We start from the raw sequence: 144179 nt of genomic DNA on the forward strand, positions 1-144179 counted from the left end.
CTAGGAAAAGAGACAGAAACACCATTACGCGAAACGCCCAAGATAATCCTGCAGGGAAGGTACAGCCTGAATAGGAGCGAGCCCTCCAGAGGCAATAAGTCTCTGAAGCATGCACACAGTAAACCAATGCACAGTTCATCAAGAATTTGGTCATCTCTCACCCTGACTTTACTGAGGTGCTCAAACAACATGAGAATGGAGAAATGGGAATTTGGTACTACTTGAAAGTCAAAGGACAAGTATAAGCTACAGCAGTGCTTTGGCTGGCATTCAGGGGCTGGACTGTGCTCCCACCCTTACATCAGAGAGCGAAGAGCTGGACAAATGCACTGCCTGGGCCTTGTGCTTCTGGCCAGACATTATTTGGTGGCCACTGCCACCTCGTGGCACTGTCACCCACAGAGGGGCCCAGAGACAAAGTAAGGACTCCTTCACGCCTGTTACTCAGCCACGAACAACACAACTTAAAACAAAGGAGTTCTCTGGACTGCACAGCAGCGTAGAAGCAAGAAGAGATCAGACCATGTGGATCTCCCCAGCTGGAACATGCTTGCAAAACATCCTCTGCCTAATTCCAGGCCAGTTAATTCAGCCCAGGGCTTCAACGCCTGTCCCTGTCAAGATGTTTTTGCTAGCACAACAGAACAAAGCAGGTTCTGCTGCATTCAGAGCACACTGGGCACTAAAATCTTTTACATGTGTTACAGTTGCCCTTTAAAAAAGGGAAATCTAACATTTAAGAGAAGAATAAGGCCTGGAGAGACTTGGAAGTTTTCTGTTCTGATGGGTAGCTGAGAAAAAGCAACACTCCTACCACCAGAGAAGTTGTTCAGGGTTTACTGGATAGTACCTCCCTGCAGGTAAGGTGCGGTCCACATTGTTACAGCCGCCCCTTGCTCTCTCAGAAGCTGGTCCAACAGCAATTTCCATCCATTACCACTACTCACTAGCAGATCAAACAGTAACAGCCCAGGCTTAATGATTCAGACACTCCAGGTTCAATCTGCATCCAGGGCCCCAGCTGAAGGCTGATGTTTAAGAGCTCCAAACTGTTGTTATGCTCTGACTGTTTTCACACAAAGTCCAGGACAGGGTCTGCTCACGCTACCATACAAGGACACTGCTGTGACACTACATTGCTTTCATTGAGGAAAGCCCTGGTTCTCCCTGCAGACTGACACCACTCATCTATCTTCAAGTCAGTACAACCTCTTGTCTGTTGAGGGTAACCTACCACCACCACTGAATCTTCCAAGGGCAACTTGATCACCAACCACCATTACAATATGAACTTCTCCTGAGGACTACCTTTAATGGCAGGTCTTAAATCTCAAGGCTTAGCACCATTTGTGTTTGCTTTTTATTTTATTCTTTTCTTTAAGATCTCTGTGCACATAAGCAGAGCGAAGCCTAAATCAATGCACACAATCGAACTACAGATGAAATTATAAGAGATGTCTCTTTGAAAGCAGCTGAGGTTACGTTCTCAGCTATCCTGAGCTTCCCTTTGCCATTGCTGGAAGATCACTTCACATGTATTTGGCAGAGGCTGATGCAGAGCCACTGTTTTCATTGTCCGCACACAGTCCTTTGGGGAAGGGTCACCACGGGTTAATCCAGGCAGCCCAACAGCGGAAACCATTTCCTCTCAGGGCACATAAAGCCTTCTCCAAAATTCCCCTTCACAACTCCAAAACATAGCAAAATCGTTGTAAAAACACGGGTGAAACACGCAAGTTATATCCCTGAAGATGTAACACACGCTTTCAGATTCCTGGCAGAGGACAGTCAGACCTTTTTTGTTTTTTCCCCACCAGTTTACGTTACAAGCAGGTCTGGGAGCACACACAGAGAGCAGGCACCCCTGTATGAGTACACCTGTAATTATAACTTCAGACAACGGCCTTACCCCGACTCTGCTGTGGAAGTGTTAGCAGGAACCCTCCCTCTAGCTGCTGTGTGACCTCTGCCTATTGTCTGTAGAGATATGCGCTGTCGGCGTGGTCTCCCTTGCTCTGTAGGCTGGCTCCCGAAGTCTTTTCATATTTGGAATGTGTCAAGTAAATGGAAACACTGACAAGGAGAGTAATTTAAGCATCCAGGAGCCAAACTACCATTAAAACACTAGCACGCACAGGAACACATACTAATATCCTAAGGAACAGTAGCCAATCTGAAAAACAATAGGTAATTTTCTTCTGTCTCCTGCTTTTTTTATGGCTTATACTGCCTGTCATAAGTGGCTATTAAAGAGCCTATAGCGCAGCATGGAAGAGAGGAGGGGGAAACCCAAAATACACTACAAAACATTCTCCCTCAAATTCTGCCCATCAAAGGGAATTTAATCTCCAGCTGTCTACCATTTAAGAAATATCAAGTAAAATGGTGAGAATAGACTGCAAAATGCCTTTTTTGGCCATTATATTCACTACTGAGGGAAAACATTTTTGATGGGGTGACCTTTGCATCGAGCTGTGTTCATACTGAAATGCATTTTGCAGACCATGAAAAAAGCGGTTCCTTTTGACAGCTGAACTCAATACATAAGAACTATTTAAGAGAAGCTGCTTTACAAACAGTGGGTGGCAGATGACAATTAGTTTTATTCTTCTATTATGGTACTGATGGGAGGAAAAAAAATTATCACCATCAGTCGCAGTGTGCTTGATACAACAACAAAGAGGGACCGGGCTCCCTCTGTCTTCTTTCCCATGTTTTATTTTCCCTGTGTATCTGCAGGCATCGCCTTTATTCCTTCGTACATGCACACACCCCTATTCTTCAGACTGTTCCCAATTTTGTCTCCCTTTGCTTTAATTCAGCCCTAAATATGTTAAATATTTAAATAAGTTAAATGCAAATCTGGGCAGCTTCCTGAGCTGTGGAATCATTTTGTGTTGGTCCTTGAAGATCAGGATAAAAAGTTGAATCCAAGGAAGATGGGGATTAAAGAGGAGGACGGGAAGAAAGGTGGCACTGGGAAGAGAGGGGGCACAGAAGAAACCCTCCATCAGCACAAGTTGCTCCTTCTGGTGCGTGAATTACACAAGACTAGTTTCTTTCAAAATGTCATCTGTGCCTCACCTTGATGCAGGGACCTTGCCAGAGCCCAGACCAGAGCCGTTCGCTGCCCTCCAGGGACACTAGCATTGCTGTTCCCACTCACGGCCGGCGGTTTCGGACCAGCCCAGCCCTCATGGCTGGGCAGAAGGGACACACAAGGGACCAAGAGGCCACTGGTCTGGAGAGGGTGGCTGAAAAGCAAGAGGAAACTCAGTGCCTGCAAAGCAATAGGAGCTCAGGAGAGCTGAAAACCCCGGCAGCCAGCCTCCATGTCAGCTTTCCCCGGGCCCTCGGGAGGGGCTGGGCCAAACCGGGCACAGCTGCGGGCCTGCACCAGCTGGGGCAGGGCTGGCAGCCATGTGGCGTGGTCCCGGCCTGTGGGGAAGCGGGGCCGTGGCCGCCGGCAGCCCTGCCTGGCCAGGCCCTGGCAAAAGGGGGGATCCCCAGCAGCGTCCCCCCGCAGTGCTGCCCTTCCCAGAGCAGCCCCATCTCTGGGAGTGGCCCTGCACGCCAGGAGCTGGCACAGGTGGTGGCCATGTGGCTTTTAAAGGGCTCGGTGGGCCAGTAGCCGAGCCGCGCCAGCAGCCTGACCTCTTTCAGGAGACACGAGATCCTGAAACTCAGAGTCCGACAGTGATTGCCGAGCTGAAAGAGGGAGAAGTGAGACAGTGGGGCGCTATCAGAAACGGGACAACAAGATCATAGGGCATCAATGCGGCGCTTGCTGGCGCTTGTGCCGCATGTACCACAGGAGGCCATTCCCTTCCCACGCGCGTCGCGTCGCAGATAACCACAGCCGGCTGCTTTTGAAAGGGGACCAAGGGACAGGCAGAGACTCCGTCCACGTCCAAGTGCCACTCGGGGAAGCACACACGCACCCGGCCCACCTCTGAGACCACAGGCTAGGACAGGGCACCGGGAGAGCAGCTTGGCAAGGGGAGAGATCCCAAAACGCCTGGGAAGGCAGCCCAGCATCCCCCACCCTGGTTCCTCTGCGCCAGGCCAAGATGGCCCCGGGAGGGCAGCAGCCCTCGCCTTTGGCAACAGCAAACCCGGTTGCTTTGCCACCGAAAGGCCTGGCTTTGGAAGCACCAGTTCCTACATGGGGATCCCCAAAACCCCACCTCTGCAGAGAGATGACCCCGGCCTGCCCCAGCCGACAGCCCCCGGGTCTAGAAACACCAGCGAAGCCCAGCTGGGTCTTCCCATCTCCTCCCCTTCATTCCCAATGAACCCCACCGGCAAGGACCCTGCTCCGAGCCAGGGTCCTCACCAGCACCCGGTAAACCAGGAAAAGCTATGGCAACCACTACTGTCTTCCTTGTTCGTGCAAGTACACGGTGAGTTTATCCTGTGACGTACTGAATTTGAAAACGCTTCCTCAGTCTCAGACAACGGGCTGGGCTGAGTATGCGGCATCTTTTTACCAAGAAAAGGACTAATTCACCACGCCATCCGCAGGGAAGTGACTGTTTTCCTCAGCTTAGCAGACACCACATAAGACCAACGGGGCAGAGGGCTGCAGACCCGCAGTCAGCATAGGCCCGAGGGTGCTGTGCGAGACACCAGAGAGCGACCCATGAAGACAGACAAAGACATTTACTGAGCACATTCCCATCCAGGCAAGCGAGTAAACAAAAGGGCAAGCAAAACTAATAAAAAAAAAAATCCTATAAAGAAGTTATTTGGCCATAAATGAACACCAGGGTGGCAGCATCAGATATGATGGTTCCCAGATATTTTTTTTTCCCTGAAGGTCAGGCAGCCCTTTGACTAATAAAATTTGAGAACCACAGCTGTAAAGTCTATTCCTGCCTCTGTTCTTTGCCTGCAGAGAGAATATATGTGCATGAGTCTGTATTTCAGATAGCTGGGGCCAAAGATAACTCAAAAGATCTTCAAAAAGGATAAAAACATCCTTTTTTGTACAGCAGCTCCCAAACCATGATTTTGGTAGAAAATAGGCACAGTCATATGAAAAGCTACACACAGCATACAAAAGGCAACAAACAAAAGCACGGGAATTCAGGCAACGGTTGAATCATTTTAATATCAGCCGAAGCTTTGAAAATGTGATTAGCACATAGTTAGGAGACACTTCTCCTTTGCATCTGGAAGAGAGCAGCCACCAGCAGAGCAGGGGAGCTGCGTAAGCCTCTGCGCGCCATTGTCTACCAGGAGCAAAAGGGCCCCAGGTGCTTTCTTGGTGTTGTGGGAAATAGCAGATAGTTCATTGAGCAGGTTGATTTTTATGACGCTTAGCGTAACAAATCCATCAAGGTCAGCCTGAAATAGTCACAAGACATAAATATTCACACCATACATCCTCTGATACCAGGCTGTGCATCTCCTGTAGCACTTAAAAAGTGATACCTATTTTTAAATGAAGGTCTCCAAATGGCTGTTTAAAACCTGAAGTGGGAAACAACATTTAAAGCCCAGTTTTGTGGCTCTGACTTGCATGAGACCGTGCTCTCACATAGCAGGGACAATAATGAACTCCATGGGCTGCTCCCCACTCGGTTCAGCTGGCAGCACTGCCTCTCTGAGCCCTCACAGCCTGGTGGGGTTTGGATCCGTGCCAGTAAAAATCTTCCCTTCGGTTGCTGGAGCTTTGGATGAGGAGTGACTTGCACAGACCTTTAAATGTGAGCTTCAGCAAGATGTGCTGAGGAAGGCCAGTTCAGCACATACTGGCCGTTAAAGGTCAGCAGTTCGGGGAAGAGCTTCAGCAGGCAGGAGCGGGCACTGGCCAGGATCAGCCATTATCCTTCAGACAGACCATAAATTACTTTATCCTTCAGATCGGGTGCTAAAAGCAAGGACCTGAATGTCTCCTAGTCTGCGAGGGACACCTGAAACCTGGATCTTTCTCAAGTCTAGGCAGGGGCTCTTTCCCCCCGTTCCGTCATGGCTGAGCGCTGGCACAGCACCAGCCCTGCTGCAGCTCCACGCTCAGCCCAGTTCCCCACACCCCCATGTGCTTCCCATATAATCTCAGTTGTTGTTCTAGGCAGACGGCTCTGTTTTTACTTAAGGCAATTCTATGCCTTTCATTGTGTTTTTAATTTTCATTTCACCAAGATTCACTCCCACGACTGTGCTTTCTGGCTTCTTCCAGCTTTTGTCCTTTATTTTTACTGCTGGAGTCAGAGATGATTATCTTTAAGAAAGACATTTCAGCTGCATTATGTTGATGGTAAGTGCTGTTTTTCCTGCCCTGTCTGATTTTCCATGCGAGATGCTTTTCGTATAGCTTTAAGTGTTTTATTATTTGCAAATTGGTTGCCACGTCTCCAAGTTTCCCTTTCCCTGCTGCAGAAAGCACCAGCATTGCTGTAAGGAGGGGACTGCAGCCTTTGGCAGCCCCGAAGAAGCAATCAGTCGAACCTTGGAGAGGACTACAGAAACCTCCCACAAATGCAAGCTGCTCTGGGGCACCGTGACCTCCCCCGGTGATATCACGGTGTCTTCGAGCACCTGTCTGCGTGCCCCAGGCAGCAGGGACCTTCGTGTGCCGGGGCATGGCTTGCTGAGAGACAGCAATGGGATCGCAGGCTTCCCAGCAGCCAGCACATTCGGGTGGTGGTACACAAGCTGTGACACCTCCATCCTTGACAGCGTGTTCTCCAGTGTGACATGGAGATCCTCAAACCATCACTTCTACTGCCAGCACTGGGAGGTGCCCAGGCAGGCGGGAAGCACTGCTGAAGTCCAGGACTAAGGACAAATCCTGATGCCACCCGAAGTCAGTATGAGCTGGACCTGGCCAAGACTGTCCTTCTAGAGCATCATCTTCTCCATGACAGGAGGCTTCTGAAGATGCCACATAGAATCATAGAATACCAGGCTGGAAGGGACCTCAGGGATCATCTGGTCCAACCTTTCTAGCACAATCTAGATGAGATGGCCCAGCACCATGTCCAGCTGAGTCTTAAACATGTTCAGCATAACGGAGTCAACCACTTCCCTGGGGAGATTATTCCAATGATTGACATGAATAATTCACATGAATAACCATAACTAAGGTCTCCAGAGATGCACCCTCCTCCTCCTTTCAGGCAGAGGAGATATGGCCTCCCCAGCCTCTCCATCAGTGCTCTGCATTAGCCTTCCCCACATTTCCTTCCCAGTGCCGGTGCTGCCTGCTCGTGCTTCAGACCACCAGTTCTCAGCTGCTTCTTCAGCCACCTTTCACAGGTCCATAGAGACCTCGCTGGTCCTATGCACATATTACACAGGGCCTGGCAATGCCATAAGCTCTCTCACATCACTTATTGCGCTAGCACATGAAGCTAGAGGAGCAGACAACCCTGTAAGAGAGGGCAAGAGCATTAAAACAGTGTCCCCACATTGTCACAGCTCACCAGCAGCCACAGAAGGTCCAACAAGGTCCTTGTCCCCTCAGCGGACCATGCTGCCCGTGCCCTACAGGGGACATTTGTCTGACTTCAGCCAAGTCAGTGCTGTAACCTCAGCATCTGAGTTTTTTTCCTCCCTGCCTACTTGTCAGGTCCCTCTATTGACATAAACTACGTGCTCATCTCTCAGCTTTGCAATACCTCTCAGCTTGCTGAAAACCAGCAGGTCCGTGCCCGTACAAGACCCTCACACCATACAACATCCCAGAGGCTTGTGAAATAATATATAGTCAGGGCAATACAACAGAGCAAACACTACTGAAAGCCGCTGCTGGCCCAGCATTTTTATTTTCAATCAAAGCAGCATTTTTTTTTTTGTAATAGTTTTTCCCCCTTTGGCATTTTCATTAGAAGACCAACAGGAAAAAAAAAAAAAAAAACAACTCAACAATCCCTGAGTGAAAGTTATAAGCAGCCTGACACCTGGTAATGAGATATTTCAAGCTATGGCCTGGCACTTTCATGGTATTTCTAAACCAAGCACTCAATCAAGGGAACTTAGAAAGAATGGAAAGTTTGTTACTCCCAGGCATATGTCTTAAGGTTTTTCATCTTACATTTCAGCAATGGAAGAACACAGTACAAATAGGGCAGGCAAATACCTGGCAAGTAAATATTTTTGCCACAGTATAATTATTCCCCTCAACAAAAAGGCTTCCAAGGTGGCTCCTGAGACAGTACTCAGCATTCACAGCTGACCTGAGAAGCTCTTGGCTCCTCATTTGAAATGCCTCATCATTTTTCTTAAGGAAACAGAGCTCAGACAGTCCCTTTGTCTGTCCACCCCGATGTCTGCCCTTCCCTTCCCCAAGCAGCTCTGCAATCCACCAGCCAGTGTCACTCAAAGTTTAAACAGGACAGTAAAGGTCCAAAATTGTCCATTTCCACAGGTTCCTACATTAAAATGTATGCAGAAGAGATGAGAAATCTTACTGCTCTTGCAAAGCAACAACTCAAAGATGATGCCCACCGAACCAAGCGAGTGCTAAGAGATTTGTCCAGAAGCTGTTACAAGGGGGCCCTTCGCCCCGCGCTGGCTGCCAGCCAGCGTCTGCCCAGCACACGGACCCCCAGCAAAGCTTTCCCTCTCTTCTTCCCTCCCTCGCTCCAGAAACTTGCAGGAGAAACAACAACCATAGTGGGAAGCCCTCACTGAACCAGTCAATGCTTTTAAAATTACTGCAGGCTCTTGCACTCTAAGGGTGAGAAACCCCATGAAACGAGAAGGGGCAGGGCAGCAGCGGGGCTGCCAGACCCCGACACAGCCAGCGTGACCGAGCAGGCGAGGCAGCAACAAGCACCTCCCTGCAGAGCCTCCAACACCACTCCTAACTAAGAGGGCCAGGTATGGGGCACCTGAAAGCACCCAGCACACAAACACAGAAAAACAAGACAAGAATAAGATGAGCAGGTTCTCATCAGCAGAAAGGCAGGTAACCTGCACTTTCAAGCAACCAACCTTATCTCCATTGCCAATCTCCAGTTGGAGCACCCAACTCCTCAGAAGACAATAAAGCTTTCGCCTGGCCACCCACACCTCTGCGATTAAATTCCTGCGAGATAATTGGGATGTCTCCACTCCCCTCCCGCTCCAGCCACAGCTCAAGTTAAGGCTGTTGGCTGCAGCCAGGCTGCCAGGAGTCCCGGGGGGCTGGCGAGGGGTGTCTCACCCTCGTAGGAGCTCTGCAGCAGGCAACTGTCGGACACGGAGACAGGGAGAAGAGCCAGCCTTTCGTGCTGTTGTCTCACTTGTCTCCTGTTTGACAGAAGGAAGGGAAGGTTTTTCTCAGGGCACAGCCACGCTTAGGCCACTCGCTCATCTCCCACAACAAATGATGCCATCCAAACATTGGTGCTAATTGCAGAGACAGGAAAATCATCTGCATTCTGCCCATAACAATCCATTGTTATTTTTACGCACGCACAGACATGAGTAAAGAACCCTTCTCATATCAAGCTGTGCTATTATGCTAACTACAGAGAAATAAATATGCCACACTGTAGCTAATAAGTGTCATTCACATCAGTATTTATTCCAAACATGTTTTCCCCATCACGTCTGCTCTGCCTGGAACTGCTCATCACTAAAGAGGAGACCTTTATTTCTAGTGATTTAAGCAGACAGGAGAGAGTTAGCAATTAAAGCACACTTTTGTAGAGTTTAATTCTTTTTATTTCAGCTATCAGGGAGTGTTATCTGCTATCACTGTATCTTTCTATTTCTGGAGCCGCCACCTACCAGCACTGGGTTCGTGTTTTGCCGATTTGCAAGATGAGTTCTCCCACCTGGGCATGGGAACAGGGCTGCCTCCTGACATGCAACAGGCTTCTGGTTCTCAGCCCCGTGCCCTGCGCCGCAGGACTGGCTCTCTATCAGGAAAATGGGCTCAGGGCCATTTTTACTCAAGCTCTGATATGTTCCTGTACCACAGACTCCAGCTCCCTGCCACCCCGGGTGCATTTCGCTCTCCCCTGGTGCCTGCCATTAGGTGATGCCTGCTGCTCCCGGAGCTGCCCCAGCGCTCCCACAGCCATGCTGGGAGCTGCCGGCAGCCGAGCACAGATCCAGGCACCTTTGGTTGCCTTGAGGGATTATTTCTCTGCTCATCAAAGGCTGGCAAGGACTGAATGTCATTCAAGAAAAGTATTTCAGAGCTAAAAATAGTCTCCTGGTTTTTGCTTCCCTCCCAGAGCAAATGTCCGCCTGGCAGGTAGCAGATGAATTTAGTGGCCCTACAACACACATCTCATCTTTCACCTGGTGATGCTTCACAAACACAGTAAGCAAGGCATCACATCAAACTCGGAAACTCCCGCTACCTGGGCTGAACTATAACTAATTTTCACGTTAAACTGAAAATAGAACTGAGTCAGAAATCCTCCACCAGTCATGGAAAACAAGCAAGGCTTTGACTTCTGCCCAAGAGGGACAGATCCACCTGCCCATCCACACCAGAGCAAACACAGGTCTCTGCACAAACACAAGCGACGTGTGCAGTCGGCTCCGGGACCCGAGTGAGGTAAAAATGGTTTCAAATCTGAGGAGCGCAGATGCTTAACTGAGGGGCTAATGTTGCTGCCCTAAGGAATGAATCTCAAGGACTGAACGAGGGCCAGCACTAATTACCAGCCCACGCAGACTTGTGGATTTTATGTCGAGGATCCTGTTACGCAAGAATACAGCTGGGCATGTTATTGCAAGCAAGGAGACAAGCATCCATGTGAAATGCAGAGGTGTCGGGAGAAAAGGAAAAAAAATCCTTTCATTTTCCCCCTGACTTTTTTCATTCTTATGGTTAAAGGGCTGATTTGTAAAGATACTAAAAACCTAAAGTTCTCATTGATGTTCCTGGATTTTGCTTTTTAAAACTGCACAAAACAGTGGACCAAACACCAATTAGGCTCCATCCGTAGAGCTAATGAGACTGGGAAAGTACCCCAGAGGTGGGTTTCAGCAGCAGCTTTTCTTTTAACCTCAGTCGTCACCTGCTTTTCTTCTCCTGCTCCCAGATATAATCCTTGCTCCTTCCTGCTTACAGCCTGGTCCGGCTGAAAGCACAATTTACTTGCATCAGTGGAAGACAACAAGAATGGTTATGCCACATTTCTTCCCCACAATAGAAGGGGCAAGTCCCACTCTAATCTAGCTGGGGAGGTGAAGACAGAGGAGTGTTGCACATACACGTTTCTATCCAAGATCACATACCAAGCGGTTTGCTACTCCTGCCTTTTTCATATTTTCTTATACTAGGGCAAGAGAGACATCTAGAGATCACAGGCAGGGGACTGCAAGCTTCTGGAAAAAGAGGTTTCTGCAGAACGGATAGCATGATGTGTTTACGGAGTGGGAACAATAAATAAAATGAATGAAATATGAAACAAATCAACTCCCGGTTACGAATGATGAAGACCCAAGAGGGAATAGCAATGGATTACGGAGTAGCAGGAACGCTCTCCCTTTCCATGGCTTGCCCTCACACACCACTACCCCCAGACTGTGAAGAAAAGCACCTCCTCGGCAGACAGAAAGTTTGGGGTGAGTCACATACGCTGCTAGGGCACCCTGTCCAAAAGCAGGCAATACTACAGGACTGCATACGCAATGATTAAGTGCCAGCACTAGCAGATAAAACCCTCAATAAAATGTAACTAAGCTAGACTTGGAACTTGAATCCTGCCCTTTTAATCCCAAAGCACAGGCCCATGTCCATCCCACCAGCACAATTGCACCAACAGTGTCACTATTCCCAACTCAGTCGCAAGACTGATGAGATGGGGTTGTCCTGAGGATCAGGAAAGTTACAGCCCAGAACAGGTAGAACAAGCGGCCCGTTTCATTAAAATATGCACCTGACCCATTTGCTTTTATCGGCCATTCGGCATCCACTTGAACAATGTTTTATGTCACTATAAGAAGCGTAAGTGGTGGTGGCTGGGTGTTTTCAGCTGGCTGACCTAAGCACCCTGCTGCATTATGCTGTTGCATGGCACTAAAATTTGATCAACTACAACTGCGCAATGACTACTGCCCTGATGCCAACCCAAGAACAAAACACATGTCCCCAGAGGTTTTGCTTAAACAGTTAAGTGTCACAACCGGCGTACGCAGGAGTGGGAAGAGGGCTGTAGGACACGTAATGCAGTTGTAGCAGTCAGCTACATTTAGTCTATTGAAGAAAGCGGACATGAATTTGATTACCTTGTTAGACTGAGGCTTGTCACCAGCACATCAGAGATTTTGCAAAAGGGGTTTTAACTCGCTTGCTGCTTACTTGGAGCAATCATCATAGCTTTGCCGAGCTTGTAAAGGCAGCTTCGCCACTAACAAGAAGCCTCCTGTTCTTGTTTGCCCCCTCGCACCTGGAAAGAACTGAACAGGGTGAAATTCAACAGGAATGAGATCTGGGCCTTTGTTATACCAAGGTCAGGGAAGATAACCGAGTGCTTCTTCTGGACTTACTTCCCAACTCAGATTTTAGAAGGTGGAACAATTGTCTTAGTGACACAAGCATTATTTGCCCCACTTTTACTTTGCATGTATTTTTGGCCTGCAGTTTTCCTTCCCCCACCTTCAGCCAGTGAAACTCCAGCTGGAACACGCATCAGGTGATTAAAGACATCCATTTCTCTGCTTAGGGAAAACTAGCATGCCAAGGAGAGTCAGCATGCTGAAGCATCAGCACCAGCTGAAACCTGTGTTATACACACCGAGCATGACTAAAATACAGTCATATCACAAGTATCACATTTTACCAGGTTGTAATTTAGCTGTTAATCACATATCTGCCCATCCTTTCATTCTGGGTACTGCATGAGAAAAGATCCAGTCGGTACAGCCTGTCCTGGTGGAGCTGTAACCCTTTTGGAGATGGTGCAATTCCCAGCGGCTGCCGCCTCTGTTGGCTGTGCCCACGCTCCCCCCGCAATGCGCTGCACTTGCCCTGTGCATCACAGCACCCCAGGAGTACAGATTTTAATTTGTGCTCCCTATATAAATAGATATAGATACACTCCTGAGTAGGAATCGCTTGGTGGCTGCTAAACCCAGCGCAGCTTGATCAAGAATTACAGGGCAGCTTTCGAAACCATGGGTAGCCAGTAGGTAATGGTGGATACCAGGACTACCTGATTCCATTAAGAGTGGTCCTAGCAAAGGTCAAAACTCTCATTACCTTCACCAGAACTACAATATTTCTTTGTACATGTTCTCCTCTGTTTCTAGTGCTTTTATGAGATTATTCTTACATATCTCATGCAATAAACCAGATTGGATTAACTTAAAACTAAGTGGAAAGATTTATGCCTTCAGACATCCTCATTCGCTTCGTGTGAGAACAGCAGGAGAAGGTCAATGGAATTTATTTTTTTTCCCCAGCAGAAGATGCACCTTTGCGTATCAAGCAATAAAGTTTACCCAGTTATTCTTTTCACTTGCTATATCAGCACTTCTCTCTTTGTAAAAATATTTGTAAACAAAACCAAATTAATCCAGGTCATGAGCTGGTAGTCAAAATACAATGTACCAGACCAAGGAGATGGTGAACAGCAGGAGAATTAAGAGAAAAATAGATAATTCTCTTTTAAAATAGAACTGCATGAGGAAAATGGCAGCACTTGAGCAGAGAAAGCATCAGAGGCATGAGCGGGAGCAGAGGCCACCAGCTTCTGAAACTCCCTGACCCTACTAGAACAGTCCTCTGGGCTAAACTGTGGTTAAGTCCACCCAGATATTTACTGACAGCCTGGTACTTGCATTAATTGGCAGTAAGACACCGAACAGCAGATAGTCGTGTCTTAAATCTAAATTAGCTAAATAGCATTAGACAAAACACAAAAAATCTTGTCATTTGAGAGCATGGAATTTTAATTAAATACCCTAAAATAATAGCTTTGGCAGTCCCAGATCCTTTAAAAATACATGATGTCTCCCATCCTCTACCATCAGCCTCCCCTGCACGTCTTGGCAGGCTCATCACCGTGCTCCCCGTCCCTGCACCCTGCAGGCAGGGCCCCCACGCCAGCCACGAGCGACTTCTCCTGCTTTCACCGCTGTGAAGCAGCTACTCGGCGCCAAAGCCGCTGGGGCGAGTTCTAAAGCCTCGCTCGCCACTTCAGCCCATTTTCTCTCCCTGCTTTCCGCTGCACCGCCACACACATCCTTGTCTCTCGGTGCCGGCTTTCATCCAGACTCCAGTAGGCATGAAAGAGCCACTAAGGCAACTGTTCAGACATTGGGCATCAAGGTTTAATTACTGCTTACATTTCTAGTGCAAGTAACTGGCACACGAGTTTGAGAAACGAAACACACGCTCCATTCAGGGGAACGGAGCTGACTGAATTACCTGCGGCAGAAAAACAAGACGAGGAGGAGAACGTGCATCTCCAGTGAAGCCACCGTCAGGCATGAGGCTTTCTACCCTGTTGCCGTATTTTGAAGATCCATACTTATTCTCACCTGCTGTATTATCTTAAATCAGGATCTATTGCATCACAAAGACAATTTTTTCTGTCTGTGGGCCAGAGTACAGGAGAAGTCAGGGTATTTAGCGCTGCAGAAGGAGCGGGGAGACCAGCAGCAACGCCAAAGCCCGTTGGGACTCCCCTCACGCAGACGGCCCTCAGTCTCCAGAGCCTCACAGTCGGATGCTGCCATCTGTTGACAACTTCCCACTGCAACAATAAATAGGGATTTCTCCTAATGCATGGCACACGGTTTGAATGTGTTTTATCCTGTTCTTAAACAGTGACATAAGGAGCAATGGCCAGCGGCATCTGGAAATACCGATCGTGTATCTGACGGCAGAAGTGAGACCAGGCTGTACCCTGCAGATGGGTCACCCACCCTCTCCCAGCTACTGCTGGCTTAATCAGCAATTTCCACAGCTCAATTTAAGTTCTGACCCCATTTTACCCCCTGTGACCAGGACTTCTGATGCTCACCTTCTTGTGCTCAGCTGAGCAGGTAAGAGGGGACTGTAGGCAGTGCAGCACCACGGTACACGCTCCATTCCGTAACACGCCTAGCCTCTCCGCAGCACAACAGCCGGCAAGCGGCCAGGCTCACACAGACCTAGGTGTTCAGATTCGGCTTGGCAAGTAGCAGACCTCCAGCCAAAAGGCCCAGACTTCTCTCTACAGCTAGAAGGGTACGGAGGTGACACCATCACTCCCAGACTTGCTCAGCGTTAGACTGCACGGTACAGGGGACAGCGCCGGAGGTAAAGCTTGGTAATTCGGGGTTCGCAGCACAGATGCTTTCCGCCGGTGTCACCCACCCTCCCAGTTTCCCCCACGTGAAGGCCAACTGCCTCTGTCCCACCGGGGAATCCTCCGTCATGAACGTCCCCCTCTGCTCCACAGGTACCAGGCACCTTCTCTAAACTAACACTGTGCCTTGACTGCCAGGTGCAACCCGCACTGCGCTTCCACCTTTGGGCCATTTTCCCTCTCAGCTCTCCCCGTGAATCCTTTTATTACCCAAAACGATGGTTAACTTTTACCTACAAACTGCTTTCCCAAGGCACGTGCCCTCAGCTCACAAAACATCACTGAGGCTTAAAAGAATACCGCTTTCAGCGTTTAAACATGCCTGAGAATTTCTGCAAACCTGTTGAAAGCAGTTGTGTTGCAGGGCAACACAATCCCACCTGTCAGCTCCCGCGCCCCACTGCAGCTCAGCCAGCAGCGACTGCCCAGGAGCAAAGCTCCGTCAGCAAGGTGCAAGCTCAGAGACCATCTTACGAACTCAGAAGAGCCGCATCAGCTTCCACGTGTGGTAAGCCAGTGCGTAGTTGCATTTGTTAGATATACCGTGAAAAAGGCGCGCCTGCTCCTGCATGCTTCCCTCCAACTCATTCTTTTTACATTGGAGCTCTAATTTCTCTTTAATAGTTCTACCTAAGTCGTTGGGCTGGCTTGTGAAATAAATTAACAGTCTATTCCCAACTGGTCCCTCAACTGAGAATATCAGAAATTCTCTTACTTCAGAAGTCATACACAGGTAAACTGGTTCGGAAAAAACTGATGTGCGTGTCCTCTATAAAATCGGTTTAAAATATGAACGTCGAACTAGCAGGGAACTTGAAGCCATGGTAAATCCATCTAAAGGAAGCCTTAAAGTGTCACTGACCTTCCTCCATCAGGTATCAGAAAAGTGTGTTCTATTCTGGACTGATAAAAATCAAGATTTTGTAAAAAGGAACAGTGGAATCTTGAGGTGATCTTCAGGGTTACCCTGAGCAAGAAATACAAAAGCTCCTGCATCTACCGATGCTTAGTACTACAGAATTATCTCCATTAAGGATAGGAAAAAAACCCTGTAACAAAATAGCTTGATTTGACAATAAAAAAGGGGTCAAGACAGACTTCTTTTGACTTCATAACTACTCTGTGTAATTCAGTGTACAGATCTTTAGCTTTAGCTAAGCAAATATGTTTCAAATCAAACCGAGAACCATACTGATCATATTTGAATGTTCTGATGCAATCTGCAATCCATACTTTGTGACCGTAACTGGCACGTGACTGAGACAAAACAGGTAAACGAGCCTTTTTTATTATTCCCCTGCTCTTCTCATTCAAGGTGCAAGTCTCTGTTACGGGACGCTAGGGTACGCCACCAGCACGCTTACTGTACGCACTCCTTCACAGCTCTGTCGCTGGCTGCTTGCTCCCCAGAGAAGAGCCACCACATCAGCCGCGACTGTGCTGCCCGCCTGCCCAAGACCTGCTTGCTTAGCGGTTAAGCATCCCCTTCTCCTTTTCTCCATAACAAGTAACAGGCGGAACCGAAACAGGTTACACAGTTAGAAAATACAGAGTTTAAAGACTTTGTGCCTGAAGACAGTCACTTCCACCCCAAGGTGCTCTGAAAAGCTCTGTGATGAAGTATCACAAGGCACCATACTTCTGCCTCACTGTACATACCACCAAGAAGGAAAACTGTTTCTAACTGCCTGTATCAGGAGAACCATAAATTCTACAGCTGCTTTAAAGCGTGTTGGAACAGGCTTGCTACATTTCATAGGCTCTTTCCTAACAAAGACTCCAAACAAAGCGAAATAAGGCATTTCCAACTGCCGTGAAAGGACAACGCAATCAGCCCAGAAGCTTGCTTCCCGTTCCCTACCATCTGCAAGTAGCTCCTCAGCTGCAGTCACCTGCAAAGCTCCTGCTTTGAAAGAAATTTGTTGGTTTTTCTGTATCAAGTACATTATGCCGTCATGCATCAGATGCCTGAAACAAAGACCAACAACTCATTCCATACTAATACTCGCTACCTCTAAGTTCAGATATCCTTATTTCCTCACTCCAAAAACTTAAAGAAATCCCAAACAGTTACATCTTCATGGAAACATGCAAAGCAGCTGCACAGCAACTACCCTACCCAAAACTCTGATGTCCCAAAGGACTTTCAGAGTAGAAATTTGAAGGAAAAAAAAGTTATTCTCACCTCTACCTTAGTTACTCCTTACACTGCAAGATTCAGAACAAGTTTGTGATCTGAAATCAAACTTCAACCATCTTAATTATTCCACGATCCCACATCTCGTAAGTTTCTAAGCTGTAAACAGAAAATACCTTCTGGCAAGGCATCGTCAATTATTTACCCAAAAAGTGAAACTATAGTCACATATATGTAACTATGGAGACGCACGTATCTAACACCTAAGAGGCAATCCCACGGCATGACAGCTGAGTGTGTAGTTCAACGTTAGAGTTCCCCTGCTGAGGCTATTCTGCATAGCGACCTGTAACTGTCATTCAAGCAGTAACTATTAGAAGCACGTTAGATCATTAACAGAAGTAACAGTAGTGACCAGGGATGGTGTGGAACCCGAACGTCATTTGAATTAAAGTTGGAACGTAAGCACTATTGAAGAGCTGTCTGTTACAAGCACTATCACAGGTAGCGTTCGAAGTCATTAAAATACCGACTGGAAACACCAGAGTCCATTTGAACAATTTATTAGTATCCTCTTTTTTTACAAGTTTTAGAAAAAGAATCCCAGGATTTTGCCTCCTGTGTGTTTTCGCCTAGCCTCCTCATGGTCCATGATGCCAGCTGAGGTGGTCAGTACAATGTACCTGTTAAGAAAGAACAAACGTTCAGTTTATCCTAAGTTTTGCTCTATGCTCATGCAGAGTTGACAGCGCTAACTTCACCTCTGTATTACAACAGTAAGATCTGTTCCTGTAAGAATGGGCCTAACGGAAGCAAGATCAGGTTATCAGACCACGAAAGAGAGACCCCTCTCGCAAGTACAACTCTGCAGCACACAAAGGACATGCGCAGGCTTCTGTTCCCCAAATACTTGCATAAGTCTCAGCAAGAAGTTTTCTTGCGCATTCCCACTGCAAAGTCAGTTCAGCTGTGGTAGCAGGAGCAACTCTACACCTTTAGACAAAGTCTGCTTCTATTTTAAGCATACATTTTTCTTCAGAGCAGGTAGAGTTGCCATGGTGCCAGACAGCTCCTCAGCTCTGAGCGCTTTGTCTCTCAGCGTTTTGCACGCTGTGCGCTGGTGCAGATGAAGATCTGGATCTGGACCGACAACTGAGGCAGCCTCAGTCACGGCTGATGCCAGCCTCTAGATCACCAGCATACTTCATCCGCACAGCTTCATGCCTGAGAACCTCTTGTCCCACCACTCTGGAAATACTCTTAAAAAATCTCAGTATGACAGCACATACCAGTAAGCTATATAGGTACAGCGAAAGCAAGCGGCTTATCGCTGGAGCTTTAAGAACAGAAATGACAAGGAGCTGTTAATCCTGCCTTTGACGGGACAGACTGGCTGAGCCCCTGAAGACTCTTCTAGCTCTGTCACCCTGGTGCACTGAGATTTATTACTCTTGACTCGGTGAATTTTGGGAAGGAAAAATATATTGCGTAACAGTAAGATTTTCTCTGCTGTGGAGGCTTGCTTAACAGAGGCTCTGAGTCTCTTATCATTTAATATCTAATCGATTTACATACAATCAGGAAGTTTAAACTAAAGTAGTATGACCTACCTCCACTGACCTGGTAACTTACATGACTCCTCCCCCATCTATAAATGGCCATTAATAAAATTAAAACGAGCAAGAGAAAAGTCCTAGTTTCCTGGTAAACTGTAGAAACAGTGAAACCAGGATTTACCAAAGCCAAGCAAAAATAGGTCCTTGCTTAGCAGTGCCCCTTTAAAACTCGTTAAGAAGAGCGTTTATATGGAAGATGGATTTTTAGACTGGTATCTACCTCCAGACTGATCAGAGAGGAAAGGTGTCAGGCGAGTCTAACTCAGGCAGTATGAAAGCGTAATAAAAACCCCCACGTTTTTACATACGACACAGATTTAACTCTCCTCCGTACTCACCCAAACTGACGTGAAGGCAGTAGGTTGTTCTGCCACTTTTCCAAATCCTTCAGCTGAACATCAAATCTGGGACTGATTACACCGCACTATAAAACAGAATTCCATTACAAACTGAAGAACTTTATAAACTGGATTTGCACATTTCTCGTTCCAGTTCACTGGATGAAGGAATTTAACAACTGCGATTAAAATCTTTTTGGCAGCAAAAGATCAGAGCACCAAGAAGCACGCTCTGTTACCTGTAATACGAAACGGCGCTTCCCCTCAGGGAAGCTGAGACTCTCACACAGCTACTCAGCTGTTACTTCCTTAGCCTTGCCTCCTCCTCCTCCTCCTCGCTTCAACAGAGTCACTTACACTGCTGCTGAAGCTAAACTAACAAATTAACGGCTAGGCCTGGGAGAGCACAAAAGCATACTATAAACCACTGAAGATTATTAAGCGTCCTATATCATCAAAAATCCTACGATTACTCAGGGATATTCTAATCATCATACACAGTTAGCAAAAAATACCTGTAGATTTTAAACAGGGAGAAATTAACATGCATAAAAGTCATCGAAGTTTTCAAGTTAATCATATCATTTACTGACCATGACCACTCCTACCACCTCTGGGTACCTCACTGGCTCCAATTATCTTAATCAACACCCAAGAAGAAAACAGAAGCCCACCTTCCTGCACTGATGGACATTTTTCTGAACCAAACAGCTGTTCCCTTATTGCAACTATTGAAAGACTCTATCCAGCTGCACCCCAGAAGATCTGTTAGGAAACCATCCCAGAAGAGTTCAAGGAACACTATACTCAAACCTGGCACACATTATTTTTATTACAGACACATAATACCAGTAATTTGGGCAGTGTCAGAATTCTCTGCCTACTACACTCAAGCAGTCTTCAGCTGCAATATTTGTTCATCGTGGAGATAGCCCTCAACATATTTTGACCAAGCAATTTTTTTATTTACTAAAAAGCCACCTCTCACTTGAATAGCTTAATTGACAACAATGATGCACAGCAAGTCATCACAGAACTAGACAGCTCAATATTTTCAGACAATAGCACTTAAAAAATTTCCAAAACTCACATGAATACTTCATATGCCCCAGGAACTTAAAAAGCACTAATTAACATAACATTCAACCTTCCCTCAAACTGCAAGCAAAGCCCATCTAGCAGCAGGAGAAAGGCTTGTCTTCTCAACATTTACAGGTATTAAATGTCAACTGGAAAGCAACTCACTTCCCATCTCTAAAGAAAAGTCTTTTACATAGCTTAAACATCAAAGTAACTGAGAAATCACTAAGTAGCCAGAAAGCTTTTAAAGAGGGAGAAACACACAGCACTTGCAAGCAGACTTCCCTCAAAACGTCTTACGTATTCAGACTTTAAAAGACATATAATTAGTCAGCGATAACATTATGAATCCAGAAAAATTAACAAGCATTTGGTAACCACTGATAATACCCATATTGCTCTCATTTACATGGATTCAATACATACCACCTTCTTTACAAGTAATTCTTTCAGAACTTGAGCGGACAAATGTTAAAATAAAAAGTCTCATTTAAACACCCTCCCCCCAGAGAACTAAATTCAGGAACACAAATCCTACCTTGTTGAGTCTGCCTGTGAGATTGACAACAATCTTCCCAGCTCTGTGATCATCAATTATCTCAAATTCACCAATGTAACCTACAAAAGATCAGCAAACAGACAAATCAAATATATCATACTTAGCTCCATTAATACAACTCAATTAACTATGATGTACAAAACTCGCTCCAGCATCTTGATTTAAGTCAAAAAGCACCTTAACACAACAGCATCCACAGAAACCACGAATGAGAAAAAAGTCAGCGCTGTGCACTCCAGACTTACCGTGCTTCATCATCACAGTTAAAAAACGGACGATTACTTTGGAGCACGGCCTAATGAGAACTTGGCGTTTCCCACGTTTCTCTGCATTGTTGATGCTTTTGAGAGCATCGGCTAGAACATTCATGCGCACCATGGTGCCTGCAGGCAAGAGGAGAGGCAGTTATGTACACCAGCTCTTCAGCACAGAAATACTCAGCAGCGCACTTTTTTAAGGCTAATTCTAGACCTAAAAGATCTAAGACTGACAGAAAGTTACATTAAACCTTGAAAAGCATTCCTAGGCTAAAAAGCAGATCAAATCACATACTCAGGTGTGCTCAAGAGGATTCATAACTATTATGACAAGTTAGGAAGTCTGACACACTTATTTAAACTTGGCTTTATCAACACGCACAGAAAGATTTAAAAACCACCATCCAGACATTTCATCAGTATGACACCTTTCCCAGGTGAATCGTTTTGGACTTTAAGACCCAATTATGCAGTATCAGCACTGTTCAAAAACTAGGTCGTACACGGTATTAAATATAACAGATGCTTCTCGCCTTGCTTATCTGCAAAAAAACCGCAGGATGCCAGCGCAACACAGGCCTCTACAAAGGAAACCGGGCATCAACTCTTGCATCCCCGGGATTAAGACAAGAGCCCCCGGGCCACCCCAAGGCACGGCACGGCCTGGTGCTGCCGCCCCCTTACTGGCAGGGCCAGCACACGGCCAGAAGAAGCCAGGCAGGTGCTCCCGACCTGGGCCACAGGGCCACTCCCCAGCTGGCCGGGTCCTGCGGAACAGGCGGGCTCTTACCGTTAAGCCAAGGACCCCCAAGCGAGCAGGCCTGGCTAAAACCTGCCCAGGGGGCGAGTGCAGCCAGACCCCCCGTCCCCAGGGCCGCCTCCTCTCCAGGGCCCAGCCCTCCGCCCGCTCCCCAAGCCCTCCGCTACCTCCTCCCAGGCCTCGCCGCACGATGCTCGCTCCCCGAGATCCAGACTCCGCGGCCCGGCTCCCCCAGGCGCCGCCCGGCCCAGCCTCCCGCCGCAGCGGCCCGGGCCTGGCTGCCGTAGCAGCCCCCGCCCTCGGCAACCGCCCCGCATCTCTGCGGAGAGCGGAGCCGCAGGCAGGAGGGTGCTTCCCCCCACCCTCCGCTCCGGAGGCTCCAGAGAGCGCTAGGGGAGACGCCGGCGGCTCAAAACGGGCCGGGCCGGTCGGGGGCACTCTCGTGGCCCCGGCGAGGCGGGCGGAGGCGGCCGCGGGGCCGGGATGGGGCCGGGAAGCGGCGGATGGCGGCCGGGACCCAGCGGCACCCCCCACTCACCGGTGCAGCAAGATGGCGGAAAAGGAAGAGGCCGCGCGCCCGCGCGGGATTATGGGAGGGCCATGGGCGCGGGGTGGTGCGAGGCGCCCCGCGAGATCTCGCGAGACTCGGCGTCCCAGTCGGGAGGCGCCGCGCGCCGGGCCTGATCATCCCCATTGGCCGAGAGCCGCGGATCGCACTTCCGGAGCGACGCTTCCGTCCGGGTTCCCATAGCAACCGGGACGCTTGGCGGCGGGCGGGGCTACGGCGGGGCGGGAGGGACAAACAGCGGCGGCCCCGGGGCGGAGGGGGACAAACCACCAACCGCACCACCCACCCCGAACCAACAACAACGGGACAGCGGCGGTAACGGCGGTTCTGCGTTTCGGTGAGGTTTTTTCCCTCCTATTTTTAATTTTTTTTAAACAAGACGTAAGACAGCAGAGGAGTTCCTCCTGTATTTGGTTTCCACTGAAGCTTTAACGGGGCCGTGCACACCGCAGGAGGGTGTAGCTACTCCGTGTTGTGAGGGGCTACGTGAGGTGTGAGGTGAACAAAGCTGCACCAAGCAGATGGGTTGTGTTTCCACCGAATTTTACCTTAAAAGGGGAGGGCAGCTCTCAGGACTGTGACAGCAAACCCACCGGTGTCAACGGGGGGGCAGAGGGGCTGCCACCCACTCCCCCGACAACACCGCAGCAACAACAGCTCAGCTACACCGTGCAGCGTCACCGCTTGTCTTTTTACACCCCGCATCTCTTCCAGCAACACCCTGTGCCAGGTCAGCAGGGCGCTCTCCAAAGAACGGTTTGAAGATCGCGCTGTAGCATCTCCCCACCATTGGGCCCTACCCCAAGCATCACTGACCGGGTCCCACTCGCCCACCGCCTCAGTCACTGTTCCCAGCCTTCACCAGCCACAGATGACACCGACAGCCTTTCCCCTCGGCAGCAGGAGCTGTGTAGTGTAGTCACAGCTGACAAAAGCTTTACTATCAGCAGTGAGCTATTTCAAACAAAAGGTGGTTTTCTGCTAGGACGTCGTGCGCCAGCTACCACCCGGCACTAACACACCACTCCCAGCTCCAGTTCTTGTCTGAAAGACTTTTACACAATTTTCTGTATGTGCACAAAGAGCAAGGCTTACAGAAGGTTCTCTTTAGTCTGTATTTACCTATTGGACAGTTACAATAGACACTGAAGAGAGTTCATATTAAAACAGTAAACTTTTAAAATGCATTAACACAGGTTTTAGCTTTTTAAAGAAAAAAGTTCAGCTTTAAAAAAAGGAAGGAGGGTCATAGAAAAGCACAAACAATTCAGGCTTATTTACAGAGACAAACCTAGCATATTCAAGGTGATTTTGTATACAGACAACAGCATTCATAAAACCAAACGTGCTACATGGCTCCATGACAACAGCAGTTTTCAGAACAATCGGTTGTTCAGGTAACACACACCTTCACTCATTTTCTACAGTCTCAGTGCAATGAGTTGAAGTTTACACTACAGCTAGGTAACTGAACTACAAGTTTATCTATTCCAGACCCCTATTCAACAGATAATCTGGTATACGCAGCCAAAAAAGGCAAACAGATTCAGTGAGACAATGGGCTCACCTTCTGCAGCGATTTTGGGTCTGCACCCTCAGCTGTGATCATTCCTATTCAGCTAATTGTCCTCCTTCCACCCGCATCAGTAGTAACAAGCCTCCAAGAAGTGCAAGCTTTCAGAACTGCCTTTCATACTTCTTGTAGCCACAAATTAATGATCAGTGAAACGAGTACAGTTACAGAAATGCTACCACGCATTACAATTCTGCTGTTTCTTGAGTTGGGGTATTTATTGACGGGGCCTCTTAGTTTGGTGAAGACACTTAAGCTCCGTACATCAAAGGTCAGGATCTTTCCTATAAGATCAGCTGCAGGCTGCAGAAGCCTAGTCAGCACAGCAAGAGACACACAAGCCCACAGCAGTTGCTAGAGTGACATTTTCACTTCATCAGGGAGCCAATAAAAAAAAAGCCAGTGAGCAATACAACTTCTATTGTCTTAATTGTATGTTAATTCTCAAAACTGTTCCCAAGAAAACCCTTTACAAGAGTGAACAGCAGTTAATTCTTCATTCATTTTTCTTTTCCTTGTGCTTGAGGAGTTTGTTTATCTCCCTTTTCGCCATTCCAACATACTTTGTAATGATCCCATGCTGGTTTAGTCCAGGAAACAGCAGCAAGAAACTTACTACAGAGGAGGGAAAAAAAAGGGAATTACTTAACACTCCTTTAACAAGCTTCTGTCACTTTGCAATCCCTTGCTTCCCTTAAGCCCCATTAATTGCTTGAAAACAGACAAATAAAACCCTGCGACAAAAAAAAATCACCACATTCAAATAATGAAAACTTACTTCTACCCACCTCATACCATTTTATGCAGCTAACAAAAAAGTTACTTCTGTTTTGCATGCTGCACACTTACCAATAAGATAGGTCAGAAAGAGATTGTGAACTTGCTGTCCAATCCAGGCAACCACAGCAAGGGAAAAAAGCATGGTCATGAAGTACTAAAAAATGAAAAGGGAGCAGTTATCACAGATCCGTTGGGACTTCTCCCCGTTCCCTTCAGTACCAAGCAACACTTCAACATTTAAAACTAACCTGAAGTCTGTTGGCTCTACCACATGCGATACCTATGCACAGGCTTGTTAAAAGTGAGATTGCAGAGTCTACAATTATATGTTCTCATTTATTTTGACCATCAGTTTTACAGGATGCCAGTTCTTTTCTGTCCAGATATCCCTTAGAGTCAGACTACACCATTCCCACTGACAAAACTTCAGCCTCACACAGTACCTGAAGCTGTTTTCAGGACAGTAAACTCAGTATTTCATGTACCTAAGCTGACACGTTACTAAGATCTAGTTCTTTGGACAGGTCGTGTACGCTGGAAACAAGCTGTGTTTCCAAAAAGTTGACCTATCCAAAGAAACCCCGTTTAGCTTTACCTTAATATCAAGGGTGTGCTCCTAATTGCACAGTATTGCAAGTTTAAAGTCATGTATCTTGCCACTCCAGGTTTGAAAAAGATGCGTGACTGGCATTAAGTCACAGCCAGAACTGCTGGTTCTTGGTTTAAAATACCAGTTTATTCAGACATGTGCCTTGCTAAAATACTTAAGACAAAACAAAACAAATAAAATCTTAAGACAAGAGAGATGAACTCCTGGAACTCAGTACCATTTTAGGCTTCTCTTCCTTCAGTGTGAAGAGACGTTTCCACCAGCCAACAATTCGGCGACGAGATTTTACCAAATTGCTGCAAATCTCATGAAATCTTTGCTGCTGTTCTGTAGTCCTTTTATTAAAGGAAAAAAAACCAGAAATAAGAATTCAAGATTTCATCTGAAATTTTAAAAATCTCCCATGGTATTTTTCCAGCAGTAAAAATTTATCCAGTACCTATCCTGGCATTTGCTTCACTTAGTTTCATACCTTATCTTTATTGAGCATTGTAATGCAATTGCCCACATAATTTTTTCTGTACAATGACTCTCTTAAATTGACTCCCAAAGAGCAACCACATTCAAACCAGAAGACCATTGATTTTAATCTGATACCAGTGTGATACACACTGGTATCAGGTGTGTATTGTGTGTATTACTTTGGCTTTTATGTTGGTTCACTATTAAACAAGAACATTTATCCACTAGTCATCTTAAAGCAGATACACTAAAATTTACTTTCAATGCAAAATTTTGTTCAAATAACGTTCTTCTCCAGCTTACTGTTTTTATAAGCCTTGCCCTTCTCCAAATGTGTTTCAGTCACTTACAATCACATTCATACTCTCTGCATCACTTTTCCTTCATCATATTTACTACTGCCACTCTTTCCAAACATATAATCCAATACCCTTATTCATAATTTTAGCTCTCAGTATCTATTATCCATTAATTACTAAAAACTAGTTTAGCAGAACTAACTAGCATCATTAATGAAGTGCAAAGAATGTGCCTACTCCTTTGAAAAAAATCTTATTTTTCTAGAAGAGAAGGAACAATAAAGATATGTTGTAGTAGTTATCTTTCAGAAAAAGGACAGACATCTTGCTAGTGTCCTCACTTCATATATTATAGAGATTGCCAACTTCTTACTACAATGACTCTATAAAGCAATCATTTGATATTTGCAAGTCAGACATCCATTTTGATAAAGTTCATAATTTATTTACACTCAAGAAACTGTTTTAATTCAAGCTTTCCTCACCATTTGTTAGAGCCAAAGATTCTAGGTGCAAGTGCAGGAACAAGATAATCAGCCAAACAGAGGAACATTACGAAACAGGAGACGCCTGAAAGAACTGATGGGTCCAAGTAGTAGATCATCCTGCAGAAAGAAGGTAACAGAAATGATTTCTGGATGCTCAGACTGCTGAATACTAGAGACGTTTAGTCACCTCTTCAGATTGGCTCAGGACTTCAAACAGTAGACCTACCCTCTTGCCCAACCTCAAAAGAAATTTCAAATTTGCTCCTATTACTAATAAAAAGAGGTTTAAGTACGTCAAGACTATTACAAAGAAATACAGATAAAAAATACAATTTTCTTAATGTACTAGATAAGAAAATGCTACAATACAGCAACCATAGTATGAAGTTCAGTAGAAGTAGAAATTCATCATCATTGCTGCTCTCTCAGAAGTTGACCTCTAGTGAACTTAACACAGACTGGGGGATGAATGAGTGAACATATGAAATAAACAGGTAGAGTGAAAGCTCTAATCTTCTTGGTTCTTAAGTAAGTCACAGAATTCAAATCCGCTACAGGTTGTCACTTGCTCTGTCTCACCTGTGAGGGTTAACCAAACCTGGTCTGGACGAGGAGCCATCAATCTCCAATTTGTGCTTTTACATGTTAAGTGTGCCAACACTCAAATACAGAAGTATGGGTACTGGACAAGAACTACCTCATCTCATAAGTGTCTGTTAATGCTCAGCTGTGCCCTGTGCTACTTAATAGAACTTTCCGAATATTGAAGTAAGAAAAGTAAAGAAACGACGCAGTTCATTGCAGGACCAGCCTTTCTATACATCTGGCACAATGCTACTGTGCTGAATGTTCAAGTTCATTTTTGACAAAGTACCAATACAAAATCTGAAGTGGTTCTGTCTATTTCCTCAAAGTATTATTCAATACAAGATCTTTCCTGCTATAATCACAGACTTTATAACAGAATACCCTGAAGCTCATGCAATTACTTCTTTTAAAAGTTACTTTTCAGTTTCATTTGATTTCCATCCACCTCACCTCCCTTGAAGACCATAAAATTTATATTAGCCAGAAGACCAATTATCCTGCCTCACCTGGTTCAACATTTATTTCTCTAACTCCCCTCTTCTCCTTTACTCCAAAAACATATGCAACTGGCAAATTCCACAACTGGCGTGGACACTTATCTGCACGAGGCAGGCTGCAGTCATCCTGACTACTACCATGTTACGTAAAAGCACGTACAAGTGCCTCCAGCAAGCCAGTTCTCTACCTCCAATCCAGAGACAGGCAATGTCTTCCCATCCTGTTGACTGAAAGTTACCTGGAGTCTCTCCTTTTCCTCCTTTCTCAAAGCACAGGACAGAGAATGTAAAAAAACAAAGTTGCACAAAACCAATTTAACTCATCCAAAACAAAGATGCAGAATAGGAAAGTTTGCCCTATGGAAATAAATTTTCCATAATGATATTGCTGTTGGTTTGGGGGGGAAAAAGCCAAAGGAGATAACCAAATTTGACTAAGAAGCAGGATACAAAGGATGAGGGCAGAATATGAACACATCAATGAAAAACATACAGCTGAGCATGGTAACAAAGTACAGCAACCACTGCTGGCAAACAGCTTTTGCAGAAAGCACTGCCCGTCCTCCGAGCAGGATGTGACTCGGTGTTACTTCCTGTTATCAATACTTAAAGCTTTTGTTTTTAACAAAGCTCACACGCATTCAGAAACAGAACCTGGAGTAAGAGCCTTCCTATTAGATTTTTAAAGGTGTCTTACTAATTTACTTAATAGGTGTGCTACCAGCCATGAAAGTGCAGTGGTGTTTTGGGCTCCCTCCACAAGCTACTTACAGAAAAGAAAAGGAAACAACACTCATCAGCGCCAGAGGAAACCAGGCTCTCTCCCAGCGAAGAACTTTATCAGTCATCAAAATCACTTCTCCCCATCCTTGCAACTGCTCTTCCAAGCTAGCAGTTTCTGCAGCCTACACAAAAAGAGAAGAAAACTATTATTACTAACCAGAGTATCAAACTAATTCGCACACTTCAAGTACCTAAAAAAAAAAGTGTCATAATTAAAGACCCGAGTCACAAACCTTTCTGGGTAATTAAATTACTAATAATATTGTAATTTTTGTACTAAGTTATGGCATTGTAGCAGTGACACTTTAAAATACTCAAGATCCTAACAAAGTAGCAGGGTATGTTGTTAGACCAAATGATACCTCCTCCCAGATTTTGCCAAGGTGTTCTCCCCCCATCTCCCATTTACAGTATTCCCTCCCTCCCGATTAGTAGAAAGTCAAGTTTTAGCTAAAACCTCTCAAGTTTTCAGTGTCAACATCTGAAAATTGCAATGTGAGAACTAATTAAAAAATATGTATTTTCAAAGACAACTCTACCACATTAAACTGAAGCCTTCTAGTTGCTGTCCAACACCTATTCTTTATTATGTGGAAGATGGATAAAAACTCAGAATCCACAGTAGAGGAAAGTTACCCAACTGATCACATTTGGACTGCAAAGAAAGTTTTTCCACAGGTTGCCCAAGACAGTGATCAGGCAGCCTTTAAACTCCTCTTCCTGTATTATTCCTACATTCTTCCCTACACATCTTCTGCAAGGAGGCCCTACCTGCTCTGGCATCAGCTTGCTAAGACGTTCACCTGAGGTGTTCCACATTTAACATGGCTTAATAGCTTCCCCTCAGTGGGACAAGGTACCTCAGAGATTACAAAACTCAGGCAACCATGAACAGAACCAATCCCTGCCGAAGTAGTAAGAGGTGAAAAGTAATTACAACCTTGCACGTGTGCTGTGCAGAGACAGCAGAGCAGGTTTCGTTCTCAACTGTGTGCTACACTTACCTCAAATGAGAAGCCTGACACCACTAGAATAACAAGGACAGCTGAGTGCAGCTATCATGGTAAAGCATAGTTTTCTTGTGTCATACCATTGGAAACTATTTGAAAACTACAGTTCAGGGGGGAAAAAAAAGGAGTAGAAAGTTCTCTGACATATCTACCATATCTACTTCATGTTATAAACACAAACCATCACATGGAGAAAAAAAAAGCTGCATTTCTCCAGAAGACATTTTATGACAAACTGTTTTGCTTCATTACCTCTGGCTGTCTACATTTAACATCACACCAAGTGAAAATGTAATGGGAAACAGACTGGAATATAACAGTGTTATTAATAGCAGCCTGCCTCTGTCAGCCTAGAAGACAACTATTGTAAGCTTTTTTCCCACTGGGCCAGGTAGAGAAAATTTAAGTCAGCTTTTGTCAATGCCCTCTTCATTCCAGAGCCCATCCATCGAAAGTGTTTTTTCATTACTCAGACAACACAAAGTTTCCATAAACATGAACTTCTCCGAAAGGGGCACCCCTCCCAAACACTGCACGTATGTTTGGCAACCCAGCTCCGCGCACTTTTTCTGCAGAAGCTCGAACCTCCCTTCCACCCCCGGGCTACCGACGGTTTCTCCCCGCATCTCCCAGGCTGCACAGCTCCCTGCCGCAAGAGTCAGCACTGACCAGCAGTGCCCTCGGACGCTTCCCTTCTTCAGCCCCTTCACGTGCTTTTACAGCCACCTTCCCATGGCAGCCGCTTACCACTGCAGAAATAAATATACATATCCTTGTATTTATTTAAGTTTTTAAGTATTCAAGCCCACCCTTGACATTATTAAGCTAAGCTGATCACCCAGCTCCTGCTGCTCTCCTGCATCGCTGAAGCACGGGATAACACAGCCAAAGGATGCTGCAGCACAAAGACACGCGTAGGAAACGCCGGCCCCGCACACCGGGAAAGCTCTTCACCCGCACAGCGCGGCTGTCAGCTCCGGCCCGCCCGCAGCAGCGCCGCAGCCCTGCCCGCTGCCGGCGCGGCTCCCAGGCCAGCCCCCGCCAACCCAGCCCCTGAGGCGAAAGCCGACCCCTGCACGGGAACCTTTCGGAGACCAAAGCGAGCGCAGGGAGGCCGCTCCCCCGCGTTTCACAAGCTCGGGGGCCGAGGCGGCCCTCGCCAGCCGCCGCCGCGGGCAGGCCTGGCTCCCCCAGCGCCCGCAGGGCCGAGCGGCCGCCAGCCCTTCCCCAGCCACCGGGAGGCAGAGCACCTCCCCGCCGCCAGCCCCAGAAGGGCCGACTGGCCCCGGCGCCGCCCGCCCTCACCAGCTGGTAGACGCTGTTGTTGTCCCCCTCCGCCATCTTGCGCGGCCCTCACACCGCCACCCCCCGCCGGCCGCGCCCTCCCGCGCCGCGCCGCGCCGCCGCCTTTTATAGCCTCCGCGGCCCTTCTCGGCTCTCTGATTGGCCTGCTCGAAACACAGCGCGGGCCAATCCCAGAGCTTCTTTCGCGCCCCACCGACAGCCGGTTGGCTGGTGGGATTCGAATAGCGACAGCCGCCCAATCAGCGTGGGGCCTCCGCGCCTCCACCCGCCCCCCCTCCGTCGCAATGCGACTGCCGGCGGAGAGGCCGTTGGAGCTCCGCTGCCGCTGGGGCGGCGGCTGGGGCGGCGGCTGGGGCGGCGGCGGAGGGCGGCCCTGCTCGGGGAGGTGGTGGCAGCCTTGGCCGAGGGCGGGCCGGTGGGGCTTGGCCGAGGGAGCCGAGGGCGGGCCGGTGGGGCGTGCCCGAGGCGAGCGTTGGTGGAGGTGTCGCGGCGGCCGTTGGCTGCCAGGCTGCGAGGAAGCCCGCCAGCGGGCCGCCTCGGCTGAGGAAGGCGAGCCAGCAGCCCAGCCGGCGACACAGGAGTGATAACGCAGTGACCTCCCCACCAGGACTTTCAAGGACAAGGCTTTTATTTTAAAAAGCCTGACTCATATCCCTGACTCCATCCCCGCAGGTATTTAAAAGACGGGTAGATGTGGTGCTTAGGGACCTGGTTTAGTGGTGGACTTGGCAGTGCTGGGTTAATGGTTGGACTTGGTGATCTTAAGGGTCTGTTCCAGCCTAAATGATCTTATGAGTCTATATAACCTGAACATGTGATCACGAGGAAGCAAATAAGTAAAAGACTATATGCTGTCTAAAAAAATGTTACCTTTTTTTGACATACATCATACGTGTGCATGTCCTATGAACTAGACGGAGCCTTCTGATCCAGAACGTTTCAAGGCTAATAAATAGCCCGTTATTGCTGAAATAACATAGCACCGGAGGCACTCGCCAACACACTTTCTTTGACTTAAAGTTTTGCTGTCTTTCCAGCACAGGTATTTATTTATTGCCTGTGACCGACATGGCGCAGCCAGCGTGTCAGCTGTAGACAGCAGAATCCGCGGGTACGAGGTTTCTGGATTGGCACACGGGAAACCGATGAAACCGCTCCGAGCTTCACAGGAAGGTTCTCCAGCTCTGAACACCACCGCTCCCTGACCTACCTATGAGAATTGCCATCCGTCCAGCTACTTGCTTGCCTTCTTTCAGAAGCTGTAGCAGCATTGGAATAAACACAGGAAAAAAGGACTAGGATATAAATATTTTCTCTGACTCAACTTCCTAAATGTTTGTCATACATGCTAACGAGCTTAATCACAGTCCCTAGGATGTAATGCAATTCCAAAATGAGGGCAAAGAAAACATCATTTCTGGCACCAAAACTGCAATAGTTTTCCAACCCAGCTCACCATCCTGATGGAGAGAAAAAAAAAGGACTAAGGATGATACTGTAAAAGCAAAAACATGTCCGTACTGAATTGTTTGATCTTTTACAGGGTGCTTTTCAGACTCACTCAAGACTGTATGTAAAGAATAGATACTTTACTGAACAATTTTCAAATTCATTTACGTGTTGCTAAAAGCTAAGAGTATTTTTTTGTACCATTTTGCACCTAAAAATGATGGAGTCCAGCCTCAAAATCCATAATTGCACTACGGCAAAGCTCGAACAAAAGCTAATTTCGTAGGGAAGTGATGCCAGCAATAATTCTGATTGATTAGCCTTTTGAGGAAGATGGGCACACACAGAAGCATGATGCATTGCTGTTCCTAGGAGTACTTGCAGCGTCCTGCAGAAGCCACCTCTCTGGCTATTCGGTACAATCAGCCAGCTCCTGGTTTCATCCATTTGTATGCTTCTCACCACAAAAACACAAGCACTTACCAATGAAAAAAGCAGGTATTTCCATCATCTCCAAACACTGTCAGATTCATTATCTTCTAGCTAGTCTTTCAAATGCCAGCTCCCAAGTCAGTCTATTGTTATAGCTTTTCTCCCATCCTAGAGGGCCCATGGAGGTGCAGTTCCCTCGTGGCAAGCATTTCTCCATAACTCGAAGGGGCAGAGGGAAAAAGCGGAGGGAAAAGCAAGCCTCGCGGGATGCCCTCGCTGCCCAGAAACACCGGAGGAGGCGCGCCATCGCGCTGCAGAGAACAGGACAGCGTGGGGCCCTGCCACGCTACTCAACACCCCCCTCCCCGAGCAGCCAGGCCTTTTGAAGCACAACGTAAAATGAAAAAAAGATGTGTGTGTATACGTACACATGTATATGTTTATAAATTTGGTTGTTAAAATCGGAATTTTAATGTAGAAGGCAGAGAATGGTAATTGCAGTAGCTCAGAGTGTGGAAAACTATTAATCACCTCCCATACATTACCTGAGCTATAGAAAGCCAATTGTTTTCTGTATGCTTCAATGTATGACACAGATCACGCTGCAATGCGATGCATTCTTCCTACGCTGAGATTCTCTCTTAGCAGAGGCACACAGAATTAAATGCCCAAGCTAACTTCAAAGCACCTTTACACAGAGCAGTTTAATTGCTCTGGGCACTCAGAACAGACAGAGACACAAATTTTACATGTTAAGCCTCCACCCATTCATCAAACCTAATATAACAAATGCATCTCAAACTTTCTTCTTATGGTATTAATAAAAAATTAGGCTGATGGATGGCAAAATTTCTCTAATCAGGTATGCACTTAAGTACATACAACAGTAGTTTTATGTAGTATCTATATTTTCAATTAAATTCTTTAACTAAAATGTTAACAGTGTACTCATGAATAACTATTTTCCACGAAGGAGAAAAAACACATATGCATACGATAACTGGGTACTGTGTTAAGAAAGCAAAAGATGGATGGCAGGTGTCATCTTAAACTTTTTTCTAGTCCAGTTCTTTAATGCATAAAGGGGTGTGTCTGCTAATTTTAGGAAAAGCTTGCAAAAAAAGGACGGGGCGGGGGGAAGCAAAGAAATCTTTGAAGTACTTGAGTGTGCTAAAACAGGATGGCCAAATGTACTAGGCACAGAACCCGCTGATGAATAATTGAAGCAAGTGAACCTTAAGGACTACAGCATTTAGAAAAATGCAAGTTTAATCTCTCCAATCCCTTCCAGTATTTCTGAAGTCATATTTTCATACGGTGCTTTTCATTCAGGTATCATAAAGCAGTTAACAGGATAAGTGTTATTTGATGAGTTTAGTTTACCAGAGGGCGTACAGCAGCACTGTGTCTGCTGCGATTCTCACAGCGGAGTTCGTGCAGTGAAACACCCTCCTTTCCCACGCAAGGTAACCTCGCGCTAGCATTAAGTGTCACCAATGCTTTTACAGAGGTCTCATTCATTTTTCCTTGGAAAACTAGCCCCCTCCCTCTGATTTATGTCTGATTTATATGGAAGATTTGAGCCTTTTACAGATACTTGAAAAATTACAGACAAAATATATTACTATTTAAACAGACTAATCACTGAAGGCAAAACTAATTGTTGCAAAGGAAAAACGGACCATGAAGTCCCTACAAAGTACCAAAATAATTTCTGTTACCTGTAAACATCTGTTACAATTTCAGTTATATTAACTTAACACTACCCTTACTCCACCAAAATAATCTAAGACACCACTAATGACTCCAGTTTAACACATCCCAGTAAGCCGTTGGGCAGAGCAGTGCTTTACAGAGGCTTTATGGAGGGCAGCGGGAAGAGAGGCAAACCAGTAACTGGATTTTCAAAGGGTTAAGAGCATCTCAACCATAGCCTACATAATTGGGAGGGGTAACAACTTAAAACTGATTAGCATACTTTGAATTTGACTTTGAGAAATTAGTTTATAGCATGATCCCTTGGTTAACATTTACTGCAGGTGAGCATCACGCCAAAAAATTGCCATCAGCAGAACGGTCTGACTTCCATAGCTTCAGCTGATTTGTATGTATTTACAAAGATTTGATTCCAGATTTGCATTATTCTAGGTCCGTCTTACTGCAGAAAAAAAGTAAATGTCTCAGTTTTACTGAAAAAAAGGAAGTAATTTTATGTCTTTATAAGAAACACATTATCTTTTAGAAGATAATGGAACTAATGCAATCTTATTTAATATGCAAGATGCACGCAGAGAATCTGCATTTTGGGTTTAACCAAGATTGTACCTGTTTGCCGTATTGTCAACATGTACCAAGGAAAATGCATCAGCACAGAAAAGCTGCCAGTCCTACCAACTCCTAAGCATCTGAGCTGTCTCCTCAACATGAGTTATGCAAATTTAAGACTCGGTAGAATCCTGCTCTAATTTAGGATTTGGTTTGTATTTGTTTGTATTTGCATTTTAATTCTCCCCCATAATTTTCACAACCACGAGTAGTTTTGCATACAAGGAAATTATGAATACATATTCTTTTCTTTTTTTTTTTTAAAACTTTATTAAATTACGCAGTAAGAACCCATCTCCACACAAGTGTTTCATTTCTGGAGAGCAGAGGTATAATACATGAGCCACAGGTGAGTGCATTACCCCTTCCTTCCCCCCAGCTTCCAAGAAATAAAACAGCATGTATAATACACTCTTGTTACTATGGTACTCCAAAGGGATTGTTCGTAAGGTTATTTTTAACTGGAGAAAAATAAAAAGGACCAACAGCGTCAAGTGTCTTGTTCTGCATATGAATGTTCTTCACTGCAACATTCAAACACCTTCTTTCTTGCAATGCACGGCGTGGCAGAGGGTTCAGGAAGCAATGGCAGTGGAATGCATTTGCACGGGTATCGTTCGGTATAAAGCCTGTGACTTCCCTAGAGTTAATCAGGCAATCAGAATGCAAAAAAGGCCATGTGTCTGTTGAAAATTCTTACACTTCAAAGTGCATGTCCACGAAAAATTGGCAACAGAGGAGAAAGTGAATTCTAAGACCTACTGAGGAGGCAGAGCAGTTAGCATAGTGCAAATACTGAAAATAATACAAGTTTGTCTATTACTTATGCCTGGTGTTAATTTAGGTTAGCTGAAAATTGCTAGCCAAGCTCTCTAGTCAGACAAACTGCTGCAAATCCATTCAAATTAAATGAATTTTATGCCAGTAGCGGGCTTGGCTCAAATCCTTTAATACTTAGATTTTGATTGAAAAAATGCTGTATTTAAAGTGTGGTTTTACTCCAAAAAGTGACTGAAATGGCATAAAGCATCTTCCCCCATATATTGTTTTTCAGCAACTGTGCGTAATGAATTCACCAAGTTTACAGAAGAGAAACTTTCATGCATAGCTACGCAAATTTCTCTGGGTTGAGAACAGCAGTGTGCGCTCCTGCTTTAGCTACCAGCACCTGTAAGATTCTGTAGTTGTAACTGAATTGTGTCAGGTTTGTTTGCTCTAAGAAAAGGAAATTGCCTTTTCCTAAAGGTGTCCCACTTTAAAAAGGAAGCAAGAAGTCTGTTAGACAGCCAGCAGACAAGCAGGACATCGACCTAAGTAAGAAGATGCCATTTTTAGAGAGACTTTTCCGACCATAATCACACTTTGCGTACAGAATTGATTAAAAGAACCAAAAAACCTCAGTGGAAGATTCCTTATGGATGCCTTATCGAACAACCATCTACAGAAGTAATGTGGCAAAGGAAAATGACTTTGCAGAAAACTTTACAGATCTAGTTGAACAAAAATCGGAGAGTCCTTCATTTCTTGGATTATATGTATACCTCTGTGAACTGAAGCACTATAATTTACAAGCGTAAACTAAAAGTAGTAGGAAAGTGAAGTAAAAAGCATATCACTCTACCTCCACCAGAACATCACTTTATTGTTTATCTGTCATCAACAATGTAAAACTCTACTAGATACTCTATCCTGTTTTTTAAAAAGGTAAAGATTACATTGGATTAGCTACGTCGTACGAAAGAAACTACAGCAATCACAGTAGAATGAGATTGGAGGGACAATTTGAATTACAAAAAAGTGTACACTGCAAGCAGAGGAAAGTGCACATTAAATCAAATGCCTGTAGGATTCATTACTTTTAAATGCACAGTGACAATTTTGAGAAACTGTACATAATAGAATCACAGAAATGACTTCAAAATAACCAAAATTACATTTTGCATTTGACCATCCAACTCATAAGTAATCATTGATGTTCTATATTTTCAGTGCTTTTGGAAAATTTGTTTACCAAACAAAATTTAAGTTGTTAATTTGACTAAACTGTGAAGTAGAAGGATTGAAATAAAAAGTATATTGGAAGTACGCCTAACCTACAAGAATAAGCCAAGAGGGGTGTATGCAAGGAGAGGCTGGGAGGGAGGAGAGAAAGGAAAGAGGAAAGGGAGAAGAGAACAAAGGCTTTTTCTTCTATCTCAGAAGTTCTTCCAATGCAGCGTATATCTGATGTACAGCTCTTTGCTTTCAGTCCATTTCTGAAGTTTACATTTTGTAGCCTTTTTCCGTACTAACTGGTCGACTCAACCAGCGCTGTTGCCACGCAACAAGAGTAACAAGAATCTGAATGCATCAAATCTTCCCTTGCTGTGATTTCTTCATGGCCCCATTTTTTCTGTTTTTCTTTGAACAGGGTTCGGTGTTTCCTGAATTGTTCACAGGGTCAGGTGGAATTGAGTTCCAAATCACTCTGCGGTTTGTAGCATCCCGATTTCTTTCTGCAGCTAACCCCCAGACACGTTTGCAGTTCTTCCGTAGCAGAAAGACAAACCGTGTTGTTCAAGCGGTGAGCTTTCACCCTTGACCGTGGGGGTTGCAGACCATTGTGTTTAGCGTATCCCTGAGTGCAGCTATCCTGCAGGATTCACTTCCCAGTGCACCGAGATTTCCTAGGTTTCCTCAGATTAAGCCCCAGTATGCATCACCACCGACTGTGGTGCGGCTATGGATGCCTGAGGCCGAGTTGATTCTGGTGGATGTCTGACCTCGCTGAACCAGACTGATCTGCTTTCTCCCTACTCATACCCAGGCAGTCCAACCTTCATACAGCTGAGCCAAGTTATCTAGATTAGTTGCTTCCTTAATCACAAAGTCAACCTATTAAAAAGGTCAAACAAGTAATTAAAAGTAAGCTACATTTTTTAAAAGTGTTTAAAAGATCTTAAAATTTACTGTTGAATGTCACCTGCAAGTACAAAATGTCAGTGGAAAAAAAAAAAAATCTACGGTAACTGCAAACTTGATCTTACATAACTTTGTGTAGTCCACATAAGAAATAGGAATTTGTACTGGAGGGGAAAAAAAAAAAAGAAAAGATCACGCGTCACGCTATTCATAACCCCTATCTTGAGAACAGTCACAACATTCTCAAATGTACATGGATATCTGCGTCCGCTGACTCGATTTCCCAGAGACAGGAGCGCAGTTGTGTCCTGCTAGTGAACACAGACAAGTTCTGTCCTTCCGACAGCTGCACAGAGCTCACGTTTTCCCTGGATATCAATAGCTGTGTAACAAATGTTAGCTTACTGATATACAAAAGGCAATTTTATCCAATTGATGAGTTTATATAAGTCTATGATATAGAAAATAAAAGCATTTTTAAAAAAAAAAAAGAATGCAGCAATACAAGGCAGCAGCATACCTTGATTTGCGTTGGAATATAAATCACGTATCTCAAAAGGGACCCCCCCATTCACAACAGGATTTTAGACTTCAGCATGCATACACACGTGCTTACTACCAAATATTTAAAGCAAGGACCAGTACTGGAACTTTACTACTTTCAACTCACCTGTTCAGCAACAGACATTCTCCTGTTGGGATCCACATCTCGGCCCTCTAACTTGGCTTTGACTCGCTTCCACACGCTAACTGCATATGAATTCCTTTCCTGCACGGCTGAAGGTACAAACCAAAAAGTTAATTCAATTTTATGTTCCTGGACAGAAGCCCATGGAGGTGTTTTGCGGTTTTTTGTTGTTGTTAAGTGGTGGGTTTTTTCGTTGTTTTCTGGTTTTGTTTTTTTAAGCCCTATATTTACCTTTTCCTGTTTTAGGGTCCCTGGCTGTCTTTTTGGGACTACAGGCAACACTTTTGCCAGTTCCTGGGACTGTGCTTGGAGGAGTATCTGCTGACGTGGCAAGATTTTTCTGAATTAGCTTTCTTGCATTCTGCGACATCACCTCTGGCTGAGTTTTCTGCCCTGTATTGCTACGTACAGCTGTAAAGAAAGTTTAAAAGCGCTTTAAGTATTCAAAATAATATATTATAGATGCAAGAAAAAGCACAATTAAATGTGTATCAAATGCAGCTATCAGTACTTCAGTACAAATGCATTTTAAACTTGTATTTTAAACTCTGCACCAGTTGTTCTCTCTTCAATCTTTGTTTTCTAATTTCTTTCACTTTATAAACAAGAGGTTTTGTTCCATTGCAAAACATTAATTTACATTAAACAAATTTTTATGGGCTCTCTTAACCTCCAATTCTATCATTTTGTATGGCAGTTATAAAATGCAATTCTTGTTCTTGATAGAAATCAGGAAGCTGTGCTTAGTCTGAATATTGACAGTAGAATAATCCTTTAAATAGAAATAAATCCATGTTTATAAGAAATTTTATTCATGTTTTTAACTGTAAAGTAATGAAAATTTTGCAAACATGAATGCATTTGTAGGGTTTCAGGATTAATTCCAAAGTCACCATAAATTTTAATACTAATTTCAACAGAAATTACAGTTCAGCTGATATTCGTGGCAATGCATTCCATGTATTCTGGGCTTTGTGGAGTGAATCCAGATCTCGAAGGCTATGCAAAGGCTATGATCAAGTGGTCATTCAATATTGTATGCTGAATGACTTGAATTTCATAGGCTTTTTTTAATCTTATAGAGATTGTCCATATTTCAAAATTTAATAGAAGTTATGATCCCCTCTCTAATATCAATTCCTGATGTTTTAACGTTTGTACTTGTTCAAGTATTACCTGCAGCAAAGGTTGGCTGATATGTAGCAGCTGATGTTGGGCTCGAGCATTCATTTGATGTATCCGTGACTAAGGGTGATGCAAAACCCACTAGATTATTGTAGACACTAGGAAACAAACAATGGAGTTGATAAATATTCATTTAACTATTTGACTTACTGAAAACTCAAAAAGAAAGTTAAGTCAATTTTGCAAAAAGATTTCTGCATTCTAAGACACACAGCAAGAAGGTACCCCATGCTGTGTTTCTGCTATATACAACTAGATAAGCAAAATGCCTTCACCTGAGAGAAGGTGGCTTTCTTACCTTTGGCTCTGTGTTTTTAGTTCTTTCAAGGTGGGCGTTATTTCCTGCAGCATTTCAACATGTTCCTGACTGCGGACTTGACCCATAACCTGAACTAATGTAAACAAAACTGTCTGAATATTATCTTGCCACGATTTATATTCACCCAAGAACTGCCTAACACTATTCTCATAGGGAACGTCTTCACCATCTGCCAAAGCCGCTTCTTCATCCTGTAACAAAGATGTGCAAAAAGGTTAACTATTTGCTATGTTTTGGCTACGAGAATAAAGCTGAGCATTTCTTAGCCTTTTCAGCCCCTCAGTTTGTCATTTGACTACAAATAACCATAATTTTCAGTAGTTACATTTCAAGAAAATACATTTGAAAAAGATCAAGTGTTTCACTGATTAAAAACCAAGAGGATTTGTAAACACAAAGAAAATGTTTCAAATGCCAAATGAGAGAGAAGGTTTAATTCAACCAAAGCCTGATTAGCCTAACTCTAGAAATAAAGCTTTATAAATTCTTAGAGAGGAAATGAATTTTGTGTCTTGAACTCCATATGCATGAACACATTTCACTGTTTCTAGATACTTTAAAAAGCACAGAGTTACAAGTGTTATTTTTCTTAAACTACTGACATGGGTTTGAGAAATAAATTCAATGATGTTTTAGGCATACCTTTGCCATAGCTTTCAGTAGATGCTTGACATCTCCAAGTTGTCTGTTATGACCCGTGAGCACAGTTTTAATACTATCCACCAGATTCTGAATTGTTTCACAAACTGTTTCTATTTGCTGTTCTCTTTCTGTTTGTACTGTTCTCTGTGTAGATATTTCCTGGGTCAACTGCTTGTGAGCCGAGTGAAGCCATTCAGAGCTGCCAATAGGATGTTCAAGACCAGTGCCCTAAAAATAACAGGAACATTTTTGTATCTGTATCCAGAGATAAAATTCAATTACTGTGTAGATGCTACTGCCAAGTGTTTAGCAGCTGATGGAATAAACTCTGTAATCCACAACCCATTAGAAGGTATACACAACATTAATGTAGAATGAAAGACAAAATTGAGAACTGATTATTAAAGTGATTCCATAATGTTACATATTTTGCTTCAACCTTTACTTACCACTCTCTGAAGTAGGCGAAGCTCCAGCTCAGAGACTGAACTGTTGAACTGCGATGCAAATGAGCACATTTGTTGACAGCGTTTGAGAAGTTCAAATAATGCAGCATCAAGATTTAAGGCTTCTGCTGTTCTAGTACGTAAACTTTCAAAATGAATGATATTACTGCAGAGGAAAGTGACCTGAAAGTCAAAGCAAGAGTGAGAAAAATTAATCCAATTAAACTGTCTATTATACAAACTGCATTTATTCCATGTCCTTAGAAGGGAGAATTTTAAATACAGCAGTAAAGCCGCCCTGTTACCGTAGCAGTATCATTTCAGGTTCATCCAACCCTGCAGCAATTCTCCCAGAGATTATTCATATTGCTTTTAAAGTGGGATTCCCAGAAGTGTTTGCTCATCTATATTTAGATAGATAACCAAATACTTCTAGATAGATGTTTAGCTCTTTAGATGCTGAGGAGGAAAAATACCTTCTACATAAACCTCAAGTAGGAAATAAAGAGTGAACACACTGATCGAGTCACTAGTACTATTACTTATGTATAGTACCTGACTTGCTCTTTGACTTTCTTTCAGTACAAGGTTTCTTCTTTCAGCAATAGTGGCATCAAAATCTTGCAAGACTGGTGCCAGTGCAGGATTAGCACCTCCTGCCCATTTTAAACGCTGCTCAATACTTGCTTCAAGTGCTGCTAGTTTGTCCTGTATTGGGGAAGAAAAAAAGAATGCATAGATATAGATAACCCATACTGATATATATCACCTTAAGCCTAACTGCCTAACTTTAGAAAAAATTACGCATATACAATACATGCAGACACATTCTTATACCCATATATATAAAAGAATGTGGTATTCATGATTGACAAATGTTAGCTTATGCTGTTTAAAGGTTTATTTTCAGCACGCATCACAACTGGATTTGATTGTTATGCAAATGTCACCTGTCTAGATTTTAACCCACCAGGAAAAAAAAAAAAACCCAAACCAAAAAAAAACACAAAAGCAATTTAAAAGTAATTGCATTTCTAGACTAAAAATTATGTAAAATCCTAAGTCCTGAATTATTTTACAAATAATTTGAAAAACAATTTACAAACAGTACCTTCGCAACTAAAAAGGAAAATGAAATTCAAGAAGCTAAGCAGTATCTATTTTAAACAATTTAACATCCTATATTACTGATACCCAAAAGTCTAAAAAGCTGATCCAAGCCACAAGAACACAGAAACTTTAACACTCAGAATACTTGATTTTCCCAAATCTACAAAGGAAGATTTGACACTTAGCTAGTAAAATGATAGTAAGGATGATCTAAGTCAGGCAAACTTAAACAACAGGAGCATGATCAGCCTTCAGAAGGAAAAGGTACTTTCACATATTTGTATTTTTGCTCATTAAACAGATTTACTGATATTCTAGAGAGAACATTTTGTATGAGACAGCAAAATCAAACAATGTTAACAGTATACATCAGACAAGAGAGATCAATGAAAATACCACCAAATTTGTGCTTTGATAGCAAGAGAGATAACATAATCTGCAGGTGGCAGATAATTTTGCAGTGTGTGTTAAGAGTCACATTCCAACACACTGCTGAACAAACCTCCCAAAAATAGTAGTACCTGAACTGTTGCAATTGAAGCTTCAATCTGACTGAGCGTGTGAAGTTTCTTTTTCATGCTGGCTAAAATTGCAGAACGAGGTGGAGGAGTAACAGAAATAGCTTGTGGGCGACTGATGAGGAGATCTTCATGCTGCCACTTGAAGAAAATAATGGGAACACTTGATTATCAAATATTGCTCAGCACAAACTACTTTGCTTCACAAACAGCAATTCTAGTACTCTGGTACACTTTGTAAGTAAGGGTATTTTAAAAGGGTTAGGTGTCACATGATACCGGCATGTTTAAAAGTTCTAAATCACTAGAAAGTGTTAAATTATATAAGTCGTTGTAAACTGTTTTGCTGGCTTGGATATTTATACCATTAATCAGTCATTAACCTACTAGAAGTGATTTACACACCATTTCCTCGATCTAAAGGAAAACGCATCAATATTCAGAAACAGTTAACTTGTGATGCATTAAAACGAAGACGATTTTGCTTACCAGTCTATGAAATGGTTTATTAACTGACATGGAGAAAGCCTTTACCTTTAACCTACAAATCACTACAAAATGAAGATCAGCGACCCTACAATACAACTGGCTACCAGCATACAGTTCAAGGTACACAATGGCATTTATCTAAAGTCTCAGAAGAACATTTTCAGGATTGATACTGCTATTTACATTTTTTCATGAGGCAAACAGCGGAGCAAGGAGACACAATGCGTTTAAACTTTGAAGGAAAGGTACAAGATGACATTCAGCAATGCACACCCTCAGTTTTAAGCAATCTCCTCCCTTAAAGTCATAGTCTGTCTGAAAAAAGGGGGAGAACGGGACAACACTGCTAGTACAAAAGCCAGTGAATGGCTTCTTTTCTAATAAATGACTTAACAGTTATTGAAAAAAATTTACATGTATTGACTTGAAAAAGAATTTACACATTGCCACATTTGCATCTTATAAAGCAGCTAGTCTTCCAAAGAAGCTAACTGTTAACACTTCTTTCCTTATACATTTACAGAATAATTTAAAACCAAAATACTTGATCAAGTCCATTAAAGTATTCTAAAGGTCATTCAACAAAATATAAAGTTCTTGTTGTGCTCAGACACAGTAACTAAAGCTCACTTTCCACAGGCACAATTTGGAGAGAAATAACATGCGTCGTGGTCTTACCTGGAACATGGCAATATGCAACTGTACTCTCTGAAGACTGGTCTTGCAAGATGAAATACTGGTTTCAAGCCTGCGCACTAGATCATGCTTCTTCCATGCTGTATCGTATGAACTAGCTAATACTGTTGCCCTGTTCATGACCAACTGCGAGAACTTGCCAATTTGGATATTGTGTTCCACAGCTTTCTTGCACAGGTCATCCACAGAAACTTTGCTTTCTGCTCCAAAGTCTTTAGCCTCTACCTGAGCAATGATATCGACACCCAAAGCGCTGATGAAACTGCACAAAGTAAGTCCCAAAGCTTGATTTGGAAGGCCAATTAAAAGCTGTCTCACAAAGTCAGCTGTAAAAGCCTTGATTGGTTTGGCCATTTGGTCTTCACTAAAACAAGAGTTTCTGTAAAGGGCTTTCACATTGACAATTTGAACAGGTCCATTTACTGCATTCTGGTCTTCAAGTGAACTGATGCCTTTTAAAGGAAAGAAACAGTATTTTTGTTATAAACATTTGATGCATCTAGAAAAATACTATCTGACTTATAAACACAGCAAGATTACAGGAATTAACTTTTAATTTCTGCATACTTGCCATATATGACAGGTAAGTTACAGTAGAAGTGATCGTTTTACGTTCTTCTCAAAAGGACACAGGATGAGAAGTGGACAAAGCGATACTGAATATTTGATAACATTTACTTACCTGACAATGTTTTAGAAAAGGTACCACAGAGCCTGAAAAATTCTTTAATTGTTTGCAGTCTCTTCAGAAAGAAAATTTCCTCTAGAACTTGCCGATTATTGTCATCGTCAAAGAAGTTAACTTGGGTGCTGCGGGCTTCCCTAATTATGTCAATCTTACGCCAAGCAACCGGTATTTCCATCTTGTTTAGCTGAGCAATGTAAAGCAAATAAATTAGCTTTGTTTTTATAAAACTTCCATACTCCTGACTGAAAGAGTACTCTGAAAAGAACCAATCCATACCTTTTCAATCAATAAACCAAATGCAGTTTCCACTTGAGCAAACATTCCATCAAAGGCTACCAAAAGCATCTGACCAGCTGACATCTTGGGAGTTTCATCAACTGAACCATTTCTTGGCTGAATCAGCTCACCATACTGAGCATGAAGTACTCTTAAAAACAAAAAAAAAAAACAAAAAAAAAAGAAAAGAAAATTTACATGTTTTTGCTCAGTCTACAAGAAATAAATAGGATTTTCTTAACCCACAGCTAGAGCAGATTGGAATTAAGTTGCATCTGAACACGGTGAAATTTTTGCAGGCTCTTCCTGCCCACCCCCCCACCCTGCTTACCACATGAATCCTAATGATGATCTCACAAGAACAGCTAAGGACACCATATAAGACAGGATTGTATTAAAGGACCAGCTACAAAGCTAACTTAAAACACAAGTAGAAGATACGGACTGTACTTCCTAGGAGCATGGTAAAAAAGTTATGAATAGTAAGTGATGTAAATATCACCTTTCCTTCCTTGAAAACCAAGTACTGGTTTTATAATGTACACATGTGTAACTGACTGAATGGAGTATGGGATAAAAAGGTGGAGGATGAGGTCTCGGGTTATGGCTGAGATGGGTTAACAGCTTGCCCCTCCTGAAAGGGTGGTCTTATCCTCTCCCTCCCTTATATCACTTTTGACCCTCAACTAACAGGCTGGGCAGGCTTGCCAATGGGTAAACCAGGAACAAAATTAACCTAAGAAAAAAAAAAGTATAGTTTTCAACTGGTATAGCAGCCTTCATTGTACCACTGATGAAGCCACCATAACTGGCTCAAGGGAAGCAGCAAGATCACTTCTACTCGGCAGGAAGCTTTTGAATTGGCTCAGCTGTCTACCAAGCACTTCCCCAGAAAGGTACTGTCCCACATTGCAAGGTGCACAAGTCTTTTTGTTTGGTTGGGATTTTGTTTGTGTTTTGTTTTTGTGTTTTTTAAAAAAAAAAAAAAAAAAAAAAATCAAGTCACTGATTCGTTATACAAAAGCTGCTCATCAAACCTCCTGACGAGAGGAGTACCATGGTTACAAGCTCTCCCTTTCACAGGTTCCTCCCACAAACTAATGGACTAGTTCCTATTTTTAGCACTCCTTAACTTCAAACAAAAAAATCAGAACTACATATTTTGGAAAAAGTTGACTACTAAAAGTCAGCTTTAAGCAGATGTAAATGTAGATTGCCACAGCTCTGTATTTCTATGTATGCATGCAGATAAATGCACAAACACACAGAGAGGAAACGTGAGCACTCTAGACACTGCACTCTGCTTAAGGCTATTCTTGGGCAAGAAAAGCCTGTACATCAAACAAATAACAAAATTTTAAAAAACTAATGATCTGCAGTCTTCATTCTCTCATACCTGAACTTAAAAAAAAAAGAAGGTGATTTACCTTGCAACATCAATGTAATGAGTATGTGTTTCTTCCTCTAGTCCCATAGCAGCATTTCGTAAGTAGGCTTGAAGAGATTCAACCAATGTTTGCAAAGGGACTCCATCAGTTGTTTGTTCAATAAGATTATCTAATTCATGGAGCATACTTTCTAAAGTATACTCTCCTTTCATTAAGCACCTAAGCGCTTCAGGAAAAATGATCTGTCGGAAGTTTGAGTTCAATTCCTGTTGGGACGTAAGTATGAAAACATAAATTTTCCCCTCTCAAAAAGTATCATGTGCAACATCTTTCTCCTTTTAGTATTATACCATCCTGCAGCAGACATTATCTAAAAGATAACACAATGGTGGTCAGCCAAGGGTCAAAATCTACTTTTTTTTTTTTCAATTTAAAGAAATCAGGAATACATTAAACCCTGTACCAACCCAAAGGTTTGACATTTGCACAATGTAGCAACAACTACCTCAATAGCATCAGCAGCAATACCTTATAGCAATGCTCAGCAAAGGATGAGTGGTACAGAGATCACACTTTGCAAATCAATTTCGTCAAATTATGTAGCTTTTCTTTTCCATTATGTAACTACAAATGAGTGAGTTACATTATCTACTGAATTTATGATTTGCTAAATTGATTGGACCAGGCAAGGGAAAAGAATCAAAAACTTGCCAGATAGTGATTATTTTGCCAGAGTCCTACTCATGCCACAGAAATCAATGCAGGCAAGAAAAACAGTACCCTAAGCGGCATAAAGCAATTTTCTCCAAGCAGAATGCAGAGGGCTAAAGGCAGCTACAGAAAGAACCAACCAATGCACTCTGTCTCCAAAAGGAGACAATACACACCAAAAAGATTAGTTATCTTGACTGCTCAGTGAGCTCCACATCTTGCCTAAGAGCTCACAGGGAGGACAACAATGTATGGGTGAAAGATCTCAGCTGCAATGCATTGAAATTGCACGCATATTTCTGGAAAATTTCTGAAACGTTAATACTTTGAAGAGTGAAGAAACAAAGTGACGAAAATCTCAGTGCGCTTACACAGGTTGGTAGGAAAATATTTTTCAAATACAATACAGCGGAACCAAAAGCCTCAAAAAGCTGTTTACACCAGCCATGGTTTATAAACCACTTAAGTCTTCAGCAGATATTTTACTCAAGCTGCCGCTAATGTTTTTTTGTTTTGTTAAAATGGAAACATTTCTAACACACAAAATTATAAATGCGTTTTTCTCCTTCCCAATCTTGGAGATAGGGGGCATGTAAAACAGGTTTTCAGAATTTGTTTCAAACTACTTGTTTCAGGTGAAAATTAGTAAGGCTTCGCAGGAGCAGAAAACAGAAAGGGCACAGATTAAACCGTTTGGAAGATGTTCTGGACTGCCAGCAACAGAATAGAAGAATGAAAGCAAGACTTGAAGCTGGTGTGTCTATAAATCTGGTACTAACTTCTTTCTCATGGTTACTTACTTGACAGCAGTTTTTACAATTTGTCATGTATAGATCAAAATGGTTTCTTTCAACCAATAAAAGTGTAAATGGCATCAGTAAATGCCTGTTCAGCTCAGCCAAATACAGCAATAAAGACTAAGGTCCAATAAAAAAAAAAATCTCAGCAGCATCATAAACAAACATTTAGCTGTTTAAGGAAGAAGCTGTTAAGAACAGCTTAGCTGAAGCCTTAGAAGGTTGGGGACAAGGAAAGAAACAGTAACATAAAAGTAAGTATCACCTGAAGTGAAATATATACTCCATTTGCTAAGTGAACAGCTTCTGATGCTTCAATTGGGTTAGGAATATCTAAGTCCTGGGGTACAAGATGGCACTGCTTCAGCAACTGCACAAGGCAGGTAACATTCCCACTCATGCTGCAAAGCTCCTCCAAGAACCAGGCTCCATCTCTTGAAGTCAAATCAACCAGTTGCTCTCCAGCACTAGATGCTGCACCTTCCATCATCAGATTTCGCCTAGATAAATTATGATACTTAGTTAGACAACCTGCCTGCTTTTGCATTCTCCACATAATTGTGTCACTTGAATATTCCTCTTATGTTGTCTCAAACATGAACGCATACAAAAATCATTTCACAAGAGGCAACTCACCTCGTCAGCGTACAAAGAGCAGAGATGATAACGCTTGCTAAGCTCAGTGAGCCCTCCTCTCCATTTTCATGAAGGAAAACTTTTATGCAACGTTCAATTTCTTTCAGCTGCTCTTCACAAACAGGTACAGTAACTGCCTCCTGTTTCAAACGCTCCACCTGCCTGATAAGTCTGTTATTTATATCTGCTGCATAGCGCTGTAGAGTCATTTCTGTAGCGGTTATGAACTGACACATACTTGGAGGTGGCTGAGGAGCATACTGCATTTCATACCTGTAAAGCAAAAGTACAATGAGAAAATTCTCCCTTCTCAAGCACTAGCAAATTGCACTCTGCTCTTTGGGTAGGAAAAATATTCTGCATGTGAACAGTTCCCACATCACCTACTCCGTATCAACTCTAAATACCACAGCAGTTGATGGCTACCCTAAAGACACTTCATAAAGTCCTAGAATGCACCATATTTCATACCGATTTGCAAGGACAGAAGACAGTCAGTAGTCCTTGAGGCAAAGAATGAATAGAAGATAAGAAATAGGAAGGAAACAGGTTTCAGTGTAAATGCTTGAATATAATCTAGATCTTGTAAACCAGGCACTAATAATGCTGAAATGGCCTGACTTCAGAAGAAAAAGAAAAAAAAAATTGCTTGAAAATCTGCTTTAATAAAAAAAAAAAAAAATCTTTAGTAGACTGAAGTGATTCTTAAATACTAGAAGTTTCTAAAACCCCTAAATATCACTACACTAAAGCCACAAACATGGTTCTTCATTTGCTCATTACAGGGCAACGTCACTTGGTTTTCTTTTTGCAGTACACAGATTAAACTCTGGAACAGTATTTTTAAAGCAGTTTTTCATCTTTTCCTCCAAACTTCTGGAATTACAACTTAATCTTGTCTTGCTTTATAATTAGATCGGTCCTCACAAAAGTATTCATTTTAATTAGGAAATTAAAATCCTGAAGTAGCTCGAAAATTAAGTTCTTCAAACAATCCATTATTCTGTCAACTTACTTCCTAAAGATATCCTGACAACGCTCTATTGTCATGTTACAGATGAGTTCTTCCATCCAGGTTTTCCACTGCTCTATTCGGTGCTTCTGAAACACAGCTTTTGGATACTGAAGAGCTACTGTTGCATAGTTGTGCAATTGTTCAAGACAACCACGTAACACAGATCTCCTCTGCTGGAGAAGAGCACCAACTTCTCCTTCCAGTTGTTCACACTGACTGATTAGATGTGCCTGGCCTGCGTTTTGCAGAAACGCTGTTGCTGGTACATAACTTGGAGGACCTTTTAAGAAAGATGGTTAAAAATTAAGACACATCTCTGAAGCACACATATTTTATAGCATACACATACTGAGCATTAACATCTTTTCAAAAATATTATTTTACTTGTGATAAAGGAGGCATGGAGAATTCATATTGACAATTTTAAGCACAAGGTAAGAGCATAATCTCATGCCCAGATAGGGTAAGACAGACAAGTTCCTTCAGACAGCTTGGCACAGAAACCTTGAAGTGCTCTAAATCACCCTTTGAAGAACCCCCTTTCTTTTCATTTATGATATGCAGGTCCTTGCCTTTAAGTTAGAGGATACTCATAATGCCTCCTGATATTAAACTCTAGTTATTTCAAACCATTAACACACCCCACCCCCCCACCCCAAATACTATTTTATACCTAGGTCCATTTGTGTGCTAATTTCTTGAAGAAGACTTGCAAGTTGCGTTGCCTCTAAATTACTGAAAGCAGTTTGGTAATGTGTTATCCACTGCTCAAACTCATTCAGCTTCACCTGGATTGCTTCTTGGACAGCTCTTTGTTGAGACTGCAACTGTGTGTGCTCAGAATACCTGAATTATTGAAGCCACAGAATCAAGTTAAGTACTACAAGAAAAAAATACTTAACTATATTGAATACAAAACCATATTGAACAACACAACTACCTTGTTGACCAGAAAACGAACATATTCTCACCAATTACATAAAACTAACAATGTTGTGTTAATAATTCATTCTGGTTTCCTACAAAATAACGAATGCATGTGCATATTCAGGCAATTCTGAAATCCTTGATCAATTTCAAATAAACTTGAAAAATAAGTTAAAGAATTAAAAACTTAGATGAAAAGATTTTTGTGCTATTTATCAATAGCTGCATTATGTGGATTAATTTGACGAGACACCACATGCAGCACATTCTGTCTCTTGCCTTGAGGGTCAAGTGTGGAACATGGACCAGCACAGGTTATATTGATGAATATGAGGCGTAGGACATAAGATTATTCAGTAGGAAAATGGTTTCAATAGCTCTTCTGTACAAGGAGTGACTTGCTTACTGTAAGAATAGCTTTCACCCAGCTATTAATACCTCTCATATATACATTTCTAACATTTAACTCCTAAGTACATTACTAAGCCACCAACTGTATAGAACCGCAAGATTCCTGACAGAATTCCTGGCTCCTCTGTACCTGTGCTGAAGCGTGTGGGAGGGATGATCCACTCCTTCTGCACCTTCCAGAAATTCTATCTCTTCCAGTAGTTTTCCTTGCAACTTTTCTACATCTGTCAACTGCTCTTGCAGGTTCAGATACTCTTCTAAGCTACTGTCCAATTTTGGCAGCACAGCAAGCATTTCATCTCTGTTCTTAAACCAGTTAACCTATAACCAAGACACAGACGTTATAGAACTGGACTTAATTCAAACAGGTAAGAGAAAGTAATATATGGCAGCACTTGACCCTTCGATGATGATGTTTACCTAGGAATACCTTCAGTGCTAAAAGCACTACAGCTTAATGGACATTTAGACTGCTCTCTAAACCCCCATTTTTATTCCTCTAGCACAGATTCAGGCAAAACATTAAAACATTTTTTAGAATTAAGCACACAGAAAATGAAAACTAAATACTTGCAAGTTCCATATAAGCACTTCCCTCAATAGAAACTCAATTTAGCTCAATAAAATTTGTGAACTATTTCTAATAAATGACCAACTCTTCCACCACCCCCAAAATGCAAATAAGTGAAGTGAAATCATAGGGCCTACTTTGGTTATAAAATAGAAAATTATGTAGTAAACTTACCTTTATCTCAGCCACTCTTGACGAAAAGAGACTACGTGTAATATCTCTTTCCATTTCTCTTTTGCTTTGTTTGTTTTCAGCCTGCTGGCCGCCACCACCATAGACAGCTCCAGCAAATCCTGCTTCGCCTCCTGCTGTCCAATCCACCAGAGGATCATAAACAAAAGCTTCAAGCAACGTCAGCAAAGTCTCTCTCCCACGCCGCATAATATGAAGGACCTACATCATATTTTAAACAGACTCATTCTGATCTTGCATTACCCTTGTAGAACAGTGGAATTTTAAATGCAAAATACGGTACTTGAGTAGGTGCAGAAATCTGTAACTTATCCCTAACCACTACAAACACAGGAAGAACACTACAGTATGTACAAATGCAGCTAGCCTGTGGTAACATCACTAAAACTAAAGATTGCATTCTAGCCTTCCACACAAACTCTAGCAACAGACACTTGAGGAAGAAAACTCTCCTTTGTTCAGAGCATTTTTCTTTTTAAAAACGTATCCGTCACGTTTATAAAGGATGAGTCCTGAAGAAAGAGGGTAAGCAAAACTTCACAAAAAAAGCTTCAGGAAAAACAGAACATTTTACATCTAGAGCTACGAGTTCCCCTCCCCCCTGAACCGTAGTTGTACCACTGCTTGCATATGTATTTATCTGACATCCTCATATTTCTTAAATACCTATTATAGGATGTATCTAAAATAAGTCCAATTAAACTCACAGCAGAAGAGGTGAAGGCTTTATAAATCAACAGCAGAATGTTTAATAGAAAAAAGTTCTAAGATCGTATTTGGCAAGTGATAGCTCTCACTTTTCTGCAAGTTTCTTAACTTACCTGTTCACAAGAAAGCCTGAAAACCCCTTCTACTCCTGTCACTCCAAGTGCTGTTTCAATATTGTGCGTCATCCGGAACGGAACCTTCTCTGGTACCCTAAGGCTTTTCCCTTTAAGATAAAAATGTAAGTTGTTTCTTTTAATTACCAAGCAGGGAAACCTTTTATTTGAATAACATATAGCATTTTTTAAATTACCTTTTTCAAAGCAAACATTATAATCTATGTGGACAACTTCTCCTGTAGTCATATCTATAAGAACATTATCCAGATGTCTGTCTCCAAGACCAATGATGTAGCCAACCATGGACATAACTGCAGTGGATCTTGCATACGACTTTAAAGAGAGTTTCAGGAAAAAATTATTTGTGGGAATCCTCTGCCAACACATTGGACTGACTACCATCTTAAAACATTATTTTAAGTGTAAGACAAATCAAACCCAACTTATTCCAAGCTGTATTCTATTTGTTGTCTGATGATATCTTACAAGAGTTTTCATGTCTTAGGCTGATAATTCTAGTTTACTAATGTAGAATTATCAGGTGTACACCCATTTTTTTATTCCAGATGGTACAACTGCATCATTTCCTGCCAAATGCTAACACTTCCTGTTACATGAAACTTCAGCAGCCCTAGCTCACCTAGCTCAGGAGTATCATTGCTTGAACACATCCCAGGCATTTGTTGCCCCTCATCCCATTAAAAACACAACCTTTCAAAGGGAAAATATATTTGTTATAACTCACCTGTGTAACTCTCCACCATTCATCCGGTGTAGTACACGATGACCAGAGCTCCTTAGCTAGGAGATTTGGGGGAGTTGCTTCCATCAGTTCTTCTAGAACAGCCCTCATGACATTCAAGGGCCAGTCACGACGTGACACATCAAGACTAAGCCCGACCGCCTTTAATGCGGGTCCAATTTTACTGTAGTAAAGTTCACTGGGTCTAGGCACTATTCCAGGATTCTGAGGAGTCTGGTAAGAGTCCTGAGCCTAGAAGAGGTAAAAATGCTAGTTTACATATTGCAACTCTCATTACCACAGAAAAGTATCCCAAATTCAGTTTTGGTGACAATAATATGAAATCAACTCCTCCACCAAGGATGACTTTTACAGCTCAGAGAATCCTTTCAAAACTCAATGGTTAAGAAAACCTAAAGAAACTGAAAACACATTGCTTTACCCTAACTCTACTATTATCAAGGTCAATTTGAAAAAAAAAAAAAAACACACCTGTATTTAAAATGAAATGAAAATGAGAGAATGAGATGTGGAACTAAAACAATTTTAACCAAGGTTAACTCTATTTGTTCAAAAACAGTTCTCCTTGAATTATCATGCCAGAACGGTGTATTTATGTTACATACTGTAATATAGATAAATCTATATGCAATTTCATTGACATCTGGTGAAACCCCAAGAGATATGAATACACAGAACCATTCTGCATGATTATGAACAAAACACAATCCGTTTAAGACTACATCATTTAGAATTGGAAAGCAAATCAGAATAAATGGTTCCCTTCTGAATTGTCCTAGCTGGCATAAAACATAGTTGCTACCTTTTGTGCTTGTAAAGCAGCTTCTCGCTGTTGCCACCGCTTGTAAAGACCAAACAAAGGTGTAGCTCCATCCACCCACTGGATCAAGCCTGATCTTGTTCCCAGAGGTGTCACAGAGTAGTGCCTCGCATGGAACCTCGGTGTCTCTTGACGGTTAATGGTAGCAAACATTGTGTTCACAATTGATAAGAATTGCATGATTCTTTCATCTAGATGCAAGTCTTCTAAACCTGCGATAAATTTATTTTGTTTAAAATTTAGTTTCTAGATAAAAAAAAAATATTCTCTTAAAGCCCAAAACTTAGCATTTTTCGAAATCCTACTTCATTTCAGACCATGAATAGCTTTATAAATTATGCAGGTTAAGGATGAGTTGTTCAGCCTAAACCTAAAGGTTTACGTAGCATTTACCTACTAGAATCGACAGTTTATGACAGCTCTCTCTGCGAGCAGTACACACAACAGTTACTAGCACAACAAGTAGGTCTTTCCCTTTCAGGGAAGGCATGAAGTCTCTTAAGTTCTCTTCTGGGGGCTACCTTAAGCTTCTGGAAAAGTGCATCCAGCCAATCCTATCAGTATGCAAGCAGGACACTGTTTCTAATGCAGCCCTTACAAAGAAGGTATCTGAAAACACCCCTGACTTACAGCTTCACAAAGCAAAAATCCTCAAAAATGTATGGTGAGGTGGGAGGTGGGGAGGAGAGGGAGAAGATGCTCCAAACAACTCTTTCTCCGTATCATGCAGACAAAGAAAGCAGAAGTCGCAACCATGCATCTCCCCAACTTTAATATAGTCTGATTTATAACAAGAGACAGTAACTTGTACGAGAAAATTTAAATTTCTTACCTTTGAACAGGTAGGGATAGTTCTTCCCATCTGAACCCAGGAAAAGCAGCTTTTTAGGTTTGGTTTTGGTAGGCAGAATTGTGATGGTACTGCCCACACTATGAATCGTGACTGTGTCTCTGGTAGATACTTCTCCAGGAAGTGCTATTTCAGTGCTCATCATGGCAGCCAACCAAGGACTGATTTCTTCAAGCCGTAAGAGGTAACTAGCCCGTTTCTGTGCTCTTTGCTGCAAACTTAGCATAACCTATTCCAAAGAAATTTTTTGGTTTAGGTTGAGATTCACCTTAACAGCTAGCATTAAAATAAAAATAATAATAAAAAAAAACAACAAAAAAACCCAAAAAACCCCACAAAAAAACACAGACCAAAAACAAACAACAGAAACACCAAAACAGACGTAATGGTAGTCATCTTCCAGAAACCATGGACATTTTTCTTAAACTACCTTTCATCCTTGCCACCCTACTAATCCATTTATAGCTTAGGATGAAGATGACAAAATTTAAAAAAAAAAAAAAAAATCCTTTATGCAGCAAATATACTCTGCCCAGTGATTAGCACCAATATCACAACAAATCAAACTCCTCAGGAGGTTTGCTCCTGCATTTGTAAGTATTTGAGTTGTGGTCAAAAGCAGCAGCATTCAGCAACCTCCTGTTTATGTATCTACATGCTTGCTTGTTCTGCAAAGCAGAAGGGGAACTGAAAAAAAAAAAAAAGTCTATTTGTGTGTAAAATCTAGGTTCTGTCTATCAAGACTTAAAAACCACCAGGTTGGCTCTGGATATCCAAGTGAATACATATTTTGTTTTTCCTCAGACCCATAAAAAACTAATAAGACAAGATCACATAATTGAAAAACAGAGTACATCTGGGAAGGGTTGATCATTTGAAGGTTGCTGCACAGCCTGAGGACTATGCTTAGATAAATTCTAACAAGTTGGTACTCTGGTTAAATCCACTAAACTCAAATAGCATAGAGTTTCAGAAAGACAGTAGTTAATAAATTAAAGCCCTCTGCCCCCAAGACTGACAGGATCTCAGACAGCATAAGATTTAAGATTTGAAAAAAATAATTTCATTGGGTAGAAATGCAATAATGCAGATAGTCAGTAAGACTTGTTACAGAGGCAACAATTACTTTGCTTTAGTGTCTAGCATGCCTGTGGTGACTGCAGAGGAGACAAAGTTTCAGGCTGCAGTTTTGACCTGGCAAGAGAATAGCAAGAGTATACTAAGGAGAGGGTCAAGCACATGGTGCAGCAAGAGTGTCAAGAGTCTCTACATTGTACTCTTAGTCTGTGCATATAATACCTCTTTAAATGGGAGCCAGCTGCTTCCAGGTTTAGCAGGATTCAAAGGATTCTTAAGTTTCTCTAGCGCATTTTCAATTGCATCTCCATAGTTATCCTGAAACCATTTCTCATGAGGAGTTTCTGCAGGAGCTGCAGTGATGCTCCGTACATGTTCCAAAGCAAATACAATGGGCTTCATTAGAGCTGTATGCTTTTCACGCATGATTGCTATCTTCTCCTCTCTAAAAAAAAAAAAAAAGGAATTCCTTTTAACTCCATAAAACCAAGTTACTTCATAAGCAGAGCATTAAAATAAGACTGTAAATGAGACATGTAAGAATTCACGAAAATGGTTACATCTCTAAAATGAGATCTTCAAGGATGACCGTATTGAAAGGAAGAGTATTTCATTCCACATTGAATGCATGTTCCTCTGAATCACACTTTTTTTTTTTTTAACTGAAACATTTGAACTGTGCTCTTCACCACTGGAAACGCTGAGGAGAAGCTCAGAAAGCTCAAACCACCCTAAGCAACTATTTCCTTTAATAAAAGAGCTCCTAACTACTACTTCCTGAGGGTGTACCACACTACAAAGAGAAAGAGCACAATTCAGATTATGCTTTCTCCCATTCCATGTCAGCTCTGACTACAGAATTCAAGAGGTGTTCTTAAGCTTAGCCAGGTTCCCAGTGAATGGCTTTCCTCTTCCACAAATCCATTCACAGGAGAACCCAGATGAGAGAGAACAAAAGACTTGCTGAACATTGAAAACCAAACGCAGATTAAGATGTTCTGTTTACTCCAAATATCTGTGTTTACAGTAAACTCCAAATAGATTACATCCTTCAACATGCTTGTCCTCATTTCAGCTGACTTGTAAGAAAGACCTTGGGATGAAGAACTATAGGATCTCATACTCCACAACTTAATATGCATTGGGTTCTAACACATCATTATTAAGGAAATCCCAACATAGATTCACAGGTGAACTGTTGTTGTTTCTCATTTGATTAGAGTACTAGCTGTAGCATCAAGATGTTCTTGAAATAAGGTCACTGGCTTACAAAGCAGAAGGTAGAATAGTACGAATTCAGGAGCAACAACACTATTGATCAGTTTGACTGTATGCTTCCCCAAGAACAAACACTTGTTACAATTATCACTTGAATTATTCAAAAAAAAGACATACTTCCGTAAAGTGTTGTTGTTTTGGACCCTCTTGACTTCATCTTCCAGTTGTTGAATTCTTCTGAGGACATACATGTGCTGCTGCAGTAAAACTCCCAACCAAAGTTCATCCCAAAGAACTGTAACTCTGCGCAGCTCAGCCACTAGCATCTGAACCTGTATAAAATAAATTAAGATTCACTTACTTTTAAGAATACTAGCATTAAGACTTATTCTTGTAGATGAACAACTTGAAAAAAGGTGACAGCCTAACAGCAAAGATGCACCAAACTTTCAGTAGGCCTACCCACAAGATATACAAATCACCTATTTTGTGGTTCAAATAAAAGCACAAGTAACATACATTCAGATTATTTACCTGCAATACCATTGTTGGATTTGCAGCAGAGAGTTTCTCCACAATTTTGCTGTAACAATCTTGCATCATTGCTTGATCTTCATTTAATCCAACTTTTGTGTCATCTTTACTACTTTCTTGAGAAGCTGGGGGGCTGCCTCCATCACATTCACCACCCAACAGTTCTTCTCCTTGAATATTACCTAGCAAAGTAGGGATGGCAGAAGGCAGCTTGTTTCCTAAATTAAAAACGGATGTTAAAATATTAGCTACACTGTTCTGGCCTTGAAAGATAAATCACTCAATACTTCATTTAGCATCAGGTCCCCATATTACATTAAGTACTGGCAAAATATATGATGATAAAATTGAAAAAAACTTAACTTATTTGCCAAACTGGTAAATCACATGAAAGCTATCAGTGAGGTCCCATAATAAAAATATTCTTAAGATAGAAAGTTTCAGAGTTACTGAAGAAAAAAAAGCCTCGGTATCATTTGATTCGGTATATTCAGTATATAAAAATATACCTAAAGTGTATTTGAACATTTATTTTTATTTCCATACCTGAAGTCTGCGATTCACTGCTAAGTGAAATGGTACCCACTATTGCAGGATACAGTATGAGATGAGGAGAATCTTGAGCCACTCGACACAGTAAGTTGCAAATACTCTGACGAACATACACTTCTGGGTGATTCAGGCGGGAGAAAAGCTGAGGTATAATACCTTCATAAACAGAAAAAGAAAATGTGCCTATTCATTTCAAGTGGTGCAGAATTTTATTTTAATTTATTTTTAAAAGCATGCTGGTTTCACATTGGGAGAATATAAATGTCTAGTTTCCTAATAAAAACTTCTTTTAACTGTCTGTTACAGTACAGGCAATAGCTTATTTTCTTCTACTATTCAAATACAGATAACATCAGATGCAATATATAAATTCTTTAGTCAAGCACTAGGAACTTAGTTTTGCACATTGTGTCTTTTATATCACTTTTCAAAAATAAGGAGAGTCACGTTAATAGTTCTTGAAGTTAGCATAACTGGATGTTTCAAAAGAAAGCAGTTTTGCAATAGCTGGCCTCCTCTTCTGCTGCCTTCCACACTTCAACTCAATAACCTTTTGTGGGAAAGTCCCTGAGCAACCAGAACCGGCAGTGTAATGACAAACAACTACTTCTGAGACATCTGGCTTTAGACACACATCTTTCTCTGAACTGCATTTCAAACTGTAGCTAGGAAAAAAAACCCATCCCGTTTTTTTTTTAAGGTGGTAATATAATGTAATACTTCACAAACTACATCTCCTTTCTCCTTTCAATGTGTTAAGGCTGGGAAGGGAGGGGATCAGAATCTGTGCTACTTATCTATTCTAAGAGCAGAATGCATGGCAGACTTGAACAGCTTTAATGAAATTATTTAGTAAAAGACAGGCTCTGTTTCCATCATCCTTAAATAAAAATTTTATGAAAGTGCAATGAATACCTTTCTGCTTGTATTCAGAGAAAATGTGTCAAAATTAATTTTAACAAATAGATAACATCTACTTACCTCTCCAAGGAGCAGTAGGTGTAGTTTCTAGCCCATGCTCTAGATACTGTCTAAGTTCTCCAGCATGTTTCACAAGCAGTCGTAACAGTCTTAGGGTTGCCATCACAATAACATCATCAGTGCTTTGCTCAGAAGTATTTCTTAAGTGCAGCCTGGGATCATCTTCATCAAGTGGAACCTTGAAAGAAAGAAATACTCCAAGCTAAGTCTATCATTCATATAATCATTTAGAAAAGTTTGTAACTGGATTTCCTCATCAGCACAAACACTAACCTGGCCAGCATTGAGTTTGAGGAAAGTAAAGTATGCGCTGCAGGAGAGTTTATAGAGACTGAAGATTCTGTCTACAACTTTCCTCCACACTTTAATTAACCCTTCTGTTGCATTTTCATCCAGATCTGAAAGCCAGGGACAACTTGTTAGTAATTGACGCCATATAACATCCACCATATCATCTTCTTCATTGTCTTCATTTTCAGTGATTTGTAGAGTCATATCTTCATCCTAAATGCAAATAAAGAGAAAACAGATTTGACTGAGTCCTCCATTCATTTCTATAAGCGATATTAGGTCCTAATCCAGCTTTTGTCTAGGCAACTCATGCAACTGCATTACTTGATCATAATACCATAGTCCATAGAACAGATGTGTTAACACTTCGCTAACTGATGGTTTCTTAGAGAACTCTTGTATTGTCTGAATTTTAACTTTAAAACATTTACAAGAGTTAATATGAATCACAAGTAGAGGAAAAATAAGGTTCACACTAAAGTTGAACATTTTTTAAGCAAGCGAATTTACACTTACTTGAATCCCAGCTGGACGACACACTGCCTGCCCAAGAATCCCATAGATTTTCTCTCTGTCTTCCTCTGCAATGTTGTCTGGAAGCAAGTTCTGAACCTCAGATTTTTCCCGGGGCAGCAGACGAACACCTTCTCCCTGACTGTAACATTTAATGAATTATTGATCCCCAACATATTAGTATTCGTAGAGCTACTGAACCCATTAAGACTATATATATAAAACTTCTTTAAGGAAGAAATCTTCATCCTTAGCTCAGAATTAAACTCACTTCTTTTTACAGAGGGCAAGTAATCAAGAGAATATTCAGCCCTCTGCTCGCATGCAACTTTGGATCACAAAGAACAGTAATCATAAATACAAAGCTAGGGTTTACCTTAAAGAAACTAACTGTGAAGTATAAGTTTAAACATTAGGAAGAATTTACCTGGCATTATCAACTACTTTCCGGCCCCATCTATAAGCCCAACTAGCCAGGGCTGCCCAAGACTTGGCTACTTCAGGTGCCTGTACTGAAGACAAGTGATACAGCTGTCCCAAGATGAAGTCAGGTTCTCCAACTCCAATATTTACTGTGATGGAATAAACAGAGCAATATATGTTAAGATGTAAAACCTACTTCTGATTTCCTTAACAAAGGAAAACCAAAACATTCTAAGTACATACATTTGTTTCCTTAACAAAGGAAACAAACCAAAACATTCTAAGTACGTAATTTTTTTTTTTTTTGGTCAAGTTAGTATCCAAGACTCTAAAATTTTCCAAAATGCAATTATTTTTCAGTTCTGACACCTGCTGCAAAGCAAAGACCAGTTTTTCATTTGCTAACAACCACTGCCTGTACTCTACAATTGCTTTCTCTTTCACAGAAAGATGGAACTGAGGCAAGAAACTCATGATCTCCAAAAGAGCAAGATGCTTCAGAGAGCAGACTTCTATGAAGTACCTAGGGCAGTGTGTTTGTGTTTATTTGTGTATATATTTATTTTCTTCACCATGAAGTCAGAAAGCACCCACTACTTAACATCCATTAACAGCTCTAAAATAATTCTGACTCTGCAAGAGAGGAACAAAGTTATTTTTGAAATCCATGTTTAAGCAAAGAAAGAACTTTATCTTGACATTTGAAGAAAAGTCTGCTGCAAATTGGGAATTAGAGTACATCTAGTGGCAACAACAGAAGTGCTCAAATTAAGCATAGGTTAAAGATCACAAGAAAAACCTAAGGTAACTGCTTTTCGCACTTATCGGGGCCTTCAAAATATAAATCCTGTCAATGCTTAATCTGAAAGATCTCATTCAAACTTTAGCAAATACAGGAGCTGAAAGCAGACAAAGGCATGACAGTTTTATATACTCATAAAATAAACGCATTCCAGTTTCTTCTTCAGGCCACCATCACTTGAATGAGAGAAATTTGAAAGAAATACGAAATATCAATATTTAGGTGTTTGGTTTAAATGTGTATAGTTACCAATTGCACAAAACACGCTGTTTATACATCTATTAGGAAAACAAATACATGAGTGATGGAGCACTTAGTCTTCATCAATATAAGTGGTGCTATCCCTCAGTGGAATCATCAGTAACTAATTTAATAAAAAATTAATAAGAAGGAGAACAAATCTACCTGTAGATTCACTTTCAATCCTAGGATATTCTTCTTCTTGTGTATTCACAGCTGGGAGATCAATCAAATTATATATGTTTTTAGACAAGGTAGACAGACCAGTGTGATTTTGCTGCTGTCGAGCTCTATATACTTGTTTCAACTGTCCTGAAATCTCTTTCCATTCTGCTTGAATCCATTTAGCCAGCGTAAGAATAGATTTAGCAACTGCATATTCAGCTTTGGCAGATTTGCAAAAGGATATGGCACAAGAACTCAGCATTTCCATGGCATGTGTTGACTGACCTGCATATCATGAAAAGCATATCTTCAGTGGAGCATTAACTTTATTCAAAACAGTTCTTCTGAAGTTCAGCATATTCAGACACAGCTTGTAACAATATATTTTTACAAAGAAAATTGTCTTCTTAAGTTGAAAATGACAAGGCAGAAAAGACTTGTGAAAATACTTTCAGACTGAAACAGTTAATAGGATGGAATCAGTTCCTAATGATACTGTCCTATTACGATTTCCTCAAGGCCAGGGGAATTGGCCTGGTTATAAGGACAAGCAGCTCAAGTATCTACAATATAATCAGCAAATACTCACCTGCCGTGTATAACAATTTTGTTTTCTCGATATCAAGTTCAGGACCCCATTTTTCATCTATCTGACCTGGTGCAGACAATTTTTTAAAGTGTTGGACTAAGTCTTGTGCAGTAGTGGTTTTTCCTAGCTGAACTTCGCTGCACTGGGCAAGCAGTCGTGTAGCTAGGGCAATATTTCCTCGCTTCCGTGCAAATTTTGCTGCTGTTAAGCCCAGCTCCATTAGATGGCTTTTAATTGGTACTGTTGGTTCTGAAGAAGAAAGCAAGCATTGTAAACAAAATCATTAAACAATAATTGCACCTGCGTTATACAGATAATTTCTGCCCAATGTATTCTGTGCATGGCCATCAGTAAAAAAAATTGCTCAGCTCTTCCATATTTCCTAACACCTCCTTGAGAAATTCAGACAACTTCATTTCTGCCTAGAATATTTATATACCCCATCCGAAACAAAAAAAATATATCCATAGATTATCTGCTGGGCAAAAGAGCCATTTTTTCCACTATAAGCATTCTTTTTAGCTAAGAAATCTACTTGTCCTCTGATACACCTTCTTTTTCTCCCATTACCTCTTATCATACTGCACATTTATATGGCTTTCGTGACTGTTTTTAAAGACCCATTATTGATAGTATTGAAGTGTTCAAAAGTGAAAGCATTTCAAGTATGAAGAGATGAGCAAGTAAAGTGCAATTAGAAGAGTACAGAACTGCTAAGCATTTCAGAATAATTTTTTTTCAGAATAATTTTTTTCTTTTCAACGCCATCTACATTACATTAGTAACTGAGACCCCTAGTTGTAAAGCAAGACATTTAAGTAACCAAAACTTTTAAAAAGTAAACCATCTACATAATAGAAAAAGACACAGCTGCTGCTTTCAGCAGAAGATTTAAGCTCAAATTCTGCATTTACCTTTCATAACACTAAAATGAGAGCTTATATACCTTTAAGTTTTTCCATCAACTGATTCTGGTACACTGTGTACCTCAGCGCATGCATCCATGGCCTTACATCGTGCTGTTTGCACGACCTCAAAGCATCATTGAAAAGAGGTATAAGACAGTCCTGAAAGAGACATGGAAGTTGCATAGCTGTCATGAAAGACATCTTTACTAAAATGTATTTTCATTTACTAAAACCAAAGATCATTTCAGTGCAGAGTAAATATTCTTGTTTGTATTAGTAGCCACTCTTTATTGTTAATTAATAAAATGCAAGTAAGTTTTATGCAACTCTAGAAAGACGTGCTTGATTTTGAGAGGACAACACTAAGAATAGCTCAAAATCAAGCAGAATTGTTTTCTGGACAATGTGAACAGAAATTAGAACTAGCTCATTCATGCTGGTTTGACACTGAGTTTTTAATTGCTGAAGTGACTGGTTTTTGATAAATATTTTGAAGTTACTTTTAAAGTAAGTCACATGTGTGTGTTGTAGGAACAAGCATTACAATGTATTTAGAGAAGCAATATCAACGCTTCTCTAAAAAGCAACTACCAACAAAACTTTAAGAATACTAGAAGTGTAATTGAAAGAGATGGTATGTTTTTAACTATACAAAGAAGTTCAACCAAGATGTAAATTTTAAAAAACTTGGACCAAGGCACATTAGAAAACCAAATGAGGTCTTTTTACAGTATGATTAACAACAGTCAAAACAATTCATGTATGTTCTATATTCAATACTTCATGACATGGAGAAAGACATTACTCCAATTTAGGTTTTAAACACACAGACATACCTCTGATGTCAGCCTGTTGGATACAGTGTTTTCCAAAGCAGAAGAACAATACAACTGGAGAGTGCTCAACACTGGTAAAGACTGAGACACAGTGAGTGTGGAAAGTCTTAAAGGTCCAATAGCGATTCGTGATGTTTGCTTTAAGTACTTAATAACATTTCTGAAACAAAAGAATCGGAACAGTCATTTTTGTTAGCTAGACTTTAAGAGAAAACAGTGATATCAAAATTACTGAAGAAAAAGCAAATCCAACATCTTCAAAGAAATGACCAGAAAATCTTGCAATATCATGCACAGGTTACAGTATGATACTTTATTATTAAACTGACAAGAAGCAGTACTTTATCAACTCAAAGAACCACACAATCTCCAAGTTAAACATCATCTTATTTTTCCCCAGTAAGCTTACAACTCACAACAACTAAAACTAGTAGCAAACTACCATAGATGCTGAAGTACAAAGCAGAGTATGTTTTTCACAAGTTACATTTAACAAACTAGAACAGCTTTTCACAGTATATTACATTCATTCATAGCACATTTCCACTTACTCAGATATTGACTGCCACTTTTGCTCCTGTTCTATGTGGTTTACAGCTGTTGCCAGACATACTGAACTTCTCAAGAGCTGTACTTCAACTGCTTTTTGAAGTTCTCTTGGATCAGGACTTAGCATATTAGGAAGGAGCTTCTTCATGTCTAGACGGAGATTAAACAATTGAAACCAACTAGAACTGCCAAATTTTATCAAGTGTCACCATCTGAGAATGCATTCTTCAGAGCAAGGAAGTTCAGAAAAAAACACCTTTTTTAATATATACATATATTTAATATATACGTATGTATGTATTCATATTAGAAACTGATGATAGATTCCTTATAAACAAACACATTAACTCCAGAAAACACACTTGTATCAACATTTAGATTGACAACTGCCAATCATTTTGAAGCTCAATTCATAAAGGTTATGGTCAATCCACTGAACACAGCAAACTGCATTCAGAAGTTTCAGTCTGTCATTTATCAAGACAGATACATGAACAAATATTTACTATTGTATTTGAAGTAATGTTAACTTATGCATTTATACCTATTTTTTCTTTGGATCCCCCTGCAAGTAGGTTGATATTTTCTCCTGGTAATAATTCTAGTTGTTCAGTGCATTCAGTAAGTTGTCCAGACTCAAAGCTGCTCAAAGATCTGCAATTCAATGTTTATAGTTTTATTTTCACGTTTCTTATTTCATTCCAGTTGCTAAATACCTTATACAGCAAAAAAGACTCAAGCCTAACTCAAAATCCTACAGAGCACTTACGATTAATTCTAAGCAAAAAATCCCAATTTTCATATAATCAATAAGAGGCAATAGTACTGCGCGAAATGGATAAATCCAATATCAAAGTGAAAGGAAAAAACACCTCTCCAGCTATGAAGGTTTTCATATTATAATCACACTATGTATAATACCCTTCTATGATAGTCAGGAAGAAAAAGGTTGACTTTGGAAGGGTTTAAAAACAAACAAAGAAAACCCAAAAACCTTTTTTCCGCCCTCTATGCACAGAAAAGTAAGTTTTGGGGCAGAATTTCATGAGGCCATGGTTTCAACTCTTCAGTTTACATGAAACCAAAATTCCAGAAATACTGGACTATTTTGCAAGTCATGGATTATACAAATTTATATTGCTTAACAGCCTGAAGCAGCAAATTTATCTTTTTGTTTTTCCCATTGTTCTACATTAGGAAATAATTTGGGCATTATAGGCTTCTACAGAACTACACAAAAAAGGCACTGAAAGGTTAAGAGGCTTGATAGCTCAGAATACAGAAAACTCAAAGGTTCAATACCCTTGTTACTATCCACTGAAGAAGGAATTATCTAAGCATCTGCATTAGAAAAGAAAAAAAAAAAAAAATATTCAGCATGTGAAAACTCCCCTTTCTGCTGAATTATTTTGATCCTCCTTACTACACAGAGTCTCTTCTCAGCCTGCTCAGGAGCAAAAGAGTCAAAGTGCTGTGCATCCTCAGGAGCACTTTACAGGATTTTTCTGATGGTATAGTATCTTACTTCCAGAAATTACCTGGACGGAAACTAACCCAAACCAGTCAAAATGACCAGACCTCTGCAACAGTACAGCAAGCACTTGGGATGTTTATCAGAAGTATAGTGGGTTTAGTTTACAAAAACATGAACATTCAGAAATGACATGTTTTCACATCCATGACAAGCACTCACTCCCCTAATGGATTAACTGCACAACACTGAGTTACTGCAGTAAGAAAAAGGATCACCCCTTTCTCTGACAGGGGTAGTCACCTTTTCAGACCTGCAAGATTTTATTGAAAAGCTTCCTTCTAAGCTTTTGTTTTCAAGTCAAAAGGATTTTACAATGTTTACCACAATAGTACAGGAATGGAAAGCAATCAAGTTGTCAAACGAAACAGAAAAGACCCTTAAACCTTGAAGGACTATTTCAATGTCACAAATATTTTTTCATGAACCAGACAAATATAAAGTGTTAGGAAATAAATGCACAAACTACAATTCTAAATTGCATTTAAAAAAAAAAATCACTTAAGCAAAAAGACCACCTCCTTAATATACTTTTTACATTAATGAATTAAAATATTTTTAAGAACTGTACCACTGACAGGCGTTTTATTTTTTACTATTAAGTTGTGCAAAACGATGCATCTTCTGACAACAGAAGTAGAATTTGACATCTTTTACTTCCAAATGAAAAGACACTTTTCTTAAATACAAAGAAACCTCTGCAGTCAGAAAGCCACAGTAACTATTTAGAATGATGTTACCTCTTTACTTATCTGTATGGCTAGTAAATATTATGGCCAAGTTTTCCCCCTTCCAAGAACACAACTTTCTTCTTATCAAGCCTCTATTTTGATGACATTCAGTTTCTAAAATCCATAAAAACTTCAATATTTCAATTCTAAGATACTGAACTCTAAGGTACTGTTGAATAAATTAATTATATCCTTACTTTATGTAGTTAAAATCTGCTTTCAGATTGATTGAGGTATTACTATTGCTTTTCTTCAAGTCATGGACCATGTTTTGCCACTCCTGAACAGCAGACCAGTCAGCAATGGAAATGTAACATTCACATGCTTTGTTACCCAAGTAGTTTATAACTTCAGGTGAAGAGTCACTTGGCTTAGTCAGAACAGTTTTTCTAGTTTCTCCTGTGAAATGAAAGAATAATATATATACTTAAATATATATTTATGCTTATATATTTTTAAATAGCAATTCTATTACTCAAATGTAATTTCTATGTCTTTTGTCAGGAAAAACAATTAAAAAAATCAAATACACAACATTTACAGTATTCTTCTTCCACTTACACTTTTTTTTTTTTAAAAAAAAAAAGAACCTTTTCAAAGGTGGTTTTGGAAAATTTAGTCCATATCTGTAAAGAAGCATCAAAACAGGAAAACAGAAGAACTAAACTAGGAACAAAAGAAGGTCCCTTTTCAAAGATGAACCAGAATACTGCAAAAAAGTCTCAGTAGTAAAAAAACCTGAGTAATAGCACATTTATGATGCAATTATGTCATAAATACTAAGCCTTAAGTTATGATGATCTAAAATAATTTAGAATTAAACCAGCAAATTACACTATATTTTACCTATTATTTTTAGTTTCATTCAGCTAGACCTCAGTACTGCAAACCCTCATATCTACACATAATATTGGTTTCAATGGCATTAAGCAGTTCTGTTTAACTGCAGACAGAAACAGGTTTTCAGATTTAAGAATTAGACACTATCATTAACATGGCTATATCACTCAATGTTCTAATTTTATGTACATACAGTTACAAAATTGTATTTCTCTTAAACAGAAAACAATAAATACTGACCATTCAAGGAATGCTTTGGGCTGGCATTATTCACACTGTTTGAATTGGCCAACTTCAGAACAGTTTTGTCAAAGCCTGTTATGCAGCAATCCACTCCTGTCATGGAGCACAGGTGCTCCTGGTATTCCGCAGTTGCTTTTTCAAACCTTAAATGGTTTAATATCTTAGTCAGCATTTTACAGAATCAGTTTTCTTTTCTGGTAAATAGACTATATTTTAAACATTTCTTTACCACAAAACTCAAAAAGTTCGCATGTCACCTTCAGCAAAGAAAGGGATTAACATAGAATACAAGTTTACCAGCTGAATTTCCAGGTTATAGCATAGTATAAAAGCTTTTCCATTCAGGTTTTAATGGCAACTTCAAACCAAGGACAGATTGAAGGAGATAAATGAGTTTTATATCCGACTGTCACACTTTTTACCTGAATGAGTAAAGCTGAATACTGATTAACTACATATCATTTAACAGAGGATTGTAAAACTGGGTCTAGGGCAACAATTCACACCTTAAACTTGACATTTCTGAGAAACTTCTCGCATATTATAAAGCTGCACATTATTTTAAGAAATCTTACAAAAATGGGCAAAAGACAGTTATAAATATAAACCCTCATTTTTTTGTTTTGTTTGGGGATTTTTACATGGCAGGTAAATAATGAAAGGTGTCCCTTTTTCATTTCATACAGAAGAAAGGATGCATTCCTTTAAGGAGATGAAAACACCAAAATGAAGGCATACCCTATCTGGAACATTGACCCACTTATTTGTATCTGCAGCCAAAGACTCTACTTCAATAGACGTAGAAGCCACTTTTTCAAAGCTGAACTAAAACTGCAAAGCATCTCCCTCGGAGTCCCTCTCTTGGCAAACTGTGGCAGGTAATCAGATCACGCCGTTGGTCAGAAACTTCATTAGAAAATATTTAAATTAATAATATTTTGCAATAGAAAATTAAATACAATATGAAAATAATATTGCTGTGTATGGAAAACTATGAAAAAACAGCTTAGGAACACCATTTATATTCAAATCCTGGTAATTTAGTTAAAACTAAAAGTTAAAATATCTAAAAATGCTAGATGCATTAGGTATCTCTGAAAGACACAATGACTTTAATTGACATGGAAATTAGATCTGTAGCCTTGATTCACGCCACAATTTAAACGATTCAGAAGTAGAACTATGCATAAGAAGGAAAAAAAAGGTCCAAGTTTGTAAAATCCAGTTATCTGAGAAAACTTACCGCCCTTCTGCTTGTTGAGCTACAGAATTGATCCAGGCAAGACTCTTCCCAACTACAGCAGAAGACCAGACAGCAATACCCTGAATAGCTTCAGGACAGTGAAGCTCACATAATGCTTCTACCAGCATCATAATTGTCACTTCCAATTCATTTCCCTAAAACCAAACCAACAGCTTTATTTAACAAATCTCATATAAACTAAGAGCTATATACATGGTTAAATACTTGGAAATGGTAAAGCAGTATTTCATTATATGCATCTACAAGTGAAGTGCTCTGCATATCCATCCATTACACTGCTTTTGGAAAAGCAGGAGAGCTAAGGGAGGAGTATATACTGTGAATCCACAGCCTGAATGTCAACAGTTAGCAATCACTATGCAATGGTCTATACCTATGCAAGTACGAGAATTCGTAATGAAGCAGAAAGTAATAACTATCTAATCAAACTTCCTTTGTTAAAATATTTACGCAAATGAAGTCATGTACTGAAGAAACTATTCAACCTTTTTAAGAAGGCTTAACCACTTTATCCACTCATCCCACCCCTGCACTTATCTGCTAGTTACTTACAGTGGAAGGATACCCTCACAACACATCCCCCTCCTGCTCATACCCACAGGTAAGCAAAGACACTACACTACCATAAGCTCAGGAAGGCCTCGCACTAATACAACAGAAGTTTCATAAGGTTTAAGCAGAACCTTCTGTTTAAAATGAAATTGCTCAATTCAAATTGTGAGCAAACTATAGCATTCATTCATATATACTATTTGACCACATGTATACAGTAGATCCTAATCTCCAACCTACAGTATCACTTAACCACAAAGTCTGTCAATACAGAAGTATGAGTTTAAAACGTGGCTTTAAATAAGACAATCTTTTACAGACCAGTTGGTTTAATAACTACTGATTGCCTTAGCTTAGTTCTTTTCAAATATTGTGGGAATATTTTTGTAATAGTCTACAGAGTCTGAAAAGAGAGTACCTGAGAGATACTATTGTTAGTTTTCATTTCTGTGAGTAAATCAAAACCATGCCTGACTGTCACAGCAGGCTGGCCAGCCAGCAATCCAACTCTCATGATGGAAAGTCTAATCCGCGTTAGCCAATCTTGGCATGTCTGACGATTAGTATAAAAGAAAGTCCTGATAACCTTTAGAGATAGAAAAGATAAGTTTTACAACACCGTTCTCCTGTATGAATCAACACAGTTACATGAAGTACTTAATATTTATAACAATCAAAGTCAGGACAGGTTTCTTTTCTCCAGTTGAGTTTTCAATTGAGAGATGAAGAAACAGGTAAAATTCTGCATGTTTAATTTTATTAATGCAGATGGTCTGAAATCACGCATAGCGGGCAACTGGCCAGGCATACTGGCAAGCTAAAAATCTTGAAATGAACTGACTATAAATTATATATTACTGTCATGTCAAAGTCTGGTAATTAAACAGCTTATTTCAACAGTGAAGAAGGTTTTGCAGTTAGAACTACACAAAAGGGTATGTTGTTTATACATAATTATTATAGTCTTCAAAAAACAATTTAAAGCCTTGAATAATTGTGTCACTTTATAACAGGACTGCTGACAATCTACAAATAAGTGACTGCTATAAATTAGAGGTACTACAGACTTGATTTGTACCACTATACAAGCTGGCACTCCAGAAATAAATCCTGTTTTCACATGTTCTCTAGTAATAAGCCAAAGTGAAAGCCAGAAGAATTAAGAGTTTCAAACTTTGTTTGAGAAGTTCTTCTGAAGTTCCACGGTTAAGACATAAACAACCCTGCAAACACTGTTCATTCAATAGACTGTTTCAAGTAACATCAGCACTGTAAGACAGACAAACCTTGGGCGGAGAGGTAAGGGCATTGGCACATCCTTCATAAGCATTGTACATCAATTTTTCCAAGTTCTCCAGATACTGTAGAAGGAGAACAAGCCTAAGCTGGTTGCTGCTGTGTCCTTCGTCATTGTCTGCAGTAGTCCACTGGCTAACATCTTGGTCAGGGTTTAACGTGTGGGCTGCAAGACTCCTAATAATACCTACACATTTTACCAAAACATGGAAAAAAAAAAGTTACCAGACAATATTTTATTTAAATGTGTCAAGGGATAGCAACGCTAAAGTAAAGTCTCTCAAAAGTTAATAGCTATTATGCAACCACTCTTCTGCCATTGTATTTCTTGATGTGTCAGTCAAAAACATGCTTAAAATCTATGATCTTTGAAAAACAGAGCCATTGTGCTTCTTGCCTTAGACATTAAATGCTTAGCTGCACAATCTTACCAAAAAAATCCCATGAAAATAAACTATATTTTTTACAGTACCTTCAATTGTTTGAAATGTATCTTGGGCTCTTCCCAGAGGAGTTCGTAACTTCGAAAGAACGGTAAACTGAGCTGCTTCCCAAACAGCCCATTGCCAAAGAACAGCATCAGTCTTCAACAGATTACGAGGGATGGTTGGTTGATCTCTCTTATCTAGTCTTTGACAGCTATAGAATAATCTTTCTAACCAATTATCCTTCCTGAAAGAAAACATCAGTACATTAACACAAGTTCACGTGGTAACGAGTTTATATTGCACATGCTTCAGCTCCCTATTGCTCTCAAACAAATCTCCCATAGGATTACTTCCAAGCAGCAATGTACATAGGCAAATATGCAAAGAAGTCTGTATTTGAAGATATTTATAAATACTTAAAGAGAAGTGTAAAAAAAAATGACTGAAGGTAAAGCAATGTAATTTGTAAAGATAATTACAAATTTATAACTAAATATAGCTTGGAATTGTTTACTATAAATTCAACATCCATGGATTTCAGTTTTAAAAGAAGTTCTTACCCAGTTCGGTGAGAGTTCCCATACAAAATAAAACTAATGACATCAGAGAAATCCTGCGGGTGGAATGTATTACTTGGAGCTTTGCTCATATGACTTCTTATAGCCAAAGAAATTTCTTGTATTTCTGTGTGGGTACGGTTACTGCAGGAAGAGGTGGGGGAAAAACAACCCATGCTATAATGTGCTTGAATAAATCAAAAAGAGTTGTGCAAAAAAGTTACACACACACACACATATGTGCAATGACTGGAAATAAGTATACTATTACATATGAAGACAAAGTGCTTTAAGAGTTCAGGTCTTTGAGATCAGTTGCAAGACATAATATTGCTGAAGCTCTGGATAACATAGACCTTACAAGTATTCATATTTGCTGCAAGAAGTGCTACATAGTTTATCAAATTTGTTAATTACTTTGTGTACTACCTACTGTTCTTAAACCTGTAACAAAGTAGAAGAGATAGCAAGACACTTCATGGTTTTTGATTTTAAATTAAGACAGTATGATGACATTCGACTGGCATTATTTTTCAGATAAATGTCACTGAAGAAAGAAACTAAACCATTCTCTGTATTGAAGTTAATCTGAACAACTTACCTCAACACGACATCTAAAGGAATTGACTTCAGAAGTTTTCCAAAAGTTTGTCTTACACGAGCGCCGCTGTGTACTAGTTGAACACGACACACATCAACACACCTGCATCACCAAAAAGGAAAAAAGGTGATAACATTTCCATTAACAGCACAATTCAAATAATATACAGAATTCTGTGCAAGTACCTTTGTAAAAGGTCATCTGGGAGGGAGGAAGACAGGGCATGGAGGCTACTACATGCTTGAAGACAAATGTTCACATCTTCCAGAAGGGCTGAATTAAGGAGTTGAAAGAAAAAAAAAAAAAGTTATACTTGCTAGAATTAGATAACTTATGCATTACCCTAGTTGGAGTAGAATATCTAAAGACATTTTTACAGCTTAGCTGGTAGAAGAACTCACAGGCTTTAAGCAATACTTTTCTTTTGATTTCATTGACTGGTTTTACTGTAACAAGTAAATGCTTAGTAACAAAGAGTCACTTGTGCTACATGTTACTTATGGGCCTTTTCTGACAGCTGACATGAATCCTTCTATCGTCTCTACACATTGGCTTATACACCATATATTTCAATACAAAAAAAAAAAACTAAGGTAAAGTTAGTAACTCCTGGCCTTGGGAAGTTACTGCTTTTGCTAGTATTATGCTACTAAAAGCATTTGTTCCCATATTTCCATTTCCAGGTTTTGAAATCCAAAACAACACATCACATTATGGAACGGTTCCACTCCTAAAATAAAATGCAATCTTACAAGTAAGATTTGGCACATCACTTACATTTTTGGTACATCAATTTCACAATCACAAATTATTATTTTAAGAAAATTAAAAATTAATTGTTTGCATAAGTAATAGGTAGGGATCCATTTGAGAAAAATTACAGAAGAAATTATAGAAGGAGAGTGTAAGTTTTTGCGCAATACAAACCAGAAGCATCCCTAAAAGTAAATGAAACAAGTACAGTTAAAGCTATCAGTGGTATATGACAAGGTCACTTGTGTACTTAATTATGCCACATAAAAGACAGTTAATAAGTAAATAAATATGTGATATCTTACTGTTTGCTAGAAGTCCTTTACAAAACTTATGAAAAGATGGGAGAGAAAATAACGGTGCATATGTTTCCGATTTTTTCATCAGAACAGCCACTTCCAAGGCCCATGTCATAAGTAGTTTCCTTCAAAAAACAAAAGTATATTAGTCACTCTGTACAGTTACAGAAAGATAATCTTCCAATATAATTTAAACTACTTCATGTTACAGATGAGTATTATACCATAATTCATTTTTTACACAAAAGGTTTCATAACATTAAAAGTGTCCTTAGCTTTCACAGCATTTTGGTAATACAGGATTGTAACTATTGAAAAAGGGCACTTTCAGTGAGCAAAAACTTTTTTTCAGTAAAGTTTGATAGCTTTGCTTTTACTGTATAGATCTTACAATGGTTTCAACTTTTCTAGTTTTCATGCATAAAAATGAGCAGCTACTTTTTCCACAGGTATTTGGCTTTTTTGAAACATTAATAATGAAATACTTGACTGGTTAAATTTACCCCAAGTTTTATAGATTAAAGTTATCCTGATTTCTGAATTAAGGCATTCTACTGAGGAAGGAAAAAAAAAAAGTCTCCTGATTAATAAGAAAATGTTAGTTACCTGGTATCTTGAGTAAGGTTATCCTTCTTAAGTAGCAGCCCCAAAAGGTTTAGTATGATTGAGAAATGTTTTTTTGTTGCTGTGGTTACAGTACTTATAACGGCTCCATCAAACAGAGAGGGAGAGGAAGAACTGAGGCTACTAGATATGAAGTGGTCATGTCTGAAAAGGCAAGGAAAAACATGGAACATAAAATCACCCCAAGATTAGGGATGCTTCGTTCAAATATACAGGAGGCAGGAAAAACAAACAAACACACACAAACAAAAAACAAACAACCAAAAAACCCAGCAGCAAAAAGTTAATATAGACCCATACAATAACCACATTATCTCAAAACCCAAGTATTTTGATCCCTGGCCTAAAAGGAAAAAGCTACAATTTTACATCAGTCCATGCAGCCCAGTAACTTGGTTTCAACTACGGCTGGTATCAGCTGCTTAGTGAAAAAAATCACCAAACCCAGGAAACGTACAGCATAACAGTTAAGCTAGTATATCCCCCCACTTTGACAACATTTTGTAGTAATAAGGTCCAAAATGTGTTTAAGTCTGTTGTTTACATTTCATTACCTCTCCTAGATCTCACAGTAAGCAAAATAGTAAATAATCTTTCCTTATTTACTTTCAGTAGAGTTCTCCCTCAGTTATCTCTATTCAAACACAAGACTTCTAATCTGTCTTTGAATAAAATGCCAATTTTTAAGCCAGGATATGCTTTCTTGGCTGAAATACAGACTCCCTGCAATTAATGAAAGTAAAAACTGATTAGAGAAGTTTGGGCAAAGCCTTAATTCTAACAGCCTATTTAAATTCATCCCTCCAACAATATATTCTATTCAGATCAGTCCATCCTAGTCCTCTTAAAATACTGATGAATTATTAATCTTCATACCTGGAACAGTGTGAATATAATGTATAGAGTACTGCATACTGGACAGCAGGAAAATGAACTGCTATGTCACCATGAACAATCATCAGATTTTTACTCAGTAGTGCAAACACAGTCGGCGAAAGGGCCCACATCTATAAAACAATTGCAACACAAGCAAAGAAACATAATAAATAGGATCTATTTTAAGTGTAGTTTCCATACCATTAATTATTGTGTTTCGCTTCTTTCCAAGGGAAATAATTTAACTCAATTTTCTGACCTTAATTCTAAGTATTTTCTTTCCCTTTTTAACAACCTGTTAAAAGCAGTTTATGGTTTCATTTGGAAAGATCTGGAACAAGTGTTTTCAGATGGCTGATATACTTCCAGAGGACACACTAAAGCTGCTTTTATCTGTCTTGATTTTCAAAAAGAATTACTGACGATCTTAGTATCAATCCATGAATAACCCTGATAAGATGCTCTTCCCTAGAAAGTGTTTTTCGTTATGCACCAACTAGAGATACAATCCACCCATTCTGTTTCCCCTAAGTTTTAATCCTGGAAGTTATGGAATAACATAAGTTAGGAAACAAATATGATCATTTTAATCATACATATGTGCATTACTGGTGAAATACATTATGGTATATTTTAGGTAAAAAAAAGTGTTTTCACACTTATTGCACAAACTATCTGTAGAGTGTTTACTCACCCCAATTAATGAGTTTTTAGCATTTCCAATAGTACTTAGAGCACTGAGGTCAAATATAACAACAAACTTTGCATTATCCACATTGAATATATGCTTCTTGAAAGAGTCATGCTGGATTTCAGAACAGGCCTCAGGAAGATGTAAACTATAGAGAAGACTATTTAGAGCACAAGTCATTTCTCCTAGAATCAACCTGTAAGCAGTCTCCAAAACAGGAATGTTCTTCAGGCTCAATACGGCTTGGTATACAGCATGGGCTGCTGCAACAACCTTGAGAACATAAAATAATTACAGTAATAATTGATTAGCATGAAATCATAAGATATATTAAATCACCAACGTAGAATGCGAAGTTATGCTTCTTTATCTATGAATAGTCTAGTCTGATACACATACCTATCTTCAGTTTTCTATAATTCAGTACTACTTACTTACAGAATCTATTAATTACTTTCTGGATCATCCACATAACATGCTCAGTATGAAAGCCACATCAACTAAGGACTTCTCTATCTGGTATGATGGCCAAGTTACCAATTCCTTATCAAATCTAAGTGCCAAAACCAAGAACTAGCTACATCTGCCTTTTCAGAAGTTTCACAGGTATATAGTTAGATAAAAAAGTATATTTACAATGAACAAAGTTTTACAGCTTAATAAATATATTCTAGGAAATGCATGAAGGCTGTTGTAATATACCTGTAGAAGTCACTCACTCTTACCTCTTTCTCCTTATGATAACGAAGAACAAGTAGTTTAGACTCTGGTATAAATAGTTTCTCTACAAATGATGATGGCAGTTTTGTATTTATTTGTTCAACAATCTGGGGATAAAAAACAAAATTATAAATATCTTTAACTACTTGAATTAATTTTCATTAGAATAGATTAAAGATTAAAATACTGTTTTTCTAGCTTGTATACACTACATCTAGAAAAAACAGCTTCCCAGCAATGCAAGTATTTTGTAGTTGCTTTCCTAAATTCACATTCAGAGAATTACTTATTTTCAGGCTTTAACAGCACAGCTGAGAGAGAAAGTTGCACAACTAATTTAGAAGGATGTGAGTTTAAGAGTTTGTGGCCTACACATTAAGAGCTATGTTTTGAAGAAGCCCGATTTTCCAGGTCATGGCATAAGTAGATAAATAAAACATATTAAGCACTAAGACTCTAAAAATTCATCAAGTGGTATTATCAACTGCAAAGGCCAGAGAATGGCACTGTCCAACAGTCAAGCCAGACAGGGAGAAGAAAAAACTCAAACCACAAACACTCAGGCTAAAACTAAACACCACTTTAACAACAAGCCAAATGCATCAACAAGCAAGCAGCATAAGCTTTACAGAAAAGAATACAACCATTTAGAAGAGGAATTTCTTGATCGTGATCAGGACAAGAAGAGTTTTAAATATTTAATACACACACAAAAATGCAAGGTTGCTTAAAAAAATAATATTTTCCAATGTGAAAACTGCAATAAGAAGAATATGTACAAACCAGTGTCAACAGATTCAGGACTGAAATGATATAATCAGTGCCACAAGTCTGACAATTTTCCATCTGATCTAATCCATACGTGATGACCATGTCACAGTGTATGGTCATACTTGGATCTAGGCTGCCAAGTAAAACACCAACACACTCGTTGGCAGCTGTAAGTACGGCTTCAGAAAAGAATACTTGGTTTGCTGCAGTCACACATCTCATTACTCTGTACAGAACCTGGAAAATTAAAAACACGCCTAAATTAAACTCCATTAAAAAGAGACAAGGACTGCATGCTATTTAATTATATTCACATCCATTTGATATCCTGTCCCATCACCTACTCTGCAGCTTGCTAAATCCTGTCAATACACTATCCTGAATAATGCCCACCATGGTATTACACTTCAGAAGTATAAGAAAAAAGAAACCTTCAGTTGTCTGGTTTCCTACCCAGTTAAAAGCCTGCAAAGACCTAGAAAACTTAAATTCATTATTCAGAATTCTGTTCAGTTCCAACTGATGTCAAGAGAACTCCTCTTGTAAAAGACAGACTAGTTTTCTTTTCTTGAGCTCTTGTCACAAGAATCCTCTGCAGATTAAGACACAAGTTACATAACTGTCTTGGCTTTAATTGGGAAATCCATAAACTTATTTATCCGAGAAGTTTCATCCTTCGCAGAACTCTGCAAAGGCATAAGTTCCAGTTGTGCAGCTCATGCAGCAACAACAAGATTTTGACTGCAGGTAATTTTTTTTTTTTTTTTTTTAAATCATTCACACCCTCTACAGTTCCTTTTACAGCAGTATAGCAGCTATTTAGCATATTATATAATATTTATTCTGAGTTTACACCATTCTATACTATACTTTAGAACAAAAGGACTTTGCTATCAGATTTGATAGATACAATTTCAGCATGGATAAAAAAACCCTACATTTTGTAAAATTGAACTTATAATTTGAATTCAGTTTTTATAGCATCATAGCAATCTGAATGAATGGTAACATTATGGTTACAAAGACAGATAACACAAGCATAAACCTAGCTGCATGAAGTTAAAATGCCTAAAAAAGTTAGTTTCTGGTATACACGACTCCCCTGGGTCACTACCAGAATCTATACCTTAATGTTTAATAAAATTCTTGTACTGTATTTCTTTCAAGAAAATACATTTGCTCTAAGATGAGCATATAGATATTCATGTAAAATCCACAAAACCTAAATAAACTCAGTGAATAGCACCATTATATAGTGATAAATCCTGTCAGCAACAAAGAAAAACAAAAAGAAAAACCTGATTTCTTACATCAGTTACATATGCTTCCGTAATTGGTGGTCCTCTAATTGGGCTGAAGCGTTCCCCAATACTCCTCACCACAGTACTGAAAACCCGAAGAAGTGCAGCCAGTTTCGGTAGCGATACTGAAGGAGGAGGAATATCTTCATCTACCGATTCCCCAGAAGCCACATGGCTGAGGTCCTACAGCACAGAAGTCATATATCAGTACACATCATTAACAGTTTTAATACATGTATAAAAGATCAAAATATGAGATTGAAAATACTTTATCTATCTATTTTCCAGGCATATTATAGATACTATCCAATTATAGATATATTTATCCAATATCCCTGACTTCACAAACATACGAAGATGCGATATAGGCACACAATGACAATGAGCAAGTCACAGAGCAGTAATGAGACGCTGCTCATTTGTTTAGCCACTGTAATAGAATGCTCAGACTACATCTTGTAAATTAAAACAGTGGCTTACGATGTTCCTGGCCCCTGGAACATGATCATCCATATTGCTGCACTGGTACAACAGTTGCCTGCACACTTTTACTGCTCTCCCAAACAATTCCCTTCCACAAATCGGAGTCAGGACGTTCGAGTGGCCATTCCCATCACACTGTTTACATGCAGCTACCTTGATCTGGAGGCCATGAGTTTACTAGCAGGCTACTTCATGCCAGCTGGCATCAGTGCCTGGGAACATTCCCAGAAGTGCTGATCTCATTAGTATAGATATAGCCTCGGTCTACCCCACTGTGAGATAAAAACACACTAGCTGGAACCACCTCCTCCATGATTTAAGTTCACGCATGTTATCTTAAAACTCTTCCGTGACTAAGAATACACACGTCGTCCAGTTCAGCAGACAAGTTGATAAGCAGCGACTTACTGCACTGACTAATCACTTTCAGCCGTGTGCCTACAGTCACAGCAGCACAGGTTTCTGTGAGCTTGACACCGCCAAAGAGGTCTCTGAATCCTAACTCTTAAAGCTGTACCATCAGAAGCCTTGGTGTACATGTAAGTACACTAACAAAATCAAATTATTTATTCTACTTTCAGTGAAACAGATTATGCTGGAAGTACAATTTCACCTATAGGATCTGCATGTTAACATATATAATATAGCATAATCTAATTATAAGCATATATATATATATACACATATACAAGCACATATACTTTAAGAAAAAGACAACACTCCCCCCAAACCAAAACTCTTCCTTTAATGACAGCGTCAGATAAACTCTACACCCTGTTAACTAACCAAAGATTACAAAGTCAAAACAAAGCATGTTAAATGAATACACTTTAGTTTTCTATCAGTTCCTGCTGGTATTATTATCATTATCATTATTTCCTGCACAATATGATCTGTTACTTCATTTAAAGAAAAAAGACATTTACCATTAATCTACAGAAGCATTAAGAATTCTTCTCCCCCAGTAGTCACTACTTTTGAAAAACTCTGAAGTTGGACAATTAGAGCAAATACCAAGGAAAGACTGTGAAATGTCTTCATTGCAGCTTTTTAAAAATGAAGGCATTCCTGTTTGGTTAATTGCTTTTATTTTTATTATAACATGATATTCTCAATCAACAATGGCTGAAAGCCTGGCTATGATACAATTTAAGTAGTTCATGAGGATTCGTGTAGAACTGTCATTGTACATGCCTTTAAGTATACTTTGTAATTTGATCCTCTTTTCCCCAGGAAAACCATATAATTTTATTCTCTACAAATGTAATACATCAATAAGAATCACAGCTGTGACTTTATTAAGAAATCCACAACAGTTAACTCTGGTATACACCATAAAGTCTTGTTTACCTCAGCATAAGCTTCCATATCTTCTAAAAACTGACCCAAGAGTGTGGTAGAAAAAGTAAGATCAGCCACCCAAAAGGGCTCCAAGCTCTGCAGCCATCCTGTATAAAAATACCAGGACAATTGAACAGGGGAATAAGGTAACATAGGAAAATTAAGTTTTAGTTGCATATTGGTGAGGTAAAAGTTTCTAAGGTAAGAGAAGGTCATCTGCATGAAAATTCTAACATAAGTTGTTTTAAAACTAAATATAAATTGTATTGCCCTTCTTTGCCCCTTTGACAAATTCATTTTAAGGTTCAGTCCTGCCCCACAGCAGTTAAACATTAAGGATTGAATCTAGGACTGTAACACAGAAAACATAACAGACTTGCTGTGAATAATGCCAAGACAACTGCTATAGCTCTAGGAAGAAGTTTCCCAGTTTCTTAAATGCCAGTACAGTGTCTTCACCACAAAGATTTTTCTAGAAGTACATAGCAGAAAATATATTCTTCCACAGAGACTATATTAAGATCTATAAAACTATTAAAAATTGTTAAAAAGTTACACAAAACAATTGATGTTTAAATGTGCCTGACTATTTTTCCAGATATAGCATAAAATGGCAAACGTTAATTTACTAAAAGATTAGGAGCAAAGTCTCTTGTTACGTAGCGAGAAACTCATTTTGGTTTTACGTCAACTTCCATGTCAGTAGGACCAGACTTGTGTACGTAAACCCACATCATCTGCAAGCCAGAGCGGACTACATCAGTGACTCTTTGGTCAAACTCACCAGACACCTGTTGCGTCAATGAAGGTTTCTGAGTGTGATCTATATGCCATCCAACCAGTATGTCCACTGTGTCCTGGAAAGCAATTTTGAAAAAAGGTTAATTACCCACTTTGCTGCACCAACATTTCTATGCGAGAAAGAAAATACAGAGGACAAAGTAAGCTTACCCTAAAATTGGTGCTGAAAATGTGTGGGTAGCATCGGGACACCAAAAGGATGCACTTGACACATTTGCACAGTAACTCTGGTGTATCCACATTTTCTAGAATGGACTGCAGGCTGGTCATTACAAGCTAAAAAGTAAAGCAAAGCCACTAGACATTTCACTTCATGAAAACAACATGTGAAAAAGTTGCAATATTAGACACAGAGATTTATTCAGTGCTGAACACATTTTAGCAAACTACTTTGATTCAAATAACAGAAACATCTCAATACTCCTTCTGCAGGAAGGAAGAATGTAAAAAGCATCATGTATACTGCATGAAAATAATCATTTCAAGTGGGCATTTGCTTGAAATATGGTAGACCCAGGTTCAAGGCTTGGGGACACTGTTTTCTTTAATTCTTTAGCCATAGAACAACTAGTTGTTCTAAGTCCCTGTTTCTCCTGCTGAAGCTTTTTGGCTCTGTAAAATAAATATTAAATTGCAGCACAGACCTGGACATAGTTGTTCTACACCCAATATAACAGACCCTAAAACTTGAACCAGGGGACCAGATTTGTCTGCATACATCCTACTCCCTCTCAGATCTAATTACAATTCAAGTTAAAAATTGTAAATAAGAGGTAGCACAAAGCAATCAACAGGTTGGATTTTCTGTACCATTCCACTTGAGTTCTCTTTTTGGTCTCAACAAGATTCCTCCTCTTGGATATGCAATATATACTAAAAAGTCGCATCAAAATATATATCATCCTACAAAGACTTGACATTCCTTTCTAATGTAATCGAAGAATCCCATTCAGTCAGAAAGTTCCCTCCCAGTTGTAATTATATTTACTTATTATGTCAACATAGCGTTACTTACTGTTCACTTCAGTTTAAAAAGTTGATTCAAGCATTGCACTGGAAAAATCATTAATAATCCTGTTTTAACTTGTAGTCTTACCTGCATTAAAGATGAAAAGGCTTTCTTTTCTCCTACAGTCTCTAGTGCTTTGTAGGTTGCACACAAATAAAGAAGTTTAACTTCATCTTTTGTGGATGAGCTGAATTTGCTAAAAATCCATTTAAAGATCTTCTCAGCCTCGTAGCTCAGAGAAGCACAAAGAAGGCCAAGACAGCAAGCTCCTTCCTGTCTTAGTTCTTGAAGCAATTTGCTACTGTATTTTTGGGGAGAAAAAAATATAAATGTGGAATCTCCAGACATGAGAGCATAACAGAAGAAACCACGAACAAATTGAAACATTTTCTAAAACAGAAAAATATATGCGTGAATGAACCTGCTTCCCTCCCACTTAATGGCAGCAGTGATGAAGCTAAAATAAAAATTAATAATCTGAGTCTATGAAATAAATCAACTTTAATAGAAGTATGCAATAAATAGGCTGTTCTACTCGCAACACACGATCCAAGGAAGAAAATTCTTAACATACAGCTGACTTTGGCTAATAACACTGAACTAAACACCAAAAAGCCCGCACACACCTGACCTCCCTCTATATATACTCTTAATTGCATGTAAATGAATTAAATCAGGTTGTAAAAAAGTTCAATTTGCAAACTAGATAACCACAGCAGCACACTACTACACCCAGGTGATTAAACATAGCTAAGACAGACTTCATATTACCTACAACATAAAAGCCACAGTTGTGCATTCACATTCTCTGTGTGTGAAGTGTACTCTAGACAGTCTAACAGTATTGTTGATATGCCTAAGAGTCTTAACTCTCCCCCATTTCGATACTGAAATCTAAACCTAACACTGACATTATTTTTCCTCTTTAAAGCCTTCAAACTGCTTAGTTTTTCCAGCTTACCTTTCATTGAGTACATCATGAATGGCAGTCAGGATATTATCCAGTTGTTTAACTAGTACCTATAGTATAAGATACATAAAAGGCATATGTATAATAATGGCACAATAACTTCTGCAAACAAGGTCCCGTTTACACCCACATTAAAAACACCACTGCCAATTCTGTTTGCTAATAGAATGCTATTATGCTTTCCACGGCCACTGCAGACTAGCATGAACTATATTAAGCAATACTGCAATATTATCCTACTTGTTATATTTCATATTTATTTACAGTAGCCACAAAAATACACTGGCAGCCTGCTATCAAGGTTTGTTCTAAGTTTAGTTCTTGCTGGTAATGTTACATCACAAATGTAAGACTCACCATACAGCTCATCAGTAGCGTCTACTGAAGACCTAGTCTCCTATACTAATAATCAACTCTATCAGCAGAGTATTTAATTGATCAGCTAATACAATCTGAAATATTAAAATTTCTCCTTAGGCAATCCTGACTTTCAGAGAAACAGAGTACTATTTTGGGGGATGAAACATTATTGATGAACCTGTGCTTCTCAGTAAACATAACCAGAAATACTTGTTTTCCTAACATGCACTGAAAAGAAAAAAAAAAAAAAAAAAAACCAACGAAAAAAAACCCCAAAAAAAACAAAAACAAAAACACATTAGTGAGCTGAGTTACAAAGTCACACATTAGCTGCAACTGTATAAGATATTAACAAGAAGTTTTCTTGACCAGTTAATAAAAACGTTTGTTCTCTTTTCTTCAGAAAGACATTAATCTTTAACACAGTGCATGTTCTCTAGTTTTTGTTGTTAAGTTTTGAACACCACCATTCTTTTGGGGCGGGGGGGTGAAGGAGAGAGGTCCACATGCTTGGCCCCTCAGAACTCACAAAGACATTTTAACAATGTGCCTGCAAAAAATTTAAAAAGGTATCTGCAAAAGAGGCTACAAAAGAGACAGGAGAAGGCATCTATACAATTTAGAAGCTGGAGCATGGTGCCATTACATGACAATGCCACTGCCTAGTGACTTTTACTGCTTTACTTTGTTGAACACACATTTCAACCCTGAAAAAGAAAAGAACTCTGTTAAACTACACTTAATAGTGCCAAGAACTGCAGGACCCAGTGCTAGGTTAAACACTGTCCATTATGAAGTTTTAGGATTGACATCGTGGATATCACTTGACGTCTGATCTTGTTCTCATTAGCGAGCTGGGAGAAGTTTAAAGAAAAATTCCTCAGTGACAAACTGTTAATGTTCTGACCACTATCAAGTCCAAAGTTTGTCACCACTGACATTATGTTAGATATTAGAATGGCAATTCCAATATGTTCTGAGATACCAATAAACCTAAATAAAATGCAGTTACAAAAAAAAGGGGGGGGGGAATGCATTGAGAATAATGGAAGTAATTAAAAAAACAACCACTGAATAACTGTGGAAAGCATTTACTCCCCAAAACCTTGTATTAACAAGGATTTTGCTTCAGAGGAAAGCTGAAATATTAGTTAGCCTTGCACATGGTCTGCTTATACCTAGGTGCACAGAATAGAAAAGTCTCAGTGTCACGCGCCTTTTGGAAAAGAGCACAATTACCACTGGTTAATTAACATATAATGAGAGAATGAACCAACTCCTTGTAAATATGGACAGACACAAGACCCACAACTGAAATATCACTGCACTGCCTATAAATGAATGGCAGAGTATTAAACCATCACGTCCTGCTTTTTCAATACTTGGAGAACTCCTAAGATCTCGAAAACGGTGGGGTAGATGTCAGACAAAATACTCTTAATACTTCTCTTTAAAATAAGTAATATTAGAAACATATACCCACAGTGGGATACTTCCTTGCCCCACCCCCAAATCCTTAAGAAACACTTGAGGATATTAGAGAGTTCAGCAACCCATTAAAAAGCCCAAAGATGTAATGAAAACAAAGATTTATTTGTTCTCTTTCCATAAATGGGAATCCACATACAAAGGTATTCAGCTAGAAAGCTGAGTAACTCTAAGATGAGCTTTTCACAAGACTGTATAAATATCTGCATATTTTTAATTTAAAATACAGAAACAGTTCTTGAACAAGACAACAACATGGTTCACTTCCTTTTCCTCTATTTCCTTGCTGAAGGATCCAGAGGATATTGCCAAGACCAGTCAAAAAAAAACCCACACGCATGCCATATTTATTCCTACAGCTCACGCATTCAGTAGTTTGCTTTAAGGCAATATGTCATAAGTAATCAAGCAATGAAAAATTTCCTCAATGCCGGAAAAAGGACAGGCAATCCAGAAATACATTTTCCTTTGTTATGGAAGGAAATTCCTCCCTGTATATAAGATACTCCTCTCAGACATATCCCAATACTCAGATTTTTAACAAGACAGTTTTATAAAACGAGAAATACTCCAGTGCGATGGAAAAGTAAAAATTACTAACCAGTTTGTTTTCTGGTTGCTGAATGAATTCTTTCAATTGCTTTACAGTAGCCAGTCTTCGGTCTCTGTCGTCTTCCCGAGTAATCCTCCGAAGAAGATTTGACAGTCGAGACTCGTCAGAATAAGACAACGATCGCTCTGAAAAAGAAAAGGTAATTATTTCTTTTCTCTACAGCATTTGCTCAATACTACCTGTATTGGCTGAAATGTGTATTTGTGGACTCAATAAGTCATAATAGTATTTCAAGAAAAAAGTAAAAAAATAAATCCTGATTTGTTTTAAAGCTAATATGAGGAAAATGAAATGTAAAATCTAATTTAGCTACCAAAATATTTCATTTTGTCTAGTGGACAGCCCAGTACCTGGACAGAACTCATTCAGAACTAAGCAAAACTGTTTTACTTCTACACAAAAACCTGGATTTAGTTCCCTTCTACATAACGGGAACAGAAAAAAAAAAGGGGGGGGGGGGCATGGGCATGGCAAGGTTAAATCAGACTTCTGACTGAATATATAAACAAAAATAATTCTAACAAATAATATTTAAAGAAAACCTTGTGCAAAAAACAAGCTGCTTCTTGAAGCAAAGAACCAGATTTAAGCTCAAGCAACTACCAAGAAACAAGATTTCCTCTATCATTTTGGCACAAAAGAAAGATTATGAGTAGTCCTCAGATAGCTAGCAGGGTTCTGCTTTGAAAAGGAAAACAGATCTAATCTTCCTCTATTGAGGAAGAAAATATACACTGTGCAGAGGTGCAGTGGCTATTGATTTAAGTGGACCATAATACAGGAGAATGTTTCCTAAGAAAACATTTCATTTAAGTTGACCAATAGCACTATCGATACCAGTAAAGGTCACAACTCAGTTTACCTGATTTAGTTACCGATTACAATTAATTTATATGAATAATTAATATCCCTCATTTGAAAAAAGGAAACAGAGTTTCTTTTGAAAAGTTTAACATTACATGTTTCACAATGATTAAAATTAGAGGATTCATGAACATTGTAAGGTTTTCTTAGTCACCATAACTCTTTTGAGAGCACCCAAGACAACTACAGACAGCTTTTTTCTCTGGTATGTTACACATCAGACATTTGATGGGAGCAGCCATAAAGGCAACCTGGTTATAATGGGAAGGTTAAAATGGGAAAATACTGACAGAAGATGATGTCTGCCAGCCTGGGAACTGCAAGCCTGAGAACCTGGCCTGGGAGCCTGGAGCATCCCCTTGAAGGGCAGCTGGGTACCTAAGAACCTGAGACATCCCGAGATACCCTTGATAAATGCAAAACCAAGAAAGTGCAACAACAAATTTATTGTCTGGAAAGGTGAAAAATAGACTGTAATGGAGGAAAGCATCCTGCAAAAGCAGGAATCCGCAACAGCTATTGGCTGCTCCAGCTGGAAAAACAGACTGGGAAAGCCAACATTGGTCTGAGAAAATAGAATACAGCATCATCTATTGGCTGTTCCAGCTGAAAAACAGTAGTTAGTAAAAGCTACTGGTGGCTCCAAGTGGTTGTGTCCTATGCCCCCTTATGTCTCCCAACAATATGAAAACAACTCACTTTCTACCCAAAATGGAGCTTCTCTCCAAGAGCTGCCCCTGCGAAGACTTGCTACGTGAGATCTCCTGGACAGACCGGACCCTCACTGGGGACGCCTGACTGACTCCAGGCTCCATGATGCAGATCGTCTTTGAAGTGACACTTTGCCTGTCATCAACTGGCCACACTCCTGGGAGAAGTTTGGCAAGTGCTGTACCGGTAAGACTTTGAATAATATATATAGGTGTGCATATAAATAATTAAAGTATACACTTGCTTTACTAGTGGTAATTTGTAGTAACTTGTAATAAAGAAATTTAAGAAAAAACCTTTGTGTCCTTGTGTATTACAAAATCCTATGAACCCACCCACAAGCCAGTAACTCTTGTAAGTCATGGCATCATCTACAGGAGAGCATGTCTTCTGTATTATAGTCAATATTCTCAACCTTATTTTCATGTCTTTATTTTTTGAATTTTAAAAGAGAATATGAATAAAATAGGCTTTGATAATCTGTTTCTTGCCAGGCATCAGTTTAAGCAATTAATTTTGAAGACACCTGACATTCTGAAGGATTAGGCAGGCTTAGCAAACATTAAAATAGAAATAAGAGTCTGAAGGATCAAATCTACATTTTGTTCCTAGCTAGCACAACTACACAAGACATGTTGAGATGTTATCTGACAGGCATCTTTTAAGATGTTACTGATTTTACAGAGGACTAAGGCATACATATCCATTTAGGAAAAATTAAGATTCTTTTCCCTCACTTTATCTGGAAACCACAGTCTTCAGCAGTGGACAAAAAGCTACGTGTCTGGTGAGAAACATACAAGGAATCACGATCAGCAAAGACACCTTCTGAAGCATATCTGCTAGATCTCTCTGCTAGATGATCACTTGCATCTGAAGATCTCCTTGTATTTCTGCCCAGAGTTGAGCTAGCAGCTGTAGTCCAAGGCTTGCCTGCCAATGGTCAATACATAGCCAAACTTCAGAAAGATGGACCTAGCATAATTACCCACCCAAAAAATTTGATCAGCCCTGGAGAAGAAAGAAAAGGACTACCAAGAAGAATGCAGCCTGCCCAGGGGTGTACCATGTCTACCATTTTCTTTAAAACCTGGGCAGTAGTAGAAGGCCACCAGACCAAGGGAAAAAAATTTTTGAAAGTTCAAATGGAATAGTTTGGAAACAAAACATACGCAAACAAGAATGAAAGTTCTTTTAAAGCTTGGTTACAATGGAAATTAACACAGACTACTGTACACAAAATAAAAAGTGCAACTGCTATTCATGAATAATTCCACATGAAACCTCTTCTGCTAGGAAAGTACTGTGTTCTATGTTATTGAATATATCTCGAAAGCTTAAGCTGAACCAAATCTACATACACTTATTTCACTATTAGACTGTCTACATATAAAGCCTCTCAAAACAGCAATTTGAATCTGTCCTTGAGTAAGTCAGTGCATTGGCCACCCCATAATACAGTCCTTTCCAAGACAATAGATGTGCCTCATAAGAAGGAGAAAAGTCTATTCTACAATATTCCTAAAGCTACACTCTACTAACACTAACCTGGACCAGGAACACACAGTACACATCACTTCTCTTCAGTCACTCCCAGTTGCACCGATCTCGGCCGCTCAGCAAGCAAGCGCATGGGAAGCTACACCAGCACAGCTGGGTTAGGTCACTAGGTACTGCTCTTGAAGGGCAAACCAGGATGCAGTGGTTTGGAAAACACTGAAAATTATTTTTACTAAATAACTTTTTATAAAGATATTCCAGATATTTGCAAGATTCCTAAAAAATTCCCCACTCCTGTCCCTAAAAATGTTGGTTGAGTCTTCAGTGTTAGATTAAAAGTCAACAGAAGTAGAAGCCTTGAATTAATTAAATCCACAACTTGCAACTTTTTAGTGTTGTCTTCTCTGCATTCATCTTTTTGTTTGCAATCTCTTCATGGAAAACTGTAATTTATTTTGAAACATGGTTTTTCTGTTCTACAGACAAAAAAAATCCTAAACCCAGAACTGTATAAATAAAACTACTACCACCAAGATTACTGGTGTGAGACACACATTTAACTGCTGCTAGAATAAGACATACTGTTCAAAACTCTCTACTAAAAGCAGCTTTGTTTTTATTCAGTTAATATCTGACGAACATTGGCATTACTCCCTAAGAGAGTAAGTGTTAGCTGTATGTTGAGCTATAATCATAACCTAAAAAAAAATAAGCTAACCAAGAACATGACTGAAGCTATACTAATCAAAGCACTAGTTAATGAACACCTGTATGACTTCCACTTTGTGAAAAATCAGCAAGGTCTCAGCCACATGTTAACTCACACACAGAAGACAACATTTTAAAAATTGCTTAATGCACACACTAACAAACAGTATAAATGAATTTTAAAAATAAGATCCTATTGCAACATAATTCCACTGTATTTTGAAGATATGAAAAATCAAAATGACTTGCTGAAACCTACAACAATCACAAAGACAGCCCAGTTAAAAAGGAGAAACTCTTGAAATCTAACATCTAGAGGACAGAATACGTACAGAAGCATACAAGTCATAGGCAGAGACTTCAGTCATCTGAAATCATAGTTCCTAACATTTTAAGGATTGAAGAGGTGCTAGGAGAACAGTCTGAATTTTACGCCAGTACTAACTAATAGTAAATTCATGCACAAGCCCACTACCAGAAGTATTATTTACACAGTTCTCTATTAGATAATTCTGTTTCCTCTACATAGACATAATTTAAGACACTAAAAGGACTGAATAATTTTTATATCAAGAGACCAGAATAGGATTATATACTCTGAGTTTAACCCATTCCAAAGATGAGGCTTTTGCAAGTCATGTCACCACTTGCACCTCAGTCCTTCCACCCAGAAAGCACACTGAACACTCTTCTTTCACCTTTTGTCTCCTCCAAAATATAAATCCCTGAGGAGAAACACCATGTCCTCATATGTTTATAATGTGCTTGGCATAAAGCAGTCACAGTTTTTGTCAGTGGCTCAACTACCATTTATACTAAGTGATGCAATAAATGACAGTGCTTAGTCATAACAAAGTTTCTATTTTCATTCAAAAGTCCTTGGAGTAACTACTTTTTCTTTTTTTAAAAACTATGACTTAAACCCAGATAGTGGAAAAAGTGAAGCCTTTTTTCCAAAACCACATGCCCAGCATTCTTGCACCCTCTTGCAACTCCAGACTTCCTCTCGCTGCATCTCCCAAGACCTTGCTGACATTCTCATGATGCCTCCAGTTCCTCCCTGGCCTCTAATCCTCAGCTGAGCAAGAGGGAGCACGAATTGTGGCTGGTTCAGGAGTACACATCTACTGACTAATCAGCTGGTATGATGTGATGACTAGTTGACCTGCAGGCCAGTGAGAACAGATAACGGTTGAGCTCACTGTTGAAGGTTTTCCCGCACTAGGGACTCATTAATTAACATTTTTTGACTCAGGCATCAATTTTCAACAAATCTAAGAGCAAATTCTCCTTCTTGGAGCCCTTGATCTCTTTGCCAAATTTTGCTAACCTGAATAAGGGTTCAAAAGCTATTTAAAGGAAATGGAAAGATTGATAGCATAAGCCATGTAGTCTAGAGATCTGCCCAACCTATGGAGGAAGTCTCAATGCAGGGAACAGTAAATACAAGATGACAGTTTCCATCAACATCATCTAATCATATCTCACAAAAAATAAAATCCATATAGATTATCTAATCATAGTGAACTTCTTTTCATATTCTGAAGACAAGAGAGGTTTCCAAGAGATCCTATTTTCCTCAAAATCTGTGGTATCCTTACCCTGTGATTTCCTCATGTCTTTTGTGGCTAAAGCACGATTCCCATGCGGAACACTGGTAAAATCAGGATTGGTCACATTGTTAACTCTCAGCTCTTGCCCCAACGACTTCCGACCATAAGTATTTTCCCCAGATCCTCCATTGACACTGTAGCCACCTGCGGAAAAAACAACATGAGATTAAAACAGGCCATCAGACCATATATTTAGTAGGGTAGTATGTTATGGGTTATTCAATTCATATGCAAATTAGCAGCCCTATCCTCTACCACCTTCTTTAGCTTCCTTTTTCATTTTCACATGCAAACGTGTTTTGTTACGCCCTGTAAGTTTCCAGGTCACATATTCAGAATCTAATCAGTCTTCTTTTGAAGCATATGAAAAAACCTCTATCACAATGAAGTTTAACATCAGTTTTGTTGCATTTGGGGTTTTCTTATTATTAATTTTGAACCTATGTTTTACAAGGCCCTTCATGTCAAACTGCTAGTACACATGGCTAGATACATTCACTTACTTGCTCCTTGATTATGCACATCAAATTTCCACTGTTTTCGTTATAAATCCACTACACAGGCTCAGTAAAATGGAGAAAAAAAAAGGAGAAAGCTTTTTAAAAGCCACAGATTATTTATATGTACAGATTGAACAACTCTCCCTAAACATATACCAGTTAATATTTTCACATACTAATACTGACATTATCTTAAATTAATTAAACTCAATCCTACACTCTCCCACTTGAGATACATATGGTACATCTTCGGTAACAATATAAAACAGAAATAAAAGTATCATTTTGAATAATTCAATTCTATTTACTCCTACACCCACAAGAATTTACATACTCAAATGTTGAAACCAAAGATTTTTCCAGTCTGCCACAACATTTTGAGGGGCAGGTTCTTCCTCTGCAGTAGGGTGGAGAAATGAAACTGTCCCTTGAGCCTGCCCAATACTTCACTCAATGTATTAGAGCTCACTTTCAAGGCAGCTGTGCAGGCAGCTTTCTAAAGTGCCTTCTCTGCCTGAGACAGGGAAGAATCCACTAATAAAATTAAACCCAGAACAACAAAAGATATGCAAGGCTTCTTTCAGAAAAGGTACTTCCACAATTCCACCTGAATCAGTGTATAAAAGAAAGCCTAGGGTAAAGGAGAGGTAGCTCTCCGTAAAAAGAGGCAGCCTACCGAGACTACAGGATAGATAGAAAAATAAGTTGAAACATCAAGGTGAATCTGGACCTTAGTAGATGTAAAGAATGTCACCTTGAAGGCAAAGCTTTTGATAAAAAGAAGCTGTGAACTAGCAGAAGTTTGTGTATTTCTATACACACGCGACTACCCTACCATTACAGAAAATCCTGTGCAAAGTCTCAGTTGTAATTAGTTAATTACCATTACAGTAAAGATAATTCGTGTATATTTGGATTTACAACATTAAACTCAATTTTTAAACATAAACTAGTATGCATGCAACATTAACATTATTTTGTCATAACAAACCAACACTGTCCTGTGAAGGAAATTACTTCTAACAGCAATAATTATATTTATGACTAAACAGAAGTTTATCGCTAAAATTCAAAGCAACAAAGAAATTAGTTTAACTGATGTCAGATAATCATGCATTCAGACCACAAGCATGAACAATCAAAACCAGACATACTACCATATACTATTGGAGTTCTTAAAGTTATTTCATATTTTCCCTCTAGTACACAAAACATCCCAGCTTTTTTGGTTGTCTGCAAAGGCATGTAGTATTTGCTACAGCATATTTGACATTATCTTAAATGAATTAAACACAAACCTATATTCTTCCACTTGACATATAGCTGGTACATCTTTGGTAACAACATGAAACAAATTGTCATTTAGAGTAACTAAAAACAGCAGGGCAATCAGGTTTTTCAGCAATAAGGCTGTAAATATTACATTATAACTCTCTTCAGTTATCTCCTGGTCTGAAAAGTTTTTAAAAATCCTAATATAGACATATTTTATTCATTTCCCTTTAAATGTTAAATCTGAGACCAAATAAGAATATGATCGGCTATGTCACTGTTATTAATTTTAGCGTAAATATGCAGATACCATGACATATGAATATTAGTGCAGTATCTTTTTAGCAGTAAGGACTCTGAGCACATCATAGTTACAAATTAAAAGGGAAGAAAGTGTTGCAGGAAGGAAGAACATCTCATCTATAAGTAAAAACCCAAAAGCCTTCTATTTAGCTTTAAAAACTTAAATCTTCCAACTCCCCTGTCTTGTTTTATAAAGCAAAGGAGAGAAGACAAAGGGGAGAGACCTAACTGCAGTCTTCCACTAGGTCAGACTTAACCGCAGTCTTCCACTAGTTCATGTGAAGGGTTACTTAAAAGAAAAAAAAAAAGAAAAGAAAAAGAGAAAAAGACAGCCAGACTAATCTTACAGATGCAGAGCAAAAGGACAGGAGTCAACAGTCATAAGTTGCAGCAAGGGAAATTCAAACTGGATATGACAAAACAATTATTTACTAGGAGAGCGGTAAAGCACTAAACAGGCTGCTAAGGGAGGCAGCAGATGCAGAACCTCCCATCCTTAGAGGTTTTCGAACCTGAACAACTTCCAGAAATTATCAAGTTGGAAGTCATTTTTATTATCAACACCAGAAGCTGGGGCCGGGGGGGGGGGGGGGGGGGGGGGGGGGGGGCCGGCGGCGAATCTTCTCAAGGATTCTAGGTATTTATGACATATCGTTATCCAGGATAGAAAAGCTCGTTCTTAAAATGAAAATTCCATGCTAGCAGACTCCAACACATTAATTGAAAAGTCCCAGTAAACAAAGAAACTATTCTGCATCTGTAAGTTTACAAATTTCTAGATATCTCTAGATATCTCCTATCTCTAGAACTAGAGATACTTGGAATTTGGTTTTATAGTACACAATATCCTAATCATCTCTTTTCAAGTCACACCTGAACAAAATAGCTTAGTTAAAGTGCTGAGCTAGCAGAGACATGCCCTGTAAGATACAGTACTTGAGGGAGAAATAGGTGCATATTTCCTTTTAAATGGCACTTTCCCAGCAACTTCATAAACTACTTCACGGTATTTGTCCGAAACTTACTATTTCACTATACTTATGCCAGTATGTTCTTTAAATAGTAGCACACTTCGAAGTATAACCTACTATGCCAGTCTGCGTGAAACACAGTAAAACTCTCCATGTTAGCAGACACGCTGACACTTCACTTTCTAAGCAGTTACTCTGTTAAAGTCAACCAAATCTTAAGGTTCTCAAGGTATGCAGATAAACAAATACCTGTTTCATGCTCCTGCCTCCTGCTAACAGTACCTACTACTTATAAAAAAATAAATTTGCATCAGTGCACCCAGGTGTAACTTCCCCTAAGATGCAGCAATTCTTTACAGATAGTTAGAGGGCAAAGTAGGGGGAGAGCAAATGCTTTTTAGGTTCCTGAACAAAAACTCCCACACTAATATTCCTGCAAGATTTTTTTGAGTCTGGCCTGCCTGAAGATGATTTACATAGTCTAAAAAGTGACTCTGCAAGTAAAAAAATCCTCCTATTTGATACCTGTATTTGGCAATTAAAAAATAAAAATCAGAATACAGATTTCTTTTTCATAAAGATGAAAAGATATGATTCTGCATTTTTAGCTATTTTCTAGAGAAAATATTTCCATTCTTAAAAAAAACACCAGAAAAAAAATTGTACAAACCATGCATCGCGCGATTTATATTAAGTCAAACTGAGGCACATAGAGGAGAAATTCCCATTAATGACAAAATATAGATTTGATTCCCAAAGATTCCAGTTTGCTGCAGTAAAGCTGCAATAGGTAATATATCAGATTAGTAGCCCATTTATTCAGGCAGTCCATTTTCAACAGCAGAAGCACTAGATGGTATTCTGGAAGAAATTACAACTTGCAGACCAGACACATCCAGAATACTATTCTTTAGGAAAGAGTGCTTATTCTGTTAATGCATTAAGTCTTCTCTTACATTCTTCTCCTAATGCAAATGCATATTTTTCTCACTATTCATATCAACCACAACATTTCTTTGATCCCTGATAACTCTCTCAACACGGTGATACTGTGGCAATGAGTTATATCAGTTCACTGTCTGTTTTGGGAAAAAAAAAAAAAATCTCCACCATTTCAAGTTTCCTGCCCTTCTCTGAATGTCCCCTCACAATTTACACATGAAACAGCAATCTGTATACCTTTTTCTTCATTCTGTATGTCAGTGTGGACTCTGATATCATCGTGTCTTTGTCGAGACACCACAGCTGAATTTGAGGGTTGTAATCCATAGGAGGCAGAACTGCCCCGATCTCTGGATGAAGAGTATTTTAAATTGTCCTGGTCAGCTGATGCACTGTCAGTTCTATAAAGAGAAAAATATTTTTTTTTATGTAGTGGTGTAACAGGAGTGGGATTCACATTCACTTATAAATGCAACATATTTAAATGACAATCCCAAATGTATTTTCCTGTGTCAAAAAAGTTGCACGTCTAACCTGCTTCTTAAAATGACCTTCAATTCACATTGGGATTAGAATTGACTAATTATTACAGCAACACGCAAAGGAAATGCATTCTAGTGCGCCAGTGCCTTTTCTCAGGACATTCTCAAGTCTCTTTTCAGTTGGATGCCTATATACGGAAACATTACTTCCCAGAAGTGAAGAATAAAATACAACTAGGTATAGGTATATACCACAGCTAGGCGACAGCGCCTACCATTTGTGAAAGTCATTACTAATCCACACATGAACATTTACATAATATGCTATGGGCCTTATTGAGCAATGTAAAACCACTTATTAGACAGAGGTGTTACTAGCATGTAACTGATAATCAAAATAGGAATCACATACTAAGTTTTTGCAAAACAAAAATTGCAAAACAAGAGAACAGGCTTTACTGTGGAAAAACCTGGAATGGAAATTAAGAGCTGTTATCCTTTAGAGTAAATGTTTGCAGATAAGAAGTGAGTTAAAAAAAATCTGCATTAAGTTTAAACCACTCATATCAGAAAACTGATTTATAGCCCAGAATAAACTTCTAAAGAAAAAGGTGGAAATTATGAAACCAACTCTTCTCACTGGACATACTAAGTGATTTTATTTTTAAAAATACAGTAACTTTAATATACCTAACTTGTGCACATGATACTTCAGAACGTAAATTCAACTGATCACTTCAAATGCATTCTTACAAGCAATACTGGAGGTTTTATATTAAAACTAGTAAAACTATAGCCATCCAAAACAAAAATCAACAGAATTTTGTTCAACTCCAGTATATTTGGAATCACAATACTCAAATTATTTACAGAGGGCTTTTCCTAAGCAAGCTCTAAAGCTCTCCTATTTTTATTTTAAGCTTGGATAGTTCATTTGATTATTTAACAAAAAGCAGGACAGATCATTCCTTTTCATTCCTGTAAATTAACTACAATTTGTGCGAGGACAAACACCACATGTTCTTGGGAAAAAGTCTTTCATTTTCACTTTTCAAGAGAACACTGTGATTAGAACCACTAGACAAATTCAGGGAAAAGGAGTCAAATACATCTCAAGGCCAAAAGGGAAAAACACAGCTAAAATTTTTGAAAAGCAGCTGTTACTTAAGCTGTCCTGAAGGCTTGCTATTTTCAAATATAGTTTGTCCTCAGTACAACTGGAAGAGTAACACCATGAGGGCTGATATTTGCAAAAACAATTGGAACTAAACCCCCCACACACACATATTTTATTCTCTTGAGAATGTTAAAAGACAATATACTATCAATCTGGAACAGGGTTCAAAAGAAGAAAATTCTGCTTTTGCCCTGTTCTCACAGTGAAAGATTGACACTAGGTTTGCTTGGCAGGTATTACTCCCTTTTGCTCTATAAGCAAATTCATCTTTAGATATACACAATAAGACTCTTCTCCTCATTCAGTATTCACTGTGGCATCACATCTACTGTTTTGTTGAGCACTTGCTTGGACTATTTTATAAAATAGGCTATGTTACTCAAGAGGCAAAGCCTTAGTAAAAATCTTTGCTCATGAGTCAACTAGGATTGTAGAAATACTTATATAGTTGGACCTTCATCATTCACGTAAGTTATGCTGAACAACAACGAAGTTCTGCACTGGACCTTCAAATGGTATGAACTTTAAATAAGCCTACACGATGTGCAAATTCTCCAGTCGGCTACAGAGCCCCCAGATTTTCTCCCTGCCCTAAAACCTCAGGAAACTTCCAGCTCAATTTGAGGAACAGCAGAGTTTATTATGGAGGACTCAAATTATTTTAGCCTTCCAATGAAACAGACTGACAAATTTTCAGTTGGTAAACTTAAGTACTGACAGGTTCTTAATAGTGTACCTCCCCAAAGAGCATCGCTTTTTTTAAGTCAATGTGCTGTAGACTGTATCATCTCCACTTGTCACGCATTAAGTCTGAAATTCTTAAGTCTGAAGGCAAGCTGATTAAACGTACAATTTTTAAGACTGTTCTGTGTATCCCAATCAACTGAAGGACTACACATGTTCTCAGCTAACCTCACTTCCCGCAGCACAGCCTTTGAATGTTTTGTAAAATTTTCCGTTGTGGTAAAATACATAAGCCTATTGTTTCCCTGGGAAAAACCACACACTCACTTCATTCTGTCTTTGGGAACAGCTTTCTGCAAGCTAACCTGTTCACACTTTATCACCCAACTAAAAGGCGAGTGCAATTTTATTAAAAATATATAATTGTCCTCCTATGTATCAATTGAAGAGACAATAGTTCCCACTGAAAACATGGTTCCCACTACAATAAATATGTAGCTTAGATATCCAGCAGTTTCTGCCCACCCTTTGAGGCAGAGTGAAAAATGCTTCCTAGGAACATACTGTTTCCAGAGAACTAGGTTCTGTGACCCAACTGGCTGCTGTGGTCTGTATTGCTTTGAAGGAGGATTTTGACCTGAAAGAAGCTTGCAGTAAGACTCACACCCGAAGCAGAGCCCACCATCTCAGGGGCCTGTGCATTTCTAGCTGTCCAGTGATGCATTCCACTTCTCAGGTGGGAACTGAATTCAAGAATTGTACCGCAGGCTCCTGCATCAACGCTGTGGAAGTTTGTGGCGTGGGCTCGTCAAGACCTGGGGACGCAACCCCAGTACCTGTCACCTGCGCCTGTGCTCCCTCACCAAGGAACACAGACGCCTGGGTGACACAGGGCACCGCTGTGCAAACCCACGGCAAAGCATGGTCTGCGTGCACAGGAAGAGACATTCAATTTTCAAATCTGTTTCTGAAAAATACCGTTTTTCGTGTCAGTAACATATTCATGATTTTGAAAGACAATCACTTAGAACTCAAAACACAGCCACTGTATGGACAGGTACTTGCCAAAGTCGTGCAAATAATTACTTTTTCTGCCTCCCTCCAGCCCTTTAAGCTACGCTGCAGCCATGCCACCAGGCGATGGGAAGAACTGTACTCCCGACTACCTCAGCTCATGCCCGCATTTCAGGAGGGCACTTTTCCTGTTCACATGGTGGTATTTTCACTTTAATTACATTGTGCCAAGCAGAGAGTAGGTTAACTTGACAGACGTAACACTTAGCGTCATCTTTCAAAAGAAGTCTATGTAACAACAAATTTATCAGTTACGTACACTGACATTGTCACAGACCTGAACAAACATTGTATACTAATAAAGTCACAATGTACAATGCTAGCGACAGATAAGCAGAAGTACAAATACAAACGTGATATTAGACGAAGTTGGAATGGGAAATTGCAAGGATGAACATGACTGCGAGTACCTTGTGCTGTAGCTTCAAAAGCTTATTTGCCACTTTATGAGACACTACTCTGTTTTATTTCCACCTGAAAAGCTCATTGAGGGAGACTAAGCAAAGTACTTCAAGAGCTCACGTGACAGTCTTCCTCTGTGCCTGGGTGGAAGATTACCTGATTACCACCAACACCGGCACCAATTTCCTGCATATGCTCTTTCAGCAATATCATTTATACAGAAGAGATTGCATTCGGTTTTCTGCAGGGTGATTTTTAACCTGCCTTTATCCATCAGAAAAAGAAAATAGTTTGCCTATCTAAATAAGCAGAAATGGCCACTAGTTCTCACTAAAAAAAAGCTACTTAATTTTTTTTCCAGGGACATACCAAAGGGAAGTTAGACGTTTCCAAAAATAAGTGTATATCTCATTCCATCAAAAGTATCAGCATGATTTGACTAGCCAATTTGTATGACTGAAGAAAGCATGGCTGAGAACAACTGATTTAAAAAAAAACAAACCTTTTTACCTAGGAAAAAAAAAATAGGTCAATCAAAAATACATCATGGTTCTTTAGTTATATAGAAGCCTTAAGAATTTTTGTCCAAAAAACTTGTTACAAACAATCTGGTGTATACTATTCATTATCTGTAGCTCTTTCAGAACAACCCTGCCATATGGATATTATTTTGAGACAAAAATCACTTAATTATTCTATTTGATTTTATTTCCAAGGACAGGATCTACATGGAGGATTTATTCTGAGATGACTCTACTGTATGAGCTGTATTATTGTTCAAGTCAGTCAATTTTACTTGCTTATTTGCTCTACTTACCAAGTTTATTTGCTATAATGCAGACAAATTCTTCATTACTTAAAATCTTTATCAATAAAATATTTAAAACTTAGAGTCACTGTATCCACTCAAATTAACAGCTTCCCACCAAGTTTCCGACACTTCTTCCACTGGCATGCAGAGCAGCGACAGCCTTCTTTTGCCATGCTCTTTTATCATCACGTGGTCCATCTTGCCAAGCCCAAGCCTGGCTGAGTCCACCCCAAAGTCAACTTTAGTTTCTATCTCTGTGCTGAGAGAGCACAACAAGAGTCTAAGTGGCTATGTTTTCTACTAGTGAAATAACAACTAATTAAAAATTTTCCTACTGCAATTCTGCCATCTCCACTGCTGGAAAACTACCTGCAGTCTCAGTAGCTTTTCCAATCACCTCTTGATCCTGCATCACTCCCTTCTTACACAGTAGCTCACCAATTTCCTTCTGTCCTGTGACGGACATTAGGAGGGAATGTATCACATTTATGCATCCCGTTCTTATTTTTCCATAGGCATCTTCTGATAGCCATTTTTGGATACAGAATATTATGCTAGCTAAATCATTGGTCCAATCTAGTGTGGCTACTCTTATATGGAAGACTACCTGCTCAAGTTCCTTTGGCTTCCCACTGATACATTTTCAACTTCTTTCATCTTTCTCACATCTCATTCTCCTCTGTCTTCACATTAAAAACAAAGGCTTTCACATTACAAACTTAGGCTCCCCCATTTTACCAAAAAAGAAAAAAGCTCTTTGATCTCATACCTTCCCAACCTTATCAGCATATTCAACACACTCAGATGTGAAAAGAGATCAAGAATTACTTGTTTCCAGTTCAGAACTGAACCCACTCCCGTTCTGCATCTCCCACACACAGTCCACTGAATCTCTTCCCGAGGCTTCCATTGACCTCTTGACAACGGCGCCTCACAACTGATACTGCACCTCGTTCTCTAAGCTGCCTTCAACATCGCAGACTGTATTTCTCTCTCCCCGCATGTACATATCTATCTCCCTCACTCTTTGCGCTCTCCTCTCTGTCAACTATCCCTGAAGAGACAGAGAAGCCTTACCAACTTTCATCCTACATGACTCTACACCCATTCTCAGGTAATTTCAGCGACATCCTCAAACATCTCTATGTTGTCAACTTTCAGGTCTCTTAGTTACAGACCCGTCCAAACTAAGATTTCAGCCTATTTCTAACAAACATTTTCCGTGTACCTTGTTGCACATGCAAACGCAAAAGAAAGAGTCTCTGTCTCAGCTTTCCTTATACACAGCACCCACTGCTATCACCCTGCTTGCCATTCAATGCGTTAATCCAGTATTATGAACAGACAATATCCACAGCTCATGCTTACCTTTTGTAAAAGACCTGCCTCTGTCCTTCACAGCCAAGTAAAAAGCACTGCTCTAACCATCACCTTCTTAGCCCATTTGCTCTGATGAGTTTCTTTGCTCCCTGCCAATACCTCCCATTCTGCCTTTAATTAAACACGGGTACTTGTCCTCAGTTATAAAGTGCTAGCCAATACAGCTCTCCTGCTTAGGTTACAAGCTACCTGGAAGCAGAGCCGTGTTTTACTGCCTTGTCTCATCGTGTCTAGACCCACAGGGACCTAGGCAGTAACTTGGTTTGGCAGGCACCATGCTAACAGAAATTAGTAATTCGTAATACTGCCTTACATTGCATGAGAAGGATACACTTCATTTTCAAGAACAAATTTCAGTACTGAACCTAATAGGACACTTCTGGAACTTCTTAGACGTGAAAGATTTTCTTCTTCACTTTTCCGTATACTCCCCTGCTAACCTACATTTATGATAGGAGAGACAGAGAGGTCCTGTTAATTAAAATCTTATTTTCCTTTTCTCACCTTCGTCTAAGAATAAGAAAGCCATGGTGCACCCTGCACTTGCTAACCTGCTACCCTGCACTGGCACTCCTGCTTAGTGTCACCATAAGCACATGAAACTTGCTTTGCCACCCAGAACATTTCCTATTAAAGGGAAGTATTGCTTGCTTCAGTACATAATTAGCCTTTAGTACCCTACCGAATTAACTCTGCTCACATGCAAGACACTGACATGATTTTATTTTTTTCCCCCAGGAGTCATATCAGGGAAAACACAGTGAGATCTGTCAAACAAAAAGGAAAGAAAAAAGAAGTAAAGGTCTAGAAAGCTATAAAGATTAGAAGAAGGGGGAATAACATCTTACCAAGCCTTCTCAAAAAAAACTTCACTGTTCTCCGTCACATACATTCAACATTTATCTAAAAAGTTTTTGTGTTGCTATTAGTCTGCTACACCTCAGTGCAAAAACTAATATGCCCATATATATCAGGACAACTTCTTCCTCTGTAATACACAGCTCTATCAATACACACACTGTAGGAAAACCAGTCCACGTGCATCTGACAGATATGACTGCATTCATGCAGGCACCAACAAAAAAAAAAATATCAAATTCTAATTAAAAACTACTCTCCCTTAAAGAAGGATGTTGGCTCCAACTTTCAGTTTCACACTGTTTTCACCCCCAGTCCCAGTGGTGATTACCACTCCTAAAAATTGAGAGGAATCTGGACCTAGTAACGAGAAGCAATCTAGCCATTTTTACTCACACAAAAATGTGTGTTTGAAAACACAATCCATCTGATAATACACCTGTGCATTAGCAGTTCCTTTTTTCCCCTTTAGGAACTTGAACCAACTACAGTTACTACAGTTTTCATTACTTTGGCCATGTGCATTCCCTTTTCCACACCCTGCAAGAAAGCATTTACCAGCAACATCACCTGAGCTAAACGAAACTAACAGTCAACAGAAAAGAAAGGGGAAGGAAAGAATACGTGGGTATGTTTCATGTTGCAGGGTTTGTCCAAGAGCACATTCAAAACAATCAATGAAAAAGAAACACTCATTGCCAGTTTTATATAACAGATCTCCTTTCAACCGTGCATGTGAATCACTTTTAAAAATTCGTTAATGCCAAAACAACAAAGACTGATTTAATCTCTGCGTCATTCTTTAAGTTCTTAGTGTAGACTCACAGGTTCCATATCTCTAGTCATCTCTTTGAGATTTAAAAAAAAATTAACATATAGAGAAAAATGTGCTCCATGTTTGGAACTGTATGAACATTTCTGATTCCTGGGCGCTCTCACCAGATTAAAAAAAAAACCTAATATCTAAAGGAAAGCATAAAGTTAATTTCTTACAAGTGACAGGATCAGTGAAGAGGTGTTACCTATTTCTTAGCAGGAGCTTTAATCACAGTGTGATGGAAACAGAACTAGGCCTTATCCATGCTACAAAGCTCCCCTAATCTGCCACACTTTCTCTAGCGCTTTCAGATTTTTGTTTCTGCTGTGGCTTTTGGGATAATTATTTTAGCAGCCCAGTTTACAGCAGCTGTACTTTAGAGCTAAGGAAGCACCAAACTACAGCATGGGGAATGGACCAGAGTCAGACACTGAGGTAACAGTCTGACTTTGTAAACCAGCCTTATCACCAGGCAAAGCATTTCTGCAGCTACACTCTTACTCTCACCCCTAACACAACTGAACCTATTGCAGACAATGCTATACTGGAAAAAGCCAGCTTCCTAGCCCCTGTAAGATGTAGTTTTTAGGCTAAAAGATAGAACTTGTGACAAATTAATATGTCTAACCAGAAAGCATTTCTAGAAGCCATCCACTGCAAAGACACAAGATGTACATCCAATTTCTTCCAGGTGGGAAGGTCAGGAGTTAGGGTCCAGAATTCCAGACTGCAGCCCAGAAATCTGAAGCAAGGTAGTAGTTAAGGAGTAAGAGAGAGACCAGACTTCTTAATTCCTAAAAAAAAAAATCTAGATGCTCCAAGAAAATGTCACCAACAAGGTTTGCAAGTTTTCAAGTGAGGAAAAAAAATAATAAGTTATTTGATCAAGTAGCTCAATAACAGAAGAAATTAGAACTTAAATAACCATGCCCCACACACCATTAAGAATTGACTTGCCTCCAGTTTTAGCCCTAGAGGCTGCGCTGCTAGCTGTTCAAGCAAAAGGAAAGCTTCCTTCACAGTACCTACTGAAGTTACACCTGTTTCATAAGATCTACCTTCACATCCACTCAATTTTCCTAGTCCAAATCGCATACGACTGGGACTGTCATCTGTAAATACACTCCCAAACACATGGCACTCTGTTCTTTGCTGGAAAGTTTAAAAGTAGGACCCTGTATTGTGTTAAACTTTCAAAAACACTAAAAAAGCCCCAAATCTTCCACATTAAAAAAAAAAGTTTAAGAAGCACCAAATTTATTTACAATTTCTATGCGACAATTTTGACTCTTAAAATAGCAAAGCCCAGCAGTACAGCGAATACATTGGTATCAGATATATTCGGAGTAATCAAGACGTGAAATATACTCTCTATACTTGACTACAGAAGTCAACAGACTTTGAATTTCACTTACAAAGAAGTAACAGGTATAAACACACCTTAAAACCTAACACGTATAAGCTCTCACCCCAGCCTACTTGCAGCTCAACTACTTTTCCCAGATAAAAAAGAAAAAATATTCCTGTATTATTTTATTAACCCTCAAAAGACGACGAGTACTTCTGCAGCCTGTGTTCTTCTCTGATTAACTGCCAGATGAAAACTAGAATGAAAAAACGCGGGTATGAAGCCCACCCCCCGCCCTCCGCCCCACTGCAGGCCCCCAAGGCTTCTGCTTTCCAGTCAGGCGTCTCCCACCGCGGTGCGCGGGGAGAGGGAAGCCGCTGCCCGCGGAGACGCAGCCGGCATCGCCCGAGACGTTACAGCGGGAGGCCGAGGGGAGGAGGGGACACCGGGAGAAGCGGGGGGAGGCAGGAGCGCTCTCGCCCGCCTGCTCGGAGCCCAGACCGGGGACCCACCGAGCCCTGCGCGGTGACAGACCTGTCCCTGTGCCGTCTCAGGCCGCCGGCAGGCGCGGATCCGGAAAGCCCCTCCGCGCCCCTGCCCGGCTGCCGCCAGGGCACGGCCGCGGCCGGCCCCCTCCCCGCCGCCTAGGCCCGGCGGCCGGCCCGCCGCCACCCGCCCCGCGCTAGGCCCGGCGGCTGCCGCCCGCCCCTAGGCCCAACAGCCAGGAAGTGCCTCCGCCGCCGCTCCGAGCCGCCGCGGCCCGCGCCGCCCCGCTCCCCCAGGCCCGGCGGCGGGGCCGGGCCGAGCCGCCAGCCGCGGCGCCCCGCTGCCCCGGCCCCCGCGCCCCGCGGGCGGCCGGGCCGCGCCCCCTGCCCCAGCCCTGCCCACCTGGGTTGCCAGTCATTCCAGCCCCGCGGGTGGTAGTGCTGCCTGCTGCCGGTGCCGCTCAGCCGAGACCCCGGGGCTCTGCGGCTCATTACCTTGCCCGAGACGGCATGGCCGGCCGGGCAGCGGCGCGGGACAGGGGCGGCGGAGGAGGAGGAAGGGGGGGAGAGGCGCGGGCGGCGGCTCCTCACTCGCGCTCGGCGGGCGGCTGCTGTCTCACACCGGAGGGAGGGGACGCTGCCGCCGCGGCTGCTCCGGCTGCTGCCCGGCCGCGCGGCATGCCGGGATCGCGGACATGGGCCGCCCGCCCCCTCCGCGGGGCACGCCGGGAGGGCGGGGGACGGGCCGCGGGGGCGGGCCGCCTCCGGGGGCCGCGGGACGGGCTTCCCCACCCGCGGGGGGGTCCCCGCCGCTGCCCGCCCCGCGGGGCCTCGGGCGGCGGTCTCCCCTGCGAGTGGGCGTGGGGGAGCGGGCGGCCGTCGTCGCCACCCCGCCCCGGGGCGTGAGGGGAGCGGGGGCCGCCAGCCCCCCGGGTCCCGAGGGGAGCCTCAGGCCCCTGGGCTGTCAGGGCCGGTGACAGCCGGCAGGCGCCCAGCCCCTCAGCTGTGAGGGGAAGCCGGGGCCCCTGAGCATGAGGGCAGCCAGGGGATCCCAGCCCGACCAGCGGGAAGGGATCTGGGGTATCCCGGGCCCTGAGGGCATCTTGGCACCCCTGCCCCCTGAGGGGACCAGGGACCCGGGGCGTGAGGGAAGGCGGGGGCCCCCAGTCCCTCAGCTGTGAGGGGAGCCGCAGGATCCCTGACCCTGGGTCCTGAGGGGAGCCCGGCCCCCCTGGGCGCTGCGGGGACCAAGGTCCCCAGGGCGTGAGGGGAGCGGGGGCTCCCAGGCCCTGAGCGGAGCTGGAGGACCCCTCCCCTGCTCCCATCTCCCCGTGTTAAGAGGATGTGGACATCCTCCCCGCTTCCCTCTGCAGGGGTCCGTGGTGCCCCAAGCCTTGCTGGAGCGTCTGCGGGGAGCTCCATCCCTCTGAACAGATCAGATCTTCATGCCCACGGTTCTCACCATTAGGACATATCACCCATGACTGCCAGGGAGAAGTCTGATGTTTGGCAGTGGCCAGCAAAAAGCTGACTAATCCCACACTAAACACTAACTAAACCCCTAAGGATTCTCCTCCTTCCTCCCTTCTTCCTCACAGCTGCTAAAATGCATTTCAAAAGCCGGCTAGCGAAATAGTGTCTTTCTAAGCCCGGGTGACTTTTTGATGTAAAGCAGTCGCCACATTTGCTAGAAGGGCATTTGATGCCCATTGGGGGGAAAGCTTATCTGTAAACAGGAAGGCAGGCAAATCTGAGGGGAGGAAAAAAGTCTCCTCAGTTTGGTAGATATTCTGAGTACATTTCCCAAAAAAGATGTGAAGGCTGTCTCAGGCATATTTTTATTTCTCCTGCATGACCTGGAAACTTAAACTAGCTGATTTGATAAACCCAATTCCTGACTGCAGAATATTTCCTCAGTTATGAAAAATTATAATAGTTTAGTCAGATACTCAGCAAAGAGACCTGGGTAGATCAAACTCATTTTTTTAGTTACAATATCCTAGATTTGAGACCACTGAAAGACCTGAGGAGACTTTTAAAATTCCCCTGTGCCTAATACGCCACAGTTCTGTTGGTGACTTAGCTAAGACAGATGGCATACTGCCGCCTCCCTTGGATTCTGCTGGGCAGCCATCATCCTGCTGATACGGTCTTGTTGGCTTACAGTCCATAAGCAATGCGTGCAAGACATGTACAGATTTCAAAATCAGTTTCAGGACAAAAAAAAAAAAAATTCTATCACAAGGCTTCATTGCAACATACTGACATTTTGATGCAATATGACCCGGTGCCCATCAGACTGCGTTTCAACTGACATACGCTTGCGTATCTTAAGTGAATCAGTTTTGCAAAAACAATCAATTCCATGAGCCATGATAGATTTTTTTCCCCCTTCTTTATAATTGAGATGGACATCCAGAATTACACAATATACAGCAAAATTAGGTTTTTATAAGTATAGCGACAATACCTGCTGCAAATTTGCTCACCCTTTCGGACAAAGTCTAGCAGGTCCTCTGCCCTGGTGATGCAGCAGGTGATAATTTTTCTTTTCATTTCATGACTGAGTAGTATCCCAATGGTAACAACATGAAATATTTGAGGGGCAAGGTAATACTAGGAATGTACTCTTAACTACCTTTCAAATTAATTTAGCAGTGGGAGACAAGAAAGAAAGCTGGCATGCTACCACCAGCACAACTGCCTGCGTATAGCAAGAGTTTAAGAACCACTGATGTAGTGTTTGGTACAGTAAATTTTTTATCAGAAATCCTGTATTCTAGTGGTGAATTTGCTGCAGTCTGTGTGGTCTAATGCAGATCCCTCTTCTGAGTGCAGTTGTCTCCATTTGTAAAATGCATCAGTGATGTTTAGCTTTCTAAACTGCTGTTGTGCACAGCCTTAAAACTGTAAAACGTTATATAGTTGCCAAACGAAAAGACATACTTGATCTGTTTCTACAAGGATGATTATATTGTGAAATTTGAACGATATTATAGATAATGGTTAAAATGCTCATCAAGATTTGTGAGATAGAGCAATGATTATTTGTATAGCACTTTCGCAGCTGCAGATTTCAATCAGCTACTTTGCAGAGATGGATAAGGCCGTTCAGACACCACGCTATGAATGAAGAAGCCCAGGGAAGCTGAGGCCAGGATTTTCAAAACTGCCTTCTAATTTTCTGTCCTGAAGTTTGGGACTTCGGTTTTGGATACTTAGTGGCCTGCACTGACCTCAGTTGGAGCTGTAGATTCTTGAGTCTTGTTAAAAAATAAATAAATAAGGTGTCTAAATCTGGACCCTCTCAAAATAGAAAGATATGGACTTAAAAGAACTGTCTTAAATCTCAGAATGAGTCGATGACACTCAGAGATACGTCTCCCGTCTCACTCCCGGGCGTATGCTCAATCCACTCCATCAAACTGTCCACATCCATCCTAATGCGGAACTCTGGAGTGACAGACACTGTGAACCACACTTTTCCTGCTTTATAATTCATGGTAATGATTTCTCTATTTAATATATAGAAGAAAGCGGTATTAATCCGAGTGTTATTTTTAGTTGGAATAAAGTGCAGATTGTATATATTTAATGTGCTGAAATAGGGCGATAAGCACCATATTGCGTCCTTTACCCCTTACTAGTTTATTTCCTTACTAAGCAGTATGTCTAGAAAAACCAGCATGTGCTGAGGAACACAAGTCACTTTTGGCCCTTGGCTCCCTCTGATCCATAACAAAGCTACGGATTGAGAGAAAAACAATCACCAACCACGAGAGGGAAAGAGATGCTGTTTCCTCTTCTGGAAATAGGACAGAAGCCAAGGAGCAAAACAGTATTTAACTAGAGCAGAGACGTACCAGACGCCAAGATCCTGTAGCCTGTATATTGCAGATGGATGCCGCTTAAAAATTATAAAGGATTCCTAGAATAGTTATTCCCTATACCTGCCAATTCTACTGCTTTGATGGCAGAATCCTGCTTTTATCAGTAACCTACCAGATTTTCCGTTGAATGGCCCCATACGCTATTCTCTGGACATAGCAGACCCAAAGCACATGTGATGTATGGCCAATCTGTGCAGGAATAGAGAGCCCAGGGTGTCCAGAACATATTGTACTTGTGGCGCAGCACAGCCCGTCAGCACATGCACAGTAGCTCCCTCAGGACTCCTACTGTTCTCTTCATTAAAAATGTCGGCAGGTATCATGAGCTATGGAGATTGTACTGCCGAGCAAACATACTGTCTGTCATGAGCAAATGGTGGAGTCCGCATTGGGGCCTACCTTGTTTCATCACAAACTGGAATTTTTCCTTATCCTTTGGTGGGTATTAATACAGAAATCCAATGTAAAAATAGTCCTGATAGCAAGGCATATTGAACCATTCTAGGGTTTTGTGTTGAAAATCTTTTTAATGCAAAACAAGTAAATCTTACGCTTTAGAATTTCATAACAAATACACTGTGATTTGAATACTAACAAAGATCATCTTTTACCTTCTTTTCTTTACATAAAATACTAAGGAAAATATTATTTTGCCATTTCTGAGTATTTATAAAACCACCTTGCATGTAAGTGGGATAGCACATGGAACCATCTGCTCCATTTCCTCAAGGTCTTTTAGAGGATAACTTTTACTGAACAGTATTCCTCTACATCAGTGCAACAAATACAATACATTCACTTTCTTAGAACTTGCATTTTTGCTCTACTGAATTTCTTTAAGGCTATTACATCTTTAAGGCATTTTACATCTCCTAGGTAAGGCAGCATTATGTACAGCATATGAGTTCCTGTCGCAGATATTCATTATAGATTTATTACATCATGGACTACAGAAGTTCTTGGTTGTGCGTATAAGCTGTTTCTTCATTTTCTGTTTATTAACAGTACGCTTTTCTGTTTATTAACAGTATGCTTCCTTAAATGTCCTAGACATCATTTACATATTACCAGCAACAGTCATATATAATATATAATGGTTTTAAACTAAAAGAGGGTAGATTCAGACTAGATATAAGGAAGAAATTTTTTACGATGAGGGCAGTGAAACACTGGAAGGGGTTGCCCAGAGAGGTGGTAGATGCCCCATCCTTGGAAACATTCAAGGCCAGGCTGGATGGGGCTCTGAGCAACCTGATCTGGTTGTGGATGTCCCTGCCCATGGCAGGGCGGATGGACTGGATGGGCTTTAATGGTCCCTTCCATCCCAAAGCATTCTATGAGTCTGTGATTCTATAAACTGAGCACTTCCATTTAAGTGACTGGTTCCTAAACAAGTAGTCGTTGGAGTTACTTTGACCACAAAAATACATAGCCTAAAACAGTTGTAGGTCTCGAAATATTTTGTTCTTGAAATGTCCAAGGAAAAATGGTAGAAAAGTAAATTTTTTGTCAATAAAATCAGCCATATTACATCTGCTAAATTTCAGCCAGGGTTAAAATGGTGAGGTAGCCCAAAGCAGTAATTTCCGTGCTGGTCTTCAGGAGAGCAGAAACTGCAGCAATCCTTTTGTGAGTTTTGGAAGTCACACAGAATGCCTTAGAGGAAAGTCATAGTCTGCATGCAGTGTGTTATGTAGTTAAATTGATAGGATCATAGCAACTTGGTTAAAAAAATTTCTCCACATCTCTGAAAATCAAGCTCTTTCTTTGTGGAACAGTCGCACATCTGATTGGTAGGCAACGCTGGCTGAGAATCAAATGTGCTTTACTCATACGGAATAAAATGTGTGCCACAAGCAGCAGTTCCCTCTCTTCTGTTCAATGAGACGGTGCCGTACCCAAGGTCCTGCCCAAGATGTTCTGCTATCTGCAAGCCAAACAGCGTGGCTGCAGATTAGTTCATGTTGCTGCAAGAGCTGGCTGTTTTGACTGGCAGCTGTTGGGAGATTTGTGCCGCTTGCATTATTTCTGGAGAGCCTGGGCAGAAGCTTAATGAGAAACACTGCATCCTGCAAGAGTGAAAAGCTGAATCAGGACTTACGAGCAATTGCATATTATGAAATGCTGCACAGTGCTGGAACGGAGCTGGCGTTCATTGTACTGCACTGCAGAAAAAGACTAAGTTGGAGCAAGAAGCAGTTATCTTTTACCGTGGATGCCAATAGTACAAGACTATTATACTGTGAAGTCCTTTTGAAAAATTAATAGTGTACTTGATGCTTCACCTTTCCGGTGAATCTGAGAATTTCCATCTGTTAAAATAACTGCTCTCTCACATAAATTTTCATGCTTACAGACCCAAGTTTATGTCATGTTTGTTGAAGGGGTAATTTGAAAGAGGCTGCCAGGAAACTATCAAGCCCTTAAGGCATAATAAGCCCAGGGAAAATTGTTTGGATGGTGTAATGAATCCAACTTGTTAATTTAGCTCAGTTTGGTGCTTATTGCTGATAGTGGAGTGCTATGAAAATTAAAAGAAAAATTGATCTAAGAGGTGTAGTACAATTAGAAGTGAAACATACAGTAAACTGTCCCAAGGTATTTATCCTTTAATCTTCTCTAATTTTAACTGCTTTTTCTAGGCTTATTTTCCTACCTGTTTTTTAATGCGTTCCGGGTCTCAGCTAAGTCCCTATCTCTCCGTCTTTCCTTGAAGCCTCTGGAGAAGGCTTTGATGATATCACTAGAGATGTCACTTGGGTCATACTTCGAGTGACAGCTCGATAACCAGCCTTTATGAGAAAAAACATAGTATCAGAGCATGAAAGGGAGGAGCCATGGGGCCAGACTCAGAGAGAGATTTAAACAGCAGGTCCTTATCCACCAGAGATCAGTGCTTTGACCCGGGCAGTCTTCCATGGGACTGATTTTATTTGTGAAGTACAACCAAATTATCTGTCAATTCTGCACACATTTCTCAAGTCCCACCCAGTTTTTCTCATAGTCCTTCTGAGGGGTGTTTGTGGAAACTCACAAGTTGAGATGTTTGACTGCAGAGCTGGCCATGGGACCAAAAGTTATTACTAGAGGACCCACGGCTCACCTGCTGGCCAAGGGACCACGTAACCTCTGCCTCCATAAGAAACCAGCTGAGAAGACAAAGTCTTTCACACCTCTGGGCATTTGCATGATAACATGCAACCAGGGTGGAAAAATACTCATCAGCAGAAAACAAATGGAGTTGGACTCCTTCACTTGTGGTGTGTGGATAAAGCTGGGGTAAACTCAGGGGCAGCAGCAGCAGAAGTTTCTCTGCTCCAGCTCAACCGTGGCTCTTCTGCTTGGCGATGCGGAGGACGGGCATCCCCGTGGCCACAGTCACCTGGCATTATCTAGAACAAACCCAGGAGGGTTCAAAGTCTCCACAGGGGGAACTGAGGCCCCAGCCACTACTTGGTTGAAATCTCACCTGCATAGTTGTTACTGCATGTTATTTTTGTGAGCAAGGCTGTGTCTGTGTCTAAATAATGACACAATTCAAGCTGAATCAAATGAGAATAAATTGCCTTCTACTGCCAGATACATTCAGTGCGAAGACTTGGTATTAATTTGAGCCTGTGAAAAGCTTGGTGTGGGAGAGCTGTCTAGCATTATGTAAAAGAGAATCTGATTTTCCAAATAACATACATGCATTGTAACCACCAAATCATCTTCCTGTGGTGCCCTATCTAAATCACTACAATTTCCAGCTTCTCTAACAACAGCCTTACAAACCACAGCTTCCTTCAATACGCAGCTTTGACTCATTTGCAGGCCAGGATGAAAAAATAGTCTGTGTTCTTGTGCATAAAAAGCATACATTATTCCTAGTCAACCTGAACTCTGACTTCTTCCCAATTTGTGAGTTTTGCTTTTGCAGCCTTCATAAAGTTCTCTTAACTCAGTTTTTGCATGTTTACAGAGAAAACTCCAAGGATTTAATCAGAAATGAACATAAGAAAGACAGCGGATCTCATCATGCAGTATTGACATGTTCTTTTAACTTCTTTTTTTTATTTACACATAATTGGTACTCCTTAGTCCCCAATACTTGTGATTTCTCCTGTAAAAAACATGTTATTCTATAAACACTGTATATTGTAAAGCTTTCTAGGCAGAAATGCCATCTTTCCTTATGTTTAGCACAGTAAGACCTTGATCTAGTTGGGATCTTGGAGCACAACATAACATTAAGTCTAATAATTCTGCTATAGAAGACTCCAAGATCCTGAAGTCGACGGTAGCATCATCATTTGAAGCAGAATGAGCCCTTAAACAGAGCACATCTCTCTTCTTCTCTTTCTCTCTTTCATTGCTTTTCTAGACCCTGGTTTACGCTATGCTTTTGCCCGGTTCCTTGTAGCACAGCCGTCCTCCGTGGACCACAGCTCGTGCAGCCGATGCACACAGCAGTGTTACAGCCCTTTAACGCAGAGGCCTTTAGCAAACATGATCAGCCTTTCATTCAGCTAGAAAGTAATCAAAAAGTGACATAAATTTATTGTTGTCTTTCACATAAGTTCCTTTAAATTCTTATTTAAGATATTAATTAGATTGTTTTCAGCCTATGGTTTGTAATTAATTAATTCTCTCGGTTCCTCGAACTTGTTGTTCCTCAGTCTCGCAGATATGACGATCATTCAGAATGAATAAAATTAACCTTGAAATAATCAGTAATGCACAAGGATAGTGCTTCATCATGGTGCTTTTTCTTGTTATTTCTGTTCACTGAATATAAAAACAGGCAATGTTTTGCTCTCTCGGCTCATTCATTCAGATGTTTTTGTAAAACACTGACACTAGAAGCTGCCCTGCATTTAGTCCATGTCTGATGTGCCCATTAGTTAAACACCTACTCTTCAGATAAATGGAATTCAGCTCCAAGCGTGCAGACCCAGTCCACCAACCCCATAATGACATGTTCGCAAATCCATAAATCCTGGCTGTATGCTTTCACCAACACACAGCTAAAGAACAAGCTAAGCGTTTAAACACTGAGAAGAAAATCCATGATGAGACAAAAAAGTGACACTGAGAAATGTAGCAGTATGAGCCAGAGCTGCACAGGTAATTGCTGTTTGGGTGTAGGTACCCCTCTGAAATGCATTTGCGTGTATGGTGTATACATACATACATACACATACATGTCTATAGACACTAGCTGGATCAATGTAATCGATTTCCTTTAAATCTGGAATCCAAGTTGAAAAAAAGAACATCTAAGTTTAAATGAAATATATCCTTGAAATTTTGGGCTTCGTAAGATTAAAAATTATGCTGAAGCAAATTACAAAGCAACCCATCACTTCTAAGACATACTGAAATTGTTCAGGGTAGATTTTTAATGCATTTCCCTCCTCTTTTCATTCTCCGCTGCTGCAAGAGCGTGTCGGCTGCAGTGTGCTGGCTCCCTAGTGCTGAGGGTGCTTTCGGGGTATGCCTCCTGTACCGGCACAGCTCTGCGCTGTGCTGAACCGGCTACAGTCCAGCATATGTAAACATGTCCTAATACACATCAGGGAGATGCACATCAGCATCTTAAAGCAGCTTCATATGTAACTAACTGATTTTTTAAATCGGTGAATAGAGAGTGATTTGTGTAAGTGACAGGGTATATGTGATTCCTTTCAGTTCCCCAAACCTTACTTCATTACAAATCATGTGCCTTAGTAAAATATGTAAATTTGATGTACCTTTTTGTAAAATGCCTGAATTAATTACTTCATTTTATTTATATATTTAGATTCTTTTAGCTGGGTTCAGCTGTTCCTAGTACCTGCTGAATATTTATGGCTCTGTATCGCACTAAGGTGGTGATTTGGAGACTATCTGGCTACTTACAGATTTCTGGGTACGAGTGGGCTCTGATTTACCCAGGGAGGGTAATGGAGTTACTGTCCCCATCTCAGAGCACTCCTATGGCCTTCTAGCCCCAGTAGCCAAATGACAGTATATCTGTTCCTGAGTTACTGCAGGGCATAGACTGACATATCAATGCAAACTGGCATTGAGGATTATGCTAATATGTCAGACTGTGCACTGGAGTGGGGAAATAGGGCAAGGAGCTGGGAACTGCAGCCTCAGCTGCCATCTCAGCATGAACCGCAGAGCTCATGAGAGAGGCTGTAATTCCCACCTTGAATATGGAACTTTATTATTTTACAGGCTGCCCTATTTATTTCTAATTTTTGCCTGCTCACTTGCATCCACTTTGAAAGGGGTCTTCCCATGGTACTGGGTCCCTGTCGGACCAGGCTACGAGGATTATTCTCCCTCCTGTCTCAGAAGGAAGGAGCTCTGGTGTGCTCAAACCCACTGCTTGCTGGCCCTTCAGTCCAGCAGTGACCGCTTTCCTGTGTACCAGCTGTTGTAAACCCCAAATGATAACTTCTCGTATGTCTTGGTTTTCTTAGTAAAGCGTACGCTTCTGTACTGGCCAAAGTGGTTTGAGAGCACAGTGCCAGCACACGGTTAGGTTCCTCCAGCTTGCTATTGCCACTTCTATTGCTGGGATGATGCAGCTTCCAGCACAACTGCCCCACCGCTCTCTGGGAGTCAAAGTGCCACCACTTGACTGACACAAACTCAGGTACTGCCCTGAGGGGGATGCAGCCTTCGTCTGCAGTGTCAGGATGCTGACCGCCGTGGGAGCTGGTCAAACCAAGGCACAGATCCTCCCTCTCACTGCAGACCTCCACACCACTAGCCCCACTGTGTGATCCCCTCTCTCCTGCCCTGCAATGGTGGCCAACAGTGTGGTTCTCTTCCCCTCTCTTTTGCACCATTATAGTTAGGCATTTTCCTTGGTTTCATCTGTTTCGCTTCATGTAGTATTCATGAAAGACCACCATATCTGTGTTCTCTGCCCCAGTCCTCAAGTTTGTGAGCTCCTTCTGCTCTTATCCCAACAAGTTCAGCCCCTCTTGCTATTTGGAGACTTGTCTCTTAGTAGTCTTTCCTGTAATTATGTCTCCTCAAAATAAATTATTAGGAAATCCTTAAGGTCTCTAGAGCTACAGTTCACCTACAGCATGCAAACACTTACTTCTTGATCTGAAATGGTCTCTTTACTGGAGATAGCAATGGCATGAGAACCCAGCAGAACACAAGCTGAAGACCTGGAGAACAGGAGGGTTTTGGACTTGGAGAGCCATGCCAAGGAGCCAGGCTAAGCCTTTGGCTACCTCCCACATGCCAGGTTTGCCTTCAGCTTCAGAACTGTCCCCATTAAAGACACCTTTTTATAGCCCTGCCCTTAGGCCTGTGCTGTGTTGGTTCAGAAAGTCTCAGCACAGACAGTCCCTGGCATAGCCAGGCTGGGCACTGCAGGTGAGAGGCCAAATATTAAACAGCACTCGTCATTCTGAGCAGTGAGTTATGAAATAATACACATTCCTCGTGGGGCACTGGGAGCTGCTAAATGAGTTTCTGATAGTCTCCATAGCAATGAAAAAGCATACTAAGAAGAGAAACCACAGAGAAGATATATGCCAGAGATATGTCTCCTTGACAACAATCGAGGCATGGGACTGAGGGCGCTGCCTGGAGAAGCTAAAGCTGGATCCTCATGTCCTCCTCTTCTGAAGTGACTCAGGACATCAAAAAGGGCTACTCTAAACAAAAGCAACGAGCACCAACACAAGAATAAATGGAACCACTAACACTAGGAATGAAACTACCACTGATTTACGCGAATTGGAAATATATGTCTGGGTATATCGGTTCCTTTGCCTACCTATATGAATTATGTATGAGTTTTATATATTCACATGCTGCGAAGTCAAGTATTCAAAAATTATCAGGCTTACTATAGGCCACACAGCTGTCACCAGTCCTCCTGTTTCTTTGCCTTATGAGATATTCCTTAATAACATGATCAAGGGAGATTTTTCTTAGAGGACCCCTGCCTTGTTCAGCACACTAGGCAGATGATGCTTACTGAATTGGTGAGTCAATATTTTGTCTTTTCCTTGTTGTTCAATAGCTTGCCTCAGGCCTTCTTTATTTCATGCTGTACAAACGTGTTCACAAAGACAGAATAAATTCCCTCATGACAATTTCTGCAGCAGTTATTATAGCAGCAAGGTTAAATGCTACCAAACTGGAATAATGCTAAAAATATTACCAAAAAAATAAACTGCAACTACAAAGGCAAAAAAGCAGGAAGAAGCAAGCCAAAACTGTTCTACAGCTGTGCCGCTCACCAGTTCGCCTGCAGCACTCCAGCAGCCAACTAATCCAGCTGTTACTTTTGCTCTCATTTCCCTTTCTGTTTACCCAGATTTCAGTAAGTTTTCCCAGCTCAGAAGTACCCGAAGGCCCCCTCACGTCCCCCTCACTGAGCCCTCAGCCCCTCCAGGGAGAGATCGAGTTAGCTGTGTGCTCTGTAAAGGAACTATGATGTTCAGAGGGGGTCGAAAAAAATATAATTAATAAGTAATACCAAAACAAGCAGGGCATCATTCAAGTCAGTGCCAGGTTCTCCCAGTGAACTTTGGCACTGAGAGCAGATAGCGCTGTAGAGACTTGGGATTATAATTTAAAAACAAAGTGTAGGACCCTGATTTATTTTTCAGTCAGGTGCTGAGTATTAAGCAAAGTCCATATCATGGTTTATCGTGTCAGTGGTGAAGATAAAGCCCGGTATTTTCAGGCACGTAGAGTATTGCAAAGCAGGAAGTTCTGTCACTTCTGTATTAAATAAAAGTCATAGCTGAGTTGGTTGAGTTTTTATTGAAATTAAATCCTATTGTTTCCCCCCGTCTTGCTTGTAATTAAAGGAAGTAATTGCTCCTTGATTGCTTAGGCAATTTAAAATTAATTCCATTGTTATACCCTACTTCAGTTATTAGCTGAAGGATGCAAATCTCCCAGGACAGTTGAATAGCTCCTGCCCTGTTCCTCCTCCCTCTCTCCCAGCTGACTCTTCCCTGCCTTGGAGTTTGCAATATTTCCTGGAAATCAGGAAGAATCTATGAAAATTCCTGCAGCAGTGTCAGCAAAGAGGGCTTTTACCATTTGCTACCAGCAGTCAGCTCAAAAAAAAATAAAGAAAAAGAAGAAAAAGGGAAACCACGGTCAGAACGTGGGGCCCAGCAGGCTCTCGTCTGGAAGTGACGGGTTCCCAAGACAGGAGGCTGGCTGGGGAGCCCTACCTTTCTTCAGGTCAGCTGCTGCTGAATCCTGGCAGGTCGTTCTGGACCACAGTTTGCCCCTGTAAGAGGGAAAGGGCCACCAAGGCACGAGGATGAATTCACTGAGAACTGAGGCTCATCCTACAGATGTAATTGCTGGTACAGTGCAAAGTACAATCACATTGACTTTGGGCTCATCCAACGCATCCTCTGCTAGTAGTCAACATTAGTATTCCCTTTTGTCTTTCTGAGCATATCTTTCCTTTTCTACACAAAAAGTGGATTTGTTTTGTAGTTAGCCCGAAGCTGCACGTACTGCCCCTGCTCCCCGAGGAAGTTTTTCTTCCAGAGACCATGACGTCATGAGTGACTTGGACCTGGCTATTCTGGACACTGTGTGCAGACACTCGTGTGCCAAATAAAAAAGAGCAATGGCAAAATATTTCACAGACTGCCAACAAGACAGACTGTGTCGCGCAAGGTGCCTGCCTGTGAAGCCAATTAAATACACAGCACTTCAAGAGAGCTTCAAAATGCATTCAGCGAATGGGCAAGTCCCAGAAAAGACAACACATCAAAAAAATAAGGGAGATTTCCTTAATGCCTTTTATCCACATGTGCAAAGCTGACAGTCTTCCTAAGCCCTGGGATAGATCTTGTTCACATTGTGTGAGTAATACCATTTGTCTTGTGGCAAGAAATGACTCCGCATCTGCTTTGGTTTAACCTCGCAGCTCTCCGACCTGGGGTTTCTTTCGCTGTTGCTGCAACGTAGCTGCCTCTGGAGCAGGGAGCAATGGCCTGAAATACAGCTCAGTGGTTCCCCATGGCAAAGGCACAGAGGACACCTTTCCCATTCCTGGCTACGGGGGTTGCTCGGACCCTTCAGAGGTCAAATATTCTCCTTGAAGTTAGGGGAATCTATACATAAAGATCAGTATGGGCCAGCCTGGTACAGTGACAGGGGTTGTATGTCAGCTTGACTTCAACAGAGCTACAGGCAAGGAGGACCAAGAGGCTGTAGGTTGGGAACACTAATGTGAGCCCACAAAAACTGCCTTTTCTCCTCCCTTTCTTTTTCAGAGTTTTTTTTCCTTTAATTGAAACAGAAGATGTGAAAGGGGATGAACTCAGCATAAAAGAAAGTTTTCATGAATATCCCAGCCTCCAGCTTTGTAAGGGATCGATATTCATTCTGTACCAGATGTGGCAAGTATAGCAGTAGCATTAAATGCTACTCAGGATATTACTAAACTATCAAATAAGAGAGGAAATTGAAATACAATTGCTATGAACGCTGTTAGGACACAGAGAGATCTCAGCCACACATGGAAAGATTTTCACTTATGATTAAGCACTGTGGTAAGAGAGAGAGCGCAAAGCTTTTCACTTAGCAGGGTGAAGGAATTGCGCAGGATTTTTGGCCAAAGGAACATCCCACCCCTGGAAGTCAGAGTCTCCCCTGTAGGGTCCCCTGACAGGGAAATTTTCCCCATACCTCTAACACAAGTACCTCACCCTTCTGTATGACATCTCCACCAATTCTTTCAATATACGTCAGGTTTATTTTTTACTCTAAGCTGGAACAAAAACATAGTGCTGTAGCAAAACAGCTCCAATGCTGTATTTGAGCTCCCAAATACAGTCTTGGCTGCATTCATTTGAAACAGCAGCTGGATCCAAATTTTGCAAATTGTTCAGGTCTTTATAAAAAGCCAAGCTGTGAGCCTTGGAGCAGTCATCTCCTGTCCAAAATGTGCAATTTCGAGTTTGAGGATGTGCCCTGTCACAGAAAGAGCACAAACTTGAATAGCTTCTGGTGAAACGCTGGGTTGGAAAGCAAATGAGCAGAAGCGAGTCAATACACTGCCTGTCAAATATAGAAGCGGTTTTCAAACCGATGATAGCTGAAAGTAAAAGAATACATATTTTTTACAGATGCAATCAACAGAGTCCCTACCTGGCACAAATTCATTGCAGCAGTGGAATGACCCCGGGGCTGAACCAGGGACTGGGGGGTTTCAGGTGATGACTTTTGACAGATGATGAGAATCTCTCCTTCTCACCTAAGAAAGCCAGACCCACAGCGACGCATGCCCCAAGGACTGCTCCTCATGCTGGAGGCTCTCAGCACTGGCCAGCCTCCATCCTCCTGTTGAACTCTACTGATTCAGAATCCCTGCCATGTATTTGTCACCTTCCCTTACCCAGTTCTAGCTCTCACTGGAGAACGTGGTCCTCTGTTCCCAGCTCATGACCCACAGCTGAGACTCAGGGTTTGATGGATACAGGTGGGACTGGTGTTATAATGATGCCAGATGCCCCTGTCTCTGTTGGGGGTGGGCTTGCAGGGCAAAACTCTGGCTGTGCTGAGAAAATTCAGGATTAATTCAGCAGAAAGAGATGTAACAAACATGTTTAGGAAAGATCAAAAGAAAACAGCTGTGCTATTATTTTATCTGTCTCTTCTAGAAACCTTTCCTGACTCACTATGTTTCTGTGGGTTTAAAAGCCAAGTTCTCCTTTTTCACCTCCTAAAACACGTCCTTGGTACCTTTTGTGGGGTGGCAGGGATGAGAACTTCTGAAAGCTCCCTCTGATGGGAGGAGGAGAAGATAATCAAATATTGTCGGCGCTCACCTGACTGCCTTCTGCTGGGCAGACTGTAAAATCACATCCCCTTACGCAACCTTGTTTTGTAAAGCACGGTACCAATACCCTGCAATATGTGCGTGTGATGAGGGAAGAGCAGGAAAGGACTGTGAAGACGTTAGCACCAGGTGTCTCGTAGGTGACACAGTCGGGCACCCATGTCCCTGTGTCCACCCTGGCCGGGGCCACTGCGGTGCCGGTCTGTGCTGGCACATGAAACGGGGCAGACGGTCTCAGAGAGGAAAAGGAAAACAAAACCAGCAATGAAACCTTTAACCAACTTCTTTCAGTTCTGAAATGGAGTCGAGGCAAAGTTAGACCGTACCTCTGTTGTCACGGTCTCCTGTCCCTGCCGTCACCCCAGCACACAGCGTGTTTGCCCCAGCTCCTCCATCCTGACTGACTCCAGCTTGTGACTATAAGACTTGAACCCACCGTTTTCCCCAATCCATGGGGAAAGCCAGCAGGCTGGAAGGGTATTGAAACACCCGACTCTGCCCACGCAGGGACAGTGCATCCCACTGCCTGTCAGGCACACCAAGCCAGGAAGGTGTGAAATCCAAATGCGGGTGCTGGCAGGGCTTGGACAGGAGCAGGAAAGTCCTGCACTCCCCTCTTCCCCCTGCCCCACAGACTGTGCGGACAGCGGGGGAGCACAGGGGACTTTCAAAGAATGAGTTTCTGCATATCATGATGTGGATGGCAGATCCTAACTTCTCTCTTCTGAGAAGGGCTCACTACTTCCACCGCTCCTCGCCTTTCTCCTTTTCTTGTCTCCACATCTTCCCTCATCAGCTTTTCCTTGCTCTCTCAACCTCCATCTCCTCCATCACACAGCCTCGACCGCACAAACCAAGACTTTCCCACCTTCTTTTTATTTAGACCTTTTCCACTTTGTGTTTTTCTCATCTCCTCTTCTTTCTTCTCGCACCTCCCCTTTTCCTCTCTCACCCAGATATTGTGCCCTGGTTTTGTTCCCGGGTGCAGTCCATGACCCTACAGGTTACAGGCATTAGGCAAACGCATTTCTAGAAACACCTCCAGCCACTGAAAGCAACAAGTGATCAACAGCCTGGGGAAAGCTTGCCACCAGGGCCGGCAGGGTCATCTGCTAGTTGCCACCCACAGATACTATTACAGACCGAGGCGGTGATCCCAAACCTGGATTTACGTTTCTTTTGATGTCAGAAAGTCTGGATGAGGCTGTCACCCCCATCCCGCCATGTGGGGCAGATCCTGGTACCTCTGCGGGGTGCGGGGGTCCCCGCGATCCCTCCTCCCGCCCGCAGCAGCACAGTTGGCTGCGGCTCCCGCAGAAGCCAGAGTGAAGGGGCTCCGTTCTGCCATGCCCGTGCAATACTTACTATCATCAGCAGATGGCCAAATATTACCACACATTCATAACATTTACATCAAAAAGGCCACATAATTGGGTAGAAAACGCCTTTGCTTGCCAGAAGCATTTATTTATAAAATGGCATATGTACATTTGGCATTTACCTTTCTATATGCAATATTACCAAATGCGTGACAAATGTTAACACTCATTTCCTTTCCCACTCTTGACATGCTTGCCAAAGCAAAGAGCATTAAGCAAACAAGTAGTTGGATAAAGCTCTGCCCTAAAACACCTAAATATTATTTCTTATTTCAAATTTATTTTACAATAAAGAAAAAAACCCCAAGGCCTAGACCTGGCTGCAGTGAAGCCAACGTTCGCAGCAGCTGGCAGCAGGTGGCAGAGCGAAGGCACTGTCACACAGAGCGAGAGGCAACTGGGATTGGAATGCAGAAAGTGTTTCATTAAAAACGTAAAAAGGCCCAGCAAGGGGTTGTTTTTGCAAATGCACGGTTTTATAGTTTTAGCTGTTTCAAAGAAAAGCACGCAAATCTGCTCTCACACTGCCTCACAAAGGCAGAGGGGCTTTAACTTCACACTTTAACGTTGACTAATGTCTGAAAATAATCAATACGGGCACAAGCACTAACATGACTAATAGGAGCAAAAAGCCAAGGAATAACCTTCCCAGCATCACCTCGGGGCATGCCTGTGCAGACAGTTGGGCGCACGCTGGCTTGATTCAGCCAGGACACGTGCCAGACAGTGAAAATGAGCCGGCTGTAGCTGCAGAGGAACAGGAGCACCAGCACAGCAGTACCCGGCTCTCCATCACCTTTTCGGGATCATGACAGAAACACACACACGCATTTTGCTGCTTTGGCCAGGACTCCCAGGCTGTTGCTGCTGTTGTCTGGCAGATCCACCTCTCCAGGGGCTGGTCAGGAAAAACAACTTAGTAACTGGCTCTGCACCCTTTACTGTACATCAGTTAAAGAGGACAAAGGGAGAGGAAACAGCTCCGTCACTCAAGCATGCTTTAAGAGAATGATTCTCCTGAAATGCTGAGTTTCCAGTAGCTCGGGAATTGCCATTTAATTTTGAAGTGATTAAAGATTACCCTAGGGCACCAATGGTAACCCAACCGAAATGCCTTCTCTGTTGTGCAGTGCTGTATTTCACTTTTCCTCAAACTGTTTGAGCTCTGTTCTAGCTCACCAACTAGCTGGGTAGTAATACGTGCCACGAGAAAGGCTTTTGGTGTCACCATCACCTGCAGGAAAGGCACGATTGCCCCATTCCCATACCCTACTTAATTCTTGGCTGACATTTGTCAAGAGTGATGGCTTGTAACCCTCAGTTACCTGAAGAATGTAGGATGGCTTTCTAAAAATTCGTGATCTGTGGACCAAGCTGGCAAAGGCGGCTGAATTCATACTTGATGTATGCCTTTTATGGTAAATCAATAAGATTACAGGTATGCATGCAGGGCTTTCATGCTGGGAGCCAGTGCTCCCACCTCTTATCCCTGCCCACAGCCTAGGAGGGACATGGAGATGCTCCAGATGAGATCCTGGGCATAAAACACCAAGCAGTATAACCTACCCTGGATTTAACAGGGGGTGATATTCAGAGATCACTTGCCTTGAGTAGGAATCTGATCCCTGGCCCTGGTTTGGAAGCTGTGGGACTCCTCCTGGCAGCTTCTGACACGTGGCAGAAGCCCTCTCCTGCCAGTAGCCTTCAGGCCCTGGTGCTGGACGGAGACCTTCTGTCTCACAGACAGCATCACTCCTGAAATAGCATCTCTCCTTGCAATGACACCTCCCTCCCTGATAATCAGGCAGTGGGTTATCAAGGACATCCCAGGCCTCCGTTCCCTCCTTCAGCTGCCCAGATCAAGCACCTTCCCAGCCCAAGCAGCCCTCCCCACACAGCCCCACTGCCTTCACCTTCCCGACACTACCTTTGCCTGTGCTCAGAGACCTGTGGCTCTGCATCACCGCTCTCCAGCTTGGGTGCACTCCCAGACATATCCAGTCATATGCAATGAGGAGATGAGAGTGCAGGAACAGGAGCTACAGCATATCCTTGAGGGTCTTGGGCCGACAGGAGTAGGATGTGTCCCAGAAGACACACACAGCCTCAGCCTGACTTTTCAGGTTTATCAGATTATGCCCAATTTTCCACTTTGTGCGATCTCCAGTTTTGCTCCATGTCCACGTGCAAGCTTTTGATCACTCTTGAGGAATATTATTTGCACTATCCTGGAATTTGAAAAGGATTAAAGGTGCTAATGAGATGCTGCTGTCCCCAGCTGGGACCCTGCTAAGGAAGTTAGTGTTCTACAACAGCTCAAAAAAAGAAAGCGCTGAGGGCCAGACCACAGTCAAGGATGGCATTAAAGGTGGTGGATGTCTGTTTCTGCCCATCCACGAAAGCCCCTGTCTTCGCCACCTAATCTCCAAGACCTGTCTGTCCCTTTATGGAGGCTCCCTGGGGCAGGCACTTGGCTGAGCCATGTCCCTCTGCCCAGTGGCCATCCCAAAGAGGCACTGTCCAACACCACCACTGATCAAGACCATCCCTGAACAGCGGTTGAAGGACAACTTTGGTGTCTAAATAACCTCTTGTAGTAACTCCTAGGAGGAGCTGCAATACTCTGACTGTTGCAAGGCTGCAGTGGTCTCCATGTGCAGACATCACTTTGCCAGCAGCTGGGACACACTTAGAATTGTGCATCAGCTTGGGCTCCTGCCATTTTGGAAACCAGTCCCTAAAAGTCCTTTTTGTGTATTGTATTTGTACCTGCAGTAACTCATTTCAGGATTTTGCAGTTTTAAAAGGAGCCTGTCAGGGCACGGAGTCTTAGAAGAATTTTTTCTTCAGCTTAACGTATTTATCATTATCTGTGGCTCAGCAATCTGATTTAATCAATTTGAGCAGACATAATTTAAGTACCAAACTTTTCAATTTGAGAAAATAACTCCCTTTGTCTTCTGAGAGCCCTATTATGACTGAGGGTATCACTGACTTTAAGACAAACATAATTCCACTCTCAGACACCAGCAATCCTGGTAAGCAGTTTTAGAAACATGCAATTCTATATATGTCAGAGGAAACAGATCATCTGAAAGTAAAATGGCTCACCAAAGAATAAACGAAGCATCCTGCCAATCTTTTGTGCACCGCGTTTTCTTGGCTGTGGGTTGGGGACTTCCATAGAGGCATATTTTGAGCCCGAGCCCCTTTTTTGATGCCTGTTCCCAAACAGAGCAAACCCAGAGGGAAGGGGTCCGCTGTGCCAGAGGGGTGAGCCCAGGACAGGGGATGCAGGCAGCCCCCTAAGGCCACTGCACGCAGAGGAGATCTGCCCCTGGGGCAGAAAACCCCCATCCCCGCACACCTGAGAGCTGCTAGGTTTTCAAGCAGTGACTGGGTGGAAACCTCAAGGTAATCTCCACACGTGTGCATTAATAACTGCCTGCTCCCATCCTAATCGCGCCAGCCGCGAGGCGGCTGCTAAGCAACTAAACCCCAGCATGGAGGCACTTTTGAGATAATGCTAAAAATAGTCCCTGGCAGACGAGACGTAGCGAGCAGCCGTAGCGGGTGACGTCAAGTTTCTTACTGCTGCCCTCCTTGCCGTCGCTCGCAGATGCCTTCAATGACCGGGCAAGTTCCTCCGGGCCTCCCTGGAGACCAGCATCACGGCAGGGATCAGCACTGCTGGCGGCTCCCAAGATGCTGCTTCTGTGCATCCAGCCCCAGCCTGTGCCCGAAGCTGGGCGCAGCCCCCCAGCAGCATCCCTGGCCAGCAGCCCTTTGGGGAGGCTGCAGGAGCCTCGCCTGATGTAGGCAGGAATGGAAAGGAACCCCTCAGCAAATCTAGTGTCAAAAGGAGCAATTTGATTAAACTGACAAAATCACACACACGATTGGAAATGACAAATAACATCTACAACTTCAGTATAAAGGAGAGGCAGAGCATGCACAGCCCTCTCATCCCTCTGTCTTTCCAGTCTGTTGCTCTGGGAAGTTGAAATCACTTCTGTAGCTAGTCTGTACCAAACTCAGTCTGCACCTGTCTTCACAGAGGGATAGAAGAGAAAATAAGCCAGAACACAGGAGAAGGTGCACATATCCTTCATGCAGCAGTGGTTGAATTTCTGGGTCCAGAAGAGAGAGAAGTGGCAGGAGGGAGCCTTGTGTTTTACCTTTTTGGCTCCCGACACATCATCGTCCTCTCAAGGTCCTCTCCCCACCAGCTCAGTCCTGCCCAAATCGGGCCACTACACCTTTTTTGCGGGGAGGCACAGTGCAAAAACCACACCAGGGAACTGATCCAGTGCAAGAATCGCCTCTCTTCTGTGCTGGTTTCTTTCATTTTATAATTTTTGAATGATGGCTAAAGCCAGCACAGCTGCCACCTGCGACCACCTCTCAGGCATTTCTTTTGGCAGCAAGAAATTTCTTGAGCACCCCCTTCCTCCATGAGCAGCAGCCCCTCTCCACCCCCCTTAACCACATCAGGGAAATGACCAGGCTGAAAATAGCCCCCAAGCCCCCTTTTCCCAGGGTTATTTTGGCCCAGGTCTGCTTATGCAGAATTCCAGGCCAGCCACCCCAGATCCCAGCAGGGCTGGGGTGCGACGAGGGTGCCGGCTGCCTGTGAGAGCTGTGGGCAGGGAGGGGTGCGTTAGTCACAGGCATTGGGCAACAGCCTCCTCCACCTCCTTGCAACACCAGCCACAGGAACAGGAAAGTCCGGGCAGGTACCACCCCACATTTAAGGATGACTGTTGCTTTAAATAATGCATCTGAGGGATGCGCTTTACTCCTCAAAATACCACTTTCTTTTAAAACAGTGGCCCAAGATCACAGGGAACTGATAAGCAAAGCTGTTTAAGCAGAGAACAGCATTAAACCCCTCCCTGCTCAAACCAGTGGAGGCAGAGGAGCACTCCAGCAATCAGGGCCCCATGCCACCCACATGAGGACACCTGCAAGGACCAGGACAAGCTTAACCCAGTGCCTCTAGTAATCCAGGCAAGCACCTTTGCCATGGTTTACTCCTGCCTCATCTCTTCTTCTGGTAGAGCAGCATAAAGTCCCTGGTACCAGCCTTGCAAACGGCACCAGGTCTCACAGCGCTTCCCATAGAGGTACCTGTAACAGTGCTCCCCCTTGTCCCAGCTCTCCTTCCCTTAAACTGCTGCTAACGACCCAGGGGGTGCAGGTCTCATGGCAGGTGATGTGTTTCCACCTGCAGCCCACATGCATGATGTGAATTGGCTGCTTTGGTTACCCAAAATAAGCCCCAGGAGAAGGGAGTGAGGTCTGAAAAGCAGCAGGTGGCTCCCAGCCTCTCCTGGCCAGCACCAACCCACTCACTCTTACCAGGACTTTCCTTCCTGCACACAAAAGCATACTCACATGGAAAAAGAGCAGAGCTAGAAACCAAAGTTTCAAGTTCACTGCAGAGGAAACGGCCCCTCTGCAGCTGGGGAGAGGGCCATAAATTTCCCAGCGAGTGTAAGCGGGGCTGTGGGTGCACATATGTCTTCCAAATACCAATGTCGTTTTCAGTGGGAGTAAAAGCTAATTGATCTTTAACATGCAGCACTTAATTTCAATGCCTTTTGTACATCAACACTAGTAGTGAAACAAATACCAGATTTTACTAAAACGAGTGTGTGTCAACATATTGATGACTCCCACGCCCAGTTGCAAAGGGAGACTCTGAATAACTCAGAAGGATTCTGCTTTCGTGCTTTTTATCCAGCAATGATAGAAATATCCCAGCTGGAAATCCTGGTGTGTCCTGGGTCTTTCCTGCTCTTGCCCTGAAGCTGCGGTCTCAGCACATTTGGAAAGAGATTTCCAAGAGAGAAATATTGTAAATATTGTACATGTCAGCTGCACACATGCAGCATTGAAAAACTCAAGGCAGCAGCCGCCACTAAACCTTTCTACAAACCCCAATGGAGAGGGTTCAGCCAAAATAGGATGCCTGTAAACATTTTACAGCAGGCTTTTCGTTACTCTTCCCAGGCCATCCCTGCCACTGAAGCATGCCAGCGATGTGACAGCGTGACGAGCACTGGGAAAGCAGAGCTGCCTGGGGCTCATGGATGCCCAGCCTGTGGTTGCAGACTGCTGCAGCTCCACATATACTTGCTGCTCCTCTTTATGGCTTACTTTGACTGAATTACTATTAAAAAGCTGAGGGTTTGATACCTCACAGCTGTGAAGTATAAAGAAATACCTTTAGAGATATCTTGCACCATAAATGTACTTGTCTGTGCTGGTCTATATCTAGGTGATAAATGAAGCCCAAGACACTTGAAAGAGCTGCTTAATCTTTGAAAAGCAAACCAAAGCAAATAATCCTTTGTAGTTTTATTATACCATCCATCCAGTTTCTTTTGCTCTGCTTCCAAAAGTGTTTGTGGCAGATGGGCAGTCTCCAGTTTCCAGCCTGGCAGGGTTTGCTGGTGGGGTTCGTTGCACAGCTCTGCACGCAGAGGCACTGGCACCGCTGAGAAGGAGTGGAGTGAGGAAAGGGTAAGCAGCTTCAGCTGCCCTGGGGAAAAAAGGATGTGGACAGACAGCCTCAGATACAGAGAGAGGTGCCCGGACCCTCAAGGCATCTCCCTTATTAACTGCAGTCACCTGCTGCTGCGAATACTTTCCCAGGCACTGCAGCCAGCAACATAGTTTGGTTTCTCTTGTAGGAGCATGAATGTTCTTTTCCAAGAGGTATTATGGTGTCCCAAGCCATCTCTGAACTGTCTGAGCACCAGTAACTTTCAGCAAAACCTTCTGGAGTTCTGGATTTTCTGGTTTCTGTTTCAAACCACCTTTCCCTGCCACGGCCCAGACTCATCCCAGGCAGCCAAAGGGCTTCTTCTGGTCTACTCTCCAATAACTGTTTCAAGGAGTTCAGGAAGAGATTCAAGCTCTCCACTCATGGGATGTTTTAAAAAAAATGGCTCAAGGGAGCAGTGAGTTGGCCAAATCCAGCCTTTTGCATGCGTCCTTTGGACCAGAACATTTTTACCCTTCAGCCACTGGGGCATGTTCAGGTCCTCAGTGGGTGAAAGGGAAGGTAATACTCCTGGGACCAGTGCTTGATGTCTTTGCTAATAAAAGGCATTAGGAGGCAACTGAATATGAATTTGCAGTTGAAAAGGGCAAGTCTGAGGATCTCAGCTGTTCAGGAGCTGCAGCTCAAGTCAGCTGAGACCTCCACATCCCCACTGAGTTATCCCCACCCTGCTGGCCTCAGACCTCACCAGGTTGCAAGCTTTCTTCCTCAAGGCCAATTCTGACAAAACCTCAGATCTAAACCAGAAAATTCAGGTTGACCTTAAACTTATACTAGATATGGCTCCAGCAGCCATCCTCATCTCCTGGGAAATCTCCTTTCCAGAGCTTTGGCGACTCTTGCAAGTCACAGGTATCCACCCCCGCCTACAGCCACCCACAGCTCTCCACAGACCCAATCCCATCCAATGAAGACCTGCCACCATCACACCCTTACAGTGAGGTGGGAGGATGCTACAAAATCAAGAGCCTGTTGCTATGCTTTATTTCCCCCCTAGGCTCCACCATGAAGTCTCTTCAATAATGTCTTTATGGCTCCATCAATCTTATTTAAACTTCAGTACAAATAAATTGCAGTGCATTCACAGTCCCATCACAGCACTCTGACTCACCCAGTCCCAGCAAACATCATATATTAAATTAATTTTGGAATGTATTCCAAAGATATTGTTTCAGCTAAGAACTGCCCATGCTGTATGTTGGGGCAAAGCAGCGCAGGATATCTAATAGGAGGACTTTAATTAGCTGGTGATTAGCCTCATGAGGACTCAGCTCATGAATAATGTAAGTCACCCCCTCGTTCCACTCTCCCTTGGCTCAGGGGAGGTGGGGGAGATAACTCTTACACTGATGGGGGGAAAATGCAGCATTGATCCTAGATTTCCTTCTCCTGCCCAGGACGTGGATCCCTCATCAGATGCAGGGGCGAATTCTGCATTTCATTACACCTGGGGTATCTCTAGTAAATTAAATTAAGTTCAGATTTACTCTGGTATCACTCAGAGCAAGGTTAAGCCCACAGACTAAAATATTTACCAACTAGGTGGGAAAGAAATGCCTTTTCCAGCTATTAATGTCAGCCCCATCTACTGCACACAGCTTCAGTTACTCACATGGGAAGCATACAAAACTGAGGAAATTAGGACCTGGGGTAACCAGGACACCTGCTTGAAGCAAAAGTTTCTGTACTGCTGGCTCAGACCCATGTCTCTTATTAAAAACATTCAGGCTTTTATTTTCCACTAGCTCTGGCCCTGGTGGACCACTACTCCCCTATAGCAGGCTGAAAACTCCCATTCGCTCTGGGCTTGTCTTTTGGCCCCATCCTTGAGATGTAATTGAGGGTCTTGTAGGATGCAAAAAAAACCCCCAACAAACAAAAAATGAAAAAGCAAACAAAGAAAAAAACCCGAACTCCAACATTTTGTCCTGCTTTGCTTTGCCACAGCAGCAAGCGAGGCTGTGCGCAGTGTCACCCCAGAGACCGGGGGGTGGGAGCCCACCTTCCCACAGAGCCAGGGGGAGTAATGAGCTGCAGCCTGTGCAGCACCACAACTGCACGTGGAGATGCCAAAGTGCCAAATATGCTTCCAAACAGAAAAAAAAAAAAAAAAAAAAAAAAAAAGTGCTTAAACTGAATTTCTATTTGACTTACTGGCTGACAAGATAATTAGTTGTCCCACACAGCTAATTAGCAAATTCCTGAGGCTGTAGTAACCATCAAACCAAAAGCATACCAAACTTCTTGCTAATTCAGCCTTGCTCCTTGTCTCCTCTGCCTCCTTTTATTATGAATCCTTATCTCCTTGAGAAATGCTTGTGCAGGAATAGGAAACACCTTCCTATTTAACTGCCTGTGCTCTGGAGTGATTTCCAATCAGCAGATATCAGCATCAGCTTTAGATGCAGAAATCCGGTTAATCTAATCTGCCTGGCTGGTTGATTAATATCTGTGAGGTTGGTGTTCAAGGGAGAATGCTTTCAGAGGCTGGCCAGGCTGAAGGCATTAATAGCGATGATTATTCAGGCTCACGCTTTCCCCATCCCATTGCTTTCTGTGCAGGGAGCCGCCTGGGCAGTGAGGAAGGTTGTCTTCTCCCCAAAGCCTGAGCAGAGCTGCTGGGGCTTTCACAGGGCAAAGCCCAGGCTGTGCCAAAGCAGCAGCTTTCAGCTCTGCTCCTTTAAATTCAACCGCATTTCCATTCCCAAGCAAGAGGCAGAGAGGAGCTGCAGTGACAAGGACTTCCGAGGCAAAAGGGCATCTCTATTGACCTTGAAAAGCTGCTGAAATACTTCCTTCTGTAGCAAACTGAACTAAATCCTCCCAGGTCCTGCCAGCGTGTTTCATCATTTGCTGTTTTTGCTGGTGCTGTGGGTATGTACCTGCACCCACAAGGACTGCCCGTCAGCTCCAGCCACAGACTGACCTTTTGCTAAGCTGTGCTGGTCAATCCTGGAAAATGACTACAAGTACTGAGGCTTTCCTTCTCAGCCATGTCAGGATCTCAGCAAAAGCCACTCAGTGACATCCACGTCCTGCAGCTTTCCTAGAGAAATCCAGGTATTCCCCAGTCCCCAGCAGCGTGCACATGTGGTCCCACAAGAGAGGGTGTGCATGGCCCGTGCAGCCCCGGCACTGCCCCAGGATGCCTGCTCTGCCCTGCCAAGCACCACGCTGGCCCTCCTGGAGCCACCAGCCAGGAGTTTTTGGGGTGGTCGTGGTGGATTTGGCAGGGGAGGTGCTGAGCAGTGCCTCCTACCCGCAGGGCCATGGGGAGCCCCAGACACTGATCCCCACCCCAACTTTCCAGATGGGGAAGAAGTGGGACCCCACCAACCTTGCACCAGCTCTGTGCAAGTGGGTGCATGCGGGGAGCAGGGAGTCATGGGTTTGGGGACATGCCCTGGAGGTATCTTGAATTCATACTGGGACAGGGCACCGAGGTGCCAAACTGCCCTTTCTCCACTCAACGTCCTGGTCTCCATGAGACAGGTGATCAGCTGCATGGACCAAAAGGGTGCTGCGGCATGGCCCAGCTGACCCTGGCTGCCCTTCGCTTTATTCCTTGCTGAGATGGGGTAGGATAGGGGAAACACTGGGCTTGCATCTGCAGGGGTGCTCCGGCAGCAGCTGTGGTGGCGTAGGGATGGCCAAAAGGCAAGTGGGGGAGAAGGAGGCTAAAACCAGACCTTTGCTTGTCTGCTTCTTGCAGAGTTCCCGTATCACTATCACAATGGCACCACGACACTCACACCCTCGGGGGACTGCGTCCGTGGGATTTGCCAGGCGGGAGCGCTGGGCTGCCCATCTCACAGCTCCTTTTCTCCAGCGCCCGCTGGGATGGACTCTGCCCAATCTTTCGCAGTCTCCCATCCCAGCGCAGGAGCGCAGCACTGCTTCTTTTGGTACTGAAAATAAAACGTAGGGTCTCTGGCTCCTGAAACCACATTTCTGTTGAGCAATCATCATTTTGGTGCCGAGGATGACCGGGATCAGAGTCCCGCTCCTGTCAGCAGCAGAGGAAAGCAGCGGGTTTCGGCAGCCTGCGCTATGAACCGCTGCGAACACCATGGCAGCTGATACCGTCTGCTGTGATGACTCACCGCTGTTGATTTGGGCAGAGGCAAGAAAAACAGCCTGAAACGCGCCAGTTCAACATTCATATTCTCAGCAAGGGCTATTAGCTCAGAGCAGCTTCCCGTCCCCCAACCCCTTCACCTTCTTTCAGTGCTGCATCACTGAAATTTATTTTTCTATATTGGAAAAGTGATATATTGACAGCCTTATATTTGGGAAAGCAGCTTATGTCACTGCCAGAGATGTCACATTCAAATGGATCACATCTGCATCAACAAAATACCTGGCACAGTTTGACCCTCTCATCTCCCCAGGCAATTTTTCTTTCTTTTTTCAAGGCTGCTCAAATATTGGCTTTATCGCCACAGGAAGGATAGGAGTGACCTATAGAGCAAATGCTCATATTAGCTTTTCAGGGCAATTTTCACAGGGGTGTTCTCCCAAAAGCATTCACCCCAAAAGAGATGTTTACATCAGGGTGAGCCCCGGGGGAGGTATTTCAGCCCAGCACTGCGCAGCTGCAGCCAAGCCATCGGGCAGGACCGCAGCCACGATGGAGACGAACAGAGCGCCAACGGCCGGTGCTTCCCGGCCAGGGAAGGGATCACACAGCACAAAGTAACCTCAGTGGGGTTCAAAACATGCCACTGCAGCGTGGGTGGCAGCTCGGCTCCAGCCTAGCGTGGGAAGCGAGCCATCAGGTTACGTTTCCTACATGCAGCTGTGGCAGCCACGAGTATTCACTTCTATTTTTCCAATAATTTCCATTTTCTTTTCCTTTTCAAAGGCAAAAGACTACAGATGAGCTGCTTGGACCCACACAAATGAAAAAGAAAGGCTGCTGTACTGACAAATAATAACTTCTACAGCTGACGGTGCCCTGGAGCTGTTAAAGCATAACCCATTTTCTTTGAGAGAAATCACACTGGTGGATTTTGTGGTGATGGATGGATGGGTGGATGGATGGGTGGATGGATGGAGTCATGCTTAGCTCTGGATGGTGCTCACCAGAAAGGGACCAGCTATCCTGTTTTCTGAAGTTCATTTCTGAAACCTGTTGTGCTTAGTGGTAGTATTTACCATTCAATCCTGGGCAACACATACACAGAGCAAACACTGTATATAAAATAGCGCTCACTTGTTTGCTGATTGTACACTCCATTTTTAAACCCAGGAAAGTGCTAATTACATGGCTTCAGATATTGCAGTGCACCACTAAAGCAAATAGGTAAGCCGAGACTTTCCATCATTCAATAATTAATTCTCAAATTTACAGAAAATCTTTATCTATGTTGGGTTGAAACACTAACAACAGCTACTTGATTAAGCATGTTGTTTGGAAGAGAGAGATGCTGGTGTCCTGCAACAGAGTACGCTTGCTTCGATGCTCGGCTTGGAGTGTCGGGAGCCGCCACGGTGTCCCCTCGACCAGCGCTGAGCATAAGTCAGGGCTCTCCCCTCACACCCAGGGTCACTTCACACAGTAACAGGAATAATACATGGTAATGGGAATAATGGTAAAAATCCACAGAACAAAATAAAGTAGCGCACAAGCAACATTTTCCCAGCCAACGCAAGTTACCATAGGACCCCTCTATAACTCCTCTATACCTCTCCTGATTTGCATAGCCAAAAGATGGCAGCACTCTCTCACGTTTGCCACTGCAAAAGCTCCCTCTCTCCCTACAAATGCATACAAACGTGTATAACTAATCTAGCCGCGATGCACATGGGAGGCACATTTGCCTGTCTCATCTGCTCTAGCACACAGCCAGACTAACAGCCGTGGGGCTGCGGTGGCGGCCAGGCAGGCTGTGAGCGTGCAGGGCAGGGACGATGCTGCTGCCTGCCTACGGCGCCGGCCTTGCCCCTGCCAAGCGTTGCTACGCGCAGAAGAAATGGCAGTAGTCATTTCACGCACACCTGGTCATCCCCATCAGCCCTGCGCCGGTGCTGGGCTGGCCATCCAGGCGCTTGCTAGGTGTCAGCAAAAGGACTTGTACTTCGTCTTCTGAGTGTTGTTTGGGGGAGGAAAAAAAAAAAAAGAAGTTAATAGCATTCTTTTTGCCAAATTTTGCATCTGGAATGACTCTTCCTTCGCCTGCCACCCCACGCAGTGCAGCTCCCAGGTGCCCCCAGCGCACACCCTCTCCTAGGTCAAGTGCACGGGAAGAGCTCGAGCAAAGAAACTCAGAGAAAACGTTCAGTCTTGATTTCTGCCTTTCCCAAGACGATAAATCCACCATGTGATTCCATCCACTTGCTTTTTTTTTGTTCCTACCCTGCACCTATTATTAGTGTGACTTTGCTGAGCTCGTTTGTGTGCAGCCCCAGGAGCCTGCTGTGCATTGACCTGCCGGCCCCCGCCAAGGCTCGGTTCCCGTGGGATCCCACCAGGCTGTTGCCGCTGCCTGGTTTCGCAGCCGTGCTTCCTTCATTCCCAGCGCTTTGCAAACAGAAGAACCTGAGGTTTGCTTTCAATAATTCTGATGCAAAGATTTGCTTTATAATCCCTGTGAAAACAGAAGGAACTAAGAGGGATGGAGAGCTGCAGGGAAATTCAGATTTGCAGAGCAGATCATGGCATTTGCATGTGGGGAAAAGCTGGAGGTGACAGTCCCTCCCCACCGTGGGTGACATGGGTGTCTGCACCCAGAGGAAGCCACCTCGTATCAAGAAGCCCATCGGCAACAGGACGTAATGGCGCAACAGAAGCCGTGCTGCGTTAGGATAATCACATCTTTGGTGCATTAAGGTTGAAGTCAGAGCTGAGTGTTTCCAGTCCCCCAGGGGCCCGTCCAGCAGATCCGGAGAGCCCATGGTGGGGAAACTACCCTGGCTCCACGAGTCAGCTTGTGCCAAATGAAGGACGAAAAGATTCATTTCTCTGGGCATGATGAGCCCAACACGCAATGCTGCATCCGGGGCAGGCAGAAATGGGGAGGGGGGAAACGTTGCTGCTGCTCGGCGCTGCCGGCTCTAATGGGGCCCCCGGTGCAGCCTCATGCCCAGCTCCCTGCTGAGTTTCTCCTTCCCACGGGGCCCTGGCCGGTGTTCGCCATGCCATCAAGTGAGGCAACCGGGGATGGCTCCAACCTGACCTGCCCTGTGCACTTCTAGCCAAATCCCTCGTGCACACCCCGCTTCCCAACCACAGCCCTGCCCCCAATTCCCAGCGTTTTGGTTAAAACATTACTTGGATTTTAACTTAAGGGGCATAAACTCCCTTCCAGGATGCTTCTGGGACTCCCATCTTTGGAAAGTCCTGGCCTAAAGTGATGATCTCCCAGGAGCCACACAGTGGGGCAGTGGCCTCAGTCACTGCTTTTGGAGAGGGACAGACCCTTTATCCCCGCCACTGTTGACCATGACCGCGGGCAGATTTAGTGTGAAACATGAGCGTGACCTGAGGTCTCTCTGCTTAATGCTGTCACATCAGAAGTAGCAACAGTGAAAGGTGTCACTCTGAGAGCTGGGGAGGGAAAATAATTTATAATTATGACAACTTTTTACAAAAAAGAGCCTCTGAGGCGACCTTTGTCTGCTCGGGTGGTAGCACCAACCAGAGATGCTCCTTCACCATTGGCTTTCGGCAGGACCCACAGCTCCACTCCATCACCTCGAGGAGCCTCTGGCTTGTGTTTCTGCAGCAGACAGCCCACTACCACCAACATGGGAAATCTGGGCAGAGAATTAGGGGCAGAATTAATTAGTGACAGCATTCATTAGAAGCAGCAAGGTGGCCTTAACTGCAAATGCCACCATGCCACAGCCTCCTCGCCTGTCACAGGAAGGGAGCCCTGAGCTGGCAGCACCTTCCCGCAGGGCACCCACCTCCTCCGGCAGCCCGTGGGAGCCAGCTTCAATGGGAAAGGTTTTCTCGGGGCTCTTTTTGCTTAAAGAAAATGTCTCAAATGTTTTCCTTAGCATGGAAAACTTGCCATGTGCCAGCTGCTCATTAAGCCTGACTACTTTCTGTCCACTGCTCTGCAAGGGCATTACTGCTCCAGCTGCCACTCTCCAGCACAAGTACCCAGAGCAAAGCATGCTAAAAGCCCAGATCCAGACTTTACAAAACAAGGAATCTGGGGTTTGGACCAACTGTAAATAAAAATTGACAGAAAACTTACTGAGCATGCTTGGGTTAGTGTTGTCTCCTTGATTTCCTGCAGATGTGATGAGTTTCCATTACAGTGCTCCCCGGGCTGCAGGGGCAGACGCCCTGTCTGCAGCTCCCATGCAGTCACATCCTTTCCCCTCCTTTTTTTTGGTATTTTCTGTGCTACCCGAGCAGCTCCTGGGGCTGGACATCGCCCAGGGGCCAGCGTCTGTGCACCATCCCTGCTGGTGCTTCTGTCCCCCTCGGGGCGAGCAGAGCCAATGCTCCCCTTTCAGGTTCCCCAGCTGGAGCCCGCAGGGATGCATGGCCGGGTCATCCCTGTGCCAGCCCGGCAAGCCTCATGGCGGGGTAACCTTGAGGTAACCTTGGGGTAACGCCAGTGCAGTGCGGAGGACCCACCAGCCTGGGAAAAAAGACATCTCCAGCAGCGGGGCAACCTCTGTGACACCTGGAAGCTGCTTTTGGCGACATGTGAAATATCTCAGCCCCACTGATTTTTGGGCTTCCTTAAAAGTCTCTGCCCTGGTCCAGCACTGGCAGGCTAGACAAGGATGCAGCAGGCACTGCCTTCCTTACCCTCTGCAAAGCCAAGGAGAGCCTGGCGCTTCCACCCAGGCCGAATTTGGCCCACAGCCCTGGCATGACCTCAGCACCATTGCTAGGGGACGAGCAGCAACAAACATTACAGCAACCTGCCATGGAAATAGGATCTTTATCGTCTCTCTTGCAAAATGCAGAGCATGATGTTTCCTAGATTTGCTTACGCTGGCAGGCATTTCATTTGGTTTCTGGTGGTACTTGAGGATGCCTTGTCTGGGTTAATGGAAAAACCAAACACCCAGAGCCGTTTAGAAATTACGTGTTCAAAATGAGCATAATAGAAAAACAAGAGCACAATATTGTTTGTGTATTTGCAGATGTGCTGCGAGGAGCAGAGTGAGCATTATCACAGTACCCGTCCGTAACTTGTCCTACGGGCTCCTCCGATGCTCAGCTTGTGCTGAAGTGTTCAAAGCAAGCAGAGAGCTGAGCTGCTTTCCTAGGAAAAAGGACCGACAGATCTAATCTCTGCAGGACGTTTATAAGCAATGGCAACCACCTCCCTCGGATCACAGAGCAGTGTTGCTGCAACCCCAGGCATCAAGCAGTGTTTCAGGCTTTGCAGAGCCGCTCTCCGTGGGGAGGCAAGTGGGACCAGGCGAACCAGCCGTCACAGGAGCCACCACGTCCTCCCCGGGACACCCCACACTTCACCCCAGCTGATGAGCACCATGCCCTGGCCATGAGGCCACCACAGATAACTACGGGCTCCCCGGGAACTCAGCTGCCTGGGGAGAAAGAAAGCCCAAGCAGGAAAAATTGTTATCCAGGGTGGCAATCAATAACCTTCAAGAAAAGGCAGAGGCCAGCGGCAGTCATGGCTTAATAATAGTGATTTTAGGCTTTATTTTTAAACTGCTTATTTAGTATTGCAGAAGGCATTTTATGATCAAAATAGGGACCTTTCTCAGCCTGGCATATGGGAGCTGTGCTGTTTTCCACTCTGGGCATTGCCAGGGAAGTCAGCGAAGGGGCAAGAAGTAAATCAGTGCAGAATCTGATTCCATGAAAAATCTGTCATTAGCAGAGAACGCAGTTCCCCAAATCAGCTAGCAGGGACAAACCATTTAACTAAAATAAATCACTGCAAGGGCAATTCAGAGAATTAGAGAGGAAACTGCTTTTGTTCTTCAGTCACCAGTTCCACGCTGACAATTGTACTGCATCCTTCTGGGCTTGCTCGCTGGTACTCCCTGTCTCGCAGGGATTTTTCACTTTGGGCATTTCCCCATGCAGAATGACCAATTCTTTTTATTTTGCATGTACTTACCTCTCTCTTCTGGAAACATCCTGGTCAGGTATTATTTTTAGGTTTATTTTCCCCATCCCTGCTTTGCTGCAGTTCCTGGGTTTTTTTGTACCTCTAGCTACAATTTCTCACCTGGGCCATCTTACCCAAAGCACTCCTATTTGTTTTACTTCAGTCAGAAAACTAGTCCCTCACCAGCATCTAATCTTTGTACGAAAGGAAGAAAATGCTAATAAATGGTGAGCCATTACCATTCCTACCACTGGGAAATTCCTTGCTGTAAATCAGCTTTCTGCACCCTCGCTGCCAAGACAGCGCTGCACAGGCTGGCAAGTGCAGGGAGGTACTTGCCACAGTCCTGCCTGCATCTCCTCTTTGTAGCGTCCAGCTATAGTGTTTTATTTTATCTTGAAGCCTTCACTTGGCAGAAAGATGCCATGGGGCCAAATTCAGATCACATAACAATTTGGATGATGGAAAAGGAATTGGAAAGTAAATCAGCCCTATCTTTTTTCCTGGCCTTGCAGGGCTGGTTGGAGGTGATAATAAGAAAAAAACCAAACAACCCCCCCTCTACTTTAAAAAAAGAACAAAACCCACAAAAAAACCCCAAACAAACGAAAAAAAAGAAATGCATCAGGTTTGGGATGAAATTCAGGGTCAGCTTTAGCACCACGCTTGATTTCTTAGACCCACGGAGACCAGGGAGGGGAAGCAGATTTCATCAAAACTGCCATAATCCACATAGCCCTGAATTAAGACATTGCAGAGTCAGTTTTGCATCAAAAGGCTTGGCGAAGTTTTGAAAGCTGAGGCTTGTATAGAGGTGAACTTGCTGCCCAAGTGGGGTTTTTCTCTCCCAGACTATGAAAACCCACGAAATAGGGGCAGTAGCTGGATTTCCACCCCACTGAAGGACACCCCCAGCCCTGAGGTCTGGCTCAAACCCCAGGAAAGCCCATGGGATTTCAACTGCCCTTGGACCAGACCTTGCACAGGACCAGGGATGCTCTGAGTCCAACCCCGCTCTTTTGGGCTTGCTTACCTTCCCGGCCTGACCCCAACCCCACAGCACCGGTCTGACCGCCACATCATCACCCTAAACAGTCCTATATTATTGCCAACAACAAGATCCAAGCTGGAGACGGCCTCATTTCAGTGGCGGGAGCCGTGATTCATTCCCTATGGCCTATAGCTCGTGCAACATATGGCAATGCTTTTTTAGAAATCTGAGATGGAGAGAGAGAGAGACCGCATGCACCAAACCAGGGAGCGTGGCAGGACGCCTGTCTGGTAACAAAGTTGGCACGTGGCTGCAGATGGGCTCCTGCATCCCTCTGTGCCTGGAGGAGACACGTGGACCCCAGGAAAGCCACCGTGGCTGCTCTCCATCCCGGCATCCCACCCTCCTGCTGTCTCACTCGTGCAATCTGCACTACTAACACTCAGTCTGTTTGATTTTTTTTAATGGTGAATCCAAGCCAGAAGATACCCACAGCAAACTGTCTATCTTTTGGTAAATTAAGAGAGATCAGATTCCATCGTGCAAAAAGTATTTGGGTGGCTCCTTCTCCTGAGAAGCTGACAGGCAGATTTAGCCCAAACTACAGACAGATTTTAGTTTCAACCACACAAATGTAAGCCTAGAAGCAATTCCACTGTCATTAACGGCGTTGTTCTGGGTTCATTCCAGCACGCTAGAAATGAGAACCTGGCCCAGGACACAGGCAGGGACAGATGAATTATCAATATATCACTGCATCCGCCTTCTCCTCCTCTTTTTTTGAAGCAATTCAAGAGCAACCTACCCTTGTTGCACATCTTAGCAGCTTCTTCTGGGGACTGCGTTTGCAATACACACGGCTCCGGGTCACAACCACCACCGCAGCACCCAGGCGCAACACAACACAAGCCCATCAGGCTGAGGCAAATCCCGTTTAAATGGGACCACACTGGATTCGGGACTAAATCATTTAAAGAAAATCACAGAAAGCATCCAGGAGTACGAGCGTTCAATAAGTCATCGGTGATGGCTGAAACTAATTTAACCCTGAGGTTGTGGAAATGGCACTTAATTAGCATTCTTATTGCAGAGTCACACACTGATTGTTCAAAATCGTATTCAAAAAGCAGCCAGAGGAAATCATAGTGATGCCAGAGATTGCCAGGGATGCAGCAGAGACGTGCTGCACTATCTGCATGATGATCACTTGCAATACAATAGCCTACAACAGCCGCAGCCTTTCCACGAAGGAGACTCAGCCTGGTGACAGCCAAGCCCACCGCAGAGCCAGCGGCCCCCCGACTGAGCAGAGCTCTCGGCTGAGCAAGGCCCAGAGAAACTGCCTGACCAGAGACTGGGCAGATTGGACTTCTGATTTATCAGGCCAAGCTTCAGTTGCCAAAGCACGCGATGTAAAACCCACTATGCAGCTCTGCCTGGGACTCCAGGAGGCACCAGAGATGCAAACTCCCAGTGCTGGTTTTCCCAGGGCAATGAGTGCCATAGAGGTTAATTTATTTCTCAATCTCTTTCCCATCTCCTAATCAAATCCAACATTGGTTTCTGTTTGATGAAGCTACACATGAGATCGCCTCTGTTTTGCTTCCTGGGGTGGGTGAGCATGGGGCAGACCTTCACCATGCTGCAGGGGACACAAGAGACCAGCAGCCAACATGAACTGCCCCAAAAAGCTGATCTTTGTGTTCCCAGAAGCGATGAAGGGCTGAGCCAGGACGCGGCTGTGACACATCCTCGGCAGGGACGAAGCCACAGACCCCAGCATGCTCCCCGGCGGGTGCCAACTGCCCTGGCCCCCAGAGCTCTGTGCCCGGCTCCCTTTTTACCTCTTTCTTTAGAAACCTCTCACCTATCTCGGAGGTAATGCGGCCATCCCACAGCTCCCCCCAAATCAGAAAATGGGTCAGAGTCCCCAGGAGGCTCAAGCTGTTTGGTGCCATTTTAGGGAGCCTGAGCAAGCTCCATCACTAAATCCACTAAATCGATGTTTGTCCACTAAATCAACGGGGCTTTAAGCCCACATTGAGAGCCTCGGGGCAGACAGGCACACATGTAAAGCTTCCATTTAAAATTAAAAAGCCTCTAAAGTGAGTGGCTGAGCTACAGGTTAAAGTAATTTAAATTGTGTGGCCCCTGCTCCCGTGCACAACCCCCTGTGCATCGATGCTCTGCACTCCCAAATGCTCGGCTGTGACAAGGGGAGGGCTGAGACATGGCCAGGCTCTGCCCCCACGCAAGCCCAGCTCCCAAATCAGCGAAGATTTGTTATTTTCAGCAGATCTGCAATAATAGGCATGGGGGGGGGGGGGGAAGGCAGAGCTCAATGTGCAAAACTAATCTAATCAGGGGGATGTCTTGGTCTCCCAGCAGAGCTGAGCTGCACAAATAGCCGCTTATCCACGGGGCCGATCCCAGCACCTGGCTGATTCTAAAATCCCATAAACAGAATTACCCCCAAACCAGTAAATATACTCAGTGCTGCCAAAAACCTTATTGACTCTTGGGCCTTTTTTCTATAAGCCGTTCTCAGCAGAGCACAGAGCGCTCGTCCTTCAGCTCAGCCAGCTAATCAGGCTAATGAGGCGATACGCACCACAACTTCCTATGGTATATAATCAGCCTGAAATTAGGTTTTAGTGTAAATCTTACAAAATATGTCTCTTGAAACTTCAAAATGACGTAATTGGGCTCTTCTACAGAAGAAATGTCCATGGGTGAGAACTTAGTGCTGGATACTCTGCACAGGGTGGGAGAAAGGGAGAACGAGGTGTGGGACATGCAGAGGATGTGTGCGTGTGTTTGTACATAAAATGGTTATAAAATAATAGTAATAATATATTATGTGTATTTATATATGGTTAAACATGTATATCTAATGAATATATGTGCATGTGTATGTATACATGGTTCAATGTTTTCACTAGGCTTGCTGGAGACAGAGCATTTGCAGGATGCTCCAGAGAAGTCAAGTTTTGAAAATGCAGCTCAGCGGAAACGAACAAATGGAAAATAGGAGGAACATAATCCTCCTTCAACTTGCATTTGGTACCCTTGAATTAACATACCTGCTAGACTAGGAAGGTATTGTTTAAAGTGATACTTCAGGTGGTGTTTTGGAGGCAGGAGCTCCACAAATGTATGGGAAAACATATTTCAACTTGTAAATAAAGGTGCTGCTATAAAACGAGCACACTGCCTCCATCCGAGGTGGGGTTCAGACAGCCCAGATGGTTCATTTGGCCTCTTCCAAAAATAAACTCGACTCCGTTCTCCTCCCTTAGGACTCTGCATTTCCCCTTGTAGGGGCATCTGTCGCAAGGGTTTGTTTGCTCCAACAGCTTGACAAGGTCTGTGCGAAAGACAAAGAGCAGGGCTTTGGGATGCGCTGCCCCAGCAGCCTAGACACAGAGGTGATGGTCGCTCGCTCCCTGAGCTGCAACCCCACTCCATGACCATCCTGCACATGAAAAATAACCCCCCCCGTCCTCTTCTGTTTTGCGAGACATACCATCTGGGGAAGGATCCCCTTTCCCTGCTTATGAGAAGAATTTCAACAAATTTCTAATAAGGAAAAAGTGTTCAGCATGTTGCATCTAAAAATGCCCATTAAACAAAAGCAACATATCCTTTAAAAATACATAGATACTAAATCCGTTGCATTAGGGTGCAGCCATTTGGCATATGCCATTAATTGTGTAGGTTCCCTTAGTGAGCACAGACAAGGTTGCTGCCACTGCTGGAAAATTCAGACATATCCCCCAAATGGCATATTAATAATGAGATCTTTCAGAGGAGGATCCATGACTCATCCGAGAAGAAAAATGGGTCATTCACTGCACTGAGCCGTCTGAACAAAACAGCAGCTTTTTTTGGGTTTGCTCAGTTTAAACCAGAAAAACGGAGAAAGTAATGCGAGAGAGGATGTGGTAGCTGTAGCTGCCAGATAATATGAGTAGTGAGAGTTGGCACTGGCATTTTAAAGTTAAAAACCCCACCCTGACAGGCATTTTGTGCCTTGTATGGTTGTATGCTAAAACCAGGAGTGGAAGAAACTGCAAGAGCATCCTTCACCACGGCCTCACCCTGCTCCACCAAAAGCCACAAACTCACCAGTCCTTCCCCAAAGGTCACATCCTGGGGGTACCCAGGGCTGAAGGGACCAAACCCACCAGTGCCAGGATGCTTTGGGAGCCCGATGGCTATTACCCTGGCAGTCATCCCTGCAAGGGACATCCCTGTGGATGCAGGGAGCACCCAGGGGGCCAGGATAATGTGCAATGAACTGAATTTACTATAGATGCAGAATACACCCCAAAATGTCAAATCCAAGCAAGGATTTTCGGTGCCCTGCCTGCGTTGCTGCCAGAGCGGGAGCCACTCTGTGTTACTGGTGTGGTTATGGGGCGCAGGGTAATAAATAACACCAAAATCCCAGTCAGGCCAGGTGTGCATGGGGGATCGGAGGGATCACAGGCAAAGCAATGTGTAGCCCCCCCAGATAGCTACAGCAGGTCACTCGATGGAGTCAATGCAGAAGACAGGGCAGGTCATAAAGCTGGCATTTAAGATTTCATTAGAGCTGTTGATCTTATTGCTATTACCAAATTATAATCACTTTCAGCTAAATCCAAGGTAACTACCCATATTAGATGAATACGTTCGTCATTTGCATTCAGGTTTTACTTGGGACCGTGA

General features: G+C 42.3%; 3 protein-coding genes across 10 annotated transcripts; all 3 read right to left on the reverse strand.

Moving 5' to 3' along the window:
* Positions 1-17935: 17935 nt before the first annotated feature.
* RPS15A (ribosomal protein S15a) lies at positions 17936-22629 on the reverse strand. Of its 2 annotated transcripts, none has more exons than XM_082312588.1 (5): positions 22537-22629; positions 21227-21364; positions 20961-21040; positions 19343-19428; positions 17936-18071 (listed from the first exon to the last, which is right to left on the reverse strand). In XM_082312588.1, exons 2-5 carry the CDS (start codon positions 21357-21359, stop codon positions 17978-17980), a joined length of 393 nt encoding a protein of 130 aa, XP_082168714.1. In that variant the 5' UTR covers positions 21360-21364; positions 22537-22629; the 3' UTR covers positions 17936-17977. The 2 variants fall into 2 exon arrangements, with proteins under 2 accessions (XP_082168714.1, XP_082168715.1); XM_082312589.1 differs by lacking the exon at positions 22537-22629 and adding an exon at positions 22166-22508.
* A 1065-nt stretch (positions 22630-23694) lies between these two features.
* ARL6IP1 (ARL6 interacting reticulophagy regulator 1) lies at positions 23695-31034 on the reverse strand. 4 transcript variants are annotated; one of them, XM_082314291.1, is made up of 7 exons: positions 30962-31020; positions 30326-30405; positions 28635-28768; positions 26776-26895; positions 25747-25864; positions 24989-25073; positions 23695-24754 (listed from the first exon to the last, which is right to left on the reverse strand). In XM_082314291.1, the coding sequence occupies exons 3-7, from the start codon at positions 28709-28711 to the stop codon at positions 24636-24638; spliced, it is 519 nt and encodes a 172-aa protein (XP_082170417.1). In that variant the 5' UTR covers positions 28712-28768; positions 30326-30405; positions 30962-31020; the 3' UTR covers positions 23695-24635. The 4 variants fall into 4 exon arrangements, with proteins under 4 accessions (XP_082170417.1, XP_082170415.1, XP_082170418.1 ...); XM_082314289.1 differs by lacking the exon at positions 30326-30405 and having other exon boundaries at positions 30962-31034; XM_082314292.1 differs by lacking the exon at positions 30326-30405 and having other exon boundaries at positions 30966-31026.
* A 4418-nt stretch (positions 31035-35452) lies between these two features.
* On the reverse strand, positions 35453-105436 carry SMG1 (SMG1 nonsense mediated mRNA decay associated PI3K related kinase). 4 transcript variants are annotated; one of them, XM_082312920.1, is made up of 63 exons: positions 105157-105436; positions 95473-95636; positions 91236-91391; positions 85840-85976; positions 83382-83440; positions 82508-82721; positions 81562-81687; positions 81395-81467; positions 80620-80717; positions 78796-78969; positions 77498-77722; positions 76720-76821; positions 75998-76267; positions 75304-75434; positions 74410-74571; positions 73810-73928; positions 72937-73024; positions 72752-72853; positions 72154-72294; positions 71638-71837; positions 71156-71352; positions 70288-70455; positions 69297-69451; positions 68051-68196; positions 67168-67369; positions 65253-65362; positions 64711-64858; positions 64160-64319; positions 63362-63482; positions 62416-62664; positions 61827-62111; positions 60624-60768; positions 60200-60338; positions 59666-59896; positions 59393-59570; positions 58406-58567; positions 57860-58077; positions 57503-57657; positions 56330-56552; positions 55013-55259; positions 54163-54392; positions 53343-53591; positions 52792-52930; positions 52595-52704; positions 51756-51974; positions 51141-51331; positions 50346-50518; positions 49673-49952; positions 48658-48930; positions 48287-48521; positions 46553-46779; positions 45126-45276; positions 44844-45033; positions 44144-44613; positions 42980-43117; positions 41904-42056; positions 41352-41531; positions 40903-41130; positions 40240-40451; positions 39933-40039; positions 38988-39167; positions 38739-38845; positions 35453-38041 (listed from the first exon to the last, which is right to left on the reverse strand). In XM_082312920.1, the coding sequence occupies exons 1-63, from the start codon at positions 105243-105245 to the stop codon at positions 37964-37966; spliced, it is 10989 nt and encodes a 3662-aa protein (XP_082169046.1). In that variant the 5' UTR covers positions 105246-105436; the 3' UTR covers positions 35453-37963. The 4 variants fall into 4 exon arrangements, with proteins under 4 accessions (XP_082169046.1, XP_082169049.1, XP_082169047.1 ...); XM_082312923.1 differs by lacking the exon at positions 105157-105436 and adding an exon at positions 104803-104820; XM_082312921.1 differs by lacking the exon at positions 105157-105436 and adding an exon at positions 98243-98420.
* Positions 105437-144179: the final 38743 nt, after the last annotated feature.

Source organism: Platalea leucorodia, assembly GCF_965183815.1.
Source record: "Platalea leucorodia genome assembly, chromosome: 5".
Classification (NCBI taxonomy): domain Eukaryota; kingdom Metazoa; phylum Chordata; class Aves; order Pelecaniformes; family Threskiornithidae; genus Platalea; species Platalea leucorodia.

Excerpts from the sequence above, each read along its gene's own strand:
- ARL6IP1 (XM_082314289.1), bottom strand. The coding sequence starts at position 30,997 with ATGGCGGAGGGGGACAACAACAGCGTCTACCAGCTG. Across the intron at positions 26,896-28,634 it reads GTTGTTTCCTTTTCTTTTCT|GATGATCTACTACTTGGACC; the intron begins GTAAGTAGCTTG and ends TTCTTTCTGCAG. Across the intron at positions 24,755-24,988 it reads CTTTCTGACCTATCTTATTG|TAAGTTTCTTGCTGCTGTTT; the intron begins GTAAGTGTGCAG and ends CCTCCTCTGTAG.
- SMG1 (XM_082312920.1), bottom strand. The coding sequence starts at position 105,245 with ATGAGCCGCAGAGCCCCGGGGTCTCGGCTGAGCGGCACCGGCAGCAGG. Across the intron at positions 95,637-105,156 it reads TGGAATGACTGGCAACCCAG|AACTGACAGTGCATCAGCTG; the intron begins GTGGGCAGGGCT and ends TTCTCTTTATAG. Across the intron at positions 51,332-51,755 it reads CAAGAGTGGCTGAGATAAAG|GTTAACTGGTTTAAGAACAG; the intron begins GTAAGTTTACTA and ends TCTTGGTTATAG.
- RPS15A (XM_082312588.1), bottom strand. The coding sequence starts at position 21,359 with ATGGTGCGCATGAATGTTCTAGCCGATGCTCTCAAAAGCATCAACAAT. Across the intron at positions 21,041-21,226 it reads AACTGTGATGATGAAGCACG|GTTACATTGGTGAATTTGAG; the intron begins GTAAGTCTGGAG and ends GATCTTTTGTAG. Across the intron at positions 19,429-20,960 it reads TCACAGGCAGACTCAACAAG|TGCGGTGTAATCAGTCCCAG; the intron begins GTAGGATTTGTG and ends TCTGTTTTATAG.